The sequence below is a fragment of the Benincasa hispida genome, chromosome 6 (assembly GCF_009727055.1).
Source record: "Benincasa hispida cultivar B227 chromosome 6, ASM972705v1, whole genome shotgun sequence".
NCBI lineage: Eukaryota > Viridiplantae > Streptophyta > Magnoliopsida > Cucurbitales > Cucurbitaceae > Benincasa > Benincasa hispida.
In genome coordinates this window covers 43,300,391-43,444,569 of record NC_052354.1, presented here as the reverse complement: position 1 = coordinate 43,444,569, position 144,179 = coordinate 43,300,391, and the positions used below count along the sequence as shown (strand labels likewise).

The following is a 144,179-nucleotide window of genomic DNA, read 5'->3' as shown; positions in this document are numbered from 1 at the left end:
AGTCTTCAAACATATTCTTGGAAAGGGCCTTTGTTAGTATGTCAGCAATTTGCCTCTTGGTAGGTATGTAGTTGAGTGAGATGCTTTTTTTTTCAATTTTTTCTTTAATAAAGTATCGATCAATGTCCACATGTTTTATGCGGTCATGATGGACTGGGTCTTTGGCGATACTGATAGTAGCTTGATTATCACAGTGTACCTCCATTGAAGTTCAGATAGAATGTTTTTGAGTCACATTCCTTCACATATTCCTTGAGCTAGAGCTCTTAGTTCTGCTTCAACACTGCTTCTGGATACTACAAATTGTTTCTTGCTTCGCCAAGTGACTAAATTTCCCCAAACAAAGGAGCAATATCTGGAAGTTGACCGTCTGTCTATTTTTTAGCTTGCCCAATCGGCATTTGTGAAGATTTCGATGTTTCTTTTCTTAGATTTCTTGAAGTATAATCCCTCTCCTAGAGTTCCTTTCAAGTACCTGAGTATTCTGTATACAGCTTGCATATTGTCTTCTGTTGGATTGTTCATAAATTGACTTACAAAGCTAACTGCAAAATAGATATCAGGTCTTGTGTGAGTTAGGTAAATCAATTTTTCAACTAGCCTTTGATACTGATCTTTGTTAACTAGTTTGTGATTGTTTTCTTTGATTCTGTGATTGTTAGTGTCAATTGGAGAATTAGCAGGCTTGCATCCAAGCATTCCAGTTTCCTTTAACAGGTCAAGGACATATTTTCTTTGAAAAATGCTCAAGCCTGTTTTTGAGCGGGCTACTTCCATTCCTAGGAAGTATTTAAGGTTGCCTAAGTCCTTTACTTCGAATTCCTTGGCTAAGAGAAGTTTTAGATTTCTTATTTCTTCTTCATGGTCTCCAGTAAAGATAATGTCATCTACATAGATAATGATAATTGCTATTTTACTTGTGCAAGAATGTTTGACAAAGAGAGTATGGTCAGATTGACATTGTGAGTACCCGTTTTCCTTTACCACTCTTGAGAATTTATCAAACCACACCCTAGGGGATTGTTTTAGGTCATATAGGGATTTTTTGAGTTTGCATACCTTATTTATGGTTTGAGTAGATTCTACACCGACCGATATATCCACATACACTTCTTCTTCTAAGTCTCCATTAAGGAAGGCATTCTTTATGTCTACTTGGTGAAGAATCCAATCATTATTCACAACTAGGGAAAACAGGACACGAATAGTATTTAATTTTGCTACCAGGACAAATGTTTCTTGATAGTCAATGCCATAAGACTGGGTGAATCCTTTGGCAACGAGTCTAGCTTTGAATCTATCTATTTCTTCATTAGCCTTGTACTTGATGGTGAAGATCCATTTGCATCCTACTGTTTTCTTTCCTGGAGGTAGGTCTATTATTTCCCATGTGTGATTCTTTTCCAAGGCCTTTATTTCGTCTAATACAGCTTATTTCCAATTAATGTCATTGAGGGCTTCATAGACATTGTTCGGAATGTAAACTTGGGATAGTGAGGTTATGAATGCTTTAAACTTGGGAGAGAGGTTTTTGTAGGACAGGTAGTTTTGGATGGGATGCATCGTACAGGTTCTCACCTCTTTCTGTTTTACAATAGAAAGATCAATGTCTTCATTAAGAGTTTCAGCTGTGGAGTTAGAGACATGATTTTCCTGTATTTCAGTTGGGTTTTGATTGAGTACTGGTGCATGTTCAAGGGTGTTCTTCCTTCTAGTATAGACTATAGGGTCTTTTCTACTTTCTGGTGGGCCTTGATTGGGAATATCTATTTCATGTATATAAGGAACATATGGAGCACTCTCTTCAAAGAGATTTAGTTTTTGGGTTCCTTCGCTTTCCAGAAGTTTTCCATTTTCGATAAGAGTGAAAGGTTCAATGGTGTCTTGCTTTTTGAAGTCAGGTTGGGTTTCAAAGAAGGTTACAATCATGGATGTATAGAACCTTTTTGTAGTTGGTGAGTAGCATTTGTACCCCTTTTGGCTTGGAGCATAACCGAGAAAGATGCATTTTATTGCCTTAGGATCTAACTTACTCCTATTGGGTCTATGATCTTGGACAAAGACTGTGCAACCAAATATTTTTAAAGGGACTTGAGAAAATAGTCTATCATGAGGAAATACTTCCTTAAGTTTTTGTAAGGGAGTTTTGAAGCCTAATATTCGAGAGGATTTCTATTTAATAAGGTAGGTGGCTGTTAGAACCGCTTCTTCCAAAAACAGTGGGGGTGTTAGCGTGACACATTAAGCTCTAGAAAACTTCTAGGAGGTGTCTGTTTTTTCTCTCCGCAATTCCATTTGCTGGGGAGTGTTAGGACATGTACTTAGGTGGGCAATACCTTTTTCATTTAGAAAGTTTTTCAAAGAAGTGTTAAATTAATCCTTAGCATTGTCAGTGTGAAGAATTTGGATTTTGGTGTTAAAAGATATTGAAAATCATGGCAAACAGATTCTGGAATATGGAAGTAACTTCAGATTTTTCTTTCATAAAAAACCAAAGTCTAGTGTGATCATCGATAAATAAAACGAATCATTTAGCTTCCTGTTACATTCTGAAACTCTACTAGGTCCCCAAACATCACTATGCATCATAGAAAGGGATAAGAGGGTTTTATATGCGCTTACCGGATATAAGGATCGAGCCAACTTTGCCATTTCACAAGACTCACATTGAATACCTGAGAACTTTTATTGAAAATATCTGGAACATTCGTTTTAATATAGAAATTGGGATGTCCTAAACGATTATGCCATAAATTATTGTACTATCATAATTGTCTTTAGGAGCAACAAAAGTAGATGTACTAACATAATCATCTTTAGAGACAACAAAATTAGATGAACTAGATGTACTATCATAATAGTCTTTAGAAATAAAACGAGATTTGCTAAGACCTAACTCCTTGACTTGAGGCTTAAGAGCATTTAGTATGTAGAGACCTGGGGTTTCCTTAGCATTGCCAATCATCTTCCCCGAATTCAAATCCTGAAACATGCAATTATGTGAGTAGAAAGTTGCACTGCAGTTTTTCATAAACGTTAGTTTGCTTATGGAAAGAAGATTGCATTTAAGATTTGGGACATGCAACACATTTTCTAATACTAGATCTTTAGATACAAACACATTTCCAGTTCCCATTACTTTAGAATAGGTACCATTGGCAATCTTTACAATAATTTGACTGTTACAATGTGTGTAGTTAGTTAAAAGTGAGATGTCACCTGTCATGTGATCCGATGCACCAGAGTCAATAATCCAAGTACTACAATTTTCTTTGGTTCCTGATTGTACCATTGTTGCTACGCTGGTTTCTGATGTTTTTTTAGTAGGTTTCGGTTGGCCGAATAGTTTTTGTAGAAGGTCCAACTGCTCCTTAGTAAACACATTATATTCAGGGTTGACGTTACCTTCTGATGATGTGCATGCTTGATAGGCCTTTCCACGTCTATCTCCTGTACCTTTGTTTGGCTTCCAATCTGGAGGTTTTCCATGAATATCCCAACACACTTCTTTAGTGTGTCCTGGTTTTTTACAGTGTTCACACCATGGTCTTAGTTTTCGTTGCCGATTCTCAGTTTCTATGTAGCTCTGGTTTCGATTGTAACGATTATCATGAGTATTTGTACGTAACTCATTACCAAGGTTTCGAGCAAGGCTGATCCTTTAGGTTCTGAATTGGCAGTCACTCATAACATTAGTTTCTTCCTGCTTTCTTCTCTTTTCACTTCTGCAAAAACTTCTCTGATGTTAGGTAATGGTTTAATAGCTAAGATTCTACCACGTACCTAATCGAGTTCTTTATTAAGGCCAAGCAGAAATTTGAACACTCGTTTCTTTTCAACTATCTTTTTGAATGTAGCTTCATCTGCAGCGCATTCCCACTTATGGTTTTCAAATACATCCAGTTGCTGCCAAAGTCGAGATAGTTGAGTAAAATAGTGAGTGACTTGCATATCCCTTGGCTATAGCTCATGAATTTTGCCTTCAATTTCAAATGACTCTGCAGTATTTTCTTGGTCAGAATATAAGATTCTACCACGTACCTCATCGAATTCTTTATTAAGGCCAAGCAGAAATTTGAACACTCGTTTCTTTTCAACTATCTTTTTGAATGTAGCTTCATCTGCAGCGCATTCCCACTTATGGCTTTCAAATACATCCAATTGCTGCCAAAGTCGAGATAGTTGAGTAAAATAGTGAATGACTTGCATATCCCTTTGCTGTAGCTCATGAATTTTGCCTTCAATTTCAAATGACTTTGCAGTATTTTCTTGGTCAGAATAAGTTTCACAAGCTGCTTCCCAGATTTCACTTGCAGTTGAGAAGAGTAAAAAACCTTCACCAATCTCTGTCGTCATGGAGTTGATTAGCCATGACATAACCATATTATTTTCCGCTTTTCATGTCTTGTATCTTTGATCAGCTTGGTCTGGGATAGGGTTTTTGCTTGACAGGTAATCTTCCTTTCCTTTTCCACATATGAACATCATAACTGATTGTGACCAATGTAGGTAATTCCTTCCATTTAATTTGTGATTAGTAATTGGAAGTACGGTCCCTTCAGTATTGTTAGAATTTATGGATGCCATAAAAAATTGTTGATTGGCAAAACAATTAATTAAGAAGGAAATAAGAAAAGAATAAAAAAAATCAATAAAAACTGGTCAAAAAATTCGTCCAGACCCGGTTCACGCTCCAGACCCAACTCCAGACCTGTGAATCACAGACCCGAATCCGATCCAATTCGACCGATTCCGATTCCGATTTGCTCGATCCGATTCGATCAAAAACAATTGATTGATCCGATTCCGTTTTGCTCCCAGATCCGCAACCCAATCCGACCCACAAGGCTCCGACCCGATTCCATTTTTCTTCAAGTCCGCAACTTAACCCATTTTACTCTGGTGCGACTCAACTTCCGCGATTTGACCGTCGAGGCTCTGTCGATGACTTCCACGATTTGGTTTTCCACCCACGAACTGCGACTGTTCACGACCGGAGATGAGATTTTCAGGAAACGACAACCACGGTTGATGACTTCCGGTTGATGAACGTGATCTTGGTCGTCGGTCAAAGACTGAGTTTCGGCTGTGGATGCTTCGAATTAGTTGCGATCCACTAGTTCGACGCGATTTGATGCGTTTTTCTTCGGACGTGAAGCTTCACGCAAGGAACTAGGTATGTTTGAGATTTTCTGTTTTCTTTTCTAGGGTTTCAGACATGAAACATATAGAAAAGATTCATAGGGTTGGCTCTGATACCATGTTGAATACAGAACTTTTCTTATATTTCTTATGATAATTTTACAAAAGGGAGCATCCCTTATATATATACCTATGATAGCTAATTAAGGAAAACATTATAACAGAAAAAAAATGTACATATGGAAAGAATAAAAGTAAACCCAAATTACAAGGAATGAAATCATATGTATAAGGTAAGAGGTGAATTCCCATATTCAATATTAATTGTTGTGTCTTACTTTTTTCTTAGTTATTGCTTGTTTCAGGATCGTATGACGAAGAAGTTTATTGGTAAAAGACATGAGTCGGGGGACCTTTACATTTTTTACCACTAGATATCAAACCCTATGGCCTACTCTGGAGTTATATCCCCATTTGAAGTTCATTCCCATTCTTACATCCACCAGATATCAATCCCTCTTCATTCGTGTTGAAGAAACTTTATCCTGAATTTCTTTTTTTGTCCTCTTTGAATTGTGATTCATGTCAGTTTGTTAAATTTCATCGTCTTAGTTCTAGTCCTAGAGTCCATAAACGAGCCAGTGCTCCATTTGAGTTAGTTCATTCTGATATTTGGGGTCTTTGACCAGTTATTTCCAAATAGGTTTTCGTTATTTTGTTACTTATGTTGACGATTATTCTCGTGTGACTTGGTTATATTTAATGAAAAAGTGTTTTGAGTTATTGTCTCGTTTTTGTGTTTTTCATGCTAAAACTTAAACTCAATTTAATGTCTCTATCAAAACAATATGTATTGATAATGTTGGTGAATATTTCTCTCATGTACTTAGATCTTACTTATGTGAGGTATCATTCATCAATCCTCTTATGCAGACATTCCATCTTAAAATGGAGTTGCAAAAAGAAAAAACAGACATCTACTTGAAACAGCTCGGGCCTTGTCCTTTCAAATGCATGTTCCAAAGCCTTTTTGGGCTGATGTGGTTTCCACCGCTTGCTTCCTGATTAATAGACTGTCTTCCTCTGTTCTCAATGGAGAGATTCCTCATCGTGTTCTCTTTTCTATGAAAGATTTGTTTTCTATTGCCCCTAAAATCTTTGGTTGTGTTTGTTTTGCTCGGGATGTTCATCCTCATTGTACCAAGTTAGATCTCAAATCTTTGAAATGCATTTTCTTAGGCTATTCGCATGTTCAAAAGGGTTATCGTTGTTTTTGCCCTACTCTTAACAGGTGTCTTGTCTCTCCTGATGTTACGTTTTTTTAGGACATACCTTTTAGTCCCTCACCATCAAGTCATTGTCAATGTAGGATGATGATCTTTTTATCTATGAGATTACCTCTCCCACATCATCTCCTACTCCGTCTTCTTCTATATCTCCTTCTCGTCCACTCATCACTCGAGTCTACTATAGGAAACCTCCACAACAACCTTCAGACACATGTCCTACACCAATGGCTTTTTCGACATCTGATCCAGAACCGAGTAATGATCTTCCACTTGTACTTACCCTATTTCTTTGTTTGTTTCATATAACCAGTTGTCTTTGCCCACATATTCCTTTATTACATCTCTTGATTCCACCTACATTCTTAACTGCTTTATCTCATCCTGGGTGGCATAGTGCAATGATCGAGGAGATGACTGCTTTGGATGATAATGGTACTTGGGATTTAGTTTCGCGTCCGGTGGGAAGGAAGGCTATTGGGTGTAAATGGATGTGTGCTATAAAGGTCAATCCTGATAGAACAGTGACCCGGTTGAAAGTTCGTCTTGTTCCCAAAGATTATGCCCAAATCTATAGGACTAATTATTCTGATACATTTTCTCCCATTGCCAAATTAAATTCCATTCGACTATTTCTTTCCATGGTTGCTACTCACAATTGGTCTTTGCATCAACTTGAAATTAAAAATGTTTTTTTGCATGGTGATCTTCAGGAGGAAGTTTATATGGAGCAACCATCTAGATTTTTTGCTTAGGGGGAGAATGATAAGGTGTATCGCTTTTGAAAATCTTTGTATGAACAGAAACAAAGTCCTCTTGCATGGTCTGGTAAGTTTAGTCGAGCACTCAAATGTTTTGGTATGAAGAAAAGTACTTTTGATCATTCTATATTCTATCGACAATCTGACATTGGTATTACTTGAGTATTGAAGTAATGAGAAACAAGAAAGGTATTTATCTGTCACAACAGAAATATGTACTTGATTTGTTGTCTGAGACTATAAAACTAGGAGTCAAACCATGTAGTACTCTAATGATACCAAATTTGCAACTTGCTAAAGAAGGAGAATTATTTAAAGACCCTGAGAGATATAAAAGATTAGTTGGAAAGTTGAACTATTTAACAGTGACATGACCAGATATTGCTTATTCTGTGAGTATTGTGAGTCAATTTATGTCTTCTCCTACAGTGGATCATTAGGCTGTAGTAGAATAAATTTTATGTTATCTAAAAGTTGTACCTGGACATGGGATCTCATGGTCATACAAGGGTTGAATGTTTTTCAGATGTTGATTGGGCTAGATCTCGAGAAGATAGGAGATCGACCTCTGGATATTGTATTTTTGTAGGAGGAAACTTAGTGTCATGGAAAAGTAAGAAATCGAATTAGTTTCACGTTCGAGTGTTGAGTCAAAATATAGAGCCATGGTACAATCTGTTGAAATAGTGTGGATACACCAACTTTTATCTGAGATGGGCTCCGGCGTTACAATGATAGCTAAATTATGGTGTGATAATCAAGTTGCACTTCACATTGCATCCAACCCAGTGTTTCATGAACAAACTAAACATATTGAAGTGGATTGTCATTTTATTCACGAGAAAATACAAGAAGGATTGATATCTACAGGATATGTGAAGACTGTTGAACAATTAAGAGATATCCTTAACAAAGCTTTAAATAGGGCAAGAATAAGCTATCTATGCAATAAGCTAGGCATGATTGACATATTTGCTCTGCTTGAGAGGGAGTGTTAAAATATATATTTAAATGAATATGTATAGTTGTCCTTTATTGTAATTTTATATTCTCTAGATTAGGGTTTCTCACTTGTCAACTAAGCTGCTATATTTATAAGGAGGTAGGGAACAGAAAAGATGGCAACCGGCTAAGAAGATAACCCAAAGATGGCAACCGACTAAGAAGATAGCCCAAAACTGAAACATAAGTAATAGACAAGATTTAAAGAAAACTAACAAAGAACTTAAGAATTAAGAAGATTGTTCCTACATCAAGACTCCAATGGGGAGTTTGCATCACTTGAATATATTCATTTTGTTGTATCTATGAGTTGCTTTTTGTTAAAATAAGAATAAAATAAAATAAATCAGGCAAGGTGGCGTCTGTGACAGTTTAATTATGTTGATATGATCTTGGTTTGTAGATGCCTCAGCCATTGCTGTTGTTCGCAGAAGATGTTGCTGTTGGCACTAAAAGTCGATATCATGCTTTGGAGCTGGAGATATAGATTGTTGATTAGCTTTAGCCAAGTTTTATTTTTTCTAGATTTTTAAGTGTCCGGTTGTGCAGTTTACATGATGGTTTTTAGATACAATGAATGTTTTTTATTGAGGTTTCTTGGGCTTATTTTTTCTGTTGACCTCTATTGGTCTCTGGGCTCAGTTTTGAATTTTTCTCATAAGTTTTAGGTTATAGGTTGATTTGAATACGTTCCTTCTTGGGGAGTTTGAGCAACTTTATGTATAATTTTTATTTGTTAAAGTGTTGATATAATTAAATTTACCATAACCCATCAGCTTAAGCTTTTGAGTCAATTGGTGATTTAACATGGTATCAGAGAGGGAGGTCCTATGTTCAAAACCTGGGAGGTCCTAGGATGTTCATGATTTAGGAAGTGCTTCAAAACGAGTGGCTTTGAAAAGGTTTTTCAGATTGCATCTTGACGTGGTTTTATTGCAAGAGATTAAAATGGCTAATTTCGGTATTAGTCTATTTAGAACTCTAAAGGCATTAGTTGGGTACAAGTGGAAGTGTGGGGTAGATCTGGTGGCATGCTAATTTTGTGGGATGAATCTAAAATTCAGGTTGTGGAAGAAATTTGGTTCAAGAGAAATTTGAGATCTTTTCAAGAAAAGTAATTGAATGGATTGTTCACTTCGCAGTCACCTGAATTATTGTCTCCATTTGGCGTTCTCTCTAAGTTCTTTGATGACTTTTACATCCAAGATTTATGCTTAATTTGGATTGACTGCCTTTCTCTTTACAGCAGTCTTTTGGCTCGATGTATTTGTACTCACTATTTTTAGTTCTTTGTATTTTGAGCATTAGTCTCTTTTCATTTATTTTAATGAAAAGTTTTGTATCCTTTTCAAAATATATACATATGTATACATCTTACTGTATGCATATATCACACACATATATATGTTGCATCTTTTACAATTTCCAAGCCTAAAAACGGGGAGAGAATGTTAAATTGTTCATATAATTAAATTTATCATAACCCATCAGCTTAAGTGTTTTGGTCAATCTGTGAGTTAAACATTATTGTACTCTTTCTCCACCTTTCTTACGGGGAGTTGTTTGTCCTTCCTGAACTTTATAGAGAACCCAGCTCCATCAATGAAGCCCTCGGTCTTCTCCAACTACATCATCAAGACAAGTGTGCAATTAAGGCTCTTTGAAACCATGTTGTTGTGCTACGGCTACCTCATGGGGAATTTGGACGGATGTTTTAGAGCTCTTGTGGGAGTATGGGAAAGCATGATTTTCCAAGCCTCCATGATGCCAGTTGCCAACAAAAGAAGGAAAAAAAAAACAGCCCCTCATGCACAATAGCATTTTGTTTGCATCTTACCATAATATAAACTCCTAAGTGAAGACAAGCATCCACCACTTGCTGCAACAGAATGAGTATTAAAATGGCCTTCATTTGAGACGCTCAATTGAACTTTTACTTGATTAGTCTCCGGAAGTGCTTGAAAACCTGAAGCATCATAATTCTCACGTTCACTATCACTACCTCCCTGTCAATTATCAATTGACTATATTAAAAATTCTAAGCATATGAATTGGAAAAGAAAAAAGAAATAGAACAAAGTGTTGTTGCATTGCAGCTTGTAAACAAAAATCATCTGATAAGTTTTTTTTTTTTAACAAGAACCAAAACGTTTCATTGAGAAAATGAAAGGAGACTACGGCTTTGAGAAAGAGCACACCAAGACGAATGCAACCTCCTTATTAGTACGCATCACTGTTTTTTGGCCTTATTTCTTGTATTTAACATGAAGTATTGTTAGTGGTGAATAATAAGACGAAATCCTGGAAACCTTCACCAGAATTATTTCCACTTGAAGTCTCCAACTTCCTTTTCCATAGAATGCGACCTCCTTCTTGGGAAGTTAGCAGAGAAAGGTAATATGTGGAGGCACAAGACCAAATTGAGAAGGCATTCACAAAAGGATTGAATGCATCAAATTTGTATGACAACTTGGTACAATGGAGATATCTAGAATAGTTAAAGTTGAAGGAAATGTAAGAGTGTTTGATTATTGTCAACAAATAAAAATAAATAAATAAAATAAAATAAAATTATTTTATTTTAAAAAATAGAAGTGTAACATTGTTTTAGTACAACAATTACGAAAGTGGGGATTGAACCTCCGATCAATATGCCAACTACCTTTGGACTAAGCTTACCATGGCAATGTAAAAGTAAATGCAACACTATTGAAGAGGAATATTCAAGCTATTGCAACAATGACTCTAGAACTATCTTGGAGGATCTAAGAAAACATTCAAACTATTCGAGAAATATCTTGAACTCTAGAGATGTCTTCTATTTGAGCTCCAGTGAGAATATCACTAGTCTTAATATAATCTTGAAGAAATCTATTTAGGCTTCTCACCAGAAAAAAATTTAAGAACTGTTTCTTTTTACTTGAGCCCTTAGGAAACTTTTCCAATAAATAGAAGTTCATACTCTCAGTTGAGCTTGTGAGTAATGTGAGTATGGTAAAAGTGCAATAGAGACTAGTCTCAAAATGTCTATCCTTTTACTTTACAAATAGATGATTGCATTGGTAGCTGGACTTATTCAACGGAATCAGACACAATATCAATCAAAAAAACAAAACCATAGACTTGAAAGAGACGCAAACAAATCCCAAGTCAGATGTTCAGTGCCACTTTATATTTCTGATAATTGAAAAAAAAAAACACAGTACACTCTCACCATAACATTATAGTAATCTGTCATCGGCGCTATAAGACCAACAACAGAAGCAGCTCCCTCTGGTAAGGAGAGATATGCCTGGAAAGCGAAGGCATAACAAAATATAAAGCAGTTCAAATTAAGGACCAAAGAAAAATGCTGTTTTTAATATGAACAACAACCTTTCATTATGAGGAAATGAAAGAAAAATGCATTGCATAGCATATCAGTGACCACAAGAAACTTACATTATCTAAAGAGAGAAGAGAAAGGCAATTGACCAGTACTACGCGCACGGGGGGACCGACCAAAAGCCCAACTCCTGATGGATACTCCTGTTATCCATCAGATTAAAATGAAGGAAAGCCACTTGAAGAATAGCAAAAGGGAAGACAGCCTCAAATTCTTTTGTTTTTTATATTAAAATGATCAAATGAGAGTATAAAGAAGCAGTAGGTATTTTTCAATGAGACGAGGCAGTAGACTAGGGACGAGGAAGATGCCAAGACTTTTTTTTTTTTTTTTTTTTGAAAAAGGAACACAGTCTCTTTATTTCATTGAAAATGAAGTGAGACTAATGCTCAATTTACAAGGAATTCATAAGGATCAGCAGGTGCACCCGGGAATCTCAACTAGGTTGACACCCCTTAGCACCCCTCATCACATCCTAACTCTAGAAAAGCCTTAAAATTAAGCGATACAATGGGAAACAATACTTGAACTGATAAAGAGAGAAACTGGAAAATCATAACAAAAGACAACCAAAGACAACTAAAAAACAAAGCAATGAGAACTTCAGAAAGCTGGAGAAAAGAAAGAATGACAATTTAGACTGATTTCCTGGCAAGAGTATTCTGCCAGGATTTTGAGAGGGAGCACCAAAGAGATGCTTTCAACTTGGCAGCTTCAAATCTTGAGAACCACGGGGTTTCCTTGTCTTGGAAGACTCTTTGGTTCCGTTCAAACCATAATTCAGATAAAACAGCCTTGACAGCATTGACCCACAGAATCTGGTGCGATTTCTTGACAGCCACCCCTATCAACAGCTGCTGCACATTTAGGCTAAATTCTGCTCCAAAGGACCAGCTCAAATAGAAGATATTGAAGAGCGAAAACCAGCAACTTTGTGCATAAACGCAGTTAAAAAATAGGTGTCGTTGGTCTTCCCCATTCTTCTTACACAAAACACACATATTGGGGGAGAGATAGTGAGAGGCAAGCTTCTTTTGCAGCACACTTGAGCAGTTTAGGGACCCAAAAACCATTATCCAAAGGACTATGTTTATTCTCCTTGGACTTTTTGATTTCCAAAGAGCTTCATAAAGTAGAGGATCAATTCGGGGGGCTTTGCGAAGGAAGTTGGATAAAGATTTAACCGAGAAGGCTCCATTGGGATCCAAAGACCAAACCTTTGAGTCCGGGCGATCTTGCACCTTTAAGCTAGAGATGAGACTTAACAAATCTTGAAATTTAGTAATATCTTCATCTTTTAAGTACCTCCTAAAAGAGATGCTCCAAGAGTTGGTGGTGTGGTCCCAATGCTCTCTCACAGAGCCATTTGGATGAGTGGCCAATCTAAATAATCTGGAAAATCTGGATGAAAGGGGAAGATTGCCCATCCAAGTATCTAACCAAAAGCCAATATTAAGCCCATTGCCCAAGACAAACACCGACAGATTTTCCACCTTCAACCAAGCTCTTGAAATGCTGATCCATGGGCTTCTAAGGCAGCCCACTGCCTTACCGGAGGTGTGACCCCTGAAAATGCTATTGCCATGTATACTTTTGACCACTCTGCACCAAAGGGAAGAGCTTTCAAGCTGGAATCTCCAGCCCCATTTTGCTAAAAGAGCTAGATTTTTCTCTTTTAATCCACCCAAACCGAGGCCACCTTCTTCATAATATTTGGACACAAATTCCCATTTGGCTAAATGATTTAGATTACCCCCTTTGTGGCCTTCCCAAAAGAAATTCCTCAAAATTCTTTCTAAGATATGCAACACTTTATTAGGAATCAAGAAGGAAGACATGTAGTAAGTGGGGAGGTTTGAGAGTACCGACTTACAAAGGGTTGCTCTTCCTCCTCTTGAAATGTTGTATCTTCTCCATTTATCAAGAGTTCCATGAAGTTTATCAATAATAGACTGTCAGAAATCAATCTTTTTCGGGTAACCTCCCAAAGGAAGTCCTAAATAGAGAAGGGGAAGTTGCTCTGCTTTACAATTGAACTTTTCTGCCCACTTATTCAGCATGTCTTGACCAATGTTTATACCACAAAGAGATGATTTCTCCCAATTAATTTTCTGTCCAGAACACCATTCAAAAAGGTCAAGAGTAGCTCGAAGAGATTCTAACATATCACATCATATTTGCAAAAGATAAGGGTGTCATCGGCAAATTGCAAAATTGAAATGTGGACTTGATCCTTCCCAACCAAAAAGCCTTCAAAGCAATCTTTCTCATGTAACCGGTTGATTAAGGCATTTAAAACTTCTCCCACAAGGATGAAGAGGAAAGGAGAAAGGGGATCTCCTTGCCTAATTCCTTTAGATGCAACTATCCTTCCACGAGGCCTTCCATTGATAAAGATGGAGAATTTTGGATTGGTGATGCACCCCAAAATCCAAGATATCCATTTTGAGCTGAAATTCTTTCCAATTAGGACTTTTTCAAGGAATGACCAGTCCACTCTATCAAATGCTTTCTCCAAATCAAGCTTTAGCTTTCTTCCCTTTCGATCTATAGTCCTCGACTACTTCATTTGCAATTAGGATGGGGTCTAGGATCTGTCTTCCCTCAATAAACGCACTTTGAGTGGGGGCAATTATGCTTGGCATGATTCTTTTTAGTCTCTCCTCTAGGACTTTTGCTATCTTGTACAAGTGGGTAGTGAGACTAATTGGTCTGAAGTCTTTGACTTTCACTGCATCAGTCTTTTTTGGAACTAGACAAATAAAGTTCTCTTTAATACATGAATTGAGCTTACCATTGCTGTAGAAGTCATCAAACATTTTTATAAGGTTGTCTTTCAAAAGATGCCAAAAATGGATGAAGAATTCTGGTGTGAAGCCATCCGGCCCTGGTGCCTTATTCTTTCCTAACACTTTCACTGCTAGCTTGATTTCTAGAGCAGAAAAACTTACAACCAGCTGCTCATTTTGACTTATTGAGACTCTTGACCAGTTAAGGTTGATAGGAATGACTCTAGAAACATTACATTTTGAGTATAAAGATGAGTAGAAGGCCAAAATAATATCTTCAACATCCCGGGTGGATTTGGTTGGAATATCTTGATCATTAAGCAATTCTGCAATCAAGTTTTTTCTTTTTCTGGCAGATAGGAATCTGTGGAAGAAAGAAGTGTTCTCATCCCCTTCTTTTGACCATTTTAGCTTGCATTTTTGGATGAGGCTTCTTTCTTCTAATTGGTAAAGGGCTAGTAGATCGGCCTTCAAGGAAAAGGCTGCATCTTCATCACTGACTTGAGGGAATACTCCCACTGTTAGAGAGTCTTTTCTATGAATTTCTGTTAATAAGCTGTCCTCTTTCATCTTCTTCTCTTTTTCATAGTCATGAAACCATTTCTTTAGGACTGATTTTGTTTCTCTTAAGTTGGTGGAGAGAGTAAAGCCTGCCCATTTATGTTTTTTCTTCATTTTCAAAGATTTTTCAATCAATTTACAACAATCCTTGTTGCACAGCCAGCTGTTACAAAACCGAAATGGTGAGGGCCCCCATTCAAAAGCTCCTGCTTCTAAGGTAAGAGGAAAGTAGTCTGACATGGTTCTAGCTTGTCTTGCAACCCTTGAATTATCGAAAACTTCTTCCCATGTGTTTGATACAAGAAAACGGTCTAGGAGAGATCTTGAAGCACCATTACCTTCCCTTGACCAAGTGAATTGTCCATTTGAGAGTGGAAGTTCCAGCGGGTTGTTTAATCTGATGAACTTATTGAAGTTATTCATGTCTTTCGTTGCTCTACCAACTGGATATCTCTCGTGCCTTCTTCGAATGTTGTTGAAGTCTCCACCAATACACCATGGATCATCAAATATTTCTGCCAGAGAGGATAATTCTACCCACAATCTTCCCCTTTCATGGTAATCACAAGGACCATATACATTTGTTATCCAGCAGATCTTTTTGTTTAACGTTTGACATTTGATTGAAAGGGAGAATTCATCTTTTGAGCTGTCGGAGACTAGATTTTGCTCTCATCCCACATTGTGAGTATGCCTCCCGATTTTCCTTTAGCTTCCACCAAGACCCATCCTACCTCTTTTGAGCTCCAAAGTCTTTTGATAAATGAGCCCTCAATTCTGTCTTTTTTTGTTTCTTGGATAAGGACAATATCCGGATTGACTTTTTTCAGAAATCTTTTTAGAAGCAGTCTTTTTGATGAATCCCTTAAACCTCATGTGTTCCAAGTAACTATCTTCATTAAGGCTCACCGAGGATTCTTCAACACTTTTCCTTTTGATCAAGCTAAAATGAAATCACACTCTTTTATGATGGAGTGTAGATTTTGTGGTACAACTGACAAATTTAGAGGGGGGGTCGGGAAAATGCTTTCACTAACCTGTGAATGTTCATCCAGGGGGCGGAAGAGCTGACTTAGGGAGAAGTCCATGCCTTCTTGATTGTCATCAAGTTCTTTTTTATCTTCATCATCATTAATATCCAGTTCCTCACTGCTCACACTAGCTAACAAGTCATCATTTAAGTCTTGGGGGAATGAAGAGGGGAAGGTTGGGAAATTGGCTATCTGAAGAGATGTTATCACTTCGGGTGCAATGTAGAGAAGGTTGGATAGGACTCTCCCTATCAGACCTCAAAGTTTAAGGGTTGGCTTATAGGTTAGCACAACTTACTTCAAGAATATCCGGGTTGGAGATGGCTAACCAAGTGTTTTGAAAGGATGTGTGCTTTCTGATGAAGTGTCTAGGAAAAGGACTCAGCCCAAATGAATTCGATTTTGCAAAAATGTGATGTTTGAGTGTCTTAATCTTTTTCACCTTTTGGATCCGTCTATGGGAGGAAGGAATGGAGACCAAGGCCTTCGGCTTCTCTGTGATAAAATCTTGAGTAACAGACTTCTCAAACTTGGTTGAAGACGAACCGACATTTTGATTAGGAAGGGTTGGACCGGGTTTTCCCGAGTCAATTTTGGCACCTTTGTGAGAAGAATTCGAAGGGTCACAACCCTCTGTTTTACTTTCAATCAATAGATCATTCTTGGTGCCTTTTTGAGGGGAAGTTGAATGGTCGCGCCCCTCTGTAATTTTTTCTTTAACTAAGACTTTGTCCTCTGCAGACGGCGCTGAAGGTGGCTGCTCGGGAAGATCAAAAGGCAGAGGCATGAGGCATGATTTGGGGGGGCGGCTCAGATTTCGAACGACCTCTTAACTTCTTGGCCTTAGATTCAATCTCTCTCATCTTGCTTTCTTTATTATCCACAAAGGCTCCTAGACTTCTAGAGAACTTAATGTTGCAATTAGAGGGAAGTAGGAAGTTGAATTTGAATTTAATGGCTCACAAAAAAAGCCTTCATCACTTTTAACTTCATTAATCCGAATTAAATCAATAGGATTTGTAAAGTCAGATTCAAATAAGTCACCAATGACCTTAGATTCAAATAAGTCACCATTGACCTTACTAGGAGGGCTGGATGATGAGATATCTCCAAAATTCAAGTAGATTGATCCTCTTTTTTCATTTGATATTTCAATTGTTGCTGGGATAAAACCACAAAGATTCTCCTTCACTTTAATTTTGGCCTCTGAAACATTGATCAAGTTAAGTGTCTCCATAGCTATGCTTTCTAATCCCCCAAAGTATTTCCCAATGGCCTCGAAGGTCTGTCTGCACCAATAATCCAGGGGTAAGTTCTTGATAGAGATCCAACCCCCATAACCCCTGACATAAGTTGGTCTGCCATGGGAGGAGTTGTTCCATCTTTCGAATTTCAGATGGAAGGAGCCAAATTTATGCCATTTGCTTGAGAAGTTATCTAGTTCATCCAATGAGTCTCGATCCATTGTTACCAGGGCATTTTCTGCAAATAGAGGATTGATAATAATATTAGATTGAAAGTGGTCTTTGAGTGCCTTACAAATGTCAAGCCAATTATCGAATTCAAAAAGACGTGAGACAATCCAAAGGTTAGAGAAATTAGGTTGGAGCACATCAACTTGCTTGATCACTCATTGATGCTGCCTATTCTGTTTTTTGACCACCGAAACAGGGGAGACAGGGGAACTCTGGTTCCTTGGGAAAGTCTGTGGCTAAAGAGGGGGGCTCAGTGATGGCTTGTCTACAACTGAAAGGGGGGATTTGTTCTCAAAAGAACACAAGTTTGATGAGGAATTCTTGAGGCCGCCACTGACCATATCATTGAATCCTTGCCAACCTGAGGTGCTATCCCCAAAAGGGATGTGAATGTTTTTCCTTCCACCCGATGAGGGCCAGACTGCACATTCTATGAACCAACCCCTACTTCCCAGGAATTTGGAGAGGTGAATGACACACTGATCAACCCTTTCTTTAAGGAGAAAAAATTCAAAAGATGAGCCATACAGTAATCTCTTCAAGTTACCCTCTAGCCATTGCACCATTAATGAAGAAAAGAGAACTTTTTGTCCTTTTTTCAAGTCTTCTATGAAAAATCCATTGCTCACTTTCCACATATAGAAGAAATGGACACCTATTTTGCAACTCTTCACCTCCATGGAGTCTGGGACTGACTGAAGAGCTAAAATACCAGCGTGGTTTGGTATGGTAAAGCCAAGGCTTGGAGAGCAGGGCTGAAACAGGGGAGGAAAAGGGGAAGGGGGGGGGGGGGGAGGGAGGGGAGGGAGAGGCGGTCAGAGGGAGGGAAGGCTGAGGAAGGCATGGTGGGCTCCGGTGGGGTGGTCGGAAAGGGGGATACGGGGGAAGGGAGAAGGGGAGGAGAGAGGGAGAGAAAGATAGCATTTTTTTTATAAAAAAAATTATTTTTTATTATTTGGAAGATGCCAAGACTTTGAGGAAGATGATGATTTCTTGTTTGCTTGGGAAGACAATGGCTGAACTAAAGAATCAACCAAGAAGGAGCCTACAATGTTATGATGAAATGGAGACTCGGAGGCAAATACAGAACTTCAAAGAATTTTGATGGAGATTTTCAATTTAGAAATCATGCTTTTTCAGGAACCCAAGAGCAAATACAGGTCAATTTTACAAATTTATAATTATTTAGAAGTTTGATAAGATGTTGCATTGGAATTTTGATTGGCTGAAATCATCATACTCAATGCAGTTTATTCTAATCATTGGAAGAACTAATTCTGAAGCAAGGTCCCAACTTTGATATCTTGTAAGCTTGAGGGCGAGTTCTTTTTTCTGAATGATGTGGCCTAATTAGTAACTATTTTGTAAATTGGATTTAATACACTTTTGCTCCCTGAAGTTTGGAGTTGGTGTTTAGTCTATTTGGTCTCTAAGATTTCAAATGTGACACTTTAGTCCTAATATTTAGAAAATATTTCTAAATTCTAAATGGTCTCTGTGATACATTGACCATTAGTTAACTAAAGAAAAATGATGCAACATTGTTGAACTGACGAACTTCAAATGACTAACAATATTTATTCATTTCATATTGTTTTTATATTAAGTGCCATTTTTTTCTTCTCTCATCCATCCCCCTTCTTCCTCCCATAGTAAAGAAAACTTAACTAAGAAAGGGAAGAAAACATTCAATTGGCTTCTTCCTAGGTACCTCTGATAACCTCCCATCCACCTCCTTCCCTAATCTCTCCTTCTCCTTCTCCTTCTCCAATCTATCCTCTGCCACCTCACTGTTGTTACTGCCTCACCTCACCATTCACCTCATCACTTTGTAACACTCCCATTCCTAAAAACCACCGCATAGCCAACCGAATCCTACACCTTCAAATGCCAAAACCATCACACCAATTTTTGATTTTCTCATCTCCAAATAAGTTGTCGAATCTCTTTCACAACCAATAAGCATAATTCCCACAAACCTAATACCCAAAACCCTAATGCCAAAGCTCCTTTACCGTCGATTTCTCCTTCTTTTTCTTTTTTTTTTGAAATGGAAACGAAGCTTTTCATTGATATAATGAAAAGAGTCTAATGCTCAAAGTACCTAGAAACATCGAGTAATAAAGATCAAAGATACAACTAAATGTTAAAATACAAAATCCTAGAATCAGTAGATGCACCCAATTATCTCAACTAGGTTGACACAATCATAGCACCCTCATCATAACCCAATATAAAATAATCCCATAATAAAGCCAAGAGTACATGATTACGGTAAAGAAATAAAAGCGTTCCAATTAAGACTAATATCTTAAATAGAATAATCAGCAAAAAACTTTAATTGCAAACTCCATGAAGAAAAATTCTCATTGTTTTTTCTTTTTCTTTTTTTTTGGTTTTCTAGTCCACGTGTTGTCTTTGAGATTACACGACTTTGGAATCGCCATCACAAGTTCAATTAGAGTAGAAACATTATTTTGGAAACAATGTTTAATTTATCATCTCTCCTGTGAGCATGATATTACACTTGTCAATGAGAAAAAAAAATTTCTAATTCAAAAGGGTGGTCGTGGAACAAAACTGGGTGCTAGTGGTTCCATTGTTTGGGCTTGTATGTCCAATGAATTTTTTTTTAGAAAGATTTGGCAACAATGAAGAGGGTTGGTTATTGAGTATGTGGGATTGTGCTTTCTGGTTGTGGAAAAGATTCGACAACATGAAGATAATCAACTAACAGTGTGACAGTTCCAGGGTTTAAGGCATAAGATTCAATTGTCTATGCAATGGTTTCTGGGAAGGGGAGTGTGTCGAAGGAATGGATGAGGTGAACAGTATTGGGTCGAGGCGGAAGAGGAGAAAGAGAGAATGGAAGGTAGAAGGGAGATTCTTGAAGCTCCTGAAAGGAAGAAGTTGATTGAAGTTTTTTTATAAGTATAACGGAAGAAGCAGGGAGCATAAAGGAAAAAATGGGAGAAAATCCACATAGTATATAGACAATATAAAATTAACAAATACTGACAAGTTATTTAAAATCTGACGACTAAACAATGCCACGTCATTTTTTCGTTACTCAGCTAACAATCAATTTAACATATGGACCATTTAGAACTATTTTCTAAACCTCAATTATTTTCTTTTTTTTTTTTTAACAGAAACAAAACTTTTCAATGATGAAATGAAAATAGATTATTGCTCAAGATACAAAGAAACATTAAAAGCATGGAACAAATAGAGAACAAGAGGTCAACAGGCGCACCGGATATCTCAACTAAGTTGACACAACCTTAGCACCCTCATTATATCCCAATACAAAATACATTCGAAAACCAAAAAATCAAAGTACAATAGATCAATAATAATTAAAGAGACAACAATAATGAGGGTTAACTTTGCCACAAAAATCTTATTAGACAAAAACTTTCCAACCAAACAGTCTTCTACCAGAGGAATGAACTTGAAACTTGATTGATTTAGTAATTAATTTAAACCTCAATTACTAAAATGTCACTTTTGAAATCTTAAGATCAAATAGATACTAACTCCAAATTTCAAGGACCAAAGTTGTATTTTATCCTTGTAACTTTTATTCAAATGGTTAATTGTTTAAGTTGGTGGTTAGTTAGTTGTTACCTAGTCAGTAGGTTCAGGGTTAATCATTTGTTATTGGCTTGCCATAATAAACATTCCTTCGAGAATTCTTGGAGATTTTCTTCTTTAATGTTTGATCGCATTAGAATCCCATGGTCAAATTTCTATTGTTGGAGTATCTTGAATCTGCTATTTGGCACAAGGGTCTCGATGACCGATCGGCAAGTTGAGGTCCAGGGGCAACACGCCCAAGTGGGACTCGAGGTCGTTGCCCCCAAAAACTAAATTGTATATAAAATAAAAATTATGGGTAATTTACGATTTTGGGCCTAGGGTTTAGAAGGGTGCCCTACAGTAAACCCTCTAATTCCATTGATGTCTCAGTATCGGTATTTTCGTGTATACTCCTTGTACAACTCTTAGATTTGAGAAAGAATCAGAATACTCTATTCATTCACCAAAGATATGAATATATACAAGTGTATAAAGTATAGAAAAGGAAAATATCACAAAATATTTACAAGAATGAAAAACCCTAACTATAGAATTATAACACTCCCCCTCAAGTTGGAGCATATATGTTAATCATGCCCAACTTGTTACATAGATAATTTATACGTCTTCCATCCAATGCTTTCGTGAAGATATCTCCTAATTGTTCTCCCATCTTCACATATCCTGTAGATACCAACCCTTGTTGAATTTTCTCACGTACAAAATGACAATCAACTTCAATATGTTTAGTCCTTTCATGAAAAACTGGATTAGAAACAATATGAAGTGTTGCTTGATTATCACACCACAACTTTGTCGGTGTGGTGATTTCAAATTCCAACTCAACAAGAAATTCATATATCCAAATCAATTTACACACAGATTGTGCCATTGCTCTATATTCTGATTCTGCACTTGAACGTGACACCACATTTTGCTTCTTACTATTCTAAGAAATCAAATTACCACCAACAAACACACAGTACCCCGAAGTTGATCTTCTGTCTTCTTTAGATCTTGCCCAATCGGCGTCTGAGAAACATTCAATATTAGTATGACCATAATCCTTATATAATAAATCACGCCCGAGAGTAGCCTTCAAATAACAAAGAATCTGTTCCAATGCAGCCCAACGATCAACTGTAGGGCATGACATGTACTGACTCACAATACTTACTGAATAGGCTATGTCGAGTCGAGTCACTGTAAGGTAATTAAGTTTTCCCACTAACCTCCTATATCTTTCAGGATCTTTTAGCAATTCTCCATCTTTTGTGAGCTGTAAGTTGGGCATCATTGGGGTACTACATGGCTTGGCCCCTAGCTTTCCTGTTCCAGTCAACAAATCAAGTACATATTTTCTCTGTGATAATAGAATTCCTTTCTTGCTTCTTATTACCTCAATTCCTAAGAAGTATTTCAACATGTCCAAATCTTTTGTATGGAATTGACTATGAAAAAAGGTCTTTAGAGACTGGATACCTAAAGAATCATGACCAATAATCACAATATCATCCACATATATGACTAACAAGATGACACCACCCTCAGATCTCGTAAAAAAGACTGAATGATCTGACATGCTCTTCCACATTCCAAAACTTTCAATCACCTGACTAAATTTACCAAACCAAGCTCGTGGGCTCTACTTTAATCCATACGAGGATTTACGAAGGCGACACACCGTTCCATTCTCCCCCTGAGTAACAAACCCTGGTGGTTGCTCCATATACACCTCTTCTTGAAGATCACCATGAAGAAATGCATTTTTAATATCAAACTGATGTAAAAGCCAATGATTGATTGAAGCTAATGAAATAAACAACCGCACAGATGCCATTTTTGCTACAGGAGAAAAAGTATCAGCATAGTCAATGCCATAAGTTTGTGCATAGCCTTTCGTTACAAGGCGCGCTTTTAACCGAGCAATAGAACCATTAGGATTGACTTTAACCGCAAATACCCATTTGCAACCGATAGCCTTCTTTCCTGCAAGGAGAGAAACTAAATCCCAAGTACAATTATCATCTAAGGCAGTCAGTCATCTCCTCCACCATTGCAGCACACCAACCAGGATAAGACAAAGCCTCATGAACAGTTTTAGGGATGGATATAGACTCTAAGGATGCAATGAATGAACATGTGGAAAGCGACAAATGGTTATATGAAACAAAAGAGGAAATAGGATGAGCACATGTACGTTTACCTTTACGAAGAGCAATAGGAAGATCATCACTCGTTTCTGGATCCAATGATGAAAAAGACTCTGGTACAGGGCATGGAACTGAAGGAGGTTATCGTCGAGTATAGACCTTAACGATGGGTGGAAGAGTAGAGGTAGCCACAGGTTGAGATGAATCAGGAAGAGGATCGGAGGGAGAAGTAACTGTGTAGACAAGGAAATCATCATCTAATTCCTTATGCTCCCCCTAACTCTTATTCGGAGAGAATGATGGTGATGAAAAAAATGGGGTATGTTAAAAAAATGTGATATCAGGAGAGACGAAATATTTATTTAGACTAGGACAATAACACTGATACCCGTTTTAGACTCGGGAATAGCCAAGGAAAACATATTTTAAGGACTTTGGATCCAGCTTGGTATGCTGAGGCCGAACATCCCGAACAAAGCAGGTACAACCAAATATTTTGGGTGGAATGGGAAACAAATGTTACTTGGGGCATAAAGTACAAAAAGGTATCTCACCCTTAAGAATGGAAGAGGGCATGCAATTTATTAAGAAACAAGCTATGGAAACAACATTAGCCCAAAAGGATTTTGGAACATGCATCTGAAACATCAAAGCTCTGACTGTCTCAAGGAGATAACGATTCTTTCGTTCTGCAACCCCATTTTGAGATGGAGTATCGACACAAGAAGATTGATGAAGAATGTCATGGGCATCTAAATAAGTCTTGAGTGTATGAGAGAAATATTCCTTAGCATTATCACTCCGTAGGATTTTAAAAGCACCACTAAACTGAGTTTGAATTTCAGCTTGGAAGTTACGAAAATGAGAAAGTAATTCAGAACGACTTTTTATTAAATATAACCACGTAACACGAGAATAGTCATCGACAAATGTAACAAAATACCTAAACCCTCCTTTGGACTCAACAAGACATGGACCCTAAACATCAAAATGGACAAATTCAAAAGAAGCACTAGCTCATTTATTGACTCGAGGATACAAACTCAAACGATGAAATTTAGCAAACTGGCATGACTCACAATCTAAAGAAGACAAATGTTGAAGTTATGAACGAAGACTCTTCAACACAGAGATAGACGGATGACCCAAACGACAATGCTCTTCAAAGGGAGACGACACGCTTGAGCATGTGATGGCCGTAGGTATTTGTGGTTCAAAGATGTAAAGACCTCCAAATTCACGCCCTTTACCAATAGTCTATTTCGTCGTAAGATCCTGAAATAAGCAATAACCAGGAAAAAAGGAGACAATAATGAAGAACACGAGTGAGTTTACTGACCAATATCAAATTAAACAAGAAATGTGGTAAATTTTAAACTGATGACAAAGAATTGATTCAGTAAGATGGAAGGTTCTTGATCCTAAAAGAGGAATGGAGGTTCCATCAGCTATAGTGACATTAGGTGAAGAGGTAGATGTACAAAGGTTAGAGAATAAACTGGGGTTACCTGTCATATGGTCTATAACGCCAGAGTCAATGACCCATTTTGACGTGGAGGAAAGAAGGCATTTAGAAATGTTACCTGTCTCTGCGATGGCCGTAATGGGAGTAGAAGATGATGCCCTCAATGACTCTTGATACTGCTGAAATTTAGCAAACTCCTCTGCAGAAATCGTAATTGACTTGTCAAGATTATCAGGAGTAGAGGCGACATGTGCAGAGGGTGATGGCATCTTCTGACTCTTATTCAATAATTTTCTGCATTCATGCTTCGTATGGCTAGGTTTATGACAATAATAGCAAACAATACCTCCTGGATTTGATCTTTGGTTATTTGGATGACGTTTAAAGCTATTTGATTCAGCCCCCTTATTACCTCTATAATCATTTGTGCGCTCAATCAAAGTACTGCTAGAATCAGATGATGTAACTACTTGTGTCTTTTCAGTACGAAGTATTCGAGTCTAAGCTTCTTCCAACGAGAAGATATTTGAGCTTGACAACACTTGATCTTTGCCCATCTCATATTTAGGTGTAAGACCTACTAAAAAGCTCATGATAAACAACTTTTCACGTTGATCCATTAGAACTTTTGGATCCGTGCTGATTGGCATCAAGGCATTGAATTCCGTGCATGTATTTTTAACCTCCATAAAGTAGCTTGTACGAGATTTTTCTCTTTGATCAGGTTGATATAGAGTCTTACAAACATCAAACACCTTATTAATATTCTCTTTCCCTGAATAAAGGAAATCCAGTATTCTAATAGTTCCTTGACTGATTCGCAGTGATTTACTAGTTCAATAATTTCACGGTCAATAGAATTCTTGATTTGTAGAAGCATCCTTGAATCGTCCCTCCACCAAATCTTCTTATTAGTATCAATCGGTGGCTCTTCTGTGATGTGATTATCCATCTCTATGCTTCTAATAAAGTGGCGAACATTTGATCTCCACGAATAGTAGTTGGATCCATTCAACTTGTATTTAGTTACTTTTGACACCATAGGAACAATCTCAAACATAACTACTGGTTTCTTATCAGCCATTACCTCAAAAAATAGACGCCGGGCAGCAGAGAATCAAACCCTAATTTACCGAAGAGATGTCTTTACAAGCGATGAGTATATCTATATATCCCAAACAAATACACCATCAAGAAGAGTCAACAAAACTCAGGAAACCCATAGAAGACGAACCAAAAACAATGGTGCACGCGCCTACACCCGCCGGTGCGTGGACGGACGGCGAAGAAGAACAATCAGCGCGTGAGCCTGACGCGCCAGTCAGATGGGATCCGAACTTTGGGGTTTTGTAGATCGGCGGCTGGGCTCCTCGATGGACTGGGCGGTGTCGAAAAAATAGCCTTTTTTTTTCTTCCAGCGGCGGCGGCGGCGGCTGATGGCTGCAGCGGCGGCAGCTAACGACGGCGAACGAACCAAAGACGACGACTGTGAGCAAAAGTGTAAACTCACCTCTCCACAAAACCCTAAACGTATCACAAACGGGTTCCAAATTCTCAAACCCTAAGGTTCACAAAACCCTAAGTTTGTTTAGAGGGCTCTGATACCATGTAAAACTCTTAGATTTGAGAAAGAATCAGAATACTTTATTCATTCACCAAATATATGAATATATACAAGTGTACAAAGCATAGAAAAGGATAATATCACAAAATATTTACAAGAATGAAAAACCCTAACTATAGAATTATAATCAAATAATAAAATTATTCTCTCCCTTTGCTCGTAGATGTATCTAACACATTATTAGTGAACCACGTAAAACTCAATGTAGTTGTTTACTATTTACACTTTTCTTGCTTGTAAATTTTGTTTCTGGCGTAACATATATTATGTCATTTCCACTCCAATGAATATTAATAAGCACTTTTTGGGCCTTCGTTGAATATTGATAACCACTTATTGAGTCAATGAGTCTTGTGCTAATTTTGAAGCCCACGAGTGAAGAGGGGTGTAAAAGTAATGAATAAATGATTAAATTTATCACATTCCACCATTGGAGATTTAACAATATTATAATTCAGTAAACATATCCATACGTCCTACTTTTGTGACTGTGCTTATTTTGGTCCTATTGGACCTGAGACTAAATACCGTGTTGAACACAAGAATAATTCAAGGAGCCTCAAATAACTATGTACTACCAAGAATAAGTCTTGTCATTTTCAAATTAAATACGAGTATGATAGACTTCCACTCTGATAAAGCTCTCTTAAAATGTCTTGATTTAGAGTTTGCCAGACTTCTTGTTATGAATAAAGGGAGGTTACCTTTAGGCCGATTACTCTAAAAATGGAATGGATGCAAATAAACATGGGAGACTGTTGTTGTTCCATCATATGGGGGTGGATTAAGTTTCGAAACATTCCCTTTTTTAGAGCAGGTTATGACATTTCAGGACGTCAACCTCCTTATCAACAGAGTCGCCGGAATCCATGGCACCTTCTCGCCGAAGCAAGCAGCCTCATTCTACAAGGGACCCGAGAGCCCGAATCCGAACCCAACAGACATTTGGTGGGTTCAAAAATCTGGGGAACGCCTAATGCTAGATGTGACAGAAGCAGCGTGGATCAATTGTACAACGGATCCGATGATTCAGAAAAGTCATTGCCTCCTCCAAGACAGGTCAGATCATCCCAAGGAACCCTACAACTCAAATTCAAATTCAATCTCAGCGCCCAAGGAGAAACTATCGATTTTGGGCCTTGGTGAGCCAGTAATGAAGCCCACTACGGGCCCAATCCCTAACTTTTGCTCGAATGATACTAAAAGAAAAGGAAAGGCAAAAATGGTGGAAGTAGAGATGTCCAATTTCCCCACGGGGACGGGGATTCCCCGATTAGGCGGGGAATGAGGGAGGGAGTGGGGGAAAAAAATTCCCCGTGAGCTAAACAGGGACGGGGACGGAGAATGCATTCCCAGTCCCCACCCCATTAGCTTTTACATCTTTATTTAGTATAGTTATCTAATGTTATGTTATTATTATTATTATATAAATATTACATTTAAATTTCAAATTTGATTATTTTTTGGGAAAGCTAATGAATATGTTTAAATTGAATGTTTAAATTTAGATTATATATGTGAATAATTTTATTTATATTTATTTCTTTCTACTAAAAAAAATTAATTAGCTTTTTTAGGCCAAAATTTGAGTAATTTATCTTTAAATTCAAATTGTCATATAAAACTAACCATAATAAACAAGTTTTTTTTTTGAAAAAGAAACCCGTCTTTTTATTAATGCATAAAAAGAAAGTACAAGAGATGTGTACTTATAAGAGAACGATACAAGACTCGGGATCAGGAGACGCACCCGGACATCTCAACTAGATTGACACCCCCTTAGCGTCCTCATCATATCCATAAAACTCAAACAAAATGGAATAGAAAGAACTTACAAAAAGATTGAATACAAAGAAAACCATCCTTTTTTGAGAAACATAATACAAAACAAAAGGGAAAAACAAGAAAATAAGTCTAAACTTCTTGAGTCTTCAAGGTTGGAGAGTAGTGCCCCTTCTCTTTAAAACATAATCAATCCGAGAGGATGAAGGCTTGCCAATTTAAACATATGTCTTGGAGGGAGTACGCTGCGAAATGCTTAGAAAGAGAACACCATTGAGAAGCATTAAGTTTAGCAGCCTCGTAACGGGAGAACCAAGTGTGTTCTCTATCTTGAAAGATTCTTTGATTTCTTTCGAATCAAATTTCAACTAGTAAAGCTTTTACTGCATTGCACCAAATCAGATTTGAGACTTTTTTGAGGATAGGACCAGTGAGCAACTGCTGTACATTATTTCTAAAGATATTGTCGAAAACCCAGCTGATGTTGAAAGATTTAAAGAGGGTTGTCCAACAATTTCTTGCAAAAAAACAGTCAGAGAACAAATGTTGTAGCTCTTCTCCTTCTGATTTACATAAAACACACTGATTAGGAGAAAGAAAATGGGAAGGCAGCTTGTGTTGCAAAACTGAGGCGCAGTTTAGGGCTCCAAAAAGCATGATCCATACTGTAATATTCACTCTTCGAGGGCTATTGGTCTTCCATAGGGCTTTTCTTAGGCGAATGTCAAGAGGTGAGGCCAAAGCAAGATGGTTAGATAATGATTTTATCGTGAATGAACCACTTGCTTCTAAAGACCAAGTTCGAGAGTCAGATCTGTTTGAAGGCTTCATGTTGGATATCAAGAAGAGAAAATTCTGAAAATTTGGTATTTCTTCTTCTTTTAAGAGTCTTCTAAAAGGTAGAGACCATGAAAGGGTTTTAGAATCCCAATGATCCAATATAGATCCATTTTGGTTGGAAGCAATTCTGAACAAAGAGGGAAAACTGTATTTGAGGGGAGTGTTACCAGTCCAAGTGTCATGCCAGAAAGCTTTTCTGCTTCCATTTCCCAGTTTGAAGACAGCCAAAGCTTCTACTTTCAACCAAGTTTTTGAGATGCTGATCCAAGAGCTACGAAGGCTGCAAATTGTCTTTCCAGAAGTGTGCCATCCACCAAAATTTATGCTATGAATACTCTTTATAACTTGTGTCCACAGAGAGGAGTTCTCTTGGATAAAACGCCACCCCCATTTGGCTAGAAGTGCCAAATTTCTTCGTTTTAATCTTCCTAGAGCTAGACCACCATCCTCTACTTTTTTTTAGACAACTTCCCATTTTACCAAATGATTTAGCTTCCCTTCTTTATGACCTTCCCAAAAGAAATTTCCCATAATTCTTTCTATAGAGGAGATAACCTTTTCTGGCATTAAAAAGGAAGACATATAATAGGTTGGTAAATTTGAAAGAACTGAATTGCATAAAGTTGCCCTACCACCTCTTGAGAGGTTATATCTTCTCCATTTGTCAAGTTATCAATCATCGGCTGCCAAAAGTCTACTCTTTTTGGATATCCACCCAATGGAAGACCTAGATACAAAAAGGGAAGCTGCAAAGTTTTACAACCTAACCTTGAGGCCATGGCTTCTTACTTGGAGACTTCAATATTGATTCCACAAATGGCTGATTTTTCCCAATTTATTTTCTGACCGGAGCACCATTCAAATAATGCTAGAGTTTTTCGAAGAATCTCTAACATTCCATCATCATTTCTACAAAATAAGAGGGTGTCATCTGCAAATTGGAGAATTGATATATGGATCTTATCATTTCCTACCACAAAATCTTCAAACAAGCCTTTTTCATGAATTCTGTTAACCAAGATTGAAAGGACTTTACTGACTAAAAAAAAAAGAAAAGGAGAGAGTGGGTCTCCTTGTCTAATTCCTCTTGTGGCCATAATTCTTCCTCTAGGCCTTCCATTGATGAATATGGAGAATTTAGGATTGGATATACAACCCATAATCCAAGAGATCCATTTTGGATGGAAGTCTTTTTCATGGAGAATCTTTTCAAGAAACTCCCAATCAACTCTATCAAAAGCTTTTTCCAAATCAAGTTTTAGTATCCATCCTTGCTTTTTGACTCTATAGTCCTCCACAGCCTCATTTGCTATTAGAATCGGATAAAAAATGTGCCTTCCTTCTATGAAGGCACTTTGTGTTGAACTTATTATACTTGGCATGATCACTTTGAACCTTTCCGCAACCACCTTAGCTATTATCTTGTAAACAATAGTAGATAGGCTTATAGGTCGAAAATCTTTAATCAAGACTTCTTCCTCCTTCTTATGAATTAAGCAAATAAAATTCTCCTTGATACATGAGTTGAGCTTACCATTGTGATAGAATTCCTCGAAGACATCTTTAAATCCATCCTTCAACAAATTCCAGAAATGGAGAATAAATTCCACTATGAAACCATCTGGTCCAGGAGCCTTGTTTTTTCCCAAGGCTTGAATTGCAGATTTGATCTCTGCTAAGCTGAATCTTGCAATCTAATGAGTATTATCTTCAGCTGAGACTCTTGGCCAAGCTAGATTCAAAGGTATTGAGCGAGTACCCGTGCATTTTGTGTATAAATTGGAAAAGAAATCCAATATGATTGTTTCTATTTCTCTGAAAGATTTAGTTAGCAATCCTTGCTCATTGAATAATTCAGCAATAAGAGTTTTTCCTTCTTTTAGCTGCAAGGAAACGATGAAAGAAATTAGGGTTCTCATCTCCCAAAAGTAACCAATTCAGCTTACTTTTTTGAATTAGGTCTCTTTCCTCTGCTTGGTAAAGAGATAATAGGTCAACCTTCAAAGATACTTTCACATCTTCTTCTGTTGAGAAGTTCTCAAGACTGTCGGCTTGGAGGTCTTTTTTCTTAATTTCTTTCAGCAGAGATTCTTCTTTAATTTTTTGGCCTTTTTCGTGCTCTACCAGCCATTTTTTAACACTCTGCTTTACCCTTCTTAGTCTGGAATACAAGGCAAAACCAGCCCAATCCTACTGCCCTTTTATCAAAAAAGAATTTTCAATTATCCGACAGCATTCCTTATTTTTTAGCCAACTGTTACGGAATCTAAATGGGGAGGGACCCCATTCAAAAGCACCAGCTTCAAAAAGTAGAGGGAATTGGTCTGAGATAGTTCGAGCTTGCCTGACACTCTTGAATCTTCAAAGATTTCATCCCAATTTTGAAAAACAAAGAATCTGTCGATGAGGAATCTTGATATCACTACTCCTTCTCTTGATCAAGAGAATTTTTCATTGGACATGCATATTTCAAGTAGATTTGACTCTAATGAAATTATTGAAATTTATTTTTTCTCTTGATGATCTTCCTATTGGGAATCTTTCTTGTATTCTTTGGATGCAATTGAAGTCTCCTCCAAGGCACCATGGAGCATCACAAATTTCTAATATGGAAGATAATTCAGACCATAGGCTGTCTCTTTCTCTATAGCAATTTGAACCATACACGTTGTTATCCAACAACTTTTTCTACAAATTGTTTGACATTTTAAGGTCAAAGAGTATGTTGCTTTGGAGATCTCTGAGACTGAAATTTACCTTCATCCCACATTGATAAAATGCCTCCTGCCCTACCCGAAGCTTCCACATAAGCCCAGCCAACTTCTTTAGAGCTCCACAAGCTTTTTATAAAGGGTAGATCAAAATTGTCTCTTTTTGTTTCTTGGAGTAGTACTATGTCAGGGTTTATTTTTTTCAGGAGTCTTTTGATTGCCAACCTTTTAGTTCTGTCACCAAGTCCTTTGATGTTCCATGAAATAATCTTCATTATTTGCTTCTAAAATCTATGATTTTCGGACAGCTGAAGGTAATCTCTGGTTAACCCAGAGTAATTTCACATTCTTTAATCAAAGAATTGAACTCCTGGGGTATGCAAGTCTTGATAAATGGAAGTGAACAGAGTTTTCTTCCTTTCTACCCCCTGTTCTTCCTCGGCTTGGAAAAGAAATTTTAAAGCATCCTCACTGTCAATTAAATCGTCAGCTATTGTTTGGTCAATTTCCTGAATGTCTGTTTCAAGTTCTTCATTGCTTACACTTGTTATTGACACATCTTCGAAGTCATGAGTGAGACTCTTTGGAGTGATAGATTCATGAAGTGAAGATTCTAGCAAAAGAGAGATATTTGGATCTGAATCTTTGAAAGTTGGATGATTAAGGGGAGGCCAATTAGTAGTACGAGAAACTGACCTTTTTGAATTGTTTGCTAGGAGTTGAAGTCTATGCAATAATCCTCGATTAAATCTGAATTTGAAATGGAGGACCACGATTTGATATGTGATTTGTGTCTTCGCACAAAATGATTGGGGAAAGGTTTGAAGAGATGTGTGCATTTTTCATTGATCGAAGTAGCCTCAATCTCATTAAATTCCATCGGTAATTGAAGGGGCGTGAGTGGAGATGGGCTGGCTGGAGAAGGAATATACTTCATTGGTTTATCCCCTGCTGTAACAGAAATGATGGTGCCCGACTTTTCAACTGGAAGAGAGAGAACTTGTTGGTTCGTAATAACTGAGGGAGAGTCATTTTTTTAACCTTTTCTGTTGTAAGAGGGGACGCGAGGGGGGGGGTGTTAGTTGAGCATTAAATCAACTGGTTCTTTCTCTCTTTCCTCATTAATTATGGCCGTTCATATTCTTCGATCGGATGCTCACCAACCAACTAATTTATAGGTTTCTTTTGCCGCAAAATGAAAGGGGATTTTTCGACTTCCACTGACACACTCGTGCCATCCTGTGAAGGGAGATGTTTCGTATTCCTTTGCCTTTGTAAAGGTGACTCTTCGCATTCTTCTGAGTTAATCAAAACAACCTGAGATCCTCAGTGTGACTCTTCGCATTCTTCTGATTTTTTCTTACAGGCTGAAGGAGAGTGGTGCTTCAAACTATTGTGATCTTGATCGGGATAACGCTTCAAAGCTGCATATGGATTTCTTTCGTACTTCGGCTTGGAGTCTGAGGAAAGAAGAAAAGACCAATCTGGTCCTAACTCTTCAATAACTGCCCTTCATCTTTCATGGCTTGATGGATACGACATAAATCAATTGGATTGGAATATTGGTTAAGATGAAGATCGCCCTTGAGATTTTTGAAAGATTCAACACAATTTATATCACCAAAATTCAAAAAGATATTTCCACGATTTCATCTTTAATTTTGATGGTTGCTGGCATGAATCCACAAACATTTCTTCTTACTTTTATTCTTGCTTCAGCACAATTGATAAGATTAAGAGTGTCACCTGCTATACTTTCAAGACCTCCAAAGTATGCTCCAATTGCTTCAAATGTGGCTCTACACCAATAGTCCAATGGTAGATTGTTTAGTGAAATCCAACCCCCAAATCCTTTCATAGCTGTAGGTCTGACGTGTTTTTCTTTTTTAAAAAATGAGAACAAAAAAGCAGAGCTAGAAAAACTAAGAAAAATAAAACACAGCAATGAAAGCTAAAAGTTCTTTGTAGCAGGGGCTTCAGAATGCCGGAGAAAGGAATGCATGCCAATTCATACTGATTTTCTAACTAGAGTAGGCTGCAAAGGAGCTTGTGAGGGAGCACCAAAGAGAGAAAGGCTTTAAGCTTGGCTGCTTCATATCTTGAAAACCATAGAGTTTCCTCATCTTAGAAGACTCTTTGGTTCCATTCAAACCACAACTTAGATAACACTGCCTTTACAGCATTGACCCACAAAATTTTGTGAGATTTCTTGAGATTTGGACCTATCAACAGCTGCTGTACATTATCTCTAAAATCTGCCCCAAAAGCCCAACTTAAATTAAAGACATTGAAGAGTGATAACCAGCAGTTTTGTGCATAAATGCAATCGAAAAGGTGTTGGAGATCCTCGCAATCCCTTTTACACAAAGCGCATCTATTGGGAGAAATGTACTGGGAGGCAACCTTCTTTTGCAGCACACTTGAGCAATTTAGAGTTCCAAAAATCATTATCCAAAGGACTATATTTACTCTCCTCGGACTTTTGGGCTTCCAAAGAGCTTGACTTAAGAGATTATCAATTTGAGGGGCTTTGCGAAGGTGATTGGCTAAGGATTTTACCGTAAAAAGTTCATTGTATTCCAATGACCAAGCTCGTGAGTCAGGACGATCTTGCACTTTTAGATGTGATACTAGGCTTAACAACTCTTGAAATTCAGTAATCTCTCCATCTTTCAATAATCTTCTAAACGAAATGCTCCAAGAGTTGGTACTTTGATCCCAATGATCCGATACAGAGCCATTTGTTTGGGTAGACAAGCGGAATAAGCTGGAGAATCTGGTCGTAAAAGGGGGATTGCCTAGCCAAGCGTCCAACCAAAAAGCAATTTTAAGGCCATTGCCTAAGACAAAAACAGCCAGATTTTCCACTTTCTGCCAAGCCCTTGATATGCTGATCCAAGGGCTTCTAAGACTGCAGCCTGCCTTACCAGAGGTGTGTCTCCCAAACTCGTTGCTACCATGAATACTTTTGACCACTCTACACCAAAGGGAGGAGCTGTCATGCAGAAATCTCCAGCCCCATTTTGCTAAAAGAGCCAGATTTTTCTCTTTCAAACCTCCCAAACCAAGGCCTCCTTCTTCATGAGCTTTAGACACTTGCTCCCATTTAGCTAAATGGTTTAATTTTCCCCCTTTGTGGCCTTCCCAAAAGAAATTCCTCGAAATTATTTCTAAGATGGATAACACTTTTCTTGGTATCAAAAAGGAAGACATATAGTAAGTGGGAAGATTTGAAAGAACTAACTTACAAAGAGTCACCCGTCCTCCTCTTGAAAGGTTGTATCTTCTCCATTTGTCTAGATTACCATGAAGTTTATCAATAACTGGCTGCCAAAAAACCATCTTTTTTGGGTAACCACCCAATGGAAGACCGAGATAAACAAGAGGAAGTTGCTCAGCTTTACACTTGAACTTAGTTGCCATCAATTTCAACATGTCTGGGTCTACATTTATGCCACAAAGAGCTGATTTCTCCCAATTAATTTTTTGACCAGAGCACCATTCAAAAAGATCAAGGGTAGCCCGAAGAGACTCTAGCATAGCATCGTCATATTTGCAAAAAAATAAGAGTGTCATCAGCAAATTGAAAAATTGAGACATGGACTTTGTCCTTACCCACCAAGAAACCTTCATAAATTCTTTTTTCATGATACCGGTTGATTAGGGCATTTAACACTTCACCCACAAGGATGAAAAGGAAAGGAGAGGGGGTCTCCTTGCCTAATTCCTCTTGTTGCAATAATCCTCCCGCGAGGCCTTCCATTAATGAAGATGGAGAATTTTGGGTTAGTAATGCAGCCCATTATCCAAAAGATTCATTTTGAGTCGAAATTCTTTCCATAAAGCACCTTTTTTAGGAAGGACCAATCCACTCTATCAAAGGCTTTTTCCAAATCCAGCTTGAGAATCCAACCTTTCTTCATTTTCGATCTATAATCCTCAACGGCTTCATTTGCTATAAGGATGGGGTCTAGGATCTGTCTCCCCTCAATAAAGGCACTTTGAGTAGGAGCTATTATGCTTGGCATGATTCTTTTTAGTCTTTCAGCTAATACTTTTGCAATTATTTTATACAAGAGGGTTGTGAGGCTGATTGGCCTGAAATCTTTGACTTTCACAGCATCTGACTTTTCTTGAATTAGGCAAATAAAGGTCTCTTTAATACAAGAGTTGAGTTTACCATTGCTGTAGAAATCTTCAAACATTCTTGTGAGGTTATCTTTTAGATGAGACCAAAATTTGATGAAGAATTCTGGTGTGAAACCATCCAGGCCTGGTGCCTTATTCCTTCCTAATCCTTTTACTGTCATTTTGATTTCTAAGGCATAAAATCTTGCCACAAGCTGCTCATTTTGGCTTCTTGAGACTCTAGACCAGTCAAGATTAAGTGGAATGGCTCAACGACCATCAATTTTTGAGTATAAAGAGGAGTAAAAGCCCAAGATGAGATCTTCAATGTCACGGGTGGATCTGGTTGGAATTTCTTGGTCGTTGAGCAATTCTGCAATCAATTTTTTCCTTTTTCTTGCAGATAGGAATCTATGGAAGAAAGAGGTATTCTCATCCCCATCTTTTAACCATTTTAACTTACATTTTTTAATGAGGTTTCTTTCTTCCTGCTGATATAAGGCTAAAAGGTCTACTTTCAAGGTTAGATTTGCTTCTTCAACCATGGTTTGTGAAATTTCATTATCTGCCAGTAATTCCTTTCTTTGAATTTCGTTTAATATGCTTTCCTCCTTCATCTTCATCTCTTTCCCATAATAATGAAACCATTTTTAAGAGCTGATTTAGTCTCTCTCAATTTTGTGGAGAGAGCATAGCCTGCCCAAAGGTGCTTTTCCCCCTGTTCAGAGTTTTTTCAATCAATCTGTAGCACTCCTTATTATTCAACCAACTGTTACAAAAACGAAAAGGAGAAGGCCCCCACTCAAAAGCTCATGCTTCTAAGATAAGGGGAAAATGATCCGACATGGTTCTTGCTTGTCTTGCAACCCTAGAATTATCAAAAACATCTTCCCAAGTGTTTGATATTAGAAATCTGTCTAAAAGAGATTTGGAGACAACTTCTCCTTCTCTAGACCAGGTGAATCGACCATTTGAGAGTGGAATTTCCAGCAGACTGTTTGATCTAATGAATTTGTTGAAGTTATTCATATCCCTTGTTGCTCTTCCTAAAGAGAATCTCTCATGTCTTCTTCGAATGCTGTTGAAATCCCCTCCAATACACCAAGGATCTTCAAATTTCTCAGCCAGGGAGGATAATTCAGCCCACAGTCTTCTCCTTTCTTGGTAATCACAAGGGCCATAGACATTCATAATCCAGCATAGCTTTTTGTTTTTTGTTTGACATTTGATTGAAAGAGAGAATTCATCTTTAGATGTGTCGGAACTAAAATTTTGCTTTCATCCCACATTGTGAGTAATCCTCCTAATTTTCCTTTAGCTTCAACAAAGAACCACCCTACATCTTTTGAGCTCCAAAGACTTTTGATAAAAGATCCATCGAAACTAACTTTTTTTGTTTCTTGAATGAGGACAAGATCCAAATTGGTTTTTTTCAGAAATCTTTTCAAAATCAATCTTTTTGAAGAATCCCCTAATCCTCTTATGTTCCAAGTAACTATCTTCATTAGGGCCCACCAAAGATTCTTAAACTTCTTCCCCCTTTGATCAAGCCAAGACGAAATCGCACTCTTTTAGGATGGAATGCAAGGATTGGGGAATAACTGACATTTTTAGAGGGGGGGAAGGGAGATCTTTTTTACTAACCTGTGGGGGATCGTCTGGATGAAGAAAAAGCTGACTCAGGGAGTATTCAAGGCCCTCTTGGCTATCTTCGAAATCTTTGTTCTCCTCAACTTCTCTAAGTTTCGGCTCCTCACTGCTCACACTGGCCAACAAATCATCTTCTGAGTCTTGAGAGTTTTGAAAAGGAGATATAAATGTATTGCAGCAGGGATCTTGATCATCCAGGGAGAATTTCTCACTTGGGGCACAAAGCTGAAAAGGTAGGAGCATAGAACTCTCTCTACCTAGGCTCGAGGCTTGAGGATTTGCTTGGAGATTTGCACAGCTTACTTCAAGAAGATCGGGGTTGGAGATGGCAGACCAGGGGTTTTGAAAGGAAGTATGCTTTCTGATAAAGTGCCTGGGGAAGGGCCGAAGCCCAAACGTCTTTCTTTTAACTGAAGTGAGGGACTTGTTAGACTTACTTCTTTTCAACTTTTGGTGTCGGAAGGGAGCAAAAGTCTGCTACCGTGGATGGGAATTCTGATTATTATTGAGAGTGGGACCTCTATCAGAATTCGAGACCGCCCTTTCCTTAGTGAGATTGTCTTGAACATCATAACCAAACAGCTCATTATTGCTTGGAGTTGATTCGACTTCCTGAATGAAAAAGCCGAACCGGCTTTCCTGACCTTTTGTAAAAAATCTTTGGCACCTTCTTGAGAAGTTGAAAAGTCATGACACTTGAGCTTCCTTTCATTATTATTTTCTTTCTTCAATAAAAGCACTTCTGAGGGGGGATCTAGGGGAATTTCAATCGACTGAGGACAGTGGATGGATCGAGGGGGCGGTTCAAAATTCGAGCGGCCCCTTGACTTTTTGGCCTTAATCTGACTCTCTTTCTTCTTGTCCTCTTTTCCTTCAACAGAAACTCCTGGACTTCTGGAGTATTTAACTTTGCCGTTTGAGGGAAGGAGGAAATCGAATTTAGGGCTTAATGGGTCACATAAAATGTCTTCATCTTTCATAACTTCATTCAGACGAATAATATCCATGGGATTTGTAAAATCGGACACAAATAACTCTCCTCTGACCTTGTTTGGAGGGATAGTTGACAAAATATCTCCAAAATTCAAAAAAATGGTTCACCTTCTTTCATCTGTAATTTCAATAGTTGCTGGGAAGAAACCACAAAGATTTTCCTTGACTTGGATTTTGGCTTCTGAGACATTAATCAAGTTTAATGTATCCATCGCAATGCTCACTAATCCACCAAAGTATTTCCTGATTGCTTCAAAAGTTTGCTTGCACCAGTAATCCAGGGGTAAGTTCTTTATTGAGAGCTAGCCACCATAGCCTTTTGCGTACAAGGGCCTGCCATGGATGGATTTGTTCCATTTTTCGAATTTCAGGTGGAAGGAGCCAATCTTCTGCCATTTGCCTGGCCTTTCAATCAATTCCTCCATTGAGTCTCGATCCACAGCCACAAGAGCATTTTCTGCAAATAAAGGGTTGATAATAACATTAGATTGAAAGTGGACTTTGAGTGTGTTACTAATATCGAGCCAATTGTCAAACTCAAAGAGGCGTAAGACAAACCATAAGTTGTTAAAGTTTGGTTGGAGCATATCGGAATTCTTGATAACCCATTGGTGTTGCATACTCTGTTTTTTGACCACTGAAACAAGGGCTCTCGAATCCTTTGAGAATCTCTGTGACTGCTTTAGGAAGGGGTTGTCTAAAGGAGAGTTGCTTAAGAATGACCTGTCAGAATTTGATGTAGGTAGGGGAGCTTCAGAAAAAAGAATGGAGGACAAGGAATCCTTGAGGCAACCGCTGACCATATCATTGAACTCTTGCCAGCCGGAAGTACCATCACCAAAAGGGATATGGATTTTTTCCTCCCTCCCGTCGAGGGCCAGACCGCACATTCCACAAACCAACCTTTGTTATCTCGGAATTTTGATAGGTTGAGAAGGAAAAATTCAAACGTTGGACCATTCACATTTTTTTCAAGTTTCCATCTAACCATTGCACCATTGATGTTGAGAAAAAAAACCTTTTGCCCTTTTTCTATATCTTCTATGAAAAATCCATTGCACACTCTCCATATACAAAAGAAGTGGACTCCAATTTTGCAACTCTTCACCTCCATGAAGTCTGAGGCTGGCAGTTGTCTAAATGGCACCGGAGAAGTGAATTAGTGTGGGGTGAGGGGACAAATCCGACTGGCTAGAGATGTTTCAGCAGGGGAGGAAGGTTAGAATCGGTTGAGAAGGGAGGGATGGACGGCGGGGGGAGGGGGGAGGGGGAGGGGGAGAGGGAGAGGAGGGAGGAGAGAGGAGAGAGCATTTTTGGGGCTGGTGTCGTGACGTGATGTTTTAAAGAACCAACAAATATATTTCAAGTCAAATTGATCGATTGAACAAAGAGATCTGTTGTGCTTTTCTTTGTTCCATCTTTCAAATAAAAGATGATAAGGCCCTATTGATTGCCACTTTCCTAGGGCTTCAATTAGATCTTCCAATTTTCCTTGATTTAATTTGACTAAAGCATTGTCTTCAAACAGGGGATTGATGATGACAGGTGTATGAAAGGCTTGAATCAAACTTTTTTCTATCTCCTTCCACTCATTGAATGCAAAAAGCTTGGATATGATCCATAACTTATTAAAGTCTTCTTCGAATACTTCCTGGCTTTTCTGGACCCAAAAGGCTTTCTTGTGATGTTTCATCATCGAGTCTGAGGTTGGCTATGAGATATTCTCTCTTCTTTTCACTATATCCACGAAACTTGTTCTAAAATAACTTTTTCCTTTTCTCATGGAACTTCTTTTATCCCATCGATGCTGAAGGCTATGTTTTTTGTCATCTGAAACAGGGGAGGTTCTTAGGCTGTGGAGGCGATTGGGAGACTTGTTGCCTTAGGGTGCGCCTTGTGCTTTGAAAACACTGGTAGAAGGGGAGATTTTCATAGTTAGATTTAGAAGGGTAGTTTTGGTGGAGAACTTACCCGAGCTATCCAACTTCCAAGTAAGGCGATTGGGACTATCAATAGGCGTCTAGGAATTCAGGATTTCCAAGATCGCCAGCATGTCACCCAACTCTTTATCAAACACCCATCTCTGAGGCCTAATATCCAAGAATGGCTAGAGCCACACCAACAATTTGCAATCACACCACTTTTTAAGAGATATCGAAGAAATATATGGGAATTTCGTTGCAAGGAGTCGAGAATCGTACCATTTATTCTCCCAAAATCTGATCGTTCTCCCATTTCCAACAATGAAATTTGTGAAATTGAAGAACTATTCTTTATTCTTACGAATATTAGCCCAAAGTCTAGAATTCCTCCCATTCTCTGACAACTTTGAGGACCAACCAAGAGCCTCAATCCCGTAGATAATATCGACAACATAACTCCATAGGGCATTCTCCTCATGACAATATCTCCACAGCAACTTCATCAAGAGAGCATTATTTTTTTGGCGGAAAGAGCGAATGCTGAGACCTCTATAGATAGTAAAGGAGGAGGCCGAGCACTAGTTAACTAGGTGGGAGGTAGGATTACAATTTTCTCCCGTCTAGATGAAGTCTCTAATGGTTTTTTTCCAAATAGTTGATAACACTAATCAGAGCCTGCAAGAGGGAGAAAAAGTCGCAGGGGATTGTGTTGAGGACCGACTGGGCTATCGTCAATTTGTCTCTTTTTGAAAGTGAGACCCCTCTTCATTTATCCACCTTCATTTTAAGCTTGCCCACAAGTTGGCGAAGGTTGGTGGACGTTTGAACAGAGAAACTCCATGGTCGTTGGATCTTGGCGTGTGATTTCTGACAGAGATTTGAACTGAGAAACCCATGAACCTAGACCCACAAACAGCGGAATAGAGAGATTCGGCTTGGAACTCAAGTTGACGGACGAACGGGCTTGAACGAATCTAGAACAGACAAACAGGCTCTGGGTGTGTGCTCGGTCAACAATGCATGGATTTGGATGGACCGAGCCCAATGCCACCAAATCTGGTGGCTAAACTGTGCACGCGAGAAGGGAAAACAGTGCGTGTTCAACTAACGGCTCACCAGCGAGGGATTGAAGGCAGCACAGACGATGGCAATGTGTGAGCAGCGGTGAACGGCATGGATCAGGCGAAGAGGAAGGCAACGGACGAAATCTAAGAGAGATGGAGTTGAGGTCCAGTTGCGGATGGTTGGATATGACAAGTGTGGTACGAATGTGGGATGGGCGCCAAACTGAGGTTGCTAAACAAATCTGAACGGCTGGGCGAATTGGTGGTTGACGACCTAGGCGGCGAATCTGGGGTGCAGAGGAAAACACCGCAAATTTGGGCAGGTGGAAGATGGAACCGATCTGGGCTTCATTGAGTGGCAGAGTTGTGGTCGTTGACGAGTTATGGCGACGCTGACAGAAAATCTATACTAAATTCTTAATGGGCGATGGGTTTGAACAAGACTTTGATAGCTAGGGTTTAATGAGACCAAAACCTAATGCTCTAATACCATGTTAAATTTGTATATTATTGAATAAATCAAAATAATTCAGAGTACATAATGACCTTTTATATAGGAGAATGAATTTACTCTAGTAGACCCAAGAAAGGAAAGAAATAGAAAAAGAAAATATTAATATGGAAAATATAGATTAGGAATAAACCCTAATTTCCTTTTAATAGAATTACATGTGGAATAGGGTAACTAATCTTGAATTTACTAAACTACCCCGATTCCTACTACATCATCTGTTCTCTTTTGATCCTGCCCAATCAGCATCTGAGAAACACTCAATCTTCATATGACCATGGTCTTTATATATGATTATACGTTCAGGTGCATCCTTCAAATAACATAGAATTTTTTGTACTGCAGCCTAATGATCCACTGTGGGTAAAGTCATAAACTGACTCACAATGCTTACTGAATAAGCTATGTCTGGTCGTGTTCCTGTAAGATAATTTAACTTTCCAACCAATCTTCTATATCTCTCAGGATCTGCAAATCATTCTCCGTCTTTTGTAAATTGACAATTAGGCATCATTGGAGTACTATATGGCTTAACACCCAATTTCCCAGTCTCAGATAGCAAATCAAGCACATATTTCTCTATGACATAAAGATACCTTTCTTGCTTCTCATGATTTCAATACCCAATAAGTACTTCAATATTCCCAAGCCTTTAGTATGAAATTAACCTTGGAGAAACTTTTTAAGAGGTAACATACCTAATGTATCACTCTAGTAATGACGATATCATTAACATATAGAATGAGTAGAATAATACCACCCTTAGATCGTCAATAGAAGACATAATGATTTAACTTGCTTTTCTTCATTCCAAATTGCTCAAATGCCTGACTAAATTTTCCAAACCATGCTCGTGGACTTTGTTTCAACCCGTATAATGATTTGCAAAAGGCGACACACTTTATTCTTCTCCCTTGAGCAACAAATCTAGGTGGTTGCTTCATATACACTTCCTCCTGAAGATCACCATGGAGAAAAACATTTTTAATGCCAAGCTTATGCAAAGACCAATCATGAGATGCTGCCGTAGAATTGAATAAACTGAAAAAAGCTAATTTAGCAAATGGAGAAAAAGTATCAAAATAATCAATTCCATATGTTTGAGCATTAGCCTTTGACTACCAAGCGCACTTTTAACCGAGCAATTGAGTCATCAGGGTTGACCTTGGTTGCAAATACTCATTGGCATCCAACTACATTTTTTCCTGCTGGAAGTGATACTAAATCTCAAGTACCATTATCATCTAAGGCATTTATCTCCTCTATCATGGCATTGTGCCAACCAAGATGGAACAAAGCTTCATAAACAGTTTTGGGGATCAAGATAGAATCAAGAGATGCAACAAAAGAGCATGTTGAAGATGACAAATGGTCATTAGAGACAAAAGAAGAAATAGGGAAAGTACAAGAACATTTACCTTTACGAAGAGCGATAAGAAGGTCATCACTCGGTCCTGGATCTGATGACAGAGAATCTCCTGGAATTGGACAATCATTCAGAGGTTGTTGTTCTCGTCAAGAGTAAACTTGTTGAATAATAGGTGGACAAGGAGGGACAAATTTCAAAGAATTTGGATTAAGATTGGGAGTGGGAGACTGAATGTTATATATAAAGAGATCATTGTCCTCCCCCTGACTCCATGACTCGTATTAGGCAAAGATGGAGTGGGAGGCTTGTCCTCAAAGAAGGTAACTTCACGAGATACGAGATCAAAATACCTAAGAATTTCATTCATTCTATACAATAGAGTTTAATATATATAAGCATACATGAAAGCCCTAGACTATAGTGAAAGGACAATAAACGATAAGAAACTAATACGGTCCTCTATTTACATATATATACTCTAACAATTAGAATTCCTCCCGAGAACCCAATGGCATCGAGAGACACCCAGCCGATATGACAACTGCTCCACACTGACTTAACCAGCCTAAGAAGTATAGACACATACGGATATATGATACAGATACGATACGATACGACGATGCATTAATTTCTAAAAAACTAAGATATGGATACATAGAAGATACGTTATATATATATATATAGATTAACTACTATAATACTTATTTTAAGTTAGATTAAAATAGATTCAAGAAGAGAGTGAAAACTTGAAGAAGAAAAAATCCAGTAATGTCGAGTGATTGTTGAGGGTCTAGAGTTGACGGTAGTAAAGAAGTAGAAGATGAAGATTGAAGAATGAAGTTGAGGATGAAGGGGGTGTGAATCATGATTTAAATAGTGAGAGAGAAAGAAAGAATGAAGATTATTTACGTTTCAATTTGTTTTTAGTTTTTATCATTTTTAATTTATTTTGTTTTGGATTGCTCAATTTAAGTGGACTTTTATGTTTGGAAATAATTTTAAAATGGTTGAAATCACTTTTGTCATTTTTAAAATCACCGTGAAACATGTTTAATCCTTCAAAACTAATTTTGATGATATGAAAATTGCATTTAAAAGTTTAAATTTGAAAACTAAATTAATTTTGAGTAATTAAAAGTGTGTTTTCTAGTGATTTTAAAAATGAAAAAAGTGATTTTTGATGATTTTAAAATCACTCTTAAACATGCACTAAAATAAAATTGGTTGAGGGTTGGGCTTTTTAAGTGGTTTGGCTTAAATTTGAAAAAAAAAATTGACCTACGTACCAGAAGCAAAAATCAGATACTTGAAATCACGTATCTACGTATCTAGACGTATCCGTATCTGATACGGATTCTCTGCACAATTAGAAGTATCTGTGCTTCCTAGTAACCAGCTTTCTATCTACGTCACAAATCTTTGATTCTTGTAAAATAACTATATTTGGGTTGAATTTCACCAACAGATCCTTCACCAAAGCTCTTTCAGGGCGAACATTGAGGCCCCTAAGATTCCAGGAGAGCACCATTATGGAGAAACATCGACTCTCTGAGAATTAGAATTTTTTTATGCTAACGCAACAACTTCCTTTTCCCAACTATTAATCAATGTTGTAACTTCTCTGGTAAGTTTTTTGGTTGAGGCCTCATCCTTTATCTGCTCATATCCTTTTCTAGAGATGGGACAAATGCACAAATCATGTTTTAACAATGCTTCCACTGCTTCCTTGCTCAAGGGGAATGGTTTTTGGGAGGAAACAACAGGCTGGAACTTTGTTTCACTCTCAATTTCAGTCGAGTCGGGGTCTGGCCCAATATAGGTGATGGGTTGTCAACTGCCACCTGTTGGGTTTCAACATCTTTCGCTCTTCCCATTTCCTCTTTGTTATAATTCTATAATTAAGATTTTCCATTCTTGTAAATATTTTGTGATATTTTCCTTTCCTATGCTTTGTACACTTGTATATATTCATATCTTTGGTGAATGAATAGAGCATTTTGATTTTTTCTCAAACCTAAGAGTTTTACATGGTATCAGAGCTCTCTAAAAAAACTTAGGGTTTTTGTGAACTTTAGGGTTTTGAGAATTTAGAACCCATTTGTGATACGTTTAGAGTTTTATGGAGAGGTGAGTTTATACTTTTGCTCACAGTCGCCGTCTTCGGTTCGTTAGCCGCCGCCGCCGCTGGGGAAAAAATGTTTTTTTTTCAACACCGCCCAGTCCTTTTTTGTTCGTTTTCTATGGGTTTCTTCAATGTGGTTGGCTCTTCTCGGTGGTGTGTTTGTTTGGGATATATAAATATTCTCACTGTTTGTAAAGACATCTCTTCGGTAAATTAGGGTTTGATTCTCTGTTGTCCGGTGTCTATTGTTTTTTAGGTAATGGCTGATAAGAAACCAGTAGTCATGTTTGAGATTGTACCTATGGTGTCAAAAGTAACTGAACTGAAGCTGAATGGATCCAACTACTATTCATGGAGATCAAATGTCCGCCACTTTATTAGGAGCATGGAGATGGATGATCACATCACAGAAGAGCCATCGATTGATGCTAATAAGAAGATTTGGTGGCGAAACGATTCAAGGATGCTTTTACAAATCAAGAATTCTATTGACCGTGAAATTGTTGAACTAGTAAATCACTGCGAATCAGTCAAGGAACTATTGAAGTATCTAGATTTCCTTTATTCATGGAAAGAGAATATTAATAGAGTGTTTGATCTTTGTAAGACTCTATATCAACCTGATCAAGGAGAAAAATGTCTTACAAGCTACTTTATGGAGGTTAAAAATACATGTGCAAAATTCAATGACTTGATATCAATCAGCACGGATCCAAAAGTTCTAATGGCTTAACGTGAAAAGTTGTTTATCATGAGCTTTTTAGCAGATCTTGCACCTAAATATGAGATGGCCAAAGATCAAGTGTTGTCAAGCTCAAATATCTCCTCGTTGGAAGAAGCTTACATTCGAATACTTCGTACTGAAAAGACACAAGCAGTTACATCATCTGATTCTAGCAGTGCTTTGATTGGGGGCACAAATGATTATAGAGGTAATAAGGGGGTTGAATCAAATAGCTTCAAAGGTCATCCAAATAACCAAAGATCAAATCCATGAGGTATTGTTTGCTATTATTGTCATAAACCTAGCCATACGAAGCGTGAATGCAAAAAATTGCTGAATAAGGGTCAGAGGATGCCGTCACCCTCTGCACATGTTGCCTCTACTCCTGATAATCTTGACAAGTCAATTACGATTTCTGTAGAGGAGTTTGCTAAATTTCAGCAGTATCAAGAGTCATTGAGGGCATCATCTTCTACTCCCATTATGGCCATCGCAGAGACAAGTAACATTTCTAAATGCCTTCTTTCCTCCACGTCAAAATGGGTCATTGATTCTGGTGCTACAGACCATATGACAGGTAACCCCAGTTTATTCTCTAACCTTTGTACATCTACCTTTTCACCTAACATTTCTCTGGCCTCGGAAACAAAACTGTTCTGGTCGCAGCTTAATCAGCACTTTGTCCCCAGCTTGAATCTCGAGGGGTCTACGCTTCTTATCAGCCCACTTCTTCATCCTCCTTGACGCTTTTTTCTAGACAGGTGCGAGCTATCTCAGAGGTTTGGCTCAACTCCTTGGTGAAATTGTGCGCTTGAAGGCTTTTGCCTGTATAGGGATGGTCCACCAGATGTGGTATGAGTGGTTGTCTACCGCATACTATCTCGAAGGGCGTCTTTCCAGTTGTGGAACTTTGCTAACTGTTAAAGCTGAACTAAGCAACATCTAACAACTGGACCCTGTTCTTCTGTCTAGCGTCGATAAAGTGACGCAGATATTCCTCGAGCATGTTGTTAAAGCATTTCGTCTGACCGTCTGTTTGGGGATGGTAGCTAGAGGAAATGTTCAGCGTAGATCCCAATATCTTGAACAATTTTGTCTAAAAAGTCCCAATTCATCTCCTGTCCAGATCGCTAACAATGCTCGCGGGGACGCCCCATAATTTCATAACGTGTTTGAAGAACAGTTGGGCAACCATCACAACTGTACACATCTTCGACGTTGGTATAAATGTGGCGTATTTTGAGTACCGATTGATGATAACAAGGATTGATTCAAACTCTCCAACATTGGGCAAATGGGTGATGAAGTCGAGGGACACACTCTCCCATGGTCTAGAAGGCACAGGTAGGGAATCCAACAGACCCGCTAATTTCGCCCTTTCAACTTTATCTTGTTTGCAGATAAGGCAAGTTTTGATAAATTGCATGACGTCGTCTCGAAGGCTCGGCCAAGAGTGACCTTGTTTTAAGAGGACATAAGTTTTCTGCCAACCGTTATGTCCTGCTGATGGTGTGTCGTGACACTCTTTCATCAACGCTCTTCATAACTCCCCAGATCGAGGAATGTAGAGGCGATTGCCCTTGGTGTATAGTAGGTCATCTTCCACTTAAAATTGGTGTCTTCCCCTCTTTGGCCAACTCATAATGGTCTGCGCCGATTTGTCATTTGCCAAGTGTGTCTTGACAGTTTCCCGCACTGTTCCATTCAACGTACTTTCTTTCAGGTGTGCGAACATGCACAGGGCCGCATGTTCGCTCTTCCGGCTAAGAGCATCAGACGCTTGGTTGCATTTCCCCGGTATATGCTTAAATCAGAAATCAAACTCTGCTAAACACTCCTGCCACCGTTCTTGCTTTGACGATAATTTTGGCTGGTTGAAAAATGGCGAATGGAATTGTTGTCGGTCTTGACTACGAATTTGGCCCATAAGAGATACTGTCTCTAAGCCCTCAAGCAGTGAACTACTGCCAACATCTCCTTCTCAGAAGCAGCATACCTCTGTTCTGCATCATTCAATTTCCTACTCTCATATGCGATGGAGTGTCAATCTTGAAGGAGAACACCACCCAGCACAAAGTCAGAAGCATCAGTCTCGACTTCAAAAGGTTTGATCACGTCGGAAATTCCGAGGACCGATCCTTTGATCATCACTTTCTTCAAGCCCTCGAAGAATCATTTGGGAGTCTAGTTCCAATGGTTATCTGTCTTCAACAGCTCAGTCAATGGCCCTGCTATTCTCGAGAATCCTTCCACGAACCGCCTATAGTAGTTGGCTAGTCCGAGGAAGAATCATAATTCCGTCATGGAGGTCGGCACTTTCCAATCTCTGATACCAGACACCTTACTCTCTTCCATGCCAATCCGACCACATTCAATTATGTGGCCAAGGAAATTTATGCACTCTTGAGTAAAGGATCATTTCTCTTTCTTTACATATAGCTGGTTTTTTCTCAGTTTTTCGAAGACTAGTTGGAGGTGGTACTGATGGTCTTCCATCGAGGCACTATAGACCACGATGTCGTCTAGATATACTACGATAAATTTGTCGAGGTATTTGTGAAACACCTGGTTCATCAGAGTACAGAAGGTTGTCGGAGCATTGGTAAGGCCAAAGGGCATCATAAGAAATTTGAAGGCTCCATACCTCGTGACACAGGTCGTCTTGGGTTCGTCTCCTTCAGCAATTCGAACCTAATAATACCCCGATCGTAGGTCCAGTTTCGAGAAGTATCTAGCATCGTGGAGCCGATCAGATAAGTCTGTGATGATAGGAATGGGGTACTTATTGCGAACTGTGAGCTTGTTCAAAGCTCGGTAGTCGATGCATAACCGAAGACTTCCGTCCTTCTTCTTTTGAAACAACACTGGGGCTCCACAAGGGGCCTTTGCTGGTCTAATAAACCCTGCATCTAACAGCTCGTCTAGCTGGTTCCGGAGTTCGGCCAAGTCTGGCGGGGCTATACAATATGCATTCTTGGCAGGAGGCTTTGCCTCTAGTAACAGCTCGATTTCATAATTGTATTGTACATATACGATTGAAATTTGGAATGATCCTTTCGCTACTCATGGAAATCCTCATGTTCGATTTCCTTCAGTCACAACTCTCTACACCGGGAATGCCTCAACATAATGGTGTATCTAAATGGAGAAACAAAACCTTGTCAGATATGGTTCGGTCTATGTTGAGTTATGCTCAGTTGCCTAACTTGTTCTGGGGGTATATAGTAGAAATTGCAGCTTACATTTTGAATAATGCTCCCTCTAACAGTGTTTCAGAAACACCTTATGAGTTTTAGACAGGGCCTAAAGCTAGTTTACGTCATTTTCGGATCTGGGGTTGCCTGACACATGTGTTGATGAAAAATCCTAAGAAATTGGAACATCGTTCAAAATTATGTCTGTTTGTGGGTTACCCTAAAGGAATGAGAGGTGGTCATTTTTATGATCCTCAAGATGATAAGGTAATTGTATCGAAAAATGCCATATTCTTAGAGGAAGACCACATATAAGATCAAAACCCCACAATAATTGGAAGAGATTTCAAAAGATGTTATAGGCGGATCAACAAAAGTTGTTGATTAGGCTCGCTCATCGACAAAAGTTATTGATAGATCAAGGACATCTGATCCATCACATCTTACTAAAAAGTTGAGAGAGTCTCGACGTAATGGGAGGGTTATGAGACAGCCTGACCGCTATATGGGTTTAACTAAAATCGAAGTCACCATACCTGATGATGGCTTTAAACAAGTAATAGATGATGTTGATTGAGATTATTGGATCAAAGACACGAACCTTGAAATAGAGTCTATGTACTTTAATTCAGTATTGGAACTTGTAGATAAACCTGATGAGGTGAGAACTATCGGTTGTAAGTGGATCTACAACACAAAATAGACCATACGGGGAAGGTACATACCTATAAAGCTCAGTTAGTAGAAAAGGGTTATACCTAGGTTGAGGAGGTGGACTATGAAGAAACCTTCTCACATGTTGCTATGATTAAATCGATAAGGATATTCTTGTCCATTGCCACTTTTTATAATTATGAAATTTGGCAAATGAATGTCAAGACTGCTTTTCTAAATGGCAATCTTGAAGAGAGTATTTATATGGTCCGACCAGAAGGGTTCATTGAACAGGATCGGGAGCAAAAGGTTTGCAAACTGAATAGATCTATTTATGGATTGAAACAGACATCCAGATATTGGAATATAAGATTTGATGTTGTGATCAAATCTTATATCTTTGAATAGAACATTATGTCGTGTGTATACAAAAAGATCATCAACTCCATTGTAGCATTTCTAATTTTGTATGTAGATGATATCTTGCTTATTGGGAATAATGTAGGATACCTAAGTGACATAAAAAAATGGCTAGCTAACTAATTTCATATGAAAGATCTGAGAGAGGCGCAGTATGTTCTTGGGATTCAAATAGTTTGAAACTGAAAGAACAAACTGCTAGCTATGTCTCAAACATCTTATATAGACAAGATATTGTCTAGGTTTAAGATGCAGAATTTCAAAAGAGATTTTTTACCTTTTAGGAATGGAATAAACTTGTCAAAGGAACAATGTCTTAAGATACCTCAAGAAGTTGAGGATATGAGACGGGTTCCCTATGCATCAACAATCGGAAGTCTAATGTATGCAATGTTATGTACTCGTCCAAACATATACTTTGCAGTATGGATTGTCAGTAGGTATCAGTCCAATCCTGGTTATGCACATTGGATTGCTTTAAGAATGTCCCCAAGTATCTTAAGAGAACGAGGAACTATGTGCTCGTGTATGGAAATAAGGATTTGATCCTTACAGACTGACTCCGATTTTCAGACTGATAAAGACTACAGAAGATCTACTTCAGGATCGGTGTTCACTCGAAATGGATGAGCAATCGTATGAAGAAGTATTAAGTAGAGCTACATTGCAAACTCCACAGTGGAAGTAGAATATGTTGCTGCATGTAAAGTAGTCGAGAAGCAATATGGCTTAGGAAGTTTCTAACTGATCTAAAAGTTGTTCCAGACATGCATCTGCCAATCACTTTGTATTGCGATATCAGTGGGGCAGTAGCGAACTCCAAAAAACCTATAAGCCGTGAGCGCAGAAAATATATTGAGCGCAAATATTATCTCATCAGAGAGATCGTGCTAAGAGGAGACATTATTGTGAGACAAATAGCATTTGAGCACATTATTGCTTATCCATTTACAAAAACCCTCCCGACTAAGATTTTTAAGGGTCACCTGAAGAGTTTAGAACTACGGATAGAATAAATAGGGCAAGTGAGAGAAATGGTGGGTATGAGATGTCCTAATTTATTGTATTTAAATTTATCTCACAATACTCAACTTTATTGTAACCCACTGGGAGTTTTAGTCCAAGTGGGAGTTTGTTGGGTTGTATGTTCTAAAACTCGTAGTTTGTAAACAATAAACATATATAAAGTTTATTCAGACAAATGTTGTTAAATGAAAATGAATTGGTTGTTTAATAACTCTAAATCCAATAAACTATAAACCCTTGGCTATTGTCATAAATACTTGAACTTTTTGTAGAGACATAAATTAGATCAAGCTCGAGTAAAATAGCCTAAACAGTCTATAGTACTTGGATTAGTAGGGTACCTATTTCTGGAGATACTATAAAATACTACCTGCTTTATAATTGTTACTAATATTGTAAAGTGTCATAAACGATGTGATCAGTTCGTTCATGTAGAGACATGTGAGTGGGGGTGTTCTATACGATGAGATTGTGTAAAACTGACCACGAAATAATTACCGTTACGTATTAACACCGTTTACGGTTAACACTGGTTAATTTCACTTCTTGATGACATGATAACTTGATCTAAATCCTGAGCTGTCTATGAACTCCTGTTTATTCGGGATTGTTCCTTGATCTGCATAGGTGAAGGTAAGCTCAGCAGCTGCTCAATATGCCTCTCATTTTAAGGATAAGACCGGGTAGATAGCTGGAGACAGAGAATCTACAAGATGGAATTCACTCCTACCCAGTTTAAGAATAGTAGAAAGGTCGTTTCTTTGAGGGTTGATCCCGGGTCTTGAACCTCATCCTCTCGTTGGCTTGAGAGGGAATGGATTTGGTGATTAAGATTCTAAATCAATTGTTCATTAGAGGGGCAGTGGTACTTAAGGATAAAATATGTAACTCGGAGGTAAAACAGTAATTGACCTAGCTGAGATTACAAACAACCTGTGAAGGATCAACTTATCGATGATGGTTATATCAAATGGACACAAAATATATCTACAGTGAGGGGAGTGCAACTACAGGTTATAGTAGGCAGTCCTGTCAGTTAACAAATGTTGATTAACTAGGTTAAAGAGTTTGATTGGTTAGTCTTAGATCGTTGGAGCCCATGATCTGTAGGTTCATCAGGTCTCCTTGCTAGCTCACTACAGACAAAATTGAATAACTAGATGAAATTATAATTTGAAATGTTCAAATTTGGCCTTTAGGAAAAATTGTATTTTATATAAGATATAATCTACAATTAATTATTTTTGGAGAGTATTTTTTTATATTAAATTATTTAATTAAATATTTTTCTAAAATATGGAAAATATATTTCATTTTTTTAATAAAAAACTAGTTAGTGGAAAAATCCAATTGTTGGGTTTTCCCACTAATTAAGTGGGTTTTGAAGTAGCTTATGTCGAGCTTGACATCTATATTATTCATGCTAATGGAGTTTAAGGTGGAGGTCATGCAAGAAGAGTTTTTGCATGTTTTTGGTTTATAAATAGGTTTTAATTTTCAATTGTTAAAAATTAATGCTTCCTTGAATATTCAATAATCTTCCACAAAAAACCTCTTTTACTCTCCAAATAATTTAGTGAAATTCCATATCTTTCATTAAAAATTCTGTCCCACAACCGTGTTCTTCAATTGGAGAATGGCGAGGATTCGTTGTTGGTGATGCCGATTGCTCATGGAGATGAAGATTTTGTGGAAACTATAACTCTCTTTGTATGCTTAATTCTAGTTTATTTAATGTAATTAGAGCGTTATTGATCAATTGCTTCCACTGTGCATGGTCTTTTTTTATCCATCATAGGGGGACCTAATGGACCTATAACTCATGGGCTCCAACGATACGAGATTAACTGGCTAAACTCTTTAACCCAGTTAACCAAAATTCATTAACTATCAGGTCACTCCACTAAAGCTCAGTAGTTCCACTCCCCCCACCTTAGATATATCGTGTCCACTCGATATAACCATGATTAGTAAGTTAATCCTTCACATGTTGTTCCTAATAATGGCTGGGTCAATAGCTGTTTTACCCCCAAGATTACTTCTTGTTCCTTAAGTTCCACTGATCCTCTAATGAACAATTGATTTGAGATCCAATCATCAAACCGAGTCTCTCTTTGGCCAATGAGAGGGTGGGGCCCCTTGTTCAAGACCCGGAGCCAACACTTAAGGGAACCACCTCTCTACTATCCCTAAAAGTGGGTAGGAGTGAATTTCATCTTTCACATTATGTCCCCAACTATCTACCCGGTCTTACCCCTAAAATGGGAGGATTATTGAGCCGACCCTGTTGAGCCAACCCTCACCCCTGCAAATCTAAGGATAATCCCGAATAAACAGGAGTTCATAGTTAGCTCAAGATTAAGGTTAAGTTACTTAGGTCATTGCTTTGATATAGTCAGTCTTTAAATAATAAACAACGTTATAAAGTAAGATTGACTTATTTCATAGTCCGATCTTATATAAACTCATTGCATAGGGCGCTCCCACTCCTCATATCTCCACATGAATGAATTAAGATTACATAGTTTGTAACACTTTACAACGATTGTAACAACTATAGAGTGGGCCGCATTCGATATTGTTACCAGAATAAGATACCCAGTCTTATTCATATACTATAGATCATTTTGGCTATTTACTGAACTTAATCCACTCTTATATCTCCACATAAAATTTAAGTATTCATATAATAGCCATGAATCTTTAAGTTTATTGGATTTAGTCTTAACAAGTGCAATTTATATATTCAACAACAACTTTATTGAATAAACGTCAATAACATCTTTATTGAAAATAGAATATATTTATAGCTTACAAACTATAAGTTTTAGGACATAAAACTCAACAAACTCCCACTTGGAATAAAACTTCAGTGGATATATATATACAAATATAATGTTGAGTAACGAGAGAATAAATACAATAAACTAGGACATCATATACTTAGTAAACAAGTTAATCATGTTCACACAAAAATTGTGATCCTCGTGTATATATCGACACATCATCTCCATCGCTACAACCATGAGAATTGTATTCACTTGAATGACTATAATTACCATTGTAATAACCATGATTACCATTGTTATAGACACACCATACGTTCAAGCTCCTCCGTGCTTGAAGCAAATGAGTATGCATCAAATCAAACATCATTGTTCATGGATTTTTCAATTTTTAATTGTTGGAAATTAAAGTTCAAGATGGCAAAAGAATCAAAACTCACATCAATTCAAGTTTTAGATGATATTATGTGAAAATTATATGCAAAAAAATCATACAATGTTAAAATATAGGATTTTTGTCCCCTTACAAGTTTGTTTATTGAAAATTGAAGTTTCTTAAACAAAACTCACATCATTTCAAGTTTGAGATGAAATGAAGTGAAAATTCAATGCAACGAGTTTAATGAGGCTAAAAGTTTTACTAAAAGTACAAGAACGAAAAAAAGTGTGTTTGGGCGAATACAGTTCGACTGAGATACACTATTCTTCCATTCTCGTTAAACATAACTTTAAAAAACCTAAGTGTTGGTATCAACAAGAACAAAGCATTGTTGGAGAAATTTCAAGGTAAGCTAAACCATGCCATGACAACATCCCTAGTGAGATTGGCTGTGTGCACGATGACTATTGGAGAATCCCGTGATTCAAGTCTTGTGGCTCCCGCTCCCCTAAATGAACACTGATGCCTTTTGAAACTAAAAGTAATGCAAAGACATGGGGTAGGTGGTGCATGACTCCACCGGATCTCCAATATGCGTCGGTTTCCAAAAGTTTACTTAGGAGCAATTGATCAAGTTTTTAGAAGCCCGAGCTGTCATTGAGGGCTTTCATTATCTCCTATCCATCCCTACCCTCTCTCCTTTTTTATTATGGTTGAATATGGTCTTTAGGAGGTGGTTGCTTTGGTTAATATAGGCTCATTAGAGCTTATCAAGGTGAAGAATGCACTTGATGAGAAGAATAGGCTGGTGAGACATTTAAGAATTATCTATATCTTATTTTGCCCTTGTGTTTTTAATCAAGATGTAGGGAAATGATGGGATTCTTGTTACTCTAATTGGATTTTGGATGTAATTAACATTGACTTTTGTTACCTGTCCCTTAATCGGGGTTATTTGCATGATTTATCGTTTTTAAATGCATAGTATAGTAATGCAAAACTTGGAATGCAAGAACAAAAGTATAGCACGTGGAAACAATATCAATTTTCAGAGAATACAGGTCTCAACTGCAATTTACGAAAAGTCTCGGGAAAAAAAAAACTGCAATTATTTACGAAAAAGAACGTGGAAAATATATGAATTAAGCATCATAAGTGGTGCAAAGTGCAATTTCAGTTTCATTTTGGCATGGGAAGAGTGCTGTGGAAGTTTTCAGAATTTACACAACATAAAAAGGCTTCTCCACCGCGCCATTTTCTTGCGCCAAAATTAACACGAACAGAAAGCAAATTGATTTTCAATCCGGTGCACCGAAGTCCACGAAGCTCAAATTCACCTCCTCATTCATCAATGGATTTTCGTTTTTCCTCTCTCGTGGTTAATGATTCTAAACCTTTCTCTTTGTTCCGGTGAATTGGAAGCAAGACAATGGGGGATTTGCAATCAGAATCGAGTGTCTTCAGTGTTCGGATCGTCTCCATCGACTACTACCTTGCACCTCCAATTCCAGGCCTCGGCGTATCCTACAGTAGCTTTCAAGGTAAACTTCGCTTCTCTTTCGCATTATGTTATGGTTTGCTTAGTTTATCACCTGTCGTGTCGACCGTGGGTTTCTTTTGATTTTCAGTTTTGGTAGTCAAGGTCAGGTTTAGGATTCTTTATGCGAATTTATAATCTTAAGTCGATGGTAGAATGATAATGGGAAGAGATTTTATACTCTGTTTTTATTCGTTCGTTCTCAACATGGCTACTATTTGAACTCGAATAAAGCAAGTGTAAAACATGAGTATAGATATTATTTGCTATATATATTATCCCCTTTATTTTTCTCGAGTACAAACTTGTCTTTGGGGTTTACTAATGCATTATTTCGTATCATTTAATTTGAAGGCGGGAAGGTGAACGAGGTCCCTGTATTGAGAATATATGGTTCCACTCCAGCTGGTCAGAAAACATGCGTCCATGTTCATGGAGTAAGTACTGTTACTGAGTCTCGAATAGACATTTGATTATGTATATATAATTTTAGAAAATTGAGTTTTCGTTGACAAGAAGAGAGAATAAAAAGCAGTATGTACTAACTATTCACAGAAGTGGGGGGTGGGGTTGTTAAACCCAACTTTTGTATACAGCTCTCACTTGGGTGTAAACTCACCCCATCTTTTTGTAATTATGGTATTACATCACTTACTACACAGTAGAATACTATTATGTAATCTTATACGACAATTTGCCTTTTTGTAATTTCAAGACATCAATGAAATTTCTCTAACTGTTTCTCATTCAAAAAAAAAAAAAAAAAAAAAGAAGAAGAAGAAGAAGAAAAGAAAAGAAAAAAAAAGAAAGAAGAAAAAAAAAGAAGAAAAGAAAAAAACCCAACGGAAAATTACATAAGTCTTTGAGACCGAATCCCAAAGAAAGGAATTGAACTTGACGAAAGTTCGTATCTTCCACGATAAACAACAAGACTTCAGAGCTCCCCTCTTTTCAATAATGTGCCTTTCATCTCTTGGTGTAACTTGAGCCCCCTTTTGTAACTATAGTTTATCCTATCTCATAGCTCAATGAATAGCTTTCTGTAAACATATTGACTGGAAGCGGTTCGATTCATTTTTGTGATTTCATCATATCAATGAAATATTTAACCTATTAAAAAATGGTTTAACAAGGAAAGAAGAGCTAGGAAATTTGACATCTCTTTATCAGATAGAAGGGCCAAAGTTTTTGACATCTCTATTTTCAGATGGAGAAGTACACCATGACCACAAATAAGAAAGGAGAAAGTAGATCTCCCCGTTTGGTTTTCCTTGGAAAAAAAACCCCTAATTTATCTTGAAGACAATGCCTTGTTTCTTTTAAACTTGGTATTCTTCTAATGCCTCTTTCCTAGTTTTTTATCCAAGATATGTCTTCTGCTTGCAAAATCCCCTTGAGGAGAAGAGATGGTACTAGGTTCATTGTTGTAAAGCCTTAAGTTAATTATTATTATTGTTTTGGTAATATATGTCTCTTGGTCAGCACGAGATTATTAATCGACCAAGTCATTTTTCTTCAATGTATTCAACTGCCATTTTTAAGTGCATGTATACAACTTTATACGAACATACGTGTATGCATGCATGTTTTAAAATTAGGTTTTATTTTTGTAGGTTTTACCCTATTTATATGTGCCGTGCTCAGAGATTTCATTGCAGTTGCACTGCAAAGGTATGCAACTCACGAATGTGATTATAGTTTTATTTTGGTTATCAAGCCTATTCCATGAGCATGTTACTGTCATGTTTCATATTATTTAATTTTACATTACTTTCCTGATAACAATTTAATCTATTATGTCTGTATATAATAGTAAAAACATTTAATTATTATAAATATCCTTTGAAGTCAATACTGATGTAAATGTAACTCAACAATTAAGGCATCCCTACTAACCTAGGCCGTAGGATGTATTATTCTCAAAATATACTTGGAATCTAATCTAGGATTCAGCTTGTTGAACACCAGCAAAATTCAGCCGTTATTGCTCTCCTTAAATTTTGAAGAAATAAGGTTGGCTATGAAGAATCTTGGTAAAGACAAGGCACGGGGACCAGATGGTTATACTACTTATTTTTTCTTGAAGTATTGGCCTCTTTGTAGAGTAGATTTTCTAAGTTTCTTTGATGAATTTCACGACAAAAGTCACTTAAATTCCTGCACGAAAGAGGACTTTATATGCCTGATGCTGAAAAAGAAGCTGCTGTTTCTGTAAAGGACTTTTGATCAAGTAGTCTTACAACCTCGATATACAAAATTATTGCAAAAGTTTTAGCAGAGCGTTTGAAGAACGTAATGCTGACATTATTTCTTATTCTCAGAGCGCATTTGTTGAAGGGAGTCAGATTTTAGATCCTATTATTATTGCCAAGCCGTGGAAGATCATAGATCAAAACATAAGGGATGGACTCTCAAATTGGATTTAGAGAAAGCTTTTGACCGTATGGACTCGGAATTTCTAGAGGAAGTGGTGAAACTCAAGGGCTCCTATCAAAATGAATTGGTTGGATCAACGATTGTGTTAAAAACTCTACATTCTCTATTTTTATTAATCAATGACCCCCGTGGCCAAATTTTAGCTTCTAGTGGGATTAGACAAGGAAACTCACTATTGTCTTTTCTTTTTCTTCTCGTTAGTGAAGTTTTGAGCAGCCTTATTGGCACGATTCATGCCAATTGTGTATTTAAAGACTTTATCATAGGCAAAGATAAAGTTCATGTCCCCATTCTACAAGTTGCTGATGACACACTCCTATTTTGTAAGTATGATGATGACATGCTCGATACTCTTATACTTACTATTAAATTATTTGAATGGTGCTCAGATCTAAAAGTAAATTGGAAAAAAAGTTGCTTTGCATATGCTTAATGTGGACGATGCTAAGTTGCACTCAACATCTTCTAGTTTGAAACGTGAAGGGGAATCTTTGCCTTTTATGTATTTTGGTCTCCCTTTAGGGGGTTACTCACAGATAGTTAATTTTGGCAAGATAAAATTCAAAAGAAGCTAGATAGGTGGAAAACATTCAATCTATCAAGAGGAGGAAAATTGACACGCAACTCAATTCTATCTGACATGCCCATTTGTTACATGTTGATTTTCTCCATGCATCCCAAAGTTAATATGGAAGTGGAAAGAGTTTTGTTTGTTTTGTTTTTTTTGGATGGTTCAAAGGGAGATTAATCATATAGTAAAATGGGAATTGGTTTGTAAAGCACAAACTGATGGTGGTTTGGGCATTGGCAGCTTGAAATTAAAAAATATGGCATTTTTGGCTAAGTGGGGTTGGAGATTTATGCTTGAAAAAGATTTTCTTTGACATAAAGTGATTCAAAGCATTCATGGCATCGATATTTATCATTGGCACACCTCAGGGAAATATGGTTGAGGCTTCGTATCCCATGGATTAACATTTCCAAGGTTTGGAAACATGTTGAGTCTTTCGCATCCTTCAAGCTTGGAAATGGCAGTAGATTCTATTTTTCGTTAGGCATATGAGTCTATGATTCTTCCTTGAAATCGTGCTTCCTTTGTTTGTTCAGACTATCAATTCTTCGTAATGGTTCATTTTTTTGACCATTTGGATAGTGATACTCTTTCCTAGAATATCATGCTTCGTCCTTTACTTAAGGATGAAGAGATGATGGGTTTTTAGCATATGCCTGGTGTTAAATCACCAATTGCCTCAAAAACTTAAGTTGATGAGTGTAGGTAAATCGTATCTTCTAACACTCTCCTCACTTGTGGTCTTGAAATATGTAGAAAACTTAACAATTAGAAATCAATATTAATTAGGGAGGAAATAACATTGCAGGGTTTGAATGTAAGACCTCCTAAACCACTTGCTTGATATCACATTAAATTACTGATCCAAAAATTTAAGTTGATGAGTGAAGGTAAATTTAATATTATATCATCTAACACTTGAAATTTTAGTAGAAAGAAGGTGGCTGCATTTCCGGATACAAGAAGCTGGTCCTTTGATCTTTTGGGTAGTTTTATTATGAAATCTCGTTCAAAGTATTTGACAGCATCAAGCCAAAAACTAGTAAGGTAAAAAATGCTCTCCCCGTAAAAAATGCTCTTCCCTCTCTCCTCCTTTCCTCCCTTCCCCCACGCCCTCCCTTCCGACCACCCCACCGGAGCTCACCATGCCTTCCCTAACCTTCCCTCCTTCTAACCGCCTCTCTCACCCCTCTCCTTCCAACCTTCTTCCGGCTCCTATCATTCCACCGAACTCCTCTCTCACTCTGTTTCTGCCCTGTTTCCAGCCATGGTTTCTTTCTCTTGCCGTATCCTTGACCACACCTTCCATATGGAGCAAGAAGGATCGAACTTCCTTTTAAAAGACATAAAAAAAGGACAGTCCATTCTTCTCTCCTTAACCTCAGTTAAATGGCTTCTTGAGAGCTTTCGCAGACTATTATATGGTTCCACCTTTGAGTTTTTCCTTCTAAAGGAAAGAGTTGATCAAAGCTTCATGAGGCTTGCCAAATTTCGTGCAAAGTAGAATTGGTTTGTAGAATGTGCTGTATGGCCAATCACAGGAGGAAGAAGGAACATCCACATCTCGTTCGGCAATGAAAAAGCAAGCTGGCAAGACTTAAAGGAGGTGATCGATAGCTGCATCCAATACTTTAGAAAATCTCCTATTCTCCAGGTTAGTTCTTCTTCATCTCCTCCCTCTCCTAAACATAGTCCAGCCGGTCGTACCAGCCCTACTCCACCTCCCTGTGGGAACTCTGCCCTCCCATCTTTCCCTACTCCACATGCGAAGAAACAGAGCAACCTTGCTGTCTGGTTAAAGAAGAATGATGATGTCTTGCCTGAAAATTTTAGTAACCTCTGGATTATCTCAAGACTTATGGCATCAAATGGGTGGAAGGAAATTGCGGTAGAACTAAGAAAGTGCCTAGGCACCAATGTCATCATTAATCCTCTGTTTGCAGACAAAGTCCTCATCAAACTAAGCCAAGGAAACCTCAACGAAAAAGTGCCAATGCAGGGTAAATGGACTAAGTTTGGCCCTTTTCATCTTCATCTGGAAAAATGGAATTCATTCAGTCCTGGAAGGCCCTCAGTAATGCAAGGTTATGGGGGTTGGATCACAATCAAAAACCTTCCCTTATATTATTGGTGTAGGAAAACTTTTGAAGCAATTGGGGCTTATTTTGGTGGTTTAATTGCTATTGCATCAGAAACTTTTAATCTCATCAACTGTTTAGAAACAAAAATTCAAGTCAGGAAGAATTTATGTGGATTCATGCCAACCACCATTGAAATTAAGGATGATATTCATGGAAGTTTTTACTTAAACTTTGGTGATATTGCTTGCTGTCATCAGCCTTCAAAACTACTCCCTAAAGTCTTGCTTAAAGACTTCTCCAACCCAATAGACCTAGTTCGGTTACAAGATGGTCGAAAGGATGAAGATGCCTCCTCCCAATTTGATTTAATTGATTTATCCAATTGGTCTTTCCTATTGTCAAATAAATCCAAGCCTAAGTTCTTACGAAATCCAAGTGCAAAAGTAGAAAAGTTGAAAGAAATCCAAAAGCCACAGACTTCAAATATCAATCTGGGAGAAATAAGGGAAGTCGAAAAAGCCATTTTGTTTTTTTAATGAGGCTGATGAAGCAAATCACTTAATTCTGGAAGTTGAGAAGTACCCCCCCCCCCTCACTCACAGCCGCAACCTTCTGAAAAGGCTTTTTTCAGTCAAAAGAAGTTGAGAAGCCCCCTTGCAACCGCAGTCATTCGAAAGATCCCTCTGGCATATTTAAAGGAAACCGAAAAGCCCCCTGAATTAATTGTTGTTTCAGATAAGGCTCCTTGTTTAAATTTTGAAAACTCCTCGTGTTCCATGGTTAGATTAATTCATTTGCTGCCATTAAGATGAAAGAGAAAAGAAGTTGAAAAGCTACCTGTGCCAAAAAAAAAAAGAAAGCAAAATTTTTGTCCCTTGCATTGTGGTGCTCCCTTCAGTTTCTTCTCAGTTGAGCATGTCTTAGCCAAGCCCGAAACCCAAGCTACCCATCGGTCTTCCTCTTCCCCTGTTCTCTGCCTTAATTCCTTTCCCCTCGCTCTCCCCTGTTTTTCCAGATCACTCGACCTCCCTGCCTTCACTACCCTCAAACATTCGATCCCCTCCTTGCCCTTCTCTCCCCTGTCCTAACAGAGCAATCTTTACCTCTGTCTCTGCATCCTTCAAGCCTCCTCTTCCTCCCTTCAATATTAAACCAGCCCTTAAACCTAGCAAAACAAACCAGAAACGGCTAAACAGAGCCCGCCACCCCTCTTGCCTTTTCAAAACTTTTCCCAAGCACTTTATCAGAAGAAAGCACCTGAGGGAACACCCCAAAAGCCTCGGACTCACCCTCAACTCAGTCTCCACCCAGCCCCAAGAAGCCAGGAATGGCTAAATAGAGCCCGCAACCCCTCCTGCCTCGTCAAAACTTTTCCCAAGCACTTTATCAGAAGAAAGCACCCGAGGGAACACCCCAAAAGCCTCGGACTCACCCTCAACTTAGACTCCACCCAGCCCCAAGAAGCTAGAATCCCTTCTTTTCCAAAGCAACCTTTTAATTCCAGGTCAGATTATGCATCTTCTTTTCCCCCTTACAACCCAACTGGACCACTACCAAAAGAAATCCCTATTTTCACCCCTAAAACTCAATCAATCATGGAGAAAGATTGCCCTCCCGATTCCCCTTTTAGTATCAGTACAGAGGAAAACGATTGGCTCATCAATTCAGAAGATCAAGATGAGCCAATTCCGGAAGAAACCCTACTTGCTGACCTAACTACCCTGTTTCAAACAGGGGAGGACCTTACTGTCTAGACTAAAACCCCCAACCCTTCCCATCCAGCCCCCCCTTCAACCTCTTCTGACCTTCCAGCACACCTACTGAGTTTAGTCACTGACTGCAGCCTATTATTGGACTAATCATTGGTTGTTGGAACACCAGAGGTCTCAAAGACATTAATAAAAGATTGGCCCTTAAATGATTCTGAAAGAAAATTAACCCTTCAATTGTGCTAATTCAAGAATCCAAGAAGGAAAATTTTGATGCAAGTTTCATTAAATCTTTATGGAGTTCTAAAGATGTTGATTGAGAATTTGTTGAATCTTTTGGTGCTTCTGGTGGGTTGTTAACAATGTGGGACACAAGTTTAATTTCAGTAATAGAAACCCTCAAAGGTGGTTACTCCCTCTCAATTAAATGCAACACTAGTTGTAAAAAGACTTGTTGGGTCACTAATGTATATAGGCCAACCGATTACAAAGAAAGAAAATTTGTGTGGGAAGAACTTCTTTCCTTGGTAGCTTATTGTGAGGACGCATGGTGTATGGGTGGCGATTTTAATATCACAAGATGGGCACACGAAAGATTCCCCTTGGGTAGAAGCACTAGAGGCATGAGAAAGTTTAATAAGTTCATTGAGCAAGCAAAACTCATGGAAATCTGGTTGAGTAATGGAAAGTTTACGTGGTCAAGGAAAGGTATCATTGTTTCAAGATCCTTACTAGATCGCCTCTTCATATCAAAAGGTTGGGATGAGTTATTTGAAAATTCTAGAACCAATAGACAAGCCTGGATTTTTTCAGACCACTACCCAATTTTATTAGAAGCCGGCTCATTCAGTTGGGGTCCTTCACCATTCAGGTTTTGCAATAGTTGGCTACTAAACAAAGATTGCATCTAAATTATGGAGAAAGCATGGTTTGACAGCAAAGTACACGGTTGGGCTGGTTTTGTACTAAATCAGAAGCTGAAAGATGTGAAAACAACAATAAAACAGTGGCATCACAACAATAAGGAAGAATTAAAACAGAAAGAGGAGAGGCTACTAGTAGAAATAGAAAATTGGGATACACTTGCTGAGAATTCCCCACTTTCCAGCACTGATTATGCAGCTTGGTCTTCTTCAAAATCAGAACTAATGGCCTTATATAGGTTGGAAGAAATTAACCTATTGCGGAAGAGTAAACTAAACTGGCTCAAGCAGGGAGATGAGAATTCAAGCTTCTTTCACAGATTCTTAGCAGCAAAAAAGAGGAGAAATTTTATAAACAAGTTAGTTGATGAGCAAGGGGTCCCAACAAAGTCGAGTGCAGAAATTGAAAGCCTAATACTCCACTTTTACAGCAGCCTTTATCTAAAATCTCCAGGGCAGAGGCATTTCCCTTTAAATCTAGATTGGCCTTGTGTGAACTCGAATCAGAATCTTCTCTTGCAAAATAATTTTTCAGCCACAGAAATCCTCTCAGCCATAAAAACCCTTGGCAAAAGTAAAGCCCCAGGCCCCGATGGCTTCACCATAGAATTTTTGCTGAAATTTTGGTCTATTCTCAAAACAAGCTTCCAAGATACCTTTAATGACTTCTACAAGAATGGCAAGATCAATGCGTGTATAAAAGAGAATTTCATTTGTTTAATTCAAAAGAAGAAAGTAGCAATCAAGGTAAGTGATTACAGACCCATTAGCTTAACCTCATTAATCTACAAAGTCATTGCTAAGGTGTTAGCCGAGAGATTGAAAGAGGTAATGTCCGACATCATTACTCCCTCCCAATGTGCTTTCATAGCAGGAAGGCAAATTTTGGATCCCATACTTATAGCCAATGAAGCGGTGGAGGAGTATAGAGCAAAAAAGAAGAAGGGTTGGATCCTTAAACTTGATATGGAGAAAGTTTTCGACCGAGTTGATTGGGATTTTCTAGAAAAAGTGCTTCGGGCTAAGAACTTCAATCAGAAATGGATAAAATGGATCTTGGGATGTGTCAAAAACCCATTTTACTGGTTGTTCATTAATGGGAGACCAAGGGAAAGAGTAGCCGCTTCAAGAGGGCTTAGACAAGGTGATTCTCTCTCCCCTTTTCTTTATCTTCTAGTTAGTGAAGTTTTGAGTGCATTAATTTCCAAACTCAACCAATCCGGCATCATTGAAGGTTTTTAAGTAGGCAAAGAGCAAGTTCAAGTCTCCATACTCCAATTTGCGGATGATACCTTATTGTTTTGCAAATATGACAGCACTATGCTGTTAAAACTTAAGCATACAGTGGAGCTCTTTGAATGGTGTTCAGGGCAGAAGGTAAATTGGGATAAATCAGCACTCTATGGCATTAATGTGGATGATAGTGAGCTCTATACTACAGCAGCTTCATTGAATGTTTCGTTTGACCACCTCCCTTTCTATTATCTAGGGTTGTCTCTAGGGGGCTACCCGAAAAGAGCCTCCTTTTGGCAGCCGGTCTTAGATAAAGTACAAGGTAAACTCGGCAAATGGAGAAGATTCAATCTATCTAGGGGTGGAAGAGCCACTCATTGCACCTCCGTCCTTTCAAACCTTCCAACCCATTACTTGGCCATCTTCTTTATGCCCGAAGGGGTAGCAACTAAAATGGAAAGGTTTATACGAAGCTTCTTTTGGGAAGGCAATAAGGGCAGCAAGCAAAATCACTTAGTTAAATGGGAATTGGTTTAAAAACCTTTAGCAGATGGTGGTCTAAGTCTTGGGGGGCTCAAAGCTATGAACATTGCACTCCTTGCTAAATGGGGGTGGAGATTGTTCAATGAGGAAAACTCTCTTTGGGGCAGAGTTGTTAGAAGTATTCATGGTAAGGATGCTTTTGATTGGCATACGACAGGGAAAGGAGGTAGAAGTTTGAAAAGTCCATGGATTAGCATCTCAAAGACATGGCTTAAGGTAGAATCATTGGCCACTTTCAAACTAGGTAATGTCAGTCGAATTGCTTTCTGGTTAGACACCTGGGAAGGACCCTCCCCCTTCAGTATCCTTTTTCTTAGCTTATTTAGAATCACCATGCTCCCCAATGGCTCAGTTGCCGATCATTGGGACAATAGCATAGCTTCGTGGTCCATTACTTTCCGAAGATCGTTTAAAGATGAAGAAGTGTTGGCCTTCCAAGACTTGTTGAGGAAAATTGTAAGTAGAAGCCCTTCTCTTTCTTTTGATAAAAGAGTGTGGTCCATCTCAACCACTGGCCAATACACCGTTAAATCCCTCAAAAGCCACCTAACACCATTCTCCCCCTTGGAAAAACCCATCTTCTCGGCTATTTAGAAAACAAAAAGTCCAAGAAGAGTCAACATCCTTATTTGGATTATGCTTTTCGGTCAGTTGAATGTAGTTGAAGTCCTTTAGAGAAAGCAATCAACATCCTCCCTTTCCCCCACAGTTTGCCCATTCTGCCTACATCATAGTGAGGACTCCCTTCACCTTTTCTTTACATGCCTTTATTCAAATTGGTGTTGGAAAAAGCTGCTATGTTTGTTCAATCTTTCATGGACCTTGTGCAATGATTTCAAAAGTAACGTGTTTCAGCTCCTTGCCGGCCCCATCTCCTACAAATCCATCCATTTGTTATGGGGTAATGCTGTAAAAGCCTTATTGGCAGACCTTTGGTTTGAAAGAAATCAAAGGATTTTCCATAACAAAGCCACTAGATGCCAAGACAGCTTTGAAGCCGCCCGTCGTCAAGCCTCCTCCTGGTGCCTCCTTTCCGTGCCTATAGCCTTTCAGATTTCAACCTCAATTGGGGGGCCTTTATCTCAACCTCTCCTATCGGACAACACTAAACTTTTCCAAATTTCCAGATTTCAGCAACACTTATTGAACTTTTTATATATTTACATAAGTTTCAGGCCACTGTTTTGGCTTTATCTTTAGTTATTCACTTTTGATGTTTCTTTAGGCTTTGTCCTCATTTTGTAATCTTGTTATTATATCTCCCAGTTATGGGTTAGAATTGGAGATGATGAGGGTGCTAAGGGAGTGTCAACCTAGTTGAGACGTCCGGGTGAATCTCCTGATCCTTTTACAAGCACTTGTATTTTCGCTTTACTCTTTGTATAACTCTCTTGTACTTAGAGCTTTCGCTCCTCTCTATTTATTAATACAATGAATCGTTTCCTTTTCAAAAAAAAGTATTTGACAGCATCTTCACCTACAAAAGAAAGTGGTTGTATTTGCAAGAGCATTGAGAAGTTTTTGAGAGATTTTCTTTGGGATGGGGTGGAGAAAAGGAAAGGGTCTCATTTAGTTAGATGGGAACTTATTGAGCAAACTATGAATCGGGGGGGAGGGTTGGGGGGTTGAGCTCAAAAATTCAAGGATTTTGACAAAGCTCTATTGGCTAAATGGCTTTGGCATTTTCCCCTTGGGCCGGGTTCCTTGTGGCAGAGGATTATTGTGAGCAAACATGGTCCCCACCCTTGTGAGTGGGTGGTGCAAGGGGTTAAAGGCACGCGTCAAAATCTGTGGAAAGATATTTCTTTTCAGCTCCCTTCTTTTTGCCATCTTGTCTATTGTGTTGTGGGAGAAGGTAAGGAAATGTATTTTTTGAAAGATCTTTGGGTGGGGAATAGACCCCCCTCCCCTTCTGCATTTTCTAGGTTGTATCGTTTGTCCTCTTTGAAAAATTGTTTCTTGTTGGATTTTTTGGTTTGGTCGGGGAATTCTGTTTCATTCTCCTTCGGGTTCCGTTGGCCGTTGTCCAATAGGGAAACGACGGAGGTGGCCTCTTTTCTTTCCTTGCTTGAGGGTTCTGACTTTAGGCTTGGGAGAAGGAATGTTTGTATTTGGAGTTCTAATCCTTTGAAAGGCTTTTCTTGCAAGTTGTTCTTTAGGATTTTATTAGATTCCTCTCATATTGTTGAATCGGTCTTTGATGCTTTATAGAGGATTAAGATTTCGAAGAAAGTTAAGTTCTTTGCCCGACAAGTTTTGCTTGGTCATGCAGATACGATGGATAGGCTTGTGAGAAAGATGCCTCCGTTAATGGGTCATTTTTATGTTGTATCCTTTATCGGAAGGCAGAAGAAAACCTGGATCACCTTTTCTAGGGGTTTGTTTGTGAGATTTGTGTGGAATGGTTTCTTGCAGGAGTTTGATTTTGTGCTTGCTCATTAGAGGGATGTGCGGTTGATGATCGGGAAGTTCCTCCTTCTGCCTTTTAAAGAGAAAGGTCGTTTTCTGTGGTCTGCATGGATGTGCACTTTATTGTGGGACCTTTGGGGGGAGATGAACAGTAGGGTGTTTCGTCGTGTGGAGAGGGACCCTAACGAGTTTTGGTCTTTATTAAGGTTTCATGTTTCTCTTTGGGCTTTGGTTTCGAAGATCCTTTGTAATTATTTCCTAGGCAATATCTTACCTAGTTGGAAGTCTTTCTTTAGTGGGGTTTTCGTGAGCTTGATTTTTTGTATGCACTTATGTTCTTTCATTTTTTCCCAATGAAAGCAGTTGTTTTTATTAAAAAAAAATGAGGTTTATTCGGCCATATGGAAATCTAAATGTCTCAAGCACATCAATATTCTTATTTTTTTTTTGAAAAGGAAACAATTCATTATATTAAAAAAAATGTGAGCTAAGGCCCAAAGTACAAGAGTGTTATACAATGAACGATACAACGTCCAAAAACCAAAAGGATCAGTAAGCGCACCCGGGCATCTCAACTAGGTTGACACCCCCTTAGCACCCTCATCACTTCCAAGAAAATAAAATTAAAAATAAAACTAGTAATAAGAGAATAGAACAAACAACACTACAAGCCCAAACAATGGCCGAACAATGGGGGAGAAAAACAAAACAAGACCGTCTAAAAAAACCAAGGAAAAAAGCAAACTACTGACGAGGCTAAGAACCGCTGTTGGGAAGGGAGATTAAAGCTCTCCAGTTGAGATTGAAATCTGATAAAATGTAGCTATTAAAAGGCTTGGAGAGGATACACCAGGAAGAGGCATGACGACGGGTGGATTCGAGGCGGTCTTGGCAACCAAGAGATTTATCATGAAACATCTTTTGATTTCTTTCAAACCAAAGTTCTGCCAAAAGAGCTTTGACCGTGTTAAACCAAAGCAAACGGCTGGATTTATGGATGTTTGTTCCAACTAATAGCTGCAGCACGTTACCCCTGAAATCATTGCTCATAACCCATGAAATATTGAAGATGGACAACTTCTCCCAGTACCAAGCTGAATAGGAGCACGCAAAGAAGAGGTGGAGAGAATCTTCGATAGAATGTAGGCACAAAGGACAGATTGAAGGGGAAATATAGTTGGATGACAACTTCCTTTGTAAAACCGAGGCTACATTCAGCTGTCCATAAAGCATTATCCAGACAAGAATACTAATCCTTCGAGGGCTACTTGTCTTCCACAAGGCCGAGAAAAGAGATTTGTCCAAAGGGGAGGAGGGGGAAAGGTGTATTTTAAGGATGTTGACCGTGAAAAGACCTGAGGCTGAAATAGACCGACCCTTTATCAAATTCAACTGAAACTCTTCTTGCTGCAAGAACCCCAAGCAACTCTTGAAAAGAAAACATCTCCTCATCTTTAAGCAAATGGCGGAAGGAAATCGACCAAGCGGCCAGTCGGCTGTCCCAAGTCAGCTACTGAACCGTTTGGAAACAAGGTGATTCTGTAAAGACTTGGAAATAAGGTATTGAAAGGAGTCACTCCTTCCCAAGGGTCTAACCAAAACGCAATCCGGCTGCCATTTCCAAGCTTGAATGTGGCCAAAGACTCAACTTTTAGCCAAGACTTCGAAATACTGACCCACGGGCTTCTCAAACTTTTGCCCCCTTTACCTGCCATGTGCCAATTAAAAGAATCTTTTCCATGTATGCTTCTGATTACTTGGCTCCAAAAAGAACCTTCCTCATTAAAATATCTCCAGCCCCATTTAGCAAGGAGTGCTAAATTCATACTTTTGAAACCACCAAGGCCGAGGCCTCCATCTGCCAAAGGTTTTTGCACTGAAGCCCACTTCACCAGGTGATTTAGCTTGCTGCCATTATGTCCTTCTCTAAAGAAGTTCCTTGTAATCCTCTCCATCTTTGATGCAACTCCTTCGGGCATAAGGAAAATGGACATATAATGAGTTGGGAGATTTGACAAGACTGACTTGCATAAAGTGGCTCTACCTCCTCTTGATAGGTTGAAACGTTTCCATTTGTCCAATTTAGCTTGAAAATTGTCCAATACCGGTTGCCTTTCGGATACCCACCTAAAGGCAACCCTAGGTAGGAGAAGGGAAGGTGGTCAGCCTTACAATTCAAAGATGCAGCTGTGGAAATCAGCTCGTTTTCATCCACATTGATACCATAAAGGGCTGATTTTTCCCAATTCACTTTCTGACCCGAACACCATTTAAAAAACTCCACAGTTTGCTTCAGTTTTGCAAGCATGATGCTGTCATATTTACAAAATAATAGAGTACTGTCCGCAAATTGGAGGATGGAGATCTGAATTTTATCTTTGCCAACCACAAATCCTTCAATAAGACTGGCTTGAATGAGCTTATTCACCAATGCGCTTAACACTTCACTAACAATAAGGAAAAGTAATGGTGAGAGGGGATCACCTTGCCTTATACCTCTTGTGGTAGCCACCCTTCCCCTTGGTCGACCGTTGATGAAGACTGAGAACATGGGATTTTTAACGCATCCCATAATCCACTCTATCCATTTTTGACTGAAATTTTTGTTTCTCAACACCTTTTCTAGGAACTCCCAATCAACGCGGTCGAAAGCTTTTTCCAAGTCAAGCTTGAGAATCCACCCCTTCTTCTTTTTTACTCTATATTCCTCCACTGCTCCATTAGCAATAAGAATGGGGTCCAAAATTTGCCTTCCTTCAATGAAGGCACTTTGGGAAGGAGCAATGATATTAGACATTACCGATTTTAGTCTTTCAGCTAGCAGCTTTGTAATGACCTTATATATCACGGTAGTTAAACTAATTGGCCTGAAATCACTAACCGCAACTGCTATTTTCTTCTTTTGAATTAGACAAATGAAGTTTTCTTTTATACAAGCGTTAAGAGCTTACCATTCTTGTAGAATTCCTCAAGGGTGGAGTGCAAGTTTTTCTTTATTAGGTTCCAAAATTTCAACAAAAACTCCATAGTGAAGCCGTCGGGGCCAGGTGCTTTGCATTTTCCAAGTTTTCTTATAGCTGACTTTATTTCTTCAATTGAGAACTTGGCTTGTAAGGTCAAATTCTGATTTGAGTTGATGCATGGCCAGTCTAGGTTCAAAGGAATGTGTCTCATCCTCGGGGATTTAAGGAAAATGCTACTATAGAAATTCAGGATTAAGCTTTCAATCTCTCTATATGATTTCGTTGGCACCCCTTGATCATCTATTAGTTCAGAAATAAAGTTTCTTCTCTTTTTTGCTGCTAGGAATTTATGGAAGAAGCTTGTGTTTTCATCTCCCAACTTGAGCCACTTCAACTTACTTTTCTGAATTAGGTTGACTTCCTCCAGCCTACAAAAAGACATTAAATCTGATTTTAGAGTGGATCTAGTTGCCATTTCGCTGCTAGAAAGGGTAGAACATTCGGCAAGAGCATCCCACTTTTCAATTTCTTCTAACAGCCCTTCTTTTTTCCTTCTTTGAGCTTCTTGGAATTTAGAATGCCACTCCTTGACTGCTGTTTTTACCTTTTTCAGTTTTTGATTAAGGGCAAAACCAACCCAACCCTGAGCTTCACTACTTAACCAAGCAGTCTCAATGAGTTTGACACATTCCTTATTGAGCAGCTAGCTGTTACAGAATCTAAAATGGGATGGACCCCAGCTGAAATAACCGGCTTCTAGTAAAATTGGATAGTGAACAGAGAAGGTACGGACTTGTCTATTAGCTCTAGAGTTTTCAAACAACTCATCCCATGCTTTAGAGATGAAAAAACAGTCTAATAGAGATCTTGAAGTTGAAACCCCTTCCCTAGACCAAGTAAAGTTGCCATTTCCCAATCGGACCTCCAGAAGTTTGGCTTGGTCTATGAAGTTATTAAATTTCCTCATTCCTTTAGTGCTTCTGCCCAAAGGGAATCTCTCGTGAGCCCATCTTGTAATATTAAAGTCTCCCCCGATACACCAAGCTTTATCACAATAAACTGAGAGAGATAGGAGTTCTGGCCAAACAAATTTTCTTTCTTTGTAGTCATTTGGCCTATAAACATTAATGATCCAACAAGTCCTTTTACAAGCAGTGATGCATTTTACTGATAAAGAATACCCTCCTTTCAAGGTTTCAACCACAAAAATCAAACTCTTATCCCATAACGTCAGTAAACCACCTGAAGTGCCATATGATTCCACAAATTCCCATCCTATTTCTTTGGAGCTCCAAAGGGATTTGATGAAGCTTGCTTCAAAACTTTCTTTCTTTGATTCTTGAATTAAAACTACTACTGGATTATGTTTCTTTAGAAATCGCTTGAGAGCCAACCTTTTATTAACATCTTTTAGGCCTTTCGTGTTCCATGTCACAATTTTCATAATTATGGACCTAAATTTTTGGTTGCAGCCTCAGCAGCCAACTGTCAATCCAGAATAAGTCTGCAATCAGTGACTATGGACTTCAGATGGGCTGGAAGATTGCACGTGGCTGGAGAGATGGAGCCGGCAACTAAAGCTTCTGAAGACTTTTCATCCTCTGTCTGGAACAGGGGATTTAAGTCAGATAAAAGGGGGGCTTCTTTCCTTGAATCCTTTGTAATTTCCTCTGAAATATTCCAATCAACTTCTTCACTGCTCACACTGAAGGGAGAATCAATGAGGGCATCCCCTTTTTCTTTTGAATATGCACCCGGGGAAGAGCTTGGTGAGCCTCTCAGAAAAGTTAACTCTAAATTAGGTAAGGAAAAAACAGAGTGTTCAAAGAGAGGAGGGTGAGAAGGAAGGGGGGCTGACCTGATACTTTGGGACAGTCCTTGGACTGAAGTGCATCTAGCTTCTAGCAAATCCGGATTTTGATCAGCCACTGTCTTTACTTGAGGTAGGACTTCTTGAAAGAATCCTTCACTTGCTTTCTTTTGATGAAAGCTTTGGGAAGGATTTAAAGAGGCAAGGGGGGTGTCTTGCTTTGGAGTGCCATTTAGCCACAGATTTGCTAGGTCTTGGCGCTGCCTTACTATAGGGAGGAAGATGAGGTACAAGAGAGGGGGTGGGATTGCTTAAGGTGGTTGCTGAGTCTGGCAGTGGCAGAGGAACCAATTTTTTTACGGAGACAGGGGAAGAGGGCTTAATCAGGTTAGAGAATGGGAGGAGTGGAGCAAACTTAGGTGACGAATGGGCTTCCTTGGTGTTCGGGATAAGTAAAAATGACTGCCGAGAATTAAAATTAGAATTTCCCACGCCGCAAAGTCCTAAAGACTTTTCTTTTTTTTGTACGAATGACTGTTCAACTTCTAAAGGTATAATGTCGGCTGAACTACCTCCTTCCCCCATCTCTCTCTTCTTAATTACTCGGGGCACCTTTTCATATTTACATAAAAGATCTGTGACTTTTCACTTTCTTTCACTGGGGACTCTTTACCTTCTGATGCTTGTTCGACTTCTCCAGCTACAAATGAAGAATGAGTGGCTGATTTATCTGTGTAACTTTCCAGAGAAGGTGACTTTTCACATTCCTCAGCAAAGCTTGCATCATTTTTCAGGATTTGTTGCTTCAAGATAGACTTTTTTTAGGTTGGATTTGGGTTTCTTGAGAAACTCGGCTTGGATTGAGAGGAGACAAGGAAGGACCATTCTGAAATAGCAATATGGAAATTGACACCGTCATCTTTAATAACTTGATTCAAACAAACTAAGTCAATTGGATTAGAAAAGTCCTTAAAGAGTAAATTACCAAAATACTTGAAGGGAGCTTCTAAACATTCAATGTCACCAAAATTTAAGTAGAAATTGCCACGATTTTCATCCTTAATTTCAATAGTTGCCGGCATGAAGCCACTGAGGTTTCTTCTAACTTGAATTTTGGCTTCTAAACAATTAGTGAGGTTGAGAGTTTCTGAAGTTATCGATTCTAAACCCCCAAAATAAGCACTTATGGCTTCAAACGTGTTTCTGCACCAATAGTCCAGTGGAAGGTTCTTGATTGATAACCAGCCACCAAATCCTTTCATTACTAAGGGTCTGCCATGCCTTAATGGATTCCATTTTTCGAACATCAAATGATAAGAACCAAATAACTGCCACTTGCCCGAGTTTAAAACCAGATCGTTCAGATCACCATTACTGATCTTAATTAAATCTTTATCTGCAAACAGGGGATTTATAATGACAATGGAGTTGAAGGCCTCAGTTAGCTCTTTTGCAATTTCCTTCCATTCGTTAAAAACCAAAAGTCTTGAGATGATCCATAAGCTACCAAAGTCTTCTTTGAACACATCATGATTCTTTTGAATCCAAAAGGAGTTCCTGTTCTGTTTTGCCAACGTCGGAACATTGGACTTCTGATGCGAATCGACATTAATCTTTGGGGGCTTAGAAACCAAATGAGGGAGCTCCTTTCTCTCTTTTAACACTTCTGAATAACTTCTTTCTTGATGACCCAAGAGGGGAGGCGCTGGCCGAGTGTTACTGACCTGAACTAACTCAGAAGGGAGTTTAAAGGAGGAAGAACTTACTTGTTGAATAGGGGGCTCTTTGAAGTTGTGTATGCTGGCTTCAATCATGTCCTTGAAGTCTTGCCATCCAGATTTGTCATCACCATACGGAATGTGGATGTTCTTTCTTCCCCTTGAAGCTGGCCAAACTGTACACTCTACAAACCACTTATCTTTATCTCGAAATTTGGCTAAACGAATGAAACTCTGGTCTACTCTTTCCCTTAGTAAAAAGAATCCAAATGTTGGGCCAATGAGAAGTCTTCGAAAGCTTTCTTGAAGCTAGAGGGCTGAGGCCATTGAAAGGAACATGGTTTGGCCTCTTTTCAAATCTTCCACAAGGAACCCGAGTCCCTCTTGACACGTACAGAAAAAGTGATCAAGGATGTTACAGCTTTTGATCTCCATGGCAGAGAAGCGCACAAACACAGAGCAAAGAAAGCCGAAGGAAGGAAAACAGCCGGAAAGTGAAAGAGAGGAGGGAAGCGGGAGGGAAAGGGGCGCGGTTAAGGTGAGGAGACATGGTGAGTTCTGGTGGGATGGGAGGGGAGAGGGACATTTTTTCCTTCACATCAATATTCTTATTTGGGTGATATGGAGGTTTGTTTGGCCATATGGAAGTCTAAGTGTCCCAAGTCTGAAGTCCTTCAAAGAAAGACGCCTTCTCATTGCATGTTCCAACAGTTTGGCCACTTGTATGTCAGACAATGATACTTTGCAACATTTAATCTTTGATTGCTCATTTTCAAGGCAATGATGATGGAATTTGTTCTCAACTTTTAGTGTTCAGTGGGTGTTTCCAAACTTCTTCAAGGACAACGTTCTTCATTTGCTGGTTGGTCCTTCCTTCACCTTCAAATCTAAAGCTTTTGTGGTGCAGTGAAACCTCTTCTATCAGAAATTTGGTTTGATAAGAATCAGAGGATCTTTCACAATAAATTACTTCCTTGGTTCGATTGTTTCAGTTCATCTTGCCTCAAAGCTTCCACTTGGCCGTCTCTTTCTAAACATTATGCAAACTTCTCTATTCAAGACTTATGTCTCAATTGGATTATTTATCCTTATGCTGTTATCTTGTCTTTTTATATTTTTATGCCTTTTATTTTCTTTCCCTTCTAGGGTTACGTGTACTTTTGACCACTAGTTTCTTTCCATTATTTCAATGAAATTTTGTTCTCTAAAAAAATTATAGGGTTGCAGTATTTTTTAATAAATAAATAGTTATAAATAATTTTTTTATTATTTTTAAATAATTGAATGGCTATTCCAGCATGCTATATTTTCATGCACCTGCTTGATCATTGAATCTATGACACTGTTATGTTATGGTGCTACTATAGCTTAAAGATTTTTATTTTGCACAGGAGAAGCTTTAGGGAATGATGTATCTCTTGCCCTTGAAAAAGCCTTAAAGGTATTCTTTACGAGGACAACTAAGGGTTAAGTTCCCTCTCAATTATGTGTTAATCCCTGTTCTTTCATTGCTAATGACATTATTTTGGTTCTGTTTGAGCTTTGAAGCTGAAAGGCAATTCTGGTTCAAAGAGACAGCATGTACATGGTTATAATCTTGTTCGAGCGAAGAAGCTTTATGGTTACCATTCATCAGAAGAGCTTTTTATGAAGATATATTTGTATCCAAATGAAACGAAGTTTTATTTTATCCATCTGTTATACTGTTCAATAGGTTTTCCTGCCCATATTAACAGTCTGCAACCTGTGATTGAATGCCTTTGACAATAATTTAGATATTATCCTCAAGATATCACCCGCGCTGCAAATCTTCTGCTGGTATAGTTTTCGAAGTTTCACTTTGCAGCCATCATATTTCTTATCCTGTTGATTTACATGCTGAACTGGATGGTGGACATTGCAACGTCATCTGTTTCTCTGTAACAGATGATGATTTGCTTAGCATAATATTTTGTCAGTATATTATATGGAGAATTTGCAGTGAAAATATGCTTCTTTTGTTAGAAATTAGGAACTACATCAAGAGCTTAAACTATTGAGATCAATGCCGTAAACGAAACGAAGTTTGATAATAGTAACTACTGAAAATAAGGGAAGAAAAGACGAAGACAAGGTTTACGTAGAAAACCCTAGGCCAGGGAGAAAAAACCACGATAGATAGATTCTTATTAATTTGTTACATTTACAAAGCACCACAAACTCAAAAATAAATAGACTCAGAACAACCTTAAAATAGCAGAGAGAAGTAAAAAGACTAAAATGCCCTTAGGTCAAATACACCATAATGCCCTTAGGTCAAATACACCATATTTCAACACTCCCCCTCAAGTTGAGGCGTAGATATCAATAAGACCCAACTTGCTAACATAAGTATCGAAGCTTTGCCTTGGTAATCCTTTAGTGAGGACATCAACAACCTGTTGGCTTGAAGGAATGTAAGGAATACAAATACTGCCGCTGTCTAGTTTTTCTTTAATAAAGTATCTGTCAATCTCCACATATTTTGTTTTATCATGTTGCACTGGATTGTTGGCAATACTGATAGTTGCCTTATTATCGCAATAAACTTTCATAGGCTCATGACTGTCCTGGTGAAGATCAGACAGAACTTTCTTCAACCATATCTCTTTGCATATTCCCAGACTCATCGTCCTGTATTCTGCTTTAACACTACTTCTAGCAACTATCCCTTGTTTCTTACTTCGCCAGGTAACAAGATTATCCCACACAAAAGTACAGTATCCAGAGGTTGATTTTTGATCTGTAACAGATCTTGCCCAATCTAAGTCAGTATAAGCCTCGATGAATCTTTTGTCATGTTTCCTAAACATTAAGCCTTTTCTCGGAGCAGATTTCAGACACCTCAGAATTCGAATGACGACCTCCATATGCTTCTCGTAAGGAGTCTGCATAAACTGACTGGCCATACTGACAACATAAGATATATTTGGTCTGGTATGAGATAAGTAAATCAATTTTCCTACGAGATGCTGATACCTTTCTTTATTAACAGGAACTCCTTCAACAAAATCCCCCAGCTTGGTATTGACTTCAACAGGAGTATCAGTGGGTTTACATCCAGTCATTTTCCCTCAACAAATCCAGAGTATATTTCCGTTGAGAAACAGATATTCCTTCTTTCGATCTCACTGCCTCCATTCTGAGGAAATATCTCAGACTACCAAGATCTTTGATTTCAAACTCATCTGTCATTCTCCGTTTTAATTTGACAATCTTTGCTGCATCATCACCTGACAGAACAATGTCATCAACGTACACAATCAAAACAGCCATCTTCCCTGATGCTGATCTCTTTGTGAACAAGGTATGATCAAAATGCCCCTGAACAAAACCTTGGGACTTAACAAAGGTGGTGAATCTATCGAACCACGCTCTCGGAGACTGTTTGAAGCCATATAAGGATTTTTTGAGTTTACAAACCCGACTATCAAATTGTGCTTCAAATCCAGGAGGAGGGCTCATATATACCTCTTCTGCTAACTCACCATTCAGGAATGCATTCTTTGCATCAAGTTGATGGAGAGGTCAATCCTTGTTAACAACAACTGAGAGAAGAACTCGAATTGTGTTCAACTTTGCCACTAGGGAAAAAGTTTATGAGTAATCAATCCCGTATGCCTGAGTAAATCCTTTAGCAACCAGTCTGGTCTTGTACCTATCAAAGGTCCCATCAAACTTATACTTAACCGTGAACACCCACTTGCACCCAACCGTTTTATGGTCTTTAGGGAGTGCAACCAGATCCCATGTTCCATTTGTTTCGAGAGATTTCATCTCTTCCATAATAGCAACCCTCTACTCGGGAATTTCCATGGCCAAATGCACGTTGGTAGGTATTGTCATAGTATCCAAGTTGGTAGTGAAGGCAACCCATACGACTAGTTACTGTAAGACAGGAAACTATGCATAGAGTTCCTGGTACATGACCTAGTCTATTTCCGTAGTGCAATTGGTATATCAAGCGTGACATCATAATCTCCTGGTTTATCTGACTTCTCATTAATACAAGAATGGGGCCACACTTGCCCATTTGTGGCAATTCCTCACTCTCCCGAGTATCTCTTGGTGACGCATTACCACCTGCAGTTTCGACCTTGTCTGGGACAATCTCATTAGTCCCACCATTCTCATCCACATCACCTCCAATGCAATCATTCTTACCCACATCACCTCCAACGCAATCATTTGCACCTTCAGAACCATCATCAGAAATAGAAGTACCTTGAACTTGAGCTAGTACCGGTTTCGATTCTTGGACAGCTTCCGGTGGAGCAATAGGAGGCAATATTTCCTTTCTAAGATTCTTCCTGTAGTATATTATCCAGGGTACTTGTTTAGTAGGAAGGACATGGTCATTTGTATCGAGGATAGGCGCAGGAAAGAAGTCCATAGGAATGAAATATGTAGATGAGTTAGTCTCTTTGCTAGTGGTCTCTTCCTGAAGAAGACTAACGGGAAAAAAGGGTTTATACATGACACCCATAGTGACAAAGTACTTCGTTGAGGACGGATGAAAGCACTTATAACCCTGCTGGTGAAGTGAATACCCGACAAAGACACACTTCTGAGCACGAGGAGCAAATTTAGTTTGGTGAGGACCGTGACTACGAACAAAGGTAGTACACCCAAACATCCGAAGGGGGACATCTAGGATGAGACGTGTGGATAAGAAAGATTCTTTGAAACACTCAAGGGGTGTGTAAAATTTAAGAACACTGGAGGGCATCCGATTAATAAGGTGTGCAACAGTCAAAACAACATCCCTTCATAAACATGAGGGAAGAGATGCAGGAAGCATGAGGGAAGGGGCAACTTTGATAAGGTGGCGATTTTTCCGTTCAGCCACTCCATTTTGTTGTGGGGTATGAGCACACGAATTTTGATGAACGATGTCTTTCAAAGTTAAAAACTTGCGTAGGGTGTTATTAACAAACTCCTGCCCATTGTCACTCCGAAGAATAACAATCTTCGTATTAAACCGTGTTTCGACCGTAGTATAGAAATGTTGGAAAACAGACGTGACTTCCAGCTTATCAATAAAAAGAAAGACTCATGTAAGACGTGTGTGATCATCGATAAAAGTGACAAACCAACGCTTATCGGATAAGGTAGTGATGTTTGAAGGACCCCAAACATCACTATAAACTAGACAAAAAGATTGGGAAGGTTTGTAAGGCTGAGAGGGGAAGGAAACCCTAGGTTGTTTAGCACGTATATAGACATCCCAAGATAACGAAAAAATATCCACATTATGAAACAAATGGGGAAATAAATATTTCATATATTGAAAGTTTGGATGACTAAGGCGAAAATGCCACAACAAATAATCTTTTTCAGAAATTGTAAATGTAGATAATAAACTAGTCCTAGACAAACTCCTAGAGGTAGCATCATTAGAAAGGAAATAGAGACCCCTATCATGTCGGGCAGTGCCAATCGTTGTCCCCGAGCTCAAGTCTTGAAAGGAAACATCATCAGGTGAGAAAATAACTCTGCAGTTTAAATCCCTAGTCATTTTACTTATAAACAACAAATTGTAAGAGATCTTTGGCACGTGTAACACATTTTGTAAGATCAAGCCATGGAAGGGAGACAAATGACCCTTTTCGGCAACAAGAGCAAAGGACCAATCTGCAATCCGAATCATCTCATTTTCAGCACTCGAAGAATATGAGAGAAATCGATTAGATCAACCAGTTAAGTGAACGGTCACTCCTTAATCTAGTATCCATGATTCTTGTCCCTTGTAAAACTCTTAGGTTTGAGAAAGAATCAGAATGCTCTATTCATTCACCAAAGATATGAATATATACAAGTGTACAAAGCATAGAAAAGGAAAATATCACAAAATATCTACAAGAATGGAAAATCCTAATTATAGAATTATAACACTACCCCTCAAGTTGGAGAATATATGTTAATCATGCCCAACTTGTTACAAAGATAATCTATACGTCTTCCATCCAATGCTTTCGTGAAGATATCTCCTAATTGTTCTCCAGTCTTCACATATCCTGTAGATACCAACCCTTGTTGAATTTTCTCACGTACAAAATGGCAAACAACTTCAATATGTTTAGTTCTTTCATGAAATACTGGATTAGACGTAATATGAAGTGCTACTTGATTATCACACCACAACTTTGTCGGTGTGGTGATTTCAAATCCCAACTCAACAAGAAGTTCATATATCCAAATCAATTCACACACAGATTGTGCCATTGCTCTATATTCTGATTCTGCACTTGAACGTGACACCACATTTTGCTTCTTACTCTTCCAAGAAATCAAATTACCGCCAACAAAAACACAGTACCCCGAAGTTGATGTTCTGTCTTCTTTAGATCCTGCCCAATCGGCGTCTGAGAAACATTCAATATTAGTATGACCATAATCCTTATATAATAAACCACGCCCGAGAATAGCCTTTAAATAACAAAGAATCTGTTCCAATGCAGCCCAATGATCAACTGTAGGGCATGACATGTACTGACTCACAATACTTACTGAATAGACTATGTCGAGTTGAGTCACTGTAAGGTAATTAAGTTTTCCCACTAGCCTCCTATATCTTTCATGATCTTTTAGCAATTCTCCATCTTTTGTGAGTTGTAAGTTGGGCATCATTGGGGTACTACATGGCTTGGCCCCTAGCTTTCCTGTTTCAGTCAACAAATCAAGTACATATTTTCTCTGTGATAATAGAATTCCTTTCTTGCTTCTTATTACCTCAATTCCTAAGAAGTATTTCAACATGTTCAAATCTTTTGTGTAGAATTGACTATGAAGAAAGGTCTTTAGAGACTGGATACCTAAAAAATCATGACCAATAATCACAATATCATCTACATATACGACTAACAAGATGACACCACCCTCAGATCTCTTAAAAAAGACTGAATGATCTGACATGCTCTTCCACATTCCAAAACTTTCAATCACCTGACTAAATTTACCAAACCAAGCTCGTGGGCTCTGCTTTAATCCATACAAGGATTTACGAAGGCGACACACCGTTCCATTCTCCCCCTGAGCAACAAACCTTGGTGGTTGCTCCATATACACCTCTTCTTGAAGATCACCATGAAGAAATGCATTTTTAATATCAAGCTGATGTAAAAGCCAATGATTGATTGAAGCTAATGAAATAAACAACCGCACAGATGCCATTTCTGCTACAGGAGAAAAAGTATCAGCATAGTCAACGCCATAAGTTTGTGCATAGCCTTTCGCTACAAGGCGTGCTTTTAACCGAGCAACAGAACCATCAGGATTGACTTTAACTGCAAATACCCATTTGCAACCGATAGCCTTCTTTCCTGCAAGGAGAGAAACTAAATCCCAAGTACAATTATCATTTAAGGCAGTCATCTCCACCATTGCGGCACACCAACCAGGATGAGACAAAGCCTCATGAACAGTTTTAGGGATGGATATAGACTCTAAGGATGCAATGAATGAACATGTGGAAGGCGACAAATGGTTATATGAAACAAAAGAGGAAATAGGATGAGCACATGTACGTTTACCTTTACGAAGAGCAATAGGAAGATCATCACTCGTTTCTGGATCCAATGACGAAGAAGACTCTGGTACAGGGCATGGAATTGAAGGAGGTTGTCGTCGAGTATAGACCTTAACGATGGGTGGAAGAGTAGAGGTAGCCACAGGTTGAGATGAATCAGGAAGAGGATTGGAGGGAGAAGTAACTGTGTAGACAAGGAAATCATCTAATTCCTTATGTTCCCCCTGACTCTTATTCGGAGAGAATGATGGTGATGAAAAAAATGGGGTATGTTAAAAAAACGTGATATCAGGAGAGACGAAATATTTATTTTGACTAGGACAATAACACCGATACCCCTTTTGGACTCGGGAATAGCCAAGGAAAACACATTTTAAGGACTTTGGATCCAGCTTGGTATGTTGAGGCCGAACATCCTGAACAAAGTAGGTACAACCAAATATTTTAGGTGGAATGGGAAACAAATGTTGCTGGGGGCATAAAGTATGAAAAGGTATCTCACCCTTAAGAATGGAAGAAGGCATGCGATTTATTAAGAAACAAGTTGTGGAAACAACATCAGTCCAAAAGGATTTTGGAACATGCATCTGAAACATCAAAGTTCTGGCTGTCTCAAGGAGATGACGATTCTTTCGTTCTGCAACCCTATTTTGAGATGGAGTATCGACACAAGAAGATTGATGAAGAATGCCATGGGCATCTAAATAAGACTTGAGTGTATGAGAAAAATATTCCTTAGCATTATCACTCCGTAGGATTTTAAGTGCACCATTAAACTGAGTTTGGATTTCAGCATGGAAGTTACGAAAATGAGAAAGTAACTCAGAACGAATTTCATTAAATATAACCACATAACATGAGAATAGTCATCGACAAATGTAACAAAATACCGAAACCTCCTTTGGACTCAATAGGACAAGAACCCCAAACATTAGAATGGACTAATTCAAAAGGAGCACTAGCTCGTTTATTGACTCAAGGATACAAACTCAAACGACAATGCTCTTCAAAGGGAGACGACACACTTGAGCATGTGATGACTGTAGGTGTTTGTGGTTCAAAGATGTAAAGACCTCCAAATTCACGTCCTTTACGAATAGTTTGTTTCGTCATAAGATCCTGGAATAAGCAATAACCAGGAAAAAAGGAGACACAACAATGAAGATCACGAGTGAGTTTACTGACCGAAATCAAACTAAACGAGAAATGTGGTAAATTTAAAACTGATGACAAAGAAATTGATTCAGTAAGATGGACGGTTCCTGATCCTATGGAGGTTCCATCAGCTATAGTGACATTAGGTGAAGAGGTAAATGTACAAATGTTAGAGAATAAACTGGGGTTACCTATCATATGGTTTGTAGCGCCAGAGTCAATGACCCATTTTGACGTGGAGGAAAGAAGGCATTTAGAAATGTTACCTGTCTCTGCGATGGCCGTAATGGGAGTAGAAGATGATGCCCTCAATGACTCTTGATACTGCTGAAATTTAGCAAACTCCTCTGCAGAAATCGTAATTGACTTGTCAAGATTATCAGGAGTAGAGACGACATGTGCAGAGTGTGATGGCATGCTCTGACCCTTATTCAGCAATTTTCTGCATTCACGCTTCGTATTGCCAGGTTTATGACAATAATAGCAAACAATACCTCCTGAATTTGATCCTTGGTTATTTGGATGACCTTTGAAGCTATTTGATTCAACACCCTTATTACCTCTATAATCATTTGTGCGCCCAATCAAAGCACTGCTAGAGTCAGATGATGTAATTGCTTGTGTCTTTTCAGTACGAAGTATTCGAGTGTAAGCTTCTTCCAACGAGGAGATATTTGAGCTTGACAATACTTGATCTTTGGCCATCTCATATTTAGGTGCAAGACCTACTAAAAAGCTCATGATAAACAACTTTTCATGTTGAGCCATTAGAACTTTTGGATCCGTGCTGATTGGTATCAAGGCATTGAATTCCGTGCATGTATTTTTAACCTCCATAAAGCAGCTTGTAAGAGATTTTTCTCCTTGATCAGGTTGATATAGTGTCTTACAAACATCAAACACTCTATTAATATTCTCTTTCCCAGAATAAAGGAAATCTAGATATTCCAATAGTTCCCTGACTGATTCGCAGTGATTTACTAGTTCAACAATTTCACGGTCAATAGAATTCTTGATTTGTAGAAGCATCCTTGAATCATCCCGCCACCAAATCTTCTTATTAGCATCAATCGGTGGTTCTTCTGTGATGTGATCATCCATCTTCATGCTCCTAATAAAGTGACGGACATTTGATCTCCATGAATAGTAGTTGGATCCATTCAACTTGTGTTCAGTTACTTTTGACACCATAGGAACAATCTTAGACATGACTACTGGTTTCTTATCAGCCATTACCTCAAAAACAATAGACTCCGGACAGCAGAGAATCAAACCCTAATTTACTGAAGAGATGTCTTTACAAGCAGTGAGAATATCTATATATCCCAAACAAACACACCACCAAGAAGAGTCAACCACATTGAAGAAACCCACAGAAAACAAACAAAAAAGGACGGCAAAGAAGAATAGTAGGCGCGTGAGCCTCATGCGCTGGTCAGATGGCAACCGGAATTTGAGGTTTTGTAGATCGGCGGTTGGGCTCCAAAGAGGACTGGGCGGTGTAGGAAAAAAAACAGTTTTTTTTTTCTCCCCGGCGGCGGCGGCTTCTAACGACGGCGACTGTGAGCAAAAGTGTAAACTCACCTCTCCATAAAACCCTAAACGTATCACAAATGGGTTCTAAATTCTCAAACCCTAAGGTTCACAAAAACCCGAAGTTTATTTAGAGAGCTCTAATACCATGTAAAACTCTTAGGTTTGAGAAAGAATCAGAATGCTCTATTCATTCACCAAAGATATGAATATATACAAGTGTACAAAGCATAGAAAAGGAAAATATCACAAAATATTTACAGGAATGGAAAATCCTAATTATAGAATTATAACGTCCCTCAATAAGAAGACTAAAAGATTGAGGGGTACCTGATTGGACAATCGCACTAACCCCAGCAGTACCTGGGTCACTTGGGTTGGTCACCTGAGACTGTGCAACAACATTAGTAGACTCACTCACGATTGTTCTACTAGATTTTGACTTGTCATTTGGAGGACGTCGTTTGCTATTCGGGGGTCGACCATGTAGTTTCCAGCACTGATCCTTTGTGTGCCATGGTTTCTTGCAATGTTCACATATTGGAGGAGATTTCCCATTCTGTTTGTCATTATTAGATCTAGATGATTTCACCCCGAACGCAGCGGAATCAACAGTTGTAATGGTGGAACCGTTCATAGCAGTCAACCTATCTTCCTCCAACCTGACCTCAGAGCAAACCTCCATAACAGATAGTATCGGCCTTTGTCCAAGAATTCGACTGCGAACAGTATTAAATTTTGAGTTGAACCCAGCAAGGAAATCATAAACTCGATCAATTTCCTCAATCTTCAAATATTGAACTCCGCCACATGAACAATTCCAGACAATCTCTCGACACAAGTCCATCTTTTGCCACAGTAAAGACAGTTTATTGAAGTATGAAGTCACATTCATAGTCCCTTGTTTGCATTCATGGACCTGTTTCTGCAATGTATATAGGCGTGATGCGTTTTGCCTTTTAGAATACAGTTTTTGGACTGCATCCCAAATGTCCCGAGCAGAAGTAGAATAGAGCAAGGTTTTCCGATTTGGGGTTCCATGCTATTAATCAACATCGAGCGGAGTAAGGAGTCCTCTCCCTTCCAAGAACGCTCTTGAGGGTCCCCAGGGTTTGGTCCTCGGTATATCGCCAGTTAAATACCCGAACTTATGCCGCCCCTCAAGAGCCATTTTAACGGATTGTGACCAGGAGAAATAATTTTGGCCATTTAGTTTCTCTCCTGTGATTACCCTTGCAGAATTTCCCACAGATCCAGATAAAATATTTGCAGTAGGTAAATTAGGGAAAGCAGTACCGGATTGTCCGTATACAAAGGTGTCTGGATGAGAAATCTGAGTGGGAATTTTTCTGGAGATTTGTAGTCCCAAAAACAGCCCTGAGCGTTGCAATCTGTTGCTGAAGACTAACTAATTGTTGTTGAACTCCAACCGGGGATAGACTTATTGGTCCTAAGCCACCAAAACCAATAGACCCATGCTGATGGGGAATGTAGGAGGTTGTTGTAGGATGGTTTTGCCCACATGAAACCGAGGAGGAAGCTTCCCTCATATGATTGACGACTCGAAACTGAGGCTGGTGTGACGGCTGGAGGGTCGGCACTTCGACTGAAAGAACCGGCACTCCGATTGGAAGAACGTTGGAGGACGGACCAGCTTGGAAGTGGCGCTCGAACGGCTCGGTGTTGGAGTTGGAACCCGGCGTGATCGGCTGAGGGATCGACGCGAAACTGGTCCCAATGTCTTCAAGGTTGGAGCGTTCCATCACTTGCTAGGGTTGGTGATTGAATTTCTTCTATCGCAGCTAGGGTTTCATCACCTTGTTCTGATACCGTTGAAAATAAGGGAAGAAAAGACGAAGACAAGGTTTACGTGGAAAACCCTAGGCCAGGGAGGAAAAACCATGATAGATAAATTCTTATTAATTTGTTACATTTACAAAGCACCACAGACTCAGAAATAAATAGACTCAGAACAATCTTAAAATAGCAGAGAGAAGTAAAAGGACTAAAACTCCCTTAGGCAAATACACCATATTTCAACAGTAACTTTTGGTTATTTTTTTAAGCTCTACTTTCAATGAAGTCTACAGTAATTTCTCTCATCATTTTCATCTCTGGCTGTTATAATCCAAAACTAGTTCTAATTAATAGTTCATTAATTGATCGATGTCTTTTGTATTATTTTCTATTTATTTTAATAATTTAAATTATTTTCATTTTCAGGTTTTCATAATAAGTTCAGTTCCTAATATTTGATCCACACATCCAATTGATCTAGATGCATGTTGAGGATCTCACATTGGAAAAATCAAGGGATCTCATACTCTTTATAAGATAGATGAGCTACTCCTTGTCTTGCCAATTGGTTTTGAACTGGAGTCTTATGTTCTCTAATAATGCTCTAATAATGCACAATGAGGATCATATCTATATAATTTTGAACTTCTGAATAAATATAAATCAGTTTCTTGTCTGATTAATTTTGGATAAGAATATTTTTTTCTGTCTTAGTTTAGAGATTTTCTTTTGAGAATTTATTTCTTTTCCTTTTTTTTTTAAAAATAAAAATAATCTTAGTAACTTTTCTACTTTCCCTTCTCTCCAAATTGGAGAGGTCTTTTGTAATCATTACACGGGTTTCCCCCTTTTGTAATTTTATACTATCAATTTTCTTATAAAAATCTCTTCTCTCAAAGTTCAAAATTTGATTTCTGTTGTTGATTTCAAGTATCTATACTGAGAGAAATTGCAAAAAACCACCCTTAAAGTATGGTGGTAGTTGCAATTATACTCTTAAACTTTCAATAGTAACAATTGGGTCCTAAACTTCTAAAGGGGCTGTTTGGGGCGTTGAGATGATATAGGATGTGGGGAGTTCTGATGTCTGGAGAGTTATGATGTCTGGGGAGTTCTGATCGAGTATGAAGATCGAGTATGATCGAGTATGTTCAAGCACTGAGATGATATACGATACACGAAAGAAAAATGACGGTGAGATACGAAACACGTTTCGAAAATGGGCCCACAAACAATTAAAATTGGTGAGATAGGATAATGGGCCTCCAAACACTGAGATGATATAGGATGTAGGGATATATCATCTTATGTTGGGCTCTCAAACAGCCTCTAAAAGTGTTAAAATTTGGTGAACCCACAAATGATAAAAATTGAACCCTCAAACTCACATAATTATTACAATTTATACAATTATGTAAGTTTGAGGTTCCAATTTTAACATTTGGATAAGGTTGAGGGCTCAATTTTTAAATTTAAAAGTTTAAGGGTATAATTGCAAATCCTATTTTAGGGGTGGTTTTGTAATCTGCACTAATTTTTTTTTTGGATGTCTGTTTCCACATCGTTCAAACCTAGAGTTTGGCCCTATCACCATAAATTTAATCAAAATTGTTCATTTCTATCATGTGGATGTTTTGCTTGTGTCATTTGTAGGCAGCTTGGAAGATCTGTGTTTGGTAACTGTATTTACTCCTTTTCTTTCTCCAGAATGGTGCTGTTCTCGAGAAGAGTATACAGCCTTATGAGTCCCACATACCATTTGTCCTGCAGTTCCTTGTGAGTAGCTTTATGAATTCCAAAATAATTATAAATGATACATACATTCAGCTACTTTGTGAATGATAGACTAGTGGATTTCATCTAGTTTCCTGATCTAGTTCCAATTTAGTTTCTATGTTTGTCTGCCTCCCTTTTCTCTTTCTCGTTTTTTTGGGCACATGTGTATTTGGTTTTACTATTAAGTTTTTTGTCTTGGTCTCATCAAGGCTCGATAATAGAATTATAACAACAATTTACTATAAAGCTAGTTGAATGAAGTCTAAGCTAGCTGTTAACTTGATTTTACTATTAGCCCTTTATCCCGTTCTCATCAAGGCTGGAGAATGGTTCTATAACAATAACTTACTCAAAACTACTTTGAACTATCAGGTACCTAAATAGCTTCTGGCTAATAACGCCCATTTTGCAATTGTCCTTGATTTTGTTACTTACTATAAGCACTTTGCTTATCGCATATATAAAATATTGTATTACGTTAGTTGTTTTAAGGTACTCATCTTCAATTAGTGTGTCTCCGTCAATGAGTTAGCCTTCTATTTTGCTGTGTTCAAAGCCTTTTTTTTCTTGAGGCTGTCATACTCTGTTTTAGAAATGCAGGTATTCCTACATTGCTTTCCCTTCGTTGTGTATCATAAATATCTTCTAGCATACAGTTAAGCATTCAATTCATTTTGATACTTTGGAAGCCTTATTTTTTTTTAATCTTTATTCGTGTAGCTCTTGACATTTTAGATCTGAACTACTGTTTCTGCTAGGTTGACTATAATTTGTATGGTATGGGTCTTCTGCATCTAGTGAAATTGAAGTTCCGTCATCCAATACCAGATGCTTCAGGGAAGAAATTAGATAACATTTTCCGGTACATGCGTGAGAATCATGCAATGGATAATCCAACTAGCATGCCTTCTGATCCTCAGGTATTCGTATTCTTTGTCCTTTTGATGCCCCCACACCCACCCAAGTATAACAATTTGCATGATTGAATGTTTGTGCAAATAATGGGTGTCCTCTTGGAAATTTCATTAGGCAGATACAAGTAATGATGCAGCATCAACTTCACCAGAATGGATATCTTCTAAAATTCCAACAGATTGGATGTGGAATTTTCCTAATGCAACGGATGCCTTAGATGACAATGGTGTCAATTTCTGTAAACGTCAAAGTGTTTGTGAACTTGAGGGAGATGTTGCTGTAGAAGGTTCATTTGGCTTCGTAATTATATTTGATGTGAAAATACTTTCTTCTAACAGGTCGTAGTAGATGGCTGCCTTATAACTCATTTGTTTCCTTGTGATGTTAAGGCTTTCAAAAAACTCTGTTCTGCAGATATTCTCAATCAACATTCTAAACTCTATACATCTTTTTCTCAAACCTATTCGGACGTGAAGATGGTTCAATCACTTGTTTCAATTTGGGAGGTTTGATATTGTCCCGTCTTTTATTATTATTATTATTATTTTAATTGTGTTGTTATTTTTATGTGCATTCACGTGCAAACACTGTATGATGGACTCTTTAGCTGTAATATGTAATTGGTATATATACATGCTTGTTCATTGAAGTTGCTTCTTGTCCGTATCCCAGGAGGAGTATAGGAGAACTGGCCTGCAGGAGGCACCAGTGCCACCTGATCCTGGAAAACCATTGCCAAAAGAAGTTTTGGAGGCTTTCTCACTTGGTGTGGACTATGAGAAAAAACTGACTGAATTATATGAGAGACCAAAAAGTCCATCAGTGTTAACTCCACTTGAAGAAGATGAAAGGTTGGTGCAGTCCTTGACATCTTCAGCTAATGAAGCAGATATAACTGGAGTAGGATGTTCTGATGGCAAGCCTCTGAAACATGTTAAGGAGATAAGCAGAACTAATTCAGACTCATTTTGCCCTTCTTCATTTGAAGATTATGACAAAATGCTGATTGAAGGAGAGGATGTGGTCCCAAGATTGTCTATGGATGAAGTTCAAGTAACTCCCAAGGTAACTAATTGCTGCTGTTGTTAGGCGTTGTCTCTCTTTTTGCGTGGATGTCAATCGTCACGGTGATTCTACACTTGATATCTTAATTTTTATGTTACCTGATACCATGTTAAATTACCATTCCACCTACTTTAGGGATGTGGTGTATCAAGTTCTTTTGGCAGTAGATGTCACAAACTGGACTAGGGTCGATCAATTGCTCTTAGCCTTGATTGTTTCCTTCCTTCACTACATCCAAGGGGGATCTGGGTGTAATTTGAGGATAATTCTTCTTTCATACTCTATCTTATTTTCTTTCCCTTGATCATGTGTTCTTATCAGCCCCTTGATCTACTCTAACAAGTTCGATGTCTATAAATTTTAATACTTTGTAGAATGTTGTTGACAAGAGAATTCTTGCATATTCCGTTGTACTTCATACATGGGAGTTTTTATATTCAACATTAATGGGCAAATTTTCAGGGTTTGGATTTTTCAAACATTGGTGGTATTTTCTCGCATTTGTTTAAAAAATAATTAAACTGTATATGATGAAATATATCAAAATTTTCTCCCAAAAAAAAAAAAAAAGAAGAAGAAGAAGAAGAAGAAGAAGAAGAAGAAGAAAAAGAAGAAAATAGGTTCAGTAAGGTGAAGTTTTGTGGGAGCTGAATTCTATTTGGTAAGTGGTTGGAAGATGAGAAGATAAAAAGTGATCGTAACAGTGGGTTATAGTCCATTTTGAGTCGAACCGAATGTTTGATTTTATTCCAACATCAGTCATGCTTGGGTTTTAATGTTTATTTTGAAATTTTCATCTTTTCAGGCTGTCGACGAGGAGGCACTAGGACTCTTGAGATGGCTAGCTACTTCTCAGGCTGCACAAGATATCAATTCCGATGATGAACTTCTTTGTGAGACAATTTTGGGGCCCTTGTTGCCTGCAGCGAACATGGATCAAGTGCTAGAGAGAGCTAGCCAGGATTATGGTTCTGAGTCTCAAAAGGAGTGTCAAGACATCCTTGATTCAGTTGAAGATCTAGAGGAATTTGAGGGGTTTAACAAGAGAAAATGTTGTCCAGATGATGAGCATCTTCACAGGTCTTCTTCTGAAGAAACTATTCCCCAACTTGATGGTGCTTCTGATGATGTGTTCTCTTCTTGTGGAGGGTCGACTGAAAACTCAGCTGATAGGGATTTAAATTTTGAGAATGAAAAATCTTCCAAACTTGCGGCATTGCATGGCATTGATTCAGGTTCTTGCAGTCACAAAAAAGAGAAATCATTGTGGGGATCTTTACCTTTTCACGAGACTGAGAAATTGAATACAGATTCAACATGTGTCAATTCTTGCAGGCCTGATATATGTGCAAGTTTGACCAAAGATTCTGAATTCATCAGTTACTTTTCTAGAGATGATGGAAGACAGATGGATGTTACATTACAAAATGCAGGTGCAGGTGCAGGTACATATAACTCCAGGGAAGGCTATGTCTTTGTAGAACGTTCTGTACGTGATTTGATGAGGAGGAAGCGTCACTATCGAAATGAGCCACTTGACTGTGGATATGGTAAAGTTAAAAATTTTACTGTTGATAGCAGGCAAAGAAAAGTGTGGTCAAGAGACTTGGATTCTCAAGTGTTTCAGTCCAATGAGCATAGCTTGAGATTTCGGGATTCTTCCCATTTGATGCCATGTTTAACTAATCAAAATTCAAGTTCTGACGTGTTTTATGAGAATAAGTCTGCTTATTCTAATAGTTCCATGTATGGTAAACTGCCGCTTGTAGATGGGTGTGATGGCTTAGTGCAAGCTAGTTCACCAAATGTGGGAGAAATCCCTGGATCTGAAATAGTTACAGGTCCTTCTCAAGTGTGCTCTTATGTGTGGCTCTCTGAGTCAGAGACCCTAGGCGTAGGTCCTGTTTCTCTAGGTGGTTGTGAAATCTTGGCTAGCAAGGAATCTAATTCTGGTGCAAGTGATGCTAATGCTCATGAGAGCACACCTTCCATACAATGTGCAGACGAGGATTATTTGGCTCCAAGTACAAAAAGAAGATTTCTTTTGGTTAATCAGTATAGTAATGATAGAAAACAAAAAGAGGATTCTGTTTTGTCTGGGCTTGGCCACTCTGTGTCTATGGTTGCCGATTTTCACGGTGAGCAAACATTATCAATTGGTTTGACTACTCGCAGAAAGCCTCCAAATGCAGATTTGATTCATAAGGAACATTTAAACGTTTCAACTTCGTCTATCATGCCCTGGAAACTTGCTCCTTTGGATCAGAAAGACGTTGAAGGGAGAACAGGTCACAATTCTATTTTCTTTATGCACGTGGTGCTGGTACTTATCTACCTTCCTAGATTAATTTATGCATGAAGACGTTTATCCTTTGGGGTAGAAATGCAGGGTTTATGATTTTTATACTTTATTTATTAGTTCTTTGGGAATTTGAAATGTCGCTGATCCTATGATTCCCTTCCTTCCTTGCAAGCGATGAATTTGAACAACAAGAGCTTTAAATGACTTTTTCCTGCTGAAATGGTACTGACTATTAATAACCTTCATTTTCTTCAGGGAGAGCTTTGGATGATCTTCTGCCATTTTTTCTACACAGAGACAAGAAAGATATTTTTGAAGATTATGGTTACAGTTCTCCGCAAGAAGCTGCCATGGGTGTTCCTATTCACTATCGAAATGATGGCTCCTTCATGTATATTTTGACACCTGTAAACTCACCTCCTTCTACAGATAGTGTTAGCCAGTGGCTCACAAGTGAACAGGGAGGTGATAACCAGAACTCAACGAGGCATTATTGTCCTTTCCTTTTTTTTTTTTTTTTTCCTTCTGTTATCGCGTTGTTGTTGTTTTGTGTAAGTCTAATGCATGTAGATCCTTCATGATTAATTGGAAAATTACCTTTTAAGCTTTTTATAGGAAGGTCAACCTTCAAAGGGCTTATTAAGTATTTCATTTACAGCTCTTGGGATCAGCTCAGGAAAACCATTAGTTGATGATCCGAACAAGTCTCTGCCTCAACTTGCTTCTTCATCTCATACTAGTCATATAGTAAATCATGGAGGCCTGCCTAACTCAACTGCAGACGAAACTTCTTTTCCTGAAAATTTAGAACCAGTCAGAAGTGGAGGAATTACAGCAGAAGTAAGAGCTTGTGCGAGTTCGTCACAAGATATATCTCAAATTTCTGGCCCAGATGGGATATCAAAGGCTACTCCTCTCAGCCAAATTGGGTTTTGTGATCCTGCAAGTGCTGGAGGAATGCAGCAATTAACATTGTTGAGCGTAGAGGTGTTCATTACATTCTCTCTCCTTTTTATTTTTTACTTTGGAAGTGTTGAATATTGAAAGTCCTCTTTTTGCCTGTTTCTTTGGAATATTATTTTTTAATTAGTATTCATTCTTTTTCTGTAATATTCTTTTCTTATTTCCATTCTTTGTACCCTCGATTATCTTTGCCATGTTTGGCTCTTATCATTGTATATATTAGGACTATACCCATTTGTAAAGGAATGAGAAAAATTTAGAGAATTGATAAATTTCAATATGGTATCAGAGCTACTCTGTGAATTTCCATAGGTTTCATGTTCGAAACCCTAACAAAGAAAAATAGAGCATTGAAGCTTCAATCAACATACCGATTAGTTTGAAGTTGTGCATCAGAAAACCTCTATCTATAACCGGGAGTTTCATGTCCGAAGCAAATCTGTGAGGAATCATCCAAATAGAAGAAAATTGCAGCCAACCTTCGTGTCAGAAGCAAGTCGCAGCCAAGCTTTGATCGAAATCTTCTGAAACAAATTGGCCAAGAATCATGGGATGAAGTGCGACAGCTTCGATCGAAATCTTCTGAAACGAATCGTGGCTGAGCAAGGGTTTTTCATCGTGTATCCAACCGGGTCGAGCATATTAAGGTCATGGGCTGAATCCGCGCGTTGTTGAATCGGGTCTTGGGTCGTGAGCATATCCGTTTCCCCTATTTTTCTTGTGCCGTTGCTAAATCTGTTCGTGGGTCGCGAGTCTGGACATATCTAAACCATTTTTTTTTTATTATTTTGGATCCCTTTTTCCTCCAGCTTTGGATCTGAGAAGCTATCCTTTTGTTTTTTCCTTTGTTACAAGGAATATTTGAGTAAGTACTAAATATCTTCCTCTACAGAATTTAACATTCTAATATGGCATTTGTGAATCCTAACAAGACAGAAGGGACCATACTTCCAATTAATAATCACAAATTAAATGGAAGGAATTATCTCCCTTGGTCACAATTTATTGTGATGTTTATATGTGGAAAAGGAAAGGAAGATTCTCTATCAAGCGAAAATCCCATCCAGACCAAGTTGATTTGAAATACAAGACATGTAAAGCCGAAAACAATATGGTTATGTCATGGTTAATCAACTCCATAACGACAGAGATTGGTGAAGGATTTCTACTCTTTTCGTCTGCAAGCGAAATCTAGAAAGCAGCTCGTGAAACCTATTCTGACCAAGAAAATACAACGGAATCATTTGAAATTGAAGGCAATCATGAGATACGGTAAGGGGATATGCAAGTTACTCACTACTTCACTCAATTGTCTCGTCTTTGGCAACAACTTGATGTATTTGAAAGCCACAAGCGGGAATGCACTGCAGATGAAGCTACATACAAAAAGATATTTGAAAAGAAACGAGTGTTCAAATTTCTTCTCAGCCTTAATAAAGAATTAGACGAGGTACGTGGTAGAATCTTAGCTATTAAACCCTTACTTAATATCGGAGAAGTTTTTGCAGAAGTAAGAAGAGAAGAAAGTAGGAAGAAACTAATGTTGGGAGTGTCTGCATGCTCTGAACTTGAAGGATCGACTTTAATTGCTCGAAATCTTGGTAATGAGGTACGTATAAATACTCATGATAACTGTTACAATCAAAATCAGAGCTATACAGGAACTGATAATCGGCAACGGAAACCAAGACCATGGTGTGAGCATTGTAGAAAACTAGGACACACTAAAGAAGTATGTTGGGATATTCATGACAAACCTCCAGATTGGAAGCCAAATAAGGGAACAGATGATAGACGAGGAAAGACCTGCCAAACAAGTGCAACAACCGAAGGTAACATTACTCCGAAGATAATGTGTTTACTAGGGAGCAGTTGGATTGGTCAACCCATATCTACTTAAAAAAATCAGAAACAAGTGTGGCTACAGTTGCACAGTCAAGTAACTTCTTTTATGCCTTCAATGCAACTAAAGAAAATTGTAATACTTGGATTATTGATTCTGGAGCTTCAGATCACATGACAGGTGATATCTCATTTTTAACTAATTATGCCCACTGTACCGTTCAAACCACTGTAAAAATTGCTGATGGTACCTTCAAAAGTGATGGGTATTGACAATGTTTTTATCTTTAAAGATTTTATGTTAGAAAATGTGTTACATGTTCCAAAACTTAGATGCAATGTTCTTTCCATAAGCAAACTAACACTTCTGAAAAAGTGCATTGCGACTTTCCATTCACATAATTGTATATTTTAGGATTTGAATTCGGGGAAGACGATTGACAATGCTAAGGAATCCTCGGGCCTCTACATCCTAAATACTTCCAAGTCTCATGTCAAGGAGTTAGGTCTTAGCAAATCTACTTTTGTTGTTTCTAAAGACAATTATGATAGTACAATAATGTTATGCCATAATCGTTCAAGACAACCCAATTTCTATATTTGAAACGAATTTTTCCAGATATTTTTAATAAAAGTTCTCAGGTTTTCCAATGTGAGTCTTGTGAAATGGCAAAGTTGGCTTGAACTTCATATCCGGTAAGCACTTATAAACCCTCTCATCCTTTTTCAATAATGCATAGTGATGTTTGGGGCCTAGTAAAGTTTAGAATATAACAGGAGCTAAATGGTTTGTTTCCTTTATTGATGATCACACTAGACTTGGTTGGGTCTTTTTAATGAAAGAAAAATCTGAGGTTACTGTCATATTTAAAAATATGTGTGCCATGACCCTCAATCTCTTTAACATAAAAATCCAAATCCTTCACACTAATAATGCTAAGGATTATTTTAACACTTCCTTAGGGAACTTTCTAAAAGAAAAAGGTATTGCCCACTTATGTACATGCCCTAACACTTCCCAGCAAAATGGAATTGCAGAAAGAAAAAATAGACATCTCTTAGAAGTTTCTAGAGCTTTAATGTTTTTCGCTAACACCCCCTCGTTTTTGGGGAGAAGCTGTTCTGAAAGCCACATACCTTATTAATAGAATGCCCTCACGAACATTAGGCTTCAAAACTCTCTTACAAAAACTTTAGGAAGTATTTCCACATAATAGATTATTCTCTCAAGTTTCCTTAAAAATATTTGGTTGTACAGTTTTTGTTCAAGATCATCGACCCAATAGGAGTAAACTAGATCCTAAGACAATCAAATGTATATTTCTAGGTTATGCTTCGAGCCAAAAAGGATAAAAATTCTATTAACCAACCACGGAAAAATTCAACCTCCACGAATTTAACCTTCTTTGAAACACAACCTTATTTTCAAAAGCAAGACATCATTAAACCTTCCATACTTGTTGAAAACAAAGGAATCCCAATAACAACCTTTATTGAAGAAAGTGCTCCCTTCCTACATGAAACTGATATTTCCAACCAAAGCACACTCGATTGTAGGAAAGATCCTATGGTCTATAATGAAACTGATATTCCTAACCAAAACACACTCTGATGTAGGAAAGATCCCATAGTTTGTACTCGAAGAAAAAAACACCCTTGGACAAGTGCTTAGTCAAAATCCGTCCGAAATACAGGAAAATCATGTCCCCAAATCCACAATGGAAATCCTTACGGAAGACCTCGATCTTCCCATTGCAAAACGGAAAGGAATAAGAACTTGTACGATGCATCCTATTCAAAACTATCTTTCTTATAAACATCTCTCTCCCAAATTAAAAGCGTTCACAACTACCCTATCCAACATATGCATTCCTAACGTCTATGAAGCTCTTAAAGACCCCAATTGGAAGCAAGCTGTATTAGACGAAATAAATGCCTTGGAAAAGAAAAACACATGAGAAATAACAAATCTACCCTAGGAAAGAATATGGTAGGATGCAAATTAATCTTCACCATCAAATACAAAGCTAATGGAGAAATCAATAGGCTCAAAGCTAGATTTGTTGCCAAAGGATTCACCCAATCTTACGACATTGACTACCAAGAAACATTTGCCCCGATAGCAAAATTAAATACTATCCGTGTCCTTTTTTCTGTAGTAGTGAATAATGATCGGATACTTCACCAATTAGATATAAAGAACGCCTTCCTTAATGGAGACTTAGACGAAGAAGTGTATATGGATAAACCCATCGGTATAGAATCAACTAAAACCATGAATAACGTATGCAAACTCAAGAAATCCTTTTATGGCTTAAAACAATCCCTTGGAGCCTGGTTTGAAAAGTTTTCAAAATTAGTAAAGAATAACAGGTACTTGCAATGTCAATATGATCATACCCTCTTCGTCAAACATCCTTGCAAGGGTAAAATAGCAATTATCATCGTTTATGTAGATGACATTATCCTTACAAGAGACCATGAAGAAGAAATAAGAAAATTAAAACTACTCTTAGCCAAGGAATTCGAAGTAAAAGACTTAAGCAACCTTAAATACTTCTTAGGGATAGAAGTGGCCCGCTCAAAGAAAGGTTTGAGTATTTCTCAACGAAAATATGTCTTTGATCTCTTGAAGGAAACTGGTATGCTTAAATATAAGCCTGCTAATACTCCCATCAACCCAAATCATCACTTAAGCAAAGAAAACACCATGGTTAACAAGATCAGTATCAAAGACTAGTTGGAAAACTAATCTACCTAACTCACACCAGACTTGATATCTGTTTTGCAGTAAGCTTTGTAAGTTAGTTTATGAATATACCAACTGAAGCAAATATGCAAGCTGTTTATAGAATACTCAGGTACTTGAAAGGAACTCCAGGAGAAGGACTGTACTTCAAGAAATCTAGGAAAAGAAACATTGAAGTATTCACAGATGCTGATTGGGCAAGCTTAAAAATAGACAGAAGATCAACAACTGGATACTGTACCTTTGTTTGGGGAAACCTAGTCACTTGGTGGAGCAAAAAACAACCAGTCGTATCTAAGAGAAGTGGTGAAGCTGAATTAAAGGCACTAGCTCAAGGAATATGTGAAGGAATTTGGCTCAAAAGCATCCTATCAGAACTTAAAATCACATAAGAAAAACCAATGGAGGTACACTGTGACAATCAAGTTACTATAAGTATTGCGAAAGACCCGGTCCATCATGATCGCATAAAACATGTGGATATTGATCGACACTTTATTAAAGAGAAAATTGAAAACAAAAGTGTCCATTTACTACATACCCACCAAGATGTTGATTGCTGATATTCTTACAAAAGCTTTATTCAAGAACACTTTTGAAGTCTTTAAAGACAAGTTGGACTTAATCAACATATACAATCCAGCTTGAGGGGGAGTGTTGAATATAGAAAGTCTTCTTTTCCCTTGTTTCTTTGGAATATTATTTTGTAATTAGTATTTATTCTTTTTCTGTAATATTCTTTCCTTATTTCCATTCTTTGTTCCGTTGATTATCTTTGCTATGTTTGGCTCTTATCATTGTATATATTAGGACTATACCCATTTGTAAAGGAATGAGAAAAATTCAGAGAATTGAGAAATTTCAATAGGAAGTTTGAAAATGTGCTTAACACATTCAAAATAAATTTATGCACGAGGACGTATTCTTCTATATTTATTAATGGAAGGCCATGAGGATGTATTCTTGCGTCTAGGGGAATTAGACAAGGTGATCCATTATCACCTTTTCTTTTCCTCCTAGTTAGTGAAGTGTTGGGTGCTCTTCTAGCTAAGTTATATGGAAATGGTTTATATGAAGGTTTTGTGGTAGGAAAGGTGAAGATACTTATTCCACTACTCTGATTTGTAGGTGACACTCCTTTTTTGCAAATATGATAACTGTATGTTATTAAAATTGAAAGAAGCCATTGAGTTATTTGAGTGGTGCTCAGGACAGAAGGTGAACTGGGAAAAATCAGCCTTTAAGTGGGATCAATATAGATGAAAATGAGTTGCTGGAAACGGCTGGATTTCTAAATTGCAAGGCAGGATTTTTGCCTTTTCTTTATCTTGGTCTGCCATTAGGTGGGTACCCGAAGGAAGCTTCATTTTGGCAGCCAGTGATTGATAAACTTCACAAAAAATTAGATAAATGGAGGAGATTTAATTTGTCTAGATGAGGAAGAGCTACCTTGTGCAATTTTGTTCTTTCCAATCTTCCAACTTATTATATGTCCTTACTTGCAATACCCAATAAAGTGATTCTCTCACTAGAAAGAATAATGCAAATTTTTTTTGGAAAGACATTTATGAAGTAAGTCAAATCATTTGGTGAAATGGGACATTGTTACATGCTCATTAATTGATGGAGGTTTCAGTTTGGGTGGTCTAAAAAATAGAAATATGGCTTTACTAGCTAAATGGGGTTGGCAGTACACGGAGGAAGAAAATTCTGTATGGAGAATGGTGGTTAGAAGCATTCATGGAAAGGACTCCTTTAACTGGCACACAATTGGGAAGATTGAAATTAGCTTGAGAAGTCCTTGGATTAATATTTCGAGAATTTGGTTGAAAGTGGAAGCTTTGGCTCCTTTCAAACTTGGCGGTGGTGATAGAATTGCTTTTTGGACTGACAATGGATAGATGCACTTCCTCTAAATATTCGATATTCAAGACTTTTTAAGATTGCTTTGTTACCAAAGGGGTCCATAGCATCTCATTGGGATCATATGCTGGCTCTTGGTCTATTGTCTTTCGATGATTGCTTAAAGACTATGAGATAATTGAGTTTTAGGATTTGCTAACTCTAATTTCAGATAAGAGAATTTTGGATAATTCTGATACGAGAACATGGTCCCTAGAAGCATCTGGTAAGTTTTCAGTAAAATCCCTTACTACTCATCTCTCCCTTTCATCTCCTTTGACAAATATCTTTATAAGGCTTTATGGAAGACTAAAAGTCCAAGGAGAGTAAATATTCAAGTGTGGATAATGATTTTTGGTCTCCTAAACTGCTCCTTAGTCATGCAAAGAAAGTTCCCTTCGGTTTGCTTGTCACCTTCTATTTGCTCTTTGTGTAAAAAGGATGGTGAAGATTTGCAGCATCTTTTCTTCAATTGTTCATATTCAGAAAAATGTTGGTGGAAATTGTTCTCCAAGTGCCCTAGATTAATTTGGATCAATATGGTTAAGGCCTTACTAGCAGAATTGTGGTTTGAAAAAAACCAAAGAGTGTTCCATGATAAAGAAGCAGGTTGGTTGGGTCGGTTTGAATTAGTGCGAAGAAATGCTTCAGCCTGGTGCACTCTTTGCAAGTCTTTCGAAGATTTTATCATACAGGAATTATGCTTAAAAACTGGCAGACCTTCATTTTTCCAGAATTTTAGTAGTTTTTGTCTCATTTTTGTATTATATGGCCTAGCTTTCATTTGTATTATGGTGCATCTTTTGTGACTTTATTTGCTCGTATTGTTTTGTATTTTGGATTGTTTTGGACTCTAGGTTGTCCTTTGATTTCATTATCATGTTAGTTTGTATGGATATGATGAGGGTGCGAAGGGGGTGTCAACCTAGTTGAGATGCCCGGGTGTGCCTCTCTTGCTCTTTATCTTGTACTTTGAGCAGTTGTCTCCTATCAAATTATGAATAAAGAGACTTGTTTCTTTTCTTTTTTTTTTTTTTTAAAAAGTGCTTAACACTGGTAGCACCGGATATTGAAATACCCTTTCACACTGTTCGTTTAATGTAATGGGACTTGAAATCCCTTTTTTTCCCCCTTGGTATGGAGTTTGAATATCTTTTCTTCTGTCCCTTCGGGGACATCCAATATCTTTTCGTCTGGATATTCAAGGGGTCCTGATAGCCTGTCTTTATATGGTTTCTTGTACTTGTCTAATGGGAGCCATTATTGACATTTTGGCTCATGTTTTTAATAGTTTAGAAACTTGCTCATATATAAGGGTGGCTGCTATTTTTTTTTTTTTTTTTTTTTTTTTTTTTTTTTTTTTAAAAAAAAATTTTAAAATTTAAATAATAATAATAATAATAATTATTTTAAAATTCAAAATCTACATTTTTTTTTTTTTTTGTAGAGAATATTTTATTGATAAAATAAAAAGTTACAACATAGTAAACGTGGATCATAAATAAAGCAAACCAAAAACACCCAAAGAATTCGACAACACACAAATCCCCCAAATAGCTTTGAAAAACAACTTAACCACTAACCATGGTTTCTCAGAAAGGAATCTCAAGTATAAATATCAGGAAAAAAAAATGATTGGTGAAACTTTTAGAAAGGCTACACCATAAAGCCGCTGATAACTTGATAAAATCAAAATTTTCGAACCACTCTTAAGCTTTTGTCATTGAAAGTTCTAGAGTATCATTCACCCCCAAATGACCCACTTCATAGCTTTGATTGAGTTAATCCTACATTATCTTAGCCTACATTAGGAAAAAGATCTGATCTTGCTTGGTTATAGGAACTTGTGCTCCTATTCATGTTTTCTTGGGACTTGAACTTTCTGTTTTAATTCATTACCTCATACTTGTCTCTGGTTGTTAGGTCCAAGCAGAATGTAGGGGTGATCTCAGGCCTGATCCTCGACTCGATGCCGTGAAGATGATAGCTCTTGCTATTCAGACTGATAGTGGCCCCATTGTTGAAGTTGTTTTAATTTTTTGTACGAACATTGATTCGTCTAAGAGGTACGATATTTATGGCCACAATGAAAAATTGTACTCTTGAACCACCACACCTTTGTTGATTAATCTGAATTTATGGTGAATTTACCCTGGCAAACCTGAGATTTTTGCTGCATACAAGGGTTTTTAACTAATGGAATCCTTTGAGTTTGGATATTCCAAATTTTATGCTATCTACTTGTTAAGATAGGTTCACATATGTATATCTCCTTTGTATCCTACTCTGTTATCCTAGTTTGTTCTTCATTTGGTTATGTATTTGTGAGACATTTTGTTCTTGTTTTTTCTTTTTGGGTGCTTGTGAGAAAATGCTGGGTGCATGTCTTGCTGTCCAGTTGTCTTTACTTAATGCACAAAGGTGTATCATAATAATTAGATGTCCTTAATTATAAAATTAGCTGATTTCTAGAAGTAAAGATGATATAAGTTGGATGTCTTCTCCTTTATTGACGCACTTTTTTTTTTTTGGTATGATAATGTCTCATTTCTTTTCCAGAAACCGTGATGGGATAGGCTACAATGTTTTGGTTCATCATGAAGAGAAGTCTTTATTTCGAAGTTTTATGAAAATTATATATTTAACTGACCCAGATATTTTGATTGGCTGGGATATTCAAGGTAGTTCTCTTGGATTTTTGGCAGAGAGAGCTTCTCAGCTCGGTATAAATCTGCTAAATAAGATATCTAGGACACCAGATGAAGCCAAGATGCTGGATGGAAATTCAAATACTCAAACAGAAATTCCAGGAATCTTGGTTTCTGAGTTGGTAAATTCTGATTCTGCTGTAGTAGAAGATGTAGTAGAAGATATGATAGTTGAGGATGAATGGGGCCGAACGCATGCCAGTGGAATCCATATTGGTGGTAGGATTGTTCTAAATCTATGGAGGCTTATGCGCAATGAAGTTAAGCTTAATATCTACACGCTTGAAGCTGTTGCTGAAGCTGTTTTGAGACGAAAATTACCTTACATCCATCATAGGGTATTAACACAATGGTTTAACAGTGGTCCTCGACAAGCGAGATTTCGGTGCATTGAATACGTGACGGAAAGAGCAAAGTTGAACCTACAATTATTGATGACGCTTGATATGGTATTTTCATATTGTTTTTCATAAAATATAATTGCATTAGTCTCTTTGGGATTCATATATAGGGATTTGATGAGGGTGCTATGGGTGTCGCAGCCTAGTTGAGATATCTGGGTGCATTCACTGACCCTTCTCTTTCTCTCTTTTATGTTCTCGTGTTTTTCTTGCTATTTTGTTTCATTATATTTTGAGCAATAGCCTCTTTTCATTATATCAATGAAAAATCCTGTTCCTGTCTAAAAGAAATAAAATACGATAGCATCATGCAAACATATGTATGTAGGTTACTGTGTAGGCTGGCCAGCTAACTTTCATTTTCTACTACTTCCAAGTTTTTGGAGTTCCTTTTCGTGTGATTTGGAAAGGGTTGCCTCGCAAATCAGTTCATTATATGTTCTCAACTTCCATGGATCGTGTAGCATGCATATCCTATACAAGCATGGTGGACAACTATCCATCACAAAGAGTTTCTATCTTTTTTGTTTGTTCTTGTTTTATTTTGTTTTGTTTTGTTTTCCTTTTGTCATTTATGTTAATGGATAAATCGTAGCTTCCTTTTGAGATTAAGGGTGCTTCCTTTGGTGAACAATTTCTCAATAATTTACGATACATACAACTGGAATGGAACATGAGAATTCTTAATGCATAGAAGGCAATTGGGAAAACGACTATAATCTTGCTTATTGAGTTCTTCTCTTTGGGTTTTTGCTTCTAAGATTTTTTGAGTAGGTTTCTTCTTTCTTTGATTAAAAATAACTGGATCCGTTTATTCAATTTTTATTTGTTGTATTTATTTTTGGAGTTCACTGCACACTGTAAAAGATATTGGCAAAACAGAAGAGTCATAAAAGTTTGGTTTTGTTGGTTGGTTTGTTGTTTTGGGTTTAGCATTATCTTTCCTGCCCTTCTTCATCCTACATACTTTTTGTTTGTATCTCTAAACTATACTCTCTCTTATGGATCTATTTATTTACATAAGCAAATTCTTTCGTTCACATGATGAAGATTATATCACAATGTGTACCTTGCAGATAAATAGAACTTCAGAACTTGCTCGTGTGTTTGGCATTGAATTTTTTTCTGTTCTATCTCGAGGTTCACAATATCGTGTTGAATCTATGTTGCTAAGATTGGCACATAGTCAAAACTATCTGGCAGTCTCCCCTGGGAATTTGCAGGTCTGAATCGTTGGTCACTTGCTCTTCCCTGAATAATTTTTGATAATGTAGGAAGTTGCACTTAGGCTTTTTTTATGTTTATTTTTTCTAATTTGTAAAAGTTTTTATTCAATGTGTATTTTGTGATAATTTATTAGTATGCATCCCATCAATATCACCATTTAATAATTATTTTTCACAATATACATTAGTAAGAGCTTTAATTAGAGAAGATAAGATTGAAGCTGGCTTCTTCCCTCTTTTTCGTAATCAGTATACTGGGGGGAAGGGGGGGATTCAATCCTGAGGGTATCAACCGAAGGTTTATTTTCATTTTCATTCTCTACAATAAATACTAGTAAGAACTAGAATGTCGTGCTTTCTTTCAAGATTATTACTTGTGTGAATTTGATGTCTGTTGTTAGATATAAATTTCTGTTATTTTTTGGATATGCTAATGATTGACCATTGGTTGGTTGTATTCTTTCTTTATAGTTACTTGGAAGTTGGAATTGGTGGAATATGTAAATACTGTATTTATAGTTTGAGTATTTCTTTTTACATACTTGATGCTTGATGATTTATCTGTTTACATACTCAATCTCTGACTATGTATATGTGATTTCTTTTTCTTTAATTTTCTTCTCTTTCTCTCTCCCGTTTTTCTTTAGTTTCATGCCTGGATGTCAAGGTTAATTTCATTAAAAAATTATTGCCAAGAAGTTCTTTCATGCTTTTTCTTTTCAGTTTTTTTATTATCTAAATCTAGTTTTTGATTTTTACTTTTGTTTAACATATTTATGATTCCATTATGAATAATAATGTCTGTCATGTTATGTTTGTTTTTCTGTTAGGTCGCATCACAACCTGCAATGGAATGTCTGCCACTTGTGATGGAACCGGAGTCTGGTTTTTATGCTGATCCTGTTGTTGTTTTAGATTTTCAGTCTCTTTATCCCTCCATGATAATTGCTTACAACCTTTGCTTTTGTACATGCTTGGGGAAAGTAGCCCCTTCAAAGGTCAATACGCTAGGAGTTATTTCATATTCACCAGAACGACAGGTTCTTGACGAATTGAAAGATCAGATACTGTTCACTCCTAATGGTGTAATGTACGTACCACCAAAGGTAGATCTCTGAAAACACGTCTTTATATGACAATATGGAATATAAAGAAAATGACCATGAAAAATGAAGAATATTGCAGGAGTTTCTACACGCCTAACTAATATTATTGGCTGATAGATAGTTTTATATATGACTACAATTTTTTAACACCAAAATAGTTTTATGCTATAGGTATTAATTCTATTAGATTTTGGTTTAATGTTTACTTTCTTACCATCAATGGGGTTTGTGATAGAAATTTTTTCAACGATAGCAAGCTTCATTTTTGTTTTTTTTTCTTCCTTGCAATGATCTTTTATGTCTCATATACTTTGTAGGCATGAGAATGAGGAGAATCAGAATTAGAATTGAGATTAATCTCTTAGTATTGTGTTTACTAATATAATTGACATTAAACTCTTTGTCTCTTTTTATCCTCTTATTAGTTCTGTATCATTTTCTTAAGAAAACTAATATAATGTTGGATTCAAAACAAAGAAAAGGTGTATTATAGTTCTAAATTTCTATGTGACGATTAAAAGTTTTTTAGGGAAAGTACAACCCAAAAGAGGAAGAAGAGAAAAACTCAATGCTCAGCAACTCTCACACCCAAACCCAGAAATTACAGTGTAGAAAACCCACGGAAGAATCTTAAAACAGAAAAATAATCACCCATGATCTCCCACTTTTGTGTGCTTCAAAAACAATTTGTGAAACAAAAGGGCCCTAAGAGTAATAATTTTGATTTTGATTTTTTGATTTTTTGATTTTGTTTCTTCACAGTTTATTTGCTATAGTTTTCACCTCTCTCAAAATATAACAATTCAATTATTAGACAAATTTCCAATGAACCATGCCTTCAGTTTTCACTCTTGCAGTACAAAGAGGAAAATGCAAATGTTAATTCTATTAGATTTTAGTTTAATGTCTTCCTTTCTACAGTGAACGAGGTTATTGATAGAAATTCTTTTTGACGCTAGCAAGCATCATTTTTTTTGTTGTTGCTGTATTTTTTTTTATATATATAAAAATAATTTTCTTCCAGATGATCTTTAAGGTCTTGTTTACCTAGTAGGTATGAGACTGAACGTTGTTAAGGTCTTCTTTTGGAACCACCTAATCAACTTGCAGAATCTTTGTTATCAATGTCCTGTTAATGGCCATGTATTGGTGTAGATATTTACCCCTTTTTCTGATTATAGTTTTACCATATATTTGGCCAAATGGATAACTTTTTTGTAACTCCATTTTTGGCCTCTCAGGTCTCTACCCTATCTTTTTTGTGGAATAAAAATTTTAATATTGCATATCCTAATATTATGTTAGAGTCAGAATAAAGAAAAAAAGGATCTTATCATTATTCATGTTGTTATTGCTACTATTTATTTATGTACTTATTATAATATTTTCTTTTTCACATGTGAGAATCAGTCTTAATTAATTATGGGACCCATTGCAAAAGTAAAGATAGAAAAAGGATAAACGAAGTTGTAAAAATTAACTGTGGGATTGATGAATTTGAAGATTGAAATGAGATTAGGGAATCTCTTTCTCCATTTTGATCTAGGACCTACAAGTCAAAATGGAATAAAAAGAGACTCATTTTCTATTTACTGTTCCAATGAGTAAATCCACCCGTATGTTCTCTGTCTTATCACTAATGAACACTGTACATTCAGGGTATAGTGGTATGAAAATAATAACATTACTGCTTTGTTCCCTATTGATTTCTCAGGTTCGTAAAGGTATATTGCCTCGTCTTTTGGAGGAGATATTATTGACTAGAATCATGGTAAAGCAGGGAATGAAAAAGCTGGCTTCATCACAGAAAGTTCTTCAGAGGGTATGGCTATTTCAGACTACAGTAGTCTTATTCTTTTGGCAAATCGTTGCTATTGGTAATTATTGAAAAATAAGAGAAAGGAAAAAAAGAACACTAGGTTTACGTGGAAAACCCTAGGTTAGGGAAAAAAAACCACGATAGGAGAACTTTATTAATTTTTGTCACACTTCAAAACACTAGACTTAGATATAAATAGATATGGCAGAAACCTAAATATAGTAGGAACAGATAAAAAGACAAACGCCCTTAGGGCAAATACACTTATTTCAACATTCTCCCTCAAGTTGGGGCATAAATATTACTAAGACCCAACCTGCTAGCACAAGTGTCGAAGCTCTGTCTTAGTAACCCTTTGGTGAGAACGTCAACAACCTGTTGGTTCGAAGGAAGGTAGGGAATACAAATGCTGCCACTATCTAGTTTCTCTTTAATAAAGTGTCTAGCAATCTCCACATGTTTGGTTCTATCATGTTGTACGGGATTGTTGGCAATACTGATAGCTGCCTTATTATCACAATAGAGTTTCATGGGACCATGACTGTCCAGGTGAAGATTAGACAACTTTCTTCAACCATATCTCCTTGCATATCCCCAGACTTATAGCCCTGTATTCTGCCTCAGCACTACTTCGAGCAACCACTCCTTGTTTCTTACTTCGCCAGATAACAAGATTACCCCACATAAAGGTACATTATCCTGAAGTTGATTTTCTATCTGTAACGGATCCTGCTCAATTTGGGTATACTTCAATGAATCTCATGTCATGTTTTCTGAACATTAAGCCATTTCCAGAAGTAGATTTCAAATACCTCAGAATCCGAGTAACAACCTTCATACGTTTCTCATATGGAGCCTGCATAAACTGACTGACCATGCTGACAGCATAGGATATGTCTGGTCTAGTATGAGATAGGTAAATCAATTTCCCTACGAGATGCTTGTACCTGTCTTTATTTACTGGAACTCCTGCAACATAATCTCACAGCTTAGTATTTACTTCAACGGGAGTATCAATGGGTTTACATCCAGTCATTCCTGTTTCCCTCAACAAATCCAGAGTGTATCTCCGTTGAGAAACGAATATTCCATCCTTCGATCTCACTACCTCCATACCAAGAAAATATCTCAAACTACCAAAGTCTTTGATCTCAAATTCACATACCATTCTCTACTTTAGTTTGACAATCTCTGCTTTATCATCTCCTGACAAAACGATATAATCGATGTACACAACCAGAACAACAATCTTTCCCGATTCGGATTTCTTTGTGAATAGAGTATGATCAAAATGCCTCTGAACAAAGCCTTGGGACTTAACGAAGGTAGTGAATCTGTCGAACCACGTTCTCGGAGACTACTTTAAGCCATATAAGAACTTCCTGAGTTTACAGACTCGATTGTCAAATTGTGCTTCAAACACAGGAGAAGGGCTCATATAGATCTCTTCTTCTAACTCTCCATATAGGAAAGCATTATTTACATCAAGTTGATGGAGGGGCGAGTCTTTGTTAACCACAATTGAGAGAAGAACCTGAATTGTGTTAAGCTTTACTACTGGAGAGAAAGTCTTCGAGTAAACAATCCAATATGTCTAAGTGAAGCCTTTAGCAACCAGTCTAGCCTTGTATCTATCAAGAGTCCCGTCAGACTTGTACTTGACAGTGAACACCTATTTGTATCCAACTGTTTTGTGACCCTTAGGAAGAGTAATAAGATCCCATGTCTTATTAGTTTTGAGAGCTTTCATTTCTTCCATGACAGCAACTCTCCACTTGGGGATTTTCATGGCCACATGCACATTGGTTGGTATTTTCACAGTATCCAAGCTGGTAGTGAAGGCTTTAAACCCAGACGACAAGTTACTGTAAGATAGAAAACTATGCATGGAATGTTTGGTACACGATCTAGTCCCTTTCCGTAGAGCAATTGGTATATCAAGGGTGGCATCATAATCTCCTACTTTTCCTGACTCCTCATTAATACAAGGATGGTAATCATGCTTGCTTATTTGTGGCAAGACCTCACTCTCCTGAGTTTCTCCTGGTGACTCATCACAATTTGCAGTTTTGTCTTCATTTGGAGCAATCTCATTCACAACTTTCAGCTATATCACCTTTAACACACTCATCTTTACTTCCAGAAGCATCATTAAAAATAGAGGACGCTTGAACATGAGCAAGTACTGGTTCCGATTCTTGAGCAGTTCCCCTTGGAGCAACATGAGCCGCTATTCCCTTTCTAAGATTCTTCCTGTAGTATGTTATCTAGGGTACTTGTTTTTGTAGGAAGGACCGGGTCAGACTTAGGAAGGACAGGGTTTGTATCAGGATTAGGCTCGAAGTTTATAGGAATAGAGTAGGTAGATGAGTTAGCCTCTTCACTAGTGTTCTCCCCCTGAAGAGGACTAACGGGGTTGATCCTCAAGGAACGTAACATCCATAGTGAAAAAATACTTCCTTGAGGATGGATGAAAACACTTATAGCCCCGCTGGAGAAGAGGATATCCAACAAAAATACATTTTTGAGCATGAGGAGCAAATTTTGTTTGGGGAGGACCGTGGTTATGAACAAAGGTAGTACACCCGAACACATAAAGAGGGACATCAGGAAAGAGACGCGTGGACAGACAAGATTCTTTAAAGCACTCGAGAGGTGTTTGGAACTTACGGGATGACATACGATTGATGAGGTGAGCCGCAGTGAGAACGTCTCCCCAGAGGTACGAGGGAAGGGACGTAGGAAGCATGAGAGATCGAGCAACTTCTATAAGGTGACGATTTTTCCGTTCAGCTACATTGTTTTGCTGAGTATAGGTACACGAGTTTTGATGGATAATTCCTTTCAAATTCAAGAACTCACGAAGAGTGTTATTAACAAACTCCCGTCCATTATCACTCCGTAGGATAACAATCTTAGTATTGAACTGGGTTTCGACCGTAGTATAGAACTGTTGGAAAATAGATGATACTTCTGACTAATCAGCAAGAAGAAACACCCATGTAAGACGGGTGTGGTCGTCAATTGCCGGATACTGTAGTAATGTTCAATGGGCCCCAAACATCACTATGAACCAAATGGAAAGGTTGGGAAGGTTTATATGGTTGAGAGGGAAAGGTAAACCTGGGCAGGCTGTTTGGCACGTATACAGACATCACAAGACAAGGAGGAAATATTATAAAATGAATGGGGAAACAAATATTTCATATATTGAAAGTTTGGATGACCAAGGCGAAAATGCCATAACAAATAGTCTTTTTCAGAAATTGTAAATGATAATAACAAACTAGTCCTAGACGAACTACTAGAGGTAGTATCTTCAGAAATGAAATAGAGGCCCCTACCATGCCAGACAGTGCCAATCGTCATCCCCGAGCTCAAGTCTTGAAATGAAACATTATCAGGTGAGAAGATAACTCTGCAGTTCAAATCCCTAGTTATTATACTTATAGACAACTGTAAAACTCTTAGGTTTGAGAAAGAATCAGAATGCTTTATTCATTAACCAAAGATATGAATATATACAAGAGTACAAAGCATAAAAAAGGAAAATATCACAAAATATTTACAAGAATGGAAAACCCTAACTATAGAATTATAATACTCCCCCTCAAGTTGGAGCATATATGTTAATCATGCCCAACTTGTTACATAGATAATCTATACGTCTTCCATCCAATGCTTTCGTGAAGATATCTCCTAATTGTTCTCCCGTCTTCACATATCCTGTAGATACCAACCCTTGTTGAATTTTCTCCCGTACAAAATGGCAATCAACTTCAATATGTTTAGTCCTTTCATGAAAAACTGGATTAGAAACAATATGAAGTGTTGCTTGATTATCACACCACAACTTTGTCGGTGTGGTGATTTCAAATTCCAACTCAACAAGAAATTCATATATCCAAATCAATTCACACACAGATTGTGCCATTGCTCTATATTCTGATTCTGCACTTGAACGTGACACCACATTTTGCTTCTTACTCTTCCAAGAAATCAAATTGTCACCAACAAAAACACAGTACCTCGAAGTTGATCTTCTATCTTCTTTAGATCCTGCCCAATCGGCGTCTGAAAAACATTCAATATTATTATGACCATAATCCTTATATAATAAACCACGCCCGAGAGTAGCCTTCAAATAACAAAGAATCTGTTCCAATGCAGCCCAATGATCAATTGTAGGGCATGACATGTATTGACTCACAATACTTACTGAATAGGCTATGTTGGGTCGAGTCACTGTAAGGTAATTAAGTTTTCCCACTAACCTCCTATATCTTTCATGATCTTTTAGCAATTCTTCATCTTTTGTGAGCTGTAAGTTGGGCATCATTGGGGTGCTACATGGTTTGGCCCCTAGCTTTCCTGTTTCAGTCAACAAATCAAGTACATTTCTCTGTGATAATAGAATTCCTTTCTTGCTTCTTATTACCTCAATTCCTAAGTATTTCAACATGTCCAAATCTTTTGCATGGAATTGACTGTGAAGAAAGGTCTTTAGAGACTGGATACCTAAAGAATCATGACCAGTAATCACTATATCATCCACATATACAACTACAAGATGACACCACCCTCAGATCTCTTAAAAAAGACTGAATGATCTGACATGCTCTTCCGCATTCCAAAGCTTTCAATCACCTGACTAAATTTACCAAACCAAGCTTGTGGGCTCTGCTTTAATCCATACAAGGCCTGTCTCTTATACACATCTAGATGTGTATAAGAGACAGGATACAGACTCTAAGAATGCAATGAATGAACATGTGGAAGGTGATAAATGGTTATATGAAACAAAAGAGGAAATAGGATGAGCACAAGTACGTTTACCTTTGCGAAGAGCAATAGGAAGATCATCACCCGTTTCTGGATCCAATGACGAAGAAGACTCTGGTATAGGGCATGGAACTGGAGGAGGTTGTCGTCGAGTATAGACCTTAACGATGGGAGGAAGAGTAGAGGTAGCCACAGGTAGAGATGAATCAGGAAGAGGATCGGAAGGAGAAATAACTGTGTAGACAAGGAAATCATCCTCTAATTCCTTATGCTCCCCCTGACTCTTATTCGAAGAGAAAGACGGTGATGAAAAAAATGGGGTATGTTCGAAAAACGTGATATCAGGAGAGACTAAATATTTATTTAGACTAGGACAATAACACCGATACCCCTTTTGGACACGGGAATAACCAAGGAAAATACATTTTAAGGACTTTGGATCCAGCTTGGTATGCGGAGGCCGAACATCCCAAACAAAGTAGGTACAACCAAATATTCTGGGTGGAATGGGAAACAAATGTTGCTTGGGGCATAAAGTACGAAAAGGTATCTCACCCTTAAAAATGGAAGAGGGCATGCGATTTATTAAGAAACAAGTTGTGGAAACAGCATCAGCCCAAAAGGATTTTGGAATATGCATCTGAAACATCAAAGCTCTGGTTGTCTCAAGGAGATGACGATTCTTTCGTTCTGCAACCCCATTTTGAGATGAAGTATCAACACAAGAAGATTGATGAAGAATGCCATGGGCATTTAAATAGGACTTGAGTGTACGAGAGAAATATTCCTTAGCATTATCACTCCGTAGGATTTTAAGAATACCACTAAATTGAGTTTGAATTTTAGCATGGAAGTTATGAAAATGAGAAAGTAACTCAGAACGACTTTGCATTAAATATAACCACGTAACACGAGAATAGTCATCGGCAAATGTAACAAATTACCTAAACCCTCCTTTGGACTTAACAGGACAGGGACCCCAAACATCATAATGGACTAATTCAAAAGGAGTACTAGCTTGTTTATTGACTCGAGGATACGAACTCAAACGATGAAATTTAGCGAACTGACATAACTCACAATCGAAAGAAGAGAAATGTTGAAGTTGTGGACGAAGACTCTTCAACACAGAGATAAACGGATGACCCAAACGACAATGCTCTTCAAAGGGAGACGACACGATAGAGCATGTGATGGCCGTAGATGTTTGTGGTTCAAAGATGTAAGGACCTCCAAATTCCCGCCCTTTACCAATAATCTGTTTCGTCGTAAGATCCTGAAATAAGCAATAACAAAGAAAAAAGGAGACACAACAATGAAGATCACGAGTGAGTTTATTGACCGAAATCAAATTAAACGAGAAATTTGGTAAATTTAAAACTGATGACAAAGAAATTGATTCATTGAGATGGACGGTTCCTGATCCTAAAGCGGGAGTGGAGGTTCCATTAGCTATAGTAACATTAGGTGAAGAGGTAGATGTACAAAGGGTAGAGAATAAACTGGGTTACCTGTCATATGATCTGTAGTGCCAGAGTCAATGACCCATTTTGACGTGGAGGAAAGAAGGCATTTAGAAATGTTACCTGTCTCTGCGATGGTCGTAATGGGAGTAGAAGATGATGCCCTCAATGACTCTTGATACTGCTGAAATTTAGCAAACTCCCTTGCAGAAATCGTAATTAACTTGTCGAGATTATCAGGAGTAGAGGCGACATGTGCAGAGGGTGATGGCATCCTCTGACCCTTATTCAACAATCTTCTGCATTCACGTTTCGTATGGCCAGGTTTATGACAATAATAGCAAACAACACCTCCTGGATTTGATCTCCATGAATAGTAGTTGGATCCATTCAACTTGTGTTCAGTTACTTTTGACACCATAGGAACAATCTCAGACATTACTGGTTTTTTATTAGCCATTACCTCAAAAAGTAGATACCGGACAGCAAAGAATCAAACCCTAATTTACCGAAGAGATGTCTATACAAGCAGTGAGTATATCTATATGTCCCAAACAAACACACCACCAAGAAGAGCCGACAACACTGAGGAAACCCACTGAAGACGGACGAAAAATGGCGGCACACGCACCTACACGCGCCGGCGCGTGGACGGACAGCGAACTGGAACAATCGACGCGTGAGCCTCACGCGCTGGTCAGATGGCAACCGGACTTGGGGTTTTGTAGATCGGTGGCTGGGCTTCTCGTTGGAATGGGTGGTATCGAAAAACTAGCTTTTTTTTTTTTTTACCTCGACGGTGGCTAACGACGGCGAACGAACCGAAGACGGCGACTGTGAGAAAAAGTATAAACCCACCTCTCCACAAAACCCTAAACGTATCACAAATGGGTTCTAAATTCTCAAACCCTAAGGTTCACAAAAACCCTAAGTTTATTTAGAGAGCTTTGATACCATGTAAAATTCTTAGGTTTGAGAAAGAATCAGAATGCTTTATTCATTCACCAAAGATATGAATATATACAAGAGTATAAAGCATAGAAAAGGAAAATATCACAAAATATTTACAAGAATAGAAAACCCTAACTATAGAATTATAACAACAACAAATTATAAGAAACTTTGGGCACGTGCAGAACATTTTGTAAGACCAACCCTGGAAAAGGAGACAAATGACCTTTTCTAGCAACAGAAGCAAAGGACCCATCTGCAATCTAAATCCTCTCATTTCCAATAGAAAGTACGAGAAGAATCGATCAGACGAGGCAATCAGATGATTGGTCGCTCTTGAATCCAATATCCGAGAATCTTTTCCCTTAATAAGAAGACTAAGAGATTGGGTGGTACCTGATTGAGCAACTGTACTGATCCCAATAGTACCTGGGTCACTTGGGTTGGTCACCTTAGATTGAGAGGCATCATCAGCAGCTTCACTCACGAGGGCTTGGCCAGACTTTGATTTGTCATTTGGAGGCCGAAGTTTGCCATTTGGGGGTCGACCATGTAGTTTCCAGCACCGATCCTTCGTGTGTCATGGTTTTTTACAATGCTCACATATCGGAGGCGATTTGGTATTCTGCTTGTCACCATTTGATTCNTTTCCAGCAACCAGAGCAAAGGACCGATCTGCGATTCGAATCCTCTCATTTCCAGCACATGGAGAGTACGAGAGGAATCGATAGATGAGCCAGTCCGACGTTTGCCATTTGGGGGCCGACCATGTAGTTTCCAACATTGATCCTTCGTGTGCATGGTTTTTTACAATGCTCACATATCGGAGGCGATTTGCCACTCTGCTTGTCATTTTCCGATCCGGATGATTTTACTCCAAATGTAGCAGAGTCCACAGCTGTAACCACAGAACCACTCGTAGCACTTGACCTATCTTCCTTTAGTCGAACTTCAGAGCAAACTTCCATAAGGGACAATATCGGCCTCTGTCCTAGTATTCTACTGTGAGTCGTATCAAATTTTGAATTCAACCCAACAAGGAAATCATAGACACGATCAGTCTCCTCAATCCTCGAATACTGAACCTCGCCACATAAATCCATCTCTTGCCACAATAAAGACAGCTTATTGAAGTATAAGGTCATGCTCATGGTCCCTTGTTTGCATTCATGGACCTGTTTTTGCAACGTATACAGTCGCGATGTATTGTCTTTTTGAATACAGCTTTTGGACTGCATCCCAAATGTCTCGAGTGGAGTAGAGAGTCTTCTCCTTTCCAAACCTGTTCTTAAGTGTCCCCAGGGTTCGGTCTTGGTATTTCGCCAGTTAAATATCCGAATTTATTCGTCCCTCGAAAACCATTTTAATAGATTGAGACGGGGAAAAATAATTCTGGCCATTTAGTTTCTCTACTGTGATTATTCCGACAGAATTCCCCACAGACCCAGATAAAATATTTGCAATAGGTAAATTAGGGAAAGCTGTTACCGGATTTTCCACGTATAAAGGCAAACTTGAAGATAAGTCTAGGTTAGGGTTCGTCTGAGGGTTAGATGTGGTCACTAAAAACTCCCCAAGTGCTGCAATCTATTGTTGGAGACTAGCAATCTATTGTTGAATTCCAACCGGAGATAAACCTAGTGGTCCTGAACCTCTGTAACTGATTGACCCGCTAGGAATAGAGGTTGGAGGGTGCTGCTGCCCGCTCGGAACAAAGAAGGGAGGTTGACCTGTGGGCTCGGCGACGTGAACCTGAGGCTGGAACGGTGGTTGCAGGAGTTGCGGTTGGAACCCTGGAGAACCCGCGATTGGAAAGGCGTTGGAGAAGATCGAAGCAGCGCTGAAGCTCATCGAAGAATGGATCGGAGCTGTGCTGGAGGATGGGTTGGCGAACCCTGGGTGACGCTCAAATGGTGCGCTGAAGCTGGGAGGCGAAGTGATCGACGACTGGACTGTGCACCGTTGGTTTGGATCGGCTGGGCCCCGTTGGTCTAGGTCGGATGGGTCGCGAAGCTGTTGAGTGATCTCCGAATGGCGGCTGGAGTTCGTGTGACGCGGGCTTAGCTTTTGGGTGATCTCCGAATGGCATATTGTAACTGTATTAGGTTGAGAATCGACCTGAGGTAACGATCAACAGCAGCCTGGATCGCTGCGGAACTCGTTTCTTCTGCCGTTGTTCCATCACCTACTAGGGTTGATGACTGAATTTCTTCTATTGGACCTAAGGTTTCATCCCCTTGCTTTGATACCATATTGAAAAATAAGGGAAAGAAAAAAAAGAACACCAGGTTTACGTGGAAAACCCTAGGTCAGGGAGAAAAAACCATGATAGGAGAATTTTATTAATTTTTGTCACACTTCAACATACTACAGACTCAAGATATAAATAGATCTGGCAGAAACCTAAATATAGTAGGAACAAGTAAAAAGACTAAAACGCCTGTAGGGCAAATACACCTTATTTCAACAGTAATAATTTATAAATGAATAGATGATTTTTTTATTACATAATTTTGATCTTGAAAAAACTATTTTTGTATATGAACAAGATAAGAATTTATAGATGTTGATCGATTATGTTATGCATAACATGCATTTGATTTTTCCAATATGTTATCAATCACGGACATTAAGAACAGATGTGATTGAACACCTTTAATTTCAGTTTTAGTTAATATTTTATAAATGTACATTTAACCTTGTTCAATTGTGTGTTTTTACTTGAAACTAATATATGAAATAGTAACATGACTATTTTAGGTCCCATTTGGTAGCCAATTGATTTTTGGTTTTGATTCCTGAAAATTGAATTGATAAATACTATCTCCACTTACAAATTTCTTTATTTTGTTATCTACTTTCAACCAATATTTTCAACAACCAAGTCAATATATATATATATATATATATATATATATATATCGAAAGGGAGCAAAATTTTTCTTTGATATTGAAAACTAAAATAAACCATTTTCAAAAACCAAGTCATTACCGTTTTCAGTTTTTAAAAACTTGTTTTTCTATTAGAATTTGACTAAGAATTTAAGTGTTTCTTTTAGAAATGTGAAAACCATAGCATGGACTCTAGGAGAAAACCAGTACAAATTTCAAAAAATAGAAAACTAAAAACAAAATCGTTATTGAACGGGCCTTAGTAATTGAAATTACCCAAATACATTAGAATTTAACTATTAGTTTATTAATTTGTAAAAGATTTGTAACTTGTAACTTAGTACTTGACACATATTGAGGGTCCTTTATAGAATAAATAATATAAGACAGAATATGTTAAAAAAGGTCATGTCAAGCAATGTTATTAAAGACTAGCAGTACCTGAAAAAGACTTGTTTTTGTTGTTTTTTTAAAATTCTTTAATATTTATTTCAAACTATATCCCTGTGTTTTTTGTGTTTGTTTTATTTTTTGCAACTAAGTTCAACATTGCCTTCGTGTCATTCAGTACATGAAGTGTAAATAAAATGCTTTGCTGCCTTGGATTACCGTATTTCATTAGTGCATCTTGACCATTCCATAGATCACAGATTCACATTGTTACATGTGCATTGCTGAGTTTGTGATTTATTACGCTTCCCAGGTATTTAATGCAAGACAGCTTGCCTTGAAGCTAATAGCAAATGTAACATATGGCTATACGGCTGCTGGTTTTAGTGGTCGTATGCCTTGTGCTGAGCTTGCAGATAGTATTGTTCAGTGTGGCCGCCGTACACTAGAAAGTGCAATCTCATTTGTTAATTCACAGGAGAAATGGAAGGCTAAAGTTATTTATGGGGATACTGACAGGTACGATATCTAATTAATTTTAACCAGTTCGAGTTAAAACTGTGTTGAGCTGACAGCATAGTATTGAATAAATTAACATACTAATTTCTTACCTTGGGCATTAATTTAGAGTGGGGAAATGGGATTTTGTTGAGGACCTTTTAGGTTTAAGTGCCTGCTTTTCCCTTCTTATGCAGCATGTTTGTTCTTCTAAAGGGACATACGGTCGAACAGGCTTTTGGCATTGGGCAGGAGATTGCATCTGCAGTCTCTGCAATGAATCCCAATCCAGTCACACTCAAGATGGAGAAAGTTTATGCCCCTTGCTTCCTTCTCACTAAGAAGCGTTACGTTGGCTACAGTTTTGAGAGCCCTGAACAAATTGAACCCACCTTTGATGCTAAAGGCATTGAGACTGTACGGAGAGATACTTGTGCAGCCGTGGCAAAGACAATGGAGCAATCATTGAGGCTTTTTTTTGAACATCAGGATATTTCGGAGGTGCATTTCTCTACCTGTCGCTTTCTTTGAAATTAGTTGTCAGATAATGCAAGTATTAGATCATATATATTTATAGCTTTTAACTGCTGTTGAGACTTGAGACCACTACATTGTTTGGTCTGAGGGAATGGAGTATCTAAAACTTCAAACGAGCATATTTCTTTTGCTAATTCTCATATAATGACGAATTTCTCAATTATCGATGGGGTGATTTAGTCAGTTTTTCAATGCACAGATCAAAACATATTTGCAGCGTCAATGGAAGCGGATTCTTTCTGGAAGGGTTTCAATTCAAGATTTTGTCTTTGCAAAGGAGGTACGGCTGGGTACATATCGCACAAGGGGCCCATCCTCACTTCCACCAGCGGCAATTGTGGCCACTAAAGCAATGAGAATTGATCCAAGGGCAGAACCGCGTTATGCGGAACGAATTCCTTATGTCGTAATTTATAGGGAGCCTGGAGCTCGCCTTGCAGATATGGTTGTTGATCCAATGGATCTTTTGGCTGTGGATTCCCCCCACAGATTGAACAGTCTATATTACATCAACAAACAGATAATACCTGCCCTGCAAAGAGCGTTTGGTCTTGTTGGAGCCAACTTAAATCAGTGGTTTTTGGAGATGCCTCGTCCTGTAAGGGAGGTGTTTTTTAAACAACCCTTATCAACTGCAAATCCTAACCGAACCCGAATTGATTATTACTACCTATCTAAGCATTGTATACTATGTGGTGAGTTAGTCCAGACCTCGTCTAATTTATGCAACCAGTGTCTACAAAATGAAGCTGCAGCTACCACTGCGATAATCATAAAAACTTCAAAGTTAGAGAGTGAAATGCAACACCTTGCTGCCGTAAGTACCATTGCAATATTCCTCCATTATGTTAGGTTTCTTGGTTTCTTTGGTTACACCAATCTGCTTTCAACAGAATATGATGCCCTTGTAGCATGCTGTTTGATTTACTTGATTAATTCTGTCATTACCAAAGTTTTATTAACGCTCATATTTGATCCATTTTATAGAAAATTTGCAAAAACCACTCGTACAATATTACTAAGGGTAAAATGTAATAGGGATTAGTGTTCATGATTGTTTTTAATTTGGTTTTAGTTTGTTGTTGGTTGGTAGGTTGAGATTTTCTAAAAATAGGGAGTTAATCTATTGTATTGGTACACTTTTTGAATCATAATAAAGATTCTTGTAGTTGTAGACTCTCAACCTGGCTGCATCACAGTTGCAACCTCAACCTACCCTTTTTAATGTTTCAAAACCATTATAACTAGATACTACCATCAAAACTTCATTAGTGGTCGGCTGCATTACATTTGCACCCTGAAGCTACCCTTTAAGTTTCGAAACCTTTATAATTGTAATGCATTTCCTAGCTCGTTTGTGTTTTGCAACTTTTGAATCAGCTTGCTTAAAGTCTTCCTCTTGATGTTCTTTTACAAAGGATTCAAGGGGTTTTATATCAAGATATTAACCGTAGGGAGAATTTTATTGTGCCATAATTGATCTTTTATTGTTCTCTTATTTTTACCTTTTGTTTTCACCTGTTAGTGTTGCTGTTTCAATTTGTCATGTTTTGTTATTTATGTGTTTTCTTTGTTAACATCTTGGAGCACTAGGCTTTTTTCACTCTCTTAATGAAAAGTGTAGTATCCTTTTCAAGAAAAAAAGAGTAACATTTTGTTATTTGAGGGTATAATTTGCTCAAATTGAAAGTTAACGAGCTTTAAAGTTTAGAGGTAGTTTTTATAAATTTTCTTAAAAAAGACAATTGAATATGATAATTGATTAGATTTAATTGCAACAATTTCACAAGTTAACATAGTTTTCAAGTAATTAACAAAGAACGTATGGTATGATATGGTTTAAATACAAGGATTTGATAAGTATAATCTCTTGACAGATATGCCGGCACTGTGGAGGAGCAGACGGGATTGTGGAATGTGGTGTGAAATGTATTTCACTCGCATGTTCAGTTTTCTACGAAAGGCTAAAAGTTCAGAAAGAATTACGTGGTCTTGTTGCTGTTGCTGCACACAAAGATCTGTATCCAAAATGGACAGTTGAGTGGTTCTGATTTCTGGCTTCTCAAAGCATGAACTGAAAGTCTCTCCATTTTTCAAAGGTAATGTAGGTTTCCACCCCTTAAACTTCGCTTTTAGAAGGGCTTATTAGTGACCACGTCATATACACATAGCCTTGTGTTGCTACCCCATTTATTCTGCACTAGACATAATGAGCGAACCATGCTACGGTGGGGAAGGCTGGCTAAGGGGTGTTCTACAAACTAGGCCCGCAATCCATGCACATGGACAGCCGGCCGAGAGAACTCCTTGGCGCTGCACGGGCGAGGCGAAAATTTATGATTCGAAATTAGTCCTGTGATACCCTGTATCATATGTTTTTTCTGTATCTATTGATAAGAAACTGACTTAATAGCCATATTCTGTTACATATATCTTTGTTTCATCAGATGTGTAAATTAATATAGAAAGATCTAAGGGGATTGGTATATGTAGCTTTTGATTATTGTAAGATACATCTTTGTTTATCTGGATTGAGTCAATTGACAAATGAAAAATTAAGCTAAAAATTTGGTACATTCTAAGAAAATATTGCTTTCATTGAAGCAATAAATGCAAGATTTTTCATGGGGGGATTTCATAAAATAACCAAAAATAAAAACTTTTCTATGGATGACCTCTTTCTAAAAATTTTGTTCTCATTGACATTTTTCACATGTGAAATGCCATTTTTACCCTCGGCTTTAAATGCTTCTCTTCTACTCTTCTTCATCCTTTGATTTTCGCTTCCAACCACCTATCATTTACAATTTAATACAACCATATATTTTCAACCAACATTGTACATTAGAATACAATGCTATTGGACCTTAACTATGGGATAAGTAAACGAATATCATTTTCACCTCTTCAGTTTCACTCAAACACTATCTCCTCCATTGCTCTATCACTTTCAGTCGAATACGAATTGCTTTCAACTCCAATCAATTTTTTTTGTGAGTCTGGAACTAGTATAGGAGATCATTTTACATACCTAGAAACGAATACTGCAAGTGTTGTTAACAAAAAGTTTTAGAAGTTCGTTTAGTACTATTTTTCTGATCGTGTACCATCAATCCTGTTGTATTTTCAATTGTATATCATTAAGTACATGATCGTGTACCACATTATACACGATCGTATACAACAGCATATGCGATCTTATACAATGGCATAGATGTTCGTATATCACAACATAATAGATCGTATAACATTGTATGTGTACCATAGCTTACATGATCGTATACTATAGTATATACGATCGTATATGTTATGGTACACGATCGTCTATCACATATTTTTAGTTACGTAATTTTAATGTTTGATCGATTAATATACTTGGTGTATTGCAGATTAATGATGTTACTTTGCATCTTTATATGCATGGTGGGGAATGAGATTAGACCGAAAGTAACTATGTGGGTGGTCACATGAAAGGTCTAAAGATTAGACACGATATATTGTGCAGTGACTAGTGAATCTTCTACACCAATGGCTAAATATCGATCTGGATAGATTTTCCATACACATCAAATGTTGTTACAATCTATTCGTCCAAGCGCCATCCCCCCGTGAAGACTTTAGTTTTTTTTTTTTTTGGAAGGTAGTGATGCACCTCGGATGCCTTTGTTTGTATAAGTCATACCGCATGATATTCATGGAACATACACTGAGAACATGTAGCATTAGAGTAACCCAACCATTCCAACTAGTCAGGACTTTGGCATTCCAACCACATCTAGACATAACTTGTCATCACTAGATGAGAACATCCAACCATGTAACCTGAGAGATGATGAGGGAAATGAAACTTGGATGGGTCACAACATCCAAACGAGATGTACTTCACATACTTGTATTGATTATGGATATGGACAACATCTAGGTCCACAATCAGTTCCAACACCTTTTATTCCTGCTCCAACCTCACCTGCTCCGATCCCACCATTGGTGATGCCTTCAAATCCTATACAGCAAAGTGTTCCTACCCAGTCATTCGTAGATGTACCTAGAGCATCTGATGACCCATCTTATGATGAACTAATTTATCTCAATACCTCACGATTATATGAATGAAGAGGATATAAAGGTTGGTCAGATTTTCTTTTCCAAGTATGATTTATCTGTTAAATTGTCAATGCTTGCAATAAGAAAAAATTTTGATTATCGTGTAAAGACGTCGATGAAGAGCTTGTTAACCATGTGGTATCTAGTGGAGAAATGTAAGTAGCGTGCCCGTGCAAAAAGATTGGTGGAAAGTGATTCCTTTAAGGTAACAAAGTACTCAAGCATACATACATGCACACTTGAAATAAGGAGCGGTAATCATCGAAAGGCTAAGAGTTGGGTTATTAGACACTTAATCAAGTCCAAGTACGATCAAGTCGGTCGATCATATTGCCCAAGGGACATAATTGAAGATGTTCGAAGAGATTATGGAGTGAATATAAACTACGAATGAGCTTACTGCACAAGAGAATATGCATTGGTATATGCATGAAGGTCGCCAGAAGGATCATATGCCTTTGTTAAGGCATTTGGTGAAGCACTTAAACTTGTCAATCCAAGTATTTTTTTTTTAGGTTAAAATAGAAGATGAAATTTACTTTAAATATGTCTTCATGGCATTAGGACCGTGCATTAGGGGATTCTTGAATTGCATTCATCCCGTCATTGTGGTTGATGGGACCCACTTGCTTGAGAAATACAAAGGTATGTTGTTAATGTACTGGTGAACAAGCTAATCACTTCCCGGGATTGACAAGTTCATTTGTTCATTTGTCATCCCTACTATATTAAAAGGGACTAAGAGGAGAATTTTTCACTTCCCTCTCTGCCTCTGCCTTTTTCATTAATGTCCATTTTACCCTCACACTCACATCCTTCTATTGTAAGTATGTGCCTTACACTCACACTCACACCTCTTGGCAAAATCCTAACCATATAATGATATCTTTCTTCCTTTAATTTTACGTTAATTTTTAACCTAAAATTTTTGAAACCTTATATCTCTTCGTTTTGAAACATTTGGAGAAAAAACTACCTCTTTAAAAAAGATCAATCATGAATCAAATCATTTTCAATAAAACACACTTTTGTGCAAATTTGTAAAAAGGGCTATATCTCTTCTAATAATGAAGGTAATCACCAATTTTTGCATTTATTTTCTTTTAGGAATTTTGATATTTTTGGTGCAATACCACATTCTCAAAGTTGCTCTCTTTGCAACTCTATAGTAAGGAGGCTTCAATTATGGATGGTACTCATAATATATAGATGTCGGGATTGAGATTGTTTATTGTATTTGTTCTCTCTTCTTGTTGTTTTGATCGATAAAAAGGTGAGGATTGAGAGATTTGAGGAACCGACTGTAAGATATGGGATTGCAATGTAGTCTAGAAAGAGATAAGATTATATTATCATGTGAATTGATTGTAAGTGAGTTCTTGAGAACCCTTCATACATTTTCTCTGTATTTGCTGCAACTTCTCTCTCTCCCTTGTTTCTTATGTTTGGTGACTTCAATTTCATGGAAAACCATTGTTATTCTAATTATATATGCTAATTAGAATTTTTTGATTTTATATATATATACACTCTCCCAATCAGAGTGATAAAGTGAGAATCAAGATGATGAAAAAAATTGAGAAAATAGGGTAGTGATGTTGGGAGTTTATGCGAGATATAAATAAATGCGGAATAAACTAAATTATATCTCAGACTCCCACTTCACAGGTTAGAGCCAAATAAGTAATGAATCATAAAATAAAAAATAGTATATGAAAAGGAACAAAAGGAGAACAACACCAAAAACATATACTTGTTCGTCCTAAACTTAGTACTACGTCCAGTCTTCCACAATTGCAGATTTTACTATGACGGAGATTGCAAAGAAATGTCAAACTTACACTACAAATCTCTTTCCAAATAATCCAATATGAACTATTTGAATCCAGTACCACAATTCGATAACTTGGAATAAACAAACCAAAAAAAAAAAAGAGAAACCTTCAACCCAAAAAGACACTGTATTTTCTTTATTATGCACTTTCTGAGAAAAGAACCTCAAGCAAAGCTCTCGGATTTCTTCTTCTTTTGGCTCACGACTCACTTGCAAATTTCCTACTAAATTATTAAGAATTTTAAAGAAGATTTCCACGGCCTTCTTTTATTAAGCCACCTATCCAATAGCCAATTAAAAAGATTGCTTATAGGTTAATTAAAAAGAAAGGAAATGGGCTTGAAAAAACTTGTTGGGCAATGAATTTTACGAATACAAATTTAATTAAATTCAACAGGATGCATGCATGCATGGGCTTCTCAGAGGATTGATTTCTGTTGATGGAGTTTTGTTTCCACTTTTTCTAACAATCTCTCACGAGGATCTTGCCTCCCATTGCAACAAAACTTTTGATCTTAGAAAACTCCAATATTTACTCCCGCTATAACCATTATCTTTGATCTTCTTGATAAACTCCAAGGTTAAACAAAAAACCTATAAAATCAACAAAAGTAGCAAAACAGGAAACTATCAGAAAGTAACTGTAGCTCATCTTTGTTTGTCTCAAAGTATGAACAAGCTATGCCAAACTGTCCCCCAAATATAAAGAACAATCGTGTACTCCCATTTCAGCTAAGTGGTACCAACTGACATCTTCTTCAGTTTTGATCACTTGTTCTTGAAGAAGATATATTCTGCAAGTGGTTTAACTCCTTCCTTCAAGCCTACTGCCAAGCTGGAGACACTATCTATAATCTTAACAATTGCTTTGGTCTTTCAATCTGATGCCTTTACTCGCTTCTGTGACTTCACTAATTCATTTGAATTTCTGACAACAGAGGTTTGTGATATCCATCAACTTTCTCTCTCGAACTTCCTAATTGCTTCTGAATTGATGGAGACCTTGATCTACAACACTGGCTATCATTGCTGGTGGCTCAACTATACCTCTATACCTATCATCTGTAGCTTTAACTGACATTCATCGTCTTGCTGATCTTTTGGCAACATCAAATCGATATTTGTATAGTGTAGAATTTCTACGGCCAACTGCACCACTTGGGATCCTAGCATGAGTATACATTGGCAGTTGCCAAACTCACATATGTAACCCTCGTCATCTAATTTTCCAATAGGGATAAGATTTATTTTCATCCTAGGCATAAACCTTACTTTGCATAACACTAACTTTTCTCCACACTATGTCTTCAGATTAATATTTCCAATTCCAACTATGTTCGAAACTTTACCATTCTCCATCCTCACTAGACCATGGTGCCTTGATGTGAAAGATATGAATAGACTCCTATCTGAAGCTATGTGTACAGAAGCTGCACTATCAAATGTCCATTTCGATGAGTAGCTACCATTTTCCAAGTTACTCTCAACACAGACATAGGCATCATCTATTTCTTCATCAATTTCAACGACATTTACCTACTGCTTTCTTTTAAGGTCCTCTTCTAATTTCCTACACTAAGTTTTGGAATGATTTTTGTGACAGTAAAAATACTCCATCTTCTTGTTCCTATTCATTCATTTTTTCTTATTGCTTCTCGACTCATCATTTTCAGAATTTATCTTGTTTTTACCCCTATTTACAACTAAAGTTGAACCTATAATATATTCTTTATTATTATCCTTCCTACGAATTTCTTCAGCTACAACTAAATTACAACTGCTGAAAATTTCAATGTGTTATCCCCAATAGAATTAGACACTGCTATTTTCATAGTTTCCAAATTCTCAGGTAGAGACATTAACAATTGAATAGCATATAATTCATTAGTAAATTCTATCTTGATAGATTTCAACTGATTAATTAAAGTGGTAACCTCATTGATATAGAAATTAACAGAAACATCCTCAGCCATTTGCATGTTGAAATATTTCTTAAGGAGATAAGCATTACTATTAGCGGATGGTTTCTTGTACCTATTTGTTAGCGCTTCCATCAATTTGACTGCACTAGTTTTGGTGACTACAAGACTGACAACATTCATAGACATACACATCTTGATGACTACGATTGCTTCTTCATTTAGATTCTCCTAGTCTTCATTTGACATTTTCTTCGATCTCTCCTTTAGTGCTTTATGCATTTTGTTGCAAGTTAAGAAATCCTTAACCTGCATCTTCCAATATCCAAAATTTATCCCATCAAATTTTATGACACCCTCGAAACCTCCTGGCTCTGTTGATCCCATGACTCTTGAACCAAAAGCTCTGATACCACTTGTTGGGAATTTATGCGAGATATAAATGCAGAGTAAACTAAATTATATATCAGACTCCCACTTCACAGGTTAGAGTCAAACAAGTAATCAATCATAAAATAACAAATAATAAAACGAAAGGAAAAAAAATGATAACAAAAAAAAATATACTGATTCGTCCTAAATTCGGGATTACGTTAAATCTTCTGCAACTAAGTTCTATTATGATGGAGATTGTAAAGAACTGTCAAACTCACGTCACAAATCTCTCCTCAAATAGTCCAATACGAACTATTTGAATCTAGTACCACAATTCGATAACTTAAAATAAATAAAAAAACAAAAAATCCTAGACCCAAAAAGAAAAATACACACTGTATTTTCTTTTATTATGCTTACTGTCACTCTCTGAGAAAAGAACCTCAAGCAAAACTCTCGGTTTTCTTCTTCTTTTGGCTCACGGCTCACTTGCAAATTTCCTACTAAATTATTAAGAATTTTAAAGAAGATTTCCACTGCCTTCTTTTATTAAGCCACCTATCCAATAGCCAATTAAAAAGATTGCTTATAGGTTAATTAAAAAGAAAGGAAATGGGCTTGAAAAGCCTTGTTGGGCAATGAATTTTACGAATACAAATTTAATTAAATTCAACAGGATGCATGCATGCATGGGCTTCTCAGAGGATTGATTTCTGTTGATGGAGTACTATCTCCACTTTTCCTAACAAAAGAGATATGAAACAAAGATAATTAGAGAAAGATGGAGATATGGAGAGAGGAGTTAGAAAATATGTAAAAAGAAATTATTAAATTAATTTAATATTATGATTTTTCTTTTTCGGAATCTTATTGTATATTCATTACTATATTCATACAAATTTACTTCTATTTGTTATTGATAGAATAAATTCATGGGTGTGCGGTCAACTGATACTTAGGTTAATGTATGATAAAAGGCTAGAAAATGAATGAATTAGCAATGGTGAGTATGTTCCATCTCCAAAAGGGTTTATTGATTTTTATTGAAATGAAATGAATGCAAGGTGTAGAAAATGGTTAGTAATAGTAAAGTATTGTTGTGAAATATCTTCTACTTGAATGAAATTTTTATGTAATTTAGGGGTATTAAAAAAATCGATGACCCGAAAAATTCGATCAATCCAACTCAATCCGTACAATTTGGATTGGGTTAGGTTCAAATAAATTAAAATCATCATTAAGAAATGTATTTATATAAGTTTCCTTATTGTTAAGCTAAGTCCACGAGAGGACTTGACTTTTTTGTTCTTAGGTCGAGTTTCACAAGGATTTAATTTAGTTGATTCGTGATCTATGTTTCATTATTCATTAGTTTAATTAATGTGTAATTGGACAGGTAATTTCTCAATAGATATATAACTTTACTTCAAAGGTCACATACATTCGATAATTGTCAAATTATTCATAGATAATTATTTATTGTCAAATGATCTTTTTCGAAGGTTTTCAGTATATTTGAAGGTCAATGATACTATTTTCAAAGATTTTAAAGACTTCAGAAATAATCGTTTATCAACAATTGTAAATCCTTAAAAAAAAAAACTCACCAAATCATAATTAAATCAGGACCTAAATTTGTAATTAGCCAAATGAACAAACAATAATAATCTCAAAATTTCTGATAAATCTCGAACGGTTTTGTAGATCATCTTCCTCCTTAAGACACAATAATTTAAATTGCATCTCATGAATAAAAAAGGGAACTAAAACAGGTCAAGATTTTAGAACTAAGTGTCAAAAGTGGGCATTGATATAGCAGGATTATAATCAAATATGATCAAATTTTCTTACAATTCATCATCTATATTTTGGTCTTCGATAATTGTAAAACATAGAAATTAGATCTGGACTAAAAAACAACATACCCCCAAGGACATCTCCAACTAGTATTTAATCCCCCTCTCTATATTCATATGTGAGCACAAACTCAGAGGATCCATCCAAAAGCTTAGACATATTCCTTACTTATTCTTAGTCTTCACTTTGTCGAATGTTACGTATCTGATGTCAACCAAAATAGACCTCAAGTCAAATAGTACACCTCAGAATCTCATTATACCCTAAAACTCAACATAAACTAATGAACAAACTAGAAAAGAAAAAGGCATTAAAAGGGCAAATATTGATAAGCAGCAGAAGCATACGCTATCTTGGACGCCCCTTTACCCAAAATCTCATTATAATGGAAAAAGGAAAAAAAAATAGTTAAAATGAGGATTAAGTAAAATAGAATAAAACATCAAAACCATAAAACAAAAGGGAAAAGAACAAATCTAAAATATAAGTAATCAATGATTGAACCATTGGCAATAGAAGAAAACAACCAAATTCTCCCCTTACAAAAGCAAAACAAATCAATTGAATCCATAATCAGCACTCATGAAACCCTAAATTAAGATCACCCACATTTGAAAATTGAGTAATGTAACGCATAAAATTTAATGATCATAAACTTGTAAGGCATAAAATTTATCTTCTTATATCATACAACGCATGGATGATTATAATGCAAGATACAACTTGTAAGTGCATAATGCGATGATATGCGATACTACTTCTAGATATATGCGTTATTAACGAAATGCTTGTAGTATGCTATGCGTTGAAACCAAGTATAATTCCACCGCAAGTTTCTCGGAGTGATCCGAGGTCGAACACAGGGATTGTTTTAGGTTAATTGTGTTACATTCGTGATATATGCGACCGGGGGTTTTTTCAATTTAATAAAAGTGAGGTTTGTACATGCGATAAAGTAAAATCATGCGGTAAAGTAAAATTGCGATAAAATAAAGTTGTGCAGTAAAATAAAGTGCAATAAAAGTAAACCTAAGCTATGATGATACAAGATATAGGTTACATGACACATGATACCGAGTTTGAAATTGACTGTGAAGGTTATACAAAGAATCGTGTTATGCGGTGGCAAGACTTTATGTACGAAGCAGAAAGAGAAAAGATAATTAATACAAACATCGCAAGTTCATTAATTGCATTAAAGATATAACTACGGTTCCGCTTTCCCTTGGCGTACACCTCTCGGTGATCGGCCGTGTTCCCACATCTTTGTGGTGAAACAGGGATGAACGTAATGAACGCAAGGTTTCTTCCATCTCTGGAAGTACTCCTCGCTTTAGTTAATGCATTCTTCTAACCTTCTCTCGACAGATCAGAATGGCATCTTCACTTCTGCTCTCACAGGTGAAGATGCCGTCTAGCATGCTTTAGCTAAACATATTTATTTCTTTAGCATGAATTAATTTACTTGTTATTCTAATTACCAAGGGATTAAGAAAACATTGTGGAGAAAACGATTAATGGAGGAATGAAAATAGACAGAATTATGGAGATGAAAATGATCATGACATTTAATTATAGAATCAAGCGTCTGATACATGGTGTGAATGATTTAGACTAAGAAGATGAGATACAATTGATGATAGAGATAGAAACAAATACAGAAGAGTGCCAACGTCTTGACGCAAATCTGGATGGAGAAATCGCTTGCCGACGTATGGAGTGAATGGAAGGATGAGCTTCCCTCTCAGGCTTGCTCAACTGGTAGAGTTGATCTAGGTACAGAGCTTCACGGCGGGGATTTGGAATGATTCGCCCTATGACTCACCTCTCGGCCTTGCCTCTTTTCTTCCCGGATCTTCTCCGATCAGCACTTAGATTAGCCTCTCTTTCAATATACAAATATCAAAATAGCCTCGTATCAAGTATATCTCTCAGTGAATTCTCTGAGGGTATTTATAGATGAATGCTCTGACTTTCTGCCGTGTGGTCCCCACTTTATTGTTATGGAAATTTCGAAAATGGTGGAATAAATATTTATTCTGTTATGCAATCAATCCGTCGAAAATGCACAACGGTTAGTTGTACACGTGTCGAAATCTTCCTTGATTGCATTGCTCATTTGCATCTTCGATCGTTTGTCTGCATGCGGTGTTGTTTTTTATTACCGCATGTGGTTGAAGTTGCGTTGATCGCAAAGCTCTTGATCGATTGTCGCATGCGCCATCATTGCGTTGATTGTCTATTCATTCCTGAATGATGGACGCAATGCGACGTAGCTGCGTTAATCTTTTTCTCTTGAGCCATGAACGCATATGGTGACTTGATTTCTTACAAAACAGACTTGAAATATTCTTTTCTACCATCGCAATGGTGTCAGTGGGTGTATTGACGACAATTTATAATTCTTGCATTTCTTAGCCAATTTCCATACAATTGACGCAACTTTCCTTTCTTTTAACCACAATATCTAAATAAAGCAGTATAAATAACTTGTATTTCTACAAGTTATCAAGTAACCAAACAACAACATAAAATAGTTAAAGGGAACAATGGGAAAGAATTCCTCTATCAGATCCTAATGGTTAGGGCAATTCAACTAAAGAGAAACAAGTAATTGAAATATCGAAAATCAAAGAAGAGAATTCAAAAGAAATACCTGTATATATCGTCCAGATGGATCATTCTCAACAATCACACGATTAGCAGCCTCAGAATTCCCAGATATCAACAAATCTATGGAGAAAGACGAAAAAAAAAAAAGAAAAAAAAAAAGAAAAGGAGTATCGAAAAAGATGTAAAAGCGAATCAGATTTTACAGAATAAAGAAGTGATGAAAGTCATTTTTTCGATATCACAAGTATAACACAGAGATTATTGCTTATGTATCTTAATTCAAACAACTGACCTTCATTACCCAAGGTGCATATTGTTGGGTTTTATGTCCTAAAAACTCGCAGTTTATAAAATGATAAACATTTTCTATAATCAATAAACTTATTATTGATTTTATAAATTGTATACATAAAAGTCTAAATCCAATAAATTAAGATCCATAACTATTACATGAATACTTGAACTTTATGTGCAGACATAAGAGTGGATCAGATTCAAGTAAATAGTCAAAATGATCTATAGTACATGAATAAGGTTGGGTACCTTATTCTGGTAACACTATTGGATGCGGCCTACTCTGTAGTTGTTACAAAGAGTTGTAAAATGCTACATACGATGCGATCCTAATTCGTACATATTATGACATGAGGAGTGGGGGCGTCCTATGCAATGAGTTTGCATAAGATCGGACCAAGAAATAACTCACTCTTACTTTATAATGCTGTTTACTGTATAAGACTGACTATTTCACCTAGATGACCTAGATAACTCGATCTTAATCCTGAGCTAACTATGAACTCTTATTTATTTGGGATTATCTTTAGGTTTGCATAGGTGAGGGTTGATTCAATAGCGTTGGCTCAATAAGGCTCCCATTTCAGGGGTAAAACCTAATAGATAGCTGGGGACATAGGGTACAAGACGGAGTTCACGTCTATCTAATTTAGGGATAGGAGAAAGGTTGTTCTCTCAAATACTGAATCCAAGTCTTGAACAAGGGGCCCCACCCTCTCACTAGACTGAGAGAGTTTTGGTTTAGTGATTGAATCACAAACCAGTTGTTCATTAGAGGATCAGTAGGAACTTGAGGAAAAAGAAGTAATCTCGGAGGTAAAACAGATATTTTGATCCAGCCGTTATTACGAACAAACTATGAAGGGTCGACTTACTAACCATGGTTAAATCATGTGGACATAATATATCTATAGTGAGGGGAGTGCAACTATGGGCTTTAGTGGAGTGACCTATTAGTTAACGAATGTGGGTTAATTTGGTCTAATGAGTTTAGCCAATTAATCTTGGATTGTTGGAACCCATGATCTATAGGTCCGCGAAGTCCCCCTACTAGCTCGTAAATGGATTAGCTCTAGAGTAGCGTGATAAGTTAATTTGAAACGTTCAAATTAGAATTAAGAAAATTAGTAATTATATGAGATATAATTACGTGTTTAATTTTAGAAATTAAACGGAATAGGAGAATTTATATTTACATATGATTTAAATATATGGAGATAGATATGTATAAAAATTAATTTAATATTTGATATTAAATTAATTAGTATTATTTAAAAATTAATTTATATAATTAATTTTTTTATAATATTAATAAAATCTTCATTTTTAAAATCAAAATTGATTTTAATGGAAATTGAAAAATTAATATAATGCACAAATGGAAAAACAAGTTTTTCTACCATCCATCTTCTACTTGCTCATACAAGATCCATCACCATTACCTTTAATTACTCCAAGCATGAGTTGTAGCTCATGCAGCTCTCTTCCTTGCATGATGGTCTGCAATATATTGAAGAGATTGGAGTGAATTTGAGACATGCAATCGAGAGAATTTTAGTTGAAAATTCGTGGTGAAGAAGGTGTTCTTCAACTAGATTGCTGTTGTGAGCACTTCTCAATAATCCCTTGATTCAAGCTTGTTTTGAGTCTCACAACTCAATCTAGAGCATCAAGAGAACAGTGGGGAAGATCTTAATGTGGTCTGCAACGAGATTTGGAGAAGATTGCAACTGGAGATCGAGCTTTGAAGAAGTTTTGCAAAGGTATGTCATGAAACTCACTTATTTTTGTAAGAGTATGCTTTAAATTTTGCCAAAATTAATGAATTAGAGTGCTTAATGATCCATGTTGCTTCTGCTATTGCTGAATACATTCCTATAATTGGTATCAGAGCATCATATAAGTATTCAATTCGGTTTAGTTTTGGTGTGGTGGGTGTTTTATATGAGTTATATGAAACTGCTGCACTGATATGGTTTTATGAGTTTTGGCATTTAATTTCTCTTTGATTTCTCATTTAAATTTGTAATTGGCTCTTGTTTGATGAACTTATATGTGTTATCAAGAGTCTGTAATTTATTTGGAGTCATCAGAGTTAAAATTAAGTTGTAATTGAAGAAACAAGTGAAGATGGCTGAGCTATTGTACCAGTTTTTCAGCTTCTGCTCAAAATCATTGTTGAGGTTCAGTTGCTAAACGATCATCTAGTTCCAGGCGTTACACGATGTGAAGAAAAGCTAGATGATTTTATAGTATTGAGCGTTGTTTGTCATGATGTTGGACACTAGATGATCGTGTACCTACGGGAGTTAAACGATGCGTTGAAATGCTATACGATAACACTACACGATTGTTTAGCTTTGCTTGGGAACTAAACGAAGCGTTGGAGGTGCTATATGATGGCAGTACACGATCGTCTAGCTATGGTGCGTGCTGAGCGATGCGATGAAGTGCTATACGATGGAGCTAAGCGATCGTTTAGTAGCGGTGCTAAGCGATGCGTTCAAATTCTATGCAATGGAACTAAACGATCGTGTAGCTACTGATGCTCGATTTTATGAAGTGAATTATGGATGATATGCGATGGTGAAATTGCGTTGTGCACTCAAGTTTACTCAGTGGAATCTAAGTGTAAATTCCACTGAGTTTCCTGGTAAGTCTAGGGTCGAACTCAGGGACTTGTGAAAACAGGTTGCATTGGTAATTTTTATGAAAACTTTGTGGTAACCGGATAAATAAATAAAGTGTTGGGATTGTTGTTTGCGTTAATGAAAAGTAAACAAATGCAGCGGAGTTTGAAAAGAGTTGTTAAACGGGAAATGCGATGAGTATACGGTGAACGGGTTGAGAAAAGTTTCGGCTAACACTTCCTAGGATGCGTTCATGCTATGCGATCATGCAACATGCATACAATAGTAAACCACCTCCCGGTGCAAATGTCACGACTTCTAAGGCTAGAATGCATGCGATATATGCGCTAAGTCTATAAGACCTACACATAAGCCTCTATTCTTATTTATGCGATGACGAAATGACACACACATAAATAACTGTCTCTTATACACATCTAGATGTGTATAAGAGACAGCGATATATGCGCTAAGTCTATAAGACCTACACATAAGCCTCAATTCTTATTTATGCGATGACGAAATGACACACACATAAATAAGGCGACCACATAATATCATTCCCATCTCTAGGATGCATGCGATGCAGGTTGACAAATAGAGCTTATCTCTAAGTCCCTATCTCTTGTTTATGCAGTTCTAATCTTGCTCTCTCGAGTCCAGATTCTAACCTAGCTCTCTCGAGTCATTAGTTCTTTCTTTAGACTCTCTCTCGAGTAGCTCTAAAGGGTATTTAGCACGGCATAAAACAAGACAATCGCAAGCAATGAACTTCCTAGGTCATGTTAGCTTAGTTTTTCTCAACCCATTCGACTAGTTTAGCTACTCATGCGTGCTAAGAGAGTGAACATATGTAGAAATAGAACTTCTATTGTATAAATATAAAGATGAAGTACAAAATAACAATGCAAGTATAAAATAAAGGGTCTGGTAGCAATCTCTTGCTGCCTAGGCTTTTACACTGTTTTTCTAGTCGTGCTCAAAAGATAATCTCGCTCTCGCCAGAGTCGGCCTGCTCTCTGCTTCTACGCCTCAAGGTTCTCTCTCGAGTTGCCCTGAGCGATCTCCGGCTTCACCACTCTTCTCTTGCTCCGCCTTAAAACGAAAGGAAAACTATGAACAAAGACGTGTGAACTTAAGTATGAAATTTTGAACTGCTGAACCCTTTTTCTGAAGATTGCCCTTGGTATTTATAAAACATCCAGGCTGAACGACGACTTCTCTCTCATAACTGCACGGATGGGACGCTTCTGACTGATGCGCCAAATATTTATCACCGAAAAACTGAATGTACTTATTATCGTTAATCGGCTGTCAACTTAATTCGGATTCGACTGTCATCAGCTTTCTGTCCCATTGCGATTAATTAGCCTTTCACCCAGATACGTCCACCATGTTGCGCTGACCAAGTTTCGGCAATCCTTCTTGGGCGAATATTTGCGAACATGATCACCGCAAAGCCTTGTGGTGATGTTGCGCTCAACCAATGATTTCCTATGATTGCAATTTTCGCCTTGCATTATCGCATATTCTGCACAAAAATACACAAATAAACTATTCTAATGCGATGAACGCATGCGACCGCAATATTATGAAATTAATGCTTAATGGACGCAATTTAACATGTTTTATCAACGCAAGCCAACATTGTTTAAGAACTTAGCACTATGATAACGTGCATTTCTGCCCGTTATCACACCCCAAATTTAAACAATGGTTGTCCTCAAGCATAAGCTAAATATTTCTTTTAGCAAGTCAACAGCAATGTTCTTTTCCTAGATTTCTCAAGGATACTTCGTTCAAATCCTATATACCAAAGTTTCCTTAAGCCTTATTCAAGTCTCTTCTCGAAATATTTCTAAGATCTAGGGACTGCAATCTTAACCTTCAAAAGGACTTTACTAATTTTCGGAACATTGCATGATTTATTCAAAAAGAAAAATTTTCCACCAAGGTGTCAAATGATTTTACCCTTGCATATTTCATGACATTATTATTTTTTTTCTGACCTTGCGCTGATCCAAGTGCCTTGCCTTCGTTTTGGCTTGCCCCCATGTGTGTCATGCGGACATCCAACTATGAGCAATGCACTCTTCCTTAAACTAAACTCATACCTACTTGGCAGCGGAGTTGCGGTCATTTATTTATGCGTTGATCCTGGTGACTTACTTTCGTTTTGGTTTGCCCCCACATGTGTCATGCGAACATCCAACTACGGGTAAGTGCCTTTCACAACTTAACTCTTATCAACATAGGTCTCCTATTGTGTTGCCAGTGGAGTTGTTATTTTCAAAAAATATTTTTTTATTATTATTATTATTTTCAAAATAGCAAGGTTGAAAATAAATACCTCACCCCCAAATTTAAAATGTGACGATGTCCTCATTGCCGAAAGATTGAGATAAGTCATGCGATGTTCGTAGAAAGCTTCGTAAAGAGAGTTTGAGAAAAAGCTAGCAAACCCCTAAATTCTAGAAATATTTTATGAGGTGACTATCTTAAAGTTAAGTTGACTCTAGTATATATGAAAGAATTAGAAGCATATTTTTCATCATTGAAATCATAATTGGCAAAGAGACAGCATGCGACGATTTACTAAATTTATCCATATCCAATGATTGTGGTAATAAAAGAGAATGCGATGATAAGACTTTGAAAACTAAAATGCGATGCGATAGCGCAAAATTTGAAAAAAAAAAAAAAAGGATAAGGAAGAATACACCCGCAAATTTGCGTTGTCGCCCGCATTGTGTATTGACGCATCCATCTTTGCGGCGATCTCTCTTTTTTGGATTGCGGTGACGGATTAAGATAAGTGGCTTTTCCGCGTAACATCTCCGCAATCCAGTGTCTCGATCGTTGCAAGAAAAACATATAGAGGGTCAATTTATTTTAAACAAACCAAAATTCGTTATCGCAATCTCGTCCCCCTTTTTTTAGATGCATAATAATAAATAAAGTTGAAAAGAGTAGTGTAATGAAAATTCAGAATAGTAGAGAAAAGTTGAAGATTCCATGCTTCCCAAAACTTGTGTCCCTAATGGATTGCGAACGTCTGATAATGCAGGGACCACCTACTTCCTTCTTTATTCAAAGTTCTTTTAGTTCCACGGAGTCGATTCGGTGATGCCAGCCTTCTCCATGGTATGCCTTTACTCGCTGCCCATTAACTTTAAATATGTTGGTTCCGTCATCATTTGATAATTCAACCGCACCATGCGGAAATACTTGTCTAATTATGAATGGTCCGGACCAACGTGACTTTAGTTTTCCCGGGAAGAGCCGCAGACATGAGTTGAAGAGTAAGACTCTCTGCCCGACTTGGAGGTTTTTGCCGTATATGTGTTTGTCATGCCAACGCTTGGTGCGCTCTTTGTAAATCTTCGCATTTTCATGTGCATTAATCCTTCATTCTTCTAGCTTGACCAGTTGCAATTTTCGCACTTCTCTTGCTGTCTTCAAATCAAAGTTCAACTTCTTTACCGCCCACAGTGCCTTATATTCCAGCTCTAAAGGCAAATGACACGCCTTACCAAATACCAACGCATATGGGGACATACCTATTGGTGTTTTAAATGCAGTCTGGTATGCCCACAATGCATCGTCAAGCTTTGTTGCCCAATCTTTTTGCGAAGGCCTTACTACCTTTTCAAGTATCAGCTTAATTTCTCGATTGGACAGCTCGGCCTGACCATTCGTCAGCGGATGGTATGCGGTGGCCACTTTGTGGAGGATGTTGTATTTACGCAGCAGCTCCTTGATATTATGATTGATAAAGTGGGATCCTTCATCACTTATGATGGCACGGGGAGTGCCAAAACGAGTGAAAATATGTTTCTTCAGGAATTGGGAGACGACCGCCGCATCGCTTGCGGCGCATGCTATTGCCTCTACCCACTTGGTTACATAATCGACGGCTAATAAAATATAATGCTTTCCATTTGAGGGAGGGAATGGTCCCATGAAATCAATCCCCTATATGTCGAACAATTCAAGCTCCAAGATGGTGTTCATTGGCATTGCATGTTTCCATGAAATGTTACCTATGCGTTGGTATCGATCGCACTTCATGGCGTAGTCAGCTGCATCCTTAAACAATGTGGGCCAGAAGAATCCACTATGTAAAACTTTAGCTGTGGTGCGGTGTCCTCCGAAGTGCCCACCATATGGTGAGTCGTGACATTGCGATAATTTGTGTTGTTGAGCAACATTTGGTACGCATAATCGAAAAATCTGGTCGGCTTCTCTTTTATACAGATTCGGCTCACCCTAATAATAATGTCTGCATTCATGTTTGAGCTTCTTCTGTTAGTGGTAGGTGTAATCTTCAGGAAATTGCTCGCAAACCAGATAATTGACTATGTCTGCATACCAGGGCAATTCTTCATTATGGAACAACTGCTCATCTGGGAACACCGCACTCACCTCAGACTCATTACGGTCAACCTCAGGATTTTCAAGTCTAGACAAGTGATCCGCAACTTGGTTCTCTGTCCCCTTCCGGTCAATTATTTCTATGTCCAATTCTTGAAGTAGAAGAACCTATCTGATCAACCTCGGCTTTGCGTCCTTCTTTGTCATTAAGTACTTTATTGCCGAATGATCAGTATGGATGAGTACCTTTGTTCCCAATAGATATGCTCGAAATTTTTCCAACGCAAAAATTACCGCCAGAAGCTCTTTCTCTGCGGTGGTATAATTTGTCTAAGCAGGATTTAATGTTTTACTCGCATATGTGATGGGGTGCAAGATTTTTTTTCTCTTTTGTGTCAATGCTGCTCCCATCGCATACCTGCTTGCATTGCACATAATTTCAAAAGGAAGTGTGTAGTCAGGTGCAACTAGTACGGGTGCGGTAATCAGCGCATTCTTCAAAACTCGAAATGTGTTGAGGCAGTTGTTATCAAAATCAAATTTTCTGTCAGCCTCTAACAACACACTCAACGGTTGTGCTATTTTCGAAAAATCTTTGACAAAGCGTCTGTAGAATCCAGCGTGCCCCAAGAAGCTTCGCACAGCCTTCACGCTTGTTGGAGGTGGAAGTTTTTCAATTGCTTCGATTTTTGCTTTGTCCACCTCCAACCCATCCCGGGAAACCTCGTGTCCCAACCTATGCCCTCCTTCACCATGAAATGACATTTTTCCCAGTTAAGCACCAGATTCGTCTCTTCACATTTCTTCAGTATCTTCTCCAAGTTGGTTAGACAGACTTCATAAGTGTTCCCATAAACAGAGGAGTCGTCCATAAAGATTTCAACAGAGTCGTCGAGATAATCTGAAAAGATGGCCATCATGCACCTTTGGAACGTGCTTGGCACATTGCAGAGGCCAAACGGCATGCGGCGAAAAGCAAATGTCTCATATGGGCAGGTGAATGTGGTCTTGTCTTGGTCTTCTAGAGCTATCATAATTTGATTGTACCCGGCATAACCATCTAGAAAGCAATAAAATTCATTTCTAGCTAGACGATCTAGCATTTGGTCAATGAACGGCAAAGGGAAATGATCTTTCTTTGTGGCCGCATTTAGCTTGCAGTAGTCCATGCAAATGTGCCACCCAGTGATGGTCCTTTGCGGTATTAATTCATTGTTTTCATTCGGGACTACTGTCATGCCGCTTTTTTTCGGTACACGCTACACGGGGCTGACCCACGTGCTATCTGCTATAGGATAGATAATGCACGCATCTAACCATTTAATGATCTCCTTTTTAACGACCTCTTTCATCGCAGGGTTGAGTTTACGTTGATGTTCGATCGTTGCTTTGTGGTCCTCTTCAAGACGAATGCGATGCATGCAGTACGCTGGACTAATTCCTCTAATGTTGGCGAGCGTCCAACCAATTGCTCACATATGCTTCCTTAGAATGCTCATCAACGCATTCTTCTGGTCTTCGTTCAGTTCAGAGGAAATAATAACAGGTAGCTTCTCATTCCGCCCCAAAAAATACGTACTTTAAATGATTTGGTAGGGTCTTTAATTCCAGTGTTGGTGGTTCTACTAGGGATGGTTGCGTTGTATTTCTTTCTTCTTTTTCTGTTGGCTCTTCTTCTTGATTTTCGATCATTTCTTCTTCCTTGTTTGTTTTTGTCATGATTGATAACTTGTAGAAATACAATTTATTTATGCCACGTTATCTAGATATTGAAGCTAAAAGGTAGTAAATATGCACCGATTATATGAAAATTAGCCTAGGATTACAATAATTATAAATGTTTGCAATTACACCCACTAACACCATAAAGATGGAAGACAAGCTGGATTTTACTCTGTTTTGCAGGAGACCAAGTCACCGCTTGCGCTCAAGGCTCATGAGAAACTGATCAACGCATCTCTGTCACATTGCGCCCGTCAATCAACAATGAAGAGACAATTACTGCAATGGCGACGCAATGCGATAGTCGATCCAGAGCTGTGTTTCAACCACATGTGGTAATAAAAATAACACCACATGCAAATCCATGATCGAAAGATGCAGCTGAGCAATGCAAAAGCGGAGGATTGAACGGTTGTGCAGAATTGACGGTCTGATTGCATAACAGAAGGAATAATATCCCTCCATCTTCGGAATTACCTTGACAATCAAGTGGGGACCACAAGGTCAGAGTCAAAGACCTGCACCTATAAATACCCCATTGATTTAAGAGAAATAGTATGCTACGGGATACAGGGTAAATGCTGCAAAATTGTTGAGAGAAAAGGCTGAGTTGAGTGCTTGAGTGAAGAAATCCAGGAAGAAGATGAGATAAGGGCGAGAGGTGAATCTCAGATCTAACCTGGCAAACACCCGATTGAAAGCACTGTGTAAAGATCCCTGCTACCGGTAGAGTAAGCCTGAGAGGTAAGCTCTTCCTACCATCAAATCCATCCTATCCAGCAAACAGATCTCCATCGAATCAGTGCCAAGACATTGGCACTTGTTTGTATCTGTTCTATCTTTTTCATCGTTGTGTTTCATGTTTCCTTTATCTTTTCATTCATACACCATGTATCAAACGCTTAATAGACGTATTAAATGTTTCGATAGCTTTCATTTACCATCTTCTGTCTATTTTCGTTCACCCATCAATCACTTTCTTCATGATGTCTCCTTAATTCCCTGATAAGCAATATGAATTAACTAAGTACTTAATCTGTGTTAAAGATATAAAATGCGTTTAGCTAAGGCATGCTAGACGACATCTTCACCTGTGAGAGCAGAAGTGAAGATGCCAATCTGATCTATCGAGAGAAGGTCAGAAGAGTGCGTTAACTAAAGTGAGTAGTACTTTCAAACATGGAAGCAACCTTGCGTTCATTACGTTAGTCTCTGTTTCACCACAGACATGTGGGAGCGCGGTCGATCACTGAAAGGTGTACACCAAGAGAAGAGCGGAACAACATTTATAGCTTCAACACAGTTAAGAACTTGCGTTGTTTATATTATTTGTCTTTCTCTTTCTATCATGTTCATAAGACTTGCCGCCTCATTCCACATCGTTGTACGCCTTTCACAGCTTGACCCCAACATCTTGTACATGAAGCTTGTATCTTGTATCATCTAGCTTAGGTTTATTGTATTTCATTTTACTATTGCATCTTTACCGCTTTACTTTATTTTATCGCAATTTATATACCTGTATAAACATATTTTTAAAGATTGAAAACCTGGTCGCATATATCATGAACATACCATAATAACCTAAACCAGTCCCCGTGTTCGACCTCGGATCACACCAAGAAACTTGCGATGGAATTATAGTTGGTTCTATCGTAAGGAAACTTTTGACAACGCATGGCATACTACGTGAACAACCATCATTGACGCATATCTAGTGGTAGTATCGCATCATTTCGAGCATAGAACATCAATCACAGTATATCTTAATTTCATGACGACACAATGATCGCATTACAGGCAGCAACGGATGCGCTGGCATCCTCTTCTTCATTCTTTTCATCAAACTTTTCTTCTTCAATCGAATTCTAGTCATCATCTGAGTCATGCAGGACTTCCTCATCCGGAAACTTCATGGCACGAATTATGTTAAACTTGAGCTTCTGTCCGTTGATACTCAAGGTGATTTCCCCTTTATGCACATCAATCTGAGCACGACCTGTTGATTAAAATGGTCGCCCCAGAATGATGGGCACATCTTTGTCGGCTTCGTAGTCCAAAATGATGAAGTCGATTGGTAGGATAAATTTGTCAATGGTTATCAGCACATTCTTCACTTTTCCCTCTAGATGCACCAGAGATCTATCGGTTAACTGAAGATTCACCGTTGTGGGCACAAGTTGCCCCACATTCAGCTGCCTAAAGATTGACAGAGGCATCAAATTTATGCTAGCTTCCAGGTCACACAGAGCTTGCCCGATGTACAGTCCTTCTATGGAGCAAGGAATAGTAAAGCTCCTAAGATCACTCATCTTCGGTGGAATGATTGATTTTGAGCTTTACGTTAACGCCACCGTGGCAAATTTATCAGCTCCCCTCTTCTTAGTTACCATATCCTTCAGAAAATTTGCGTAGCAAGCATTTCCTCAATCGCTTCACTGAAAGGAATATTAATATGTAATTGTTTTAACATAGACAAAAAGCGTTGGTACTGTACCTCTTCGTTTTTTTTCTTCCTTAGTCTCTGTGGGAAAAGGGGTAACTGCACTTTCACGGTTCTTGTCTCAGTTGGCTTTAAGGTCGATGCAACCTCTGGTTCTACTGCTTCTTTTTCTCCTTCATCTTCTTGCGTCAACGCAATTTCAAGTTCAGCTGCAATAGGGGCTGTCCGACTAAGTTCCTTCTTTTCTCCCTCCATAGTCTTCCCACTTCGCAATGTCACAACTTGACATTGCTCTTTACCTGATCCCCCCGGGTTGCGTGGGAGTTCTGTTGAACTCGACAGAGCCCCTTGCGGTCTACTCTTCAGCTCACTCCCAATCTGGCCCATCTGTAATTCTAGATTGCAGATGGACATAGTCTGACTTTGAAGCACAGTTTCGTTTTTCTCTATGTATTACTTCAATAGGCTCTCCAAAGAAAAGGATTGCGGTGGTTGTGAGCTACTTGCTTGATTGTTTGTCTGACTGTTGTTGCGTGGGAAGAATCTTGGTGGCCCTTCTTTCTGCACCACGGGTTGGAAATTTTGTTGCTGATTCTTCCAAGCAAAATTGAGGTGGTTTCTCCACCCGGGGTTGTAGGTTTTCGAAAAGAGATTATTTTTCACAAAGTAAACGAATTGTGGATTTTGCAGGCAATCTTCCATCTCGTGCCCATCACCGCAAGTCGCACACCTTGCAGTGTTTTGACTGATTGCATTGATTTGCCCATTTTGCAGTGTTGGGCTGCTGATGACAATTCCTGGATTAAGTTCATCATTGCGGTCATCTGATTTTGTAGTGAAGCAATAACACCATTACTTGTGTCATTGTCTTTGAGTCTCAATCTTTGGTCTCTCCAATCTTCATGGTTCTTAGAGATGTGATCCAAGATATTCTTCACCTCGTCATACGTTTTATAAAGCAGACCACCAACGTCTGCCGCATTGGCAACAGTCTGCGAAGCGGGATTCAAACCATGATAAAAAAATTTCATTTGGAGGCAGTTTGGCAAACCATTGTGTGGACAATCCTTGACCAACCTTTTAAATCTCGCCCAAGCATCGCTGAGCGATTCGTCCATGTCTTGTTCAAAATTTGTAATGAGTTTCCTTCATCTGGCATTCTCAGTAGGTGGAAAGTATTTCTTCATAAACTTCTCCACGACCTGTTCCCAAGAAGTGATCTCTCTCAGCTC

At 37.9% G+C, this 144,179-nt stretch overlaps 1 protein-coding gene and 1 long non-coding RNA gene across 5 annotated transcripts; both read left to right on the top strand.

Annotated features, from left to right (window-relative positions):
* The first annotated feature begins 5,041 nt into the window (after window positions 1-5,041).
* LOC120079367 lies at window positions 5,042-9,547 on the top strand. Its single transcript, XR_005482225.1, has 3 exons — window positions 5,042-5,176; window positions 6,076-7,256; window positions 8,595-9,547. It is a non-coding gene; the product is annotated as an uncharacterized LOC120079367 (long non-coding RNA).
* A 46,137-nt stretch (window positions 9,548-55,684) lies between these two features.
* Window positions 55,685-121,356, top strand: LOC120079781 (DNA polymerase zeta catalytic subunit). 4 transcript variants are annotated; one of them, XM_039034166.1, is made up of 24 exons: window positions 55,685-56,072; window positions 56,423-56,505; window positions 57,682-57,739; window positions 75,856-75,905; window positions 76,013-76,125; window positions 76,240-76,282; window positions 88,203-88,271; window positions 89,030-89,191; window positions 89,301-89,472; window positions 89,601-89,692; window positions 89,859-90,251; window positions 91,057-92,539; window positions 92,809-93,018; window positions 93,212-93,540; window positions 101,933-102,075; window positions 102,569-103,166; window positions 104,195-104,341; window positions 105,175-105,450; window positions 107,165-107,272; window positions 118,061-118,266; window positions 118,443-118,746; window positions 118,982-119,599; window positions 120,660-120,881; window positions 120,987-121,356. In XM_039034166.1, the coding sequence occupies exons 1-23, from the start codon at window positions 55,961-55,963 to the stop codon at window positions 120,831-120,833; spliced, it is 5,943 nt and encodes a 1,980-aa protein (XP_038890094.1). In that variant the 5' UTR covers window positions 55,685-55,960; the 3' UTR covers window positions 120,834-120,881; window positions 120,987-121,356. The 4 variants fall into 4 exon arrangements, with proteins under 4 accessions (XP_038890094.1, XP_038890093.1, XP_038890095.1 ...); XM_039034165.1 differs by having other exon boundaries at window positions 120,660-121,356; XM_039034167.1 differs by lacking the exons at window positions 55,685-56,072; window positions 56,423-56,505; window positions 57,682-57,739; ... (2 more) ...; window positions 76,240-76,282; window positions 88,203-88,271 and having other exon boundaries at window positions 89,051-89,191; window positions 89,305-89,472; window positions 120,660-121,356.
* Window positions 121,357-144,179: the final 22,823 nt, after the last annotated feature.

Coding starts and splice junctions, on each gene's coding strand:
- LOC120079781 (XM_039034166.1), top strand. CDS start 55,961: ATGGGGGATTTGCAATCAGAATCGAGTGTCTTCAGTGTTCGGATCGTC. Junction 76,283..88,202: donor GCGCTGCAAATCTTCTGCTG/GTATAGTTTTCG, acceptor TTCTTTCTCCAG/AATGGTGCTGTTCTCGAGAA. Junction 107,273..118,060: donor CACAGAAAGTTCTTCAGAGG/GTATGGCTATTT, acceptor TACGCTTCCCAG/GTATTTAATGCAAGACAGCT.